Consider the following 144,179-nt stretch of genomic DNA (forward strand, 5'->3'; position numbering starts at 1 on the left):
GTGGCCTAGCCATCTCAACCTTTCTTTCATTATAGCCCCAGAAAGCGGGATTGAACCACACTTTTCGTACAACCTACTGTTTGAAATACGGTCAGTCAGCCGGGTACCCAGAACAATCCGTAGGCAATTTCTCTGGAAAACATCTAGTAAATTTTCATCTGCTTTTCGGAGTGTCCATGCTTCAGAGCCATATTTGACCACTGTCATCACTGTAGCTTCCAATATTCTAATCTTGGTTTGTAGGCTTATCTTTCTATTCTTCCATTCACTTCATCACCTCCTAAATATTCTCTAAAAATTGCAAATCAACCTCCTTAGTTGTTCCCGAGTTACTGAAAATACGCCTTTTGACAACAGGGATTAAAATAATATCTTTTCCTTTGGTTCAGCCCCCCCCCCATTCCTGAAACATTCAACTTAGTATCCCTAGCCTTTCCCGTGATATTGCAGTGCGTCGGTTTCACAACTATCAGTTCTACAGGCTGCCTATTGTTAACATATAAGGTTTTTTATGGAAGGAGTGGCTGTAAAAACTTCAGAGGAGGCTCATTTAATCGGAAATTAAAAGTATGACTTCCATTTTAATAGTCTAAAGTGGTCGGAGGGTAAGCAGCTCCTCCTCACACCCTTCTATCCCCAAATGCATCCGTTCAAAATATTTAGATAGCAATTTTGTTCAAAATAGTTCAAAAGTCACATAGCTATACCTCAGAGTTTGATAGCTGTTTGTCTTTAAAAAGAAAAAGTGGGTTATATCAGCCTAAATTTTGAAAAATTTCTTTATTTGGGAGAAAAATACTATTTAAAAAAACACCTTTCTGTATCATTATAAAATAATCAAAAAGTCCTTGCACCAAAACACGCATTTTCCTGAATTGGCACTATCGAGCAGTCCCTGGGCAAGGACTGTCACCTTATGGAAGTTTCTCATTGGTAGCATATAAGATCTTTTTTATGAAAAGACAGCAGTTTGATTCTGGATATCCTGAATGAGCTGCTAGTTGTGCACCGAGGATTTTCAGAACAGGGCCCCCGTGTGAGGGTTGTGCACATTCAGCCCTGACCAAACCTGATCCCATAATATCCTCCCAGCAACTACGTGTATATGTGTGTGGGGCTGGTCCCATAGCTCTACATGCTGCTTGCGCATGGTTATCAGCTATATAAGCTTGTTTATTTCATTAACACTTATTCTTATAGGTTATAAATGAAGGTAGCTAGGCATATATGTTTATATTAAAGTTAATCATAATTGGTTTGTAATAAGCTTTAGACTTTTACGGTTAGGAAAGGGAAGAGTAGCCAAACTCTTGTTTCTAGTAATTTTTGTTCGTTTTTAGCTTGATTCGCGCGTTTATTTTCGGTTGCCTCCCCTTAGTAGCATAATATTTGTTGGCATGAATAAATAATGAGTTGGAGGTAATAGGCTTGGGCCTGTGTGTGCAGGATTTCCACACTTGTTGATAGAAGAACATCGCCAAGTGCTAAAAACCATGTTTTGACCAAGATAGGCCCGGGTGTGCACAAAGCTTCCATTCATACTGGAGGTCCCAGGGACGTCTTGCTGTCCGGTTCTTAGCCGGCTTAAGCGCTTCGGTGCTGACTTGAGAAGATTTGTTGATTCCCGTCCTGTACTGGTATCTGGGATCACTGCTTTTCCTGACGCCAAAATTATTTCAATGATTTAAAGAACCAGACGGCATAAAAATAAAATATTGTAGTGGCATGTTAGTAAATTGAGAGGCAGGAGTCAATCCGGACTTGTCCCAGTTAAATATAAGAACTGGGCTACAATTAATGACAAAGAAAGAGCTAAAGAGAGATGGGCGGAACATTTTGAAAATATGCTAAGCTGAGATGCAGTTACAGTAAAAGATATAGAGAAAAATAAAAAAGTTTATCATACCTTTGATGTGAGGAGGAATCACCAATAGTAATAAAAAGGTCAAAAAATAATAAGGCTCGTGGTGCTGATAGTGTGGTAAATTAATATTTTAAGCATGGTGGCTCTGAGGGCAGAAATAAGTTACTGAAGATTATGAATAAAATTTTAGAAAAAGGGAAATACCTAATGATTTTAGGAAAACCTTAATTAAACCACTGTATAAGAAATGTGATAAGATTGAGTGTCGTTGTTACCGAGGCATTAGTCTGGTCTCTATAGGTAGTAAATTACTTATTAATCTGATAATTTTTAGACTGAGAGATGGTGTAGGCAAAACTTTAAGAGAAGAACATTGCGGTTTTAGGAAAGGTAGAGGATGTGTCGACCGAATTTTCTACTCTTAGGTTAATAATTCAGAAGTGCCTTAGTTGTCAAACACCCTTGGTCGTCAGTTTTAAAGATTATGAGCAAGCGTTTAGGAAAAGGTAGAGAGGTGATAGAAAAATCACCTTAATAATCTGAATGACTGGAAAAACTAATTTATGTAAATTAATGGTCAATATATGATGGCACTAATTACTTATAGTTTCGACTTTTGTTTTTTTTACTTGAAGTATCGACGACAATTTTTAGTTTTTAAAAGTTGTAATGATAAGAGAGTATATGTTACAATACATCTGTTTTCAGTAAAGCAAACAACGCTATAAGTCTTTGGAAGGCTCAAGGGATGGTAGCCCTGTTGATGTTTGCAGTAATGTCTGTTTGTTTTGCGTTTGAATGGATTATCTGTTTTAATTTCTTTTCTTTTTATGATTCATTTATCTAAATTTAGAAATATCTTGGACTTTCATGCTTAACATTATTATTTATTCCACCTCTGTTTGTTTTGACTTTGATTTATTCATTGATAGTAATATATGTTCGTTCTAAGATGAATTATTATAGAAATTTATTTCTGCTGGTCTCAGTTTTTTGTCTCCCACTTTTCTTTGAAAAACCTTCTGTTTTTAGAAATAATTTTGTAATCAGTACTTTTTAAGAGAGCTATTGAAATTTCCTTAGTTCCTGCCTAGTTATATTATTATTCTTACGCAGATAATTGTATAGCTTATTAAACATAGCCTATTTCAGGTTAATTTTAGATGCCGAAACTCGTACTCAAATCTACAATGTCAGTCAACGCTGCATGTTCTTCCGGCAAGGATTCTCTTGTTTGAATTAAAGGGGTGCTGAAATCGAGGAAAAAAATATGGGAGATGTAGATGTGTTTTACAGGATATTTGGAAGTAATTGCTGTTTTTACGATTTCTTAGGTGTTTAAAGAATCTTGGTAGTTCTTGGTAGCGAGAAGTTTTTAATGTTTCTTATAGTCCTAGGGCAGGAATTAAACAGGAAAAAAGTATATCATTATATTCTCCATTCAGGTTTTTTCCATATATTATAATTATTGCTCTGCTGTTTGTACAATATACCCATGACCTAATTTTCTTATGGCCTATTGTGTTTCTCTGAATCTCAATCCTAACAAAGTAGCCTAACCTAGGCCTACCAAAGTAAGGTAAAATATAATTGGCTACTTCAGAAATAAATTTGGGCCATATATTTGCACATTAGGGATGGATATAAAGTAAAGCAGGCCATCATGCATAATTTGTTAGGTAGGTTACAAATATTCTGCATATTCTATTGTGTAGACCAATGAGATTTGTTTTCTAACTTCACACTATCCAAAAATTTACCCCACCCCTCTACCCATAGTGTGCAAAGATATAGTTGAAATGACTCATTTTCCCTCTCTTCTGTCTTTTCTATTTGTTTAAACTGATTCTGTAATGCATCAATGAATGAACAACTTGAGAGGTAAGGGTTTATCATACTAGTAAAAATGCTGTTTCAACTACATCCCAGCCCTCACCTAAGAACAGATGAGGCCAGATATAGCCCTAAGCTAGGCGCCTACTTCAGGCAAAAGATTACTGATTTTTTCTAGATTAGCTCTATTTTGTTGGCTAGTATTGACCAACTATTAATGAGAAATAAACACACAAAGTAATAGAAAATCCACAAAATCAGGAAACTTTATCTACAGCCTAGGGCTATGCATGGTCATATTAGGTGAGGGCTATAATTTAGTTATGAAAGCAGTGATTATTATTTTTGGAAAAGAAATAGTGGGCAATACTGCAACAAGATTGCTTGTAAGAAGAAAACACTATAGCCTAATGACAGGAATTATATATGACAGGCTTATCAGTTCATTACTATTCAACACTGTATCCAAGTGTAATATTCACTTTTATGCCACCTCTCACTCTGTAGAAGACACTATAAAACCCTGAATGGTATTTTACAAAATTCTAAAATATGTTTTTTACTTCTATCATTCTGTTTGTGTCATCTGACTGCTTCAATTTACCCCCCCCACCCTTTAATAGAAAAATATATAGCCTACATTAAATATACCCAATAAAATATTGCTCTTGAAAATAATTTCTCATGTCTTTTGAAGCAAGATTATCAATAATGCTAAGACAATGAAAAGAGTCTATATCCATCTTATACTGAGAAGCTGAAGACAGCAGCTCTAAGCTTGACAAAAATAAAGGTAAAGGATACTGCATTAGACTTTACAGTCCCTACCAGTGGTGCTGATCTCCATTTCCTGACCCTTCAGCCAGGAAGTGCAATGGGGGGCTGGGGACCAACCATCCTGTGCTTTTGTGCACCCTTCCTGTTTACATTCCCCAGATTTCTCCAGGTACCCATTTAGAGCTGGGTTGACTCTGGCTAAGCTTACAGAGTCATGCCACTGACCCCCATCCCAAACTGAACAATTGGGATCCAAACCCACATCCTTTCAGACAAAGGATCCCAAATCCAGCACACCAACTGACTTGGCTAGGGCAGCTGTTTGACAAAGGTAAAGGTAAGGTAAAGGATACAGCATTAGACTTTACAGTCCCTACCGGCGGTGCTGATCTCCGTTTCTTGGCCCTTCAGCCAGGAAGTGCAATGGGGGGTTGGGGGCCAACCATCCTGTGCTTTCGCACACCCTTCCTGTTTACCTTCCCCAGATTTCTCCAGGTACCCATTTAAAGCTGGGTCGACTCTGGCTAAGCTTACAGAGTCATGCCACTGACTCCCATCCCAAACTGAACAATTGGGTACACTGGGATTCGAACCCGCGTCCTTTCAGACAAAGAATCCCAAACTATAAAATTTGTAAATTAACAATAAATGGTTGATTATTCATGAGGTGGTCTAATGCCATGATTATCTTATTTAACTCTGTATACATTATAGACACATTATCATACATTCTCTCACCCATTGGAATGATAAGAGGTGAGATAAGAGCTCCACATGCCAACTTTTCATTCATTATGGCACATCAATAAAAATATGGAAATGGTTTTTATATGTAATTGTATTTAGTTCTGCAATTTTTTCTGGATGAAAGCAATAGGAGTAAGTTCTTAAGTCCACTTTCAGAAATAAGAGTTTATTGTGGGGATTGACCAGCTCTATGGGGGGGGGGTTGTAGGTGCAATAGATTTTGATGGCACTGGGAATTTCTTTTGGGTATTGGCATATTCATTTGAAATGCCTCTATACATGGATAGATTTCTTAACCAGTTATGCCAGGTATGTGAGCTATCAGCTTCAATTTTTGTCAGGTAATTTATCAAAAGAAATCTTTGTCTTTCATTTAATGTTGATAATCCACTCTCAGTAAGCAGAAACTTAGTACTTGTTGGTTTCCTAAGGCCAAATATGAAATAGATTAAATCCTTTTGCATTCTTTCAATTTTTTACATCTGGGCCTTTGCACAAGCACCATAAACAGTGGCCCTATAATCAATGACGAGTCTCATATGTTATTCATAAAATTGGAGTAAAGTTTCCTCATTATAAACCCAGCATATGGATAGTAGTCTTTTTATTATTCTTATTTTTCTGTAGTATTCTTTTATTGTGTTGTTGATGTGAACTTGGAAATTAAGTTTTTGGCCAAGTTTGACACCTAGGTAATTAATTTGATTGTCCTCTGGAATAATTATTACATATAGAGTGAGTCTTGTATTAACATTATTTTGTTTATGGTGGAATTGGGTGATTTTTGACTTGGTGGGTGCAATAGGTAAGTCAGATTTTTTAGAAATTTTTCAAATTGGAAAAATTACTTTTGCAACTTTGAATGTGTAATCTCAAAGGTGTTGCCAGTTGCCCATAGTACCAGATAATCAGTATATTATAAATTGGTGTGTGGGAGACTCATGTCCCAGAAAAATAGGAAGAAGAGGAGGTAGCTGAGGACTGCAACCTGTGGAAGACCTTTGGTTATTATAGTTTTGGGTGAGAAGGGTGAACCCATGCAAACAATGAAACTCTGATTTTCTATAAAAGATTTTGTAAAGGATACTAGCTTTGGGGGTAATCAAAGACTTCCAAGTTTAGCTAAGTGAATCTGGTGGTTCTCATTGTCACATGCCCTTTCAAAATCTAGGAATCCTGTAACTAGGCCATTATTTTTAGATAGGGATTCACTTATTACATTTGTTTACAATATAAAAGCATCTGTTAAGGAGCAGTGTTTCCTGAAACCAGTTTGAGTATGAGGTATCATAAGCACTCCTGTGCTTTTCCATTACAGGAGTAATCATTATAGGCTTGTAAGACTCAGGCTCATGTTTGGGTTATTTTTTTTTTAATCTTGGTAGGAGGGATGGACATTTCCAAACATTGGGGAATGTTGATGAAGCCCATGCATGATTATAGCAATTTAAGCGTTCCTGTTTGTAAGAAGGGATAACATTTTTGGTCCATGTAGGGGGTATGTTATTGTACCTACTAGCAGCCTTAGCCCTAGTATGTTGTATTGCATTATTCAGTTCAAGAATTGAGAATAAATGGGTTATACATTCTGATCCTTGCTGTTACCCCCCAAATCAAGATTTGGGGGGTGATGCTGTTATTATTTGATGCTGTATTATTTGGGAAATGTGTTGCAAAGAATTTTGCCCTTTCAATATCATTATCATAATGGGTATTATTATATAATAGCTCACACTGGAGTGGGTTGGGGGATGTGTTTTTCCCACAGGTTTGGCTTATGAGTTTATGTATAATTGGCTCACATGTTTCTCTGGAAAGTAGTATTTGCACAAGTATTCCATTAGTTATGTTTAGCATTTATTATAGACCTATTGAGATTAACCCCTCCTAGTAATTTATTTAAATATGTAACAGTAGATGTTTTCTTTAAAATTTTTTAAGACATATTTTCCTAGCTGTCTTTTTTCTTCTCCATTTATTTTGGCAAACGTTTGTCCATCATGCTTTTGGAGTGTGTTTAGGAATTGTTTTCCTGGGTGTTGCCTTGGGGATTGTCCTGGGTAAGACTTGTAATTTCACCATCAAGCTTATTTTTGAACATAGTTCAATTAATATATTTGGGGGTATGTGACAGAATGTTAGATGGTTAATTTATTGAAGAAACTATGGCAAAGTGGTCTGTACAAAGGTTATCAGTTTCCTTTATATAAATTCTATTCAAAACATCTATTGACACACTTTGTAGGTCAGTTTTGAAAAATTTGCCACTTTTGTGATTAAAATGTGTGTTTAGATTTGAAGGGGTAACAATTGTTAATTCAGTATTATTTAATATCAAACTTTCAGTAAACTCACCAGCTTTATTTGCTGGCTTGTCCCCCACAAAAGGCTGTGGGCATTAAAATGTCTGCAAATAATTATGTTTTTTAGCATATTAGTATTATTTGTATAACTGAAGAAATCCATGGCATCTGTAGTTTGGCCATTAGGTTTATAAAATCTTATTATGTAAGTTTTGGTATTACTCAGCCAAACATTAATTCCAATTGTACCAATATCATTTAAAAATTCTGGAAAGTTAATGCTACACAATTTGATATTCATATTTATTAGTAAAGCTATACCACCTCCTTTTCTCTCTGACGACCTATCCTTTCTTAGAATTGTATATCCTGGAGACTTGTTAGTTTTTGGTCAAATGGGTTTCCTGAAGGCAAGCAATATTAATGGAATTATTATTCATAAAAGATATTAGTTCATTAAACATATTTTCAGAAAGTGATCTTACACTCCACTGAAGTGCTGAGATGTACTACTTTTTTGCTTTAATGTTCATATACCTCCTATTAGTGTTCATATTTCCTCCTCAACACCCTGCTCTTTACGCTAAAGTTTTTTACTGTTTTAAAAAGTAGAGTTGAGAAAAAGAGTCAAACTTTAGTGTAAAGAGCTTGGCGTTGAGAAGGGAGCAGCCCCTTTCATATAAAAAGTAATTTCTGTTCGTTTTAAGTTTTAATGTTGCTCCTTACTTTCAGTTAAAAAAACTTGTTTTTTTTTATTTAATTGCTTTGTGTGGCTGTTGTAGGTTCATAACTGAACTGCATTAGATTTTTGTATAAAGAGCCTATATTTGGTGTTAGCTTGCTTGCTTTTTCATCCAGCTTGTTTTTCATTAGGAGATTAATTCCTGGTAATGCTTTTGGTTCATTTCTGCCTGGGAGGGGTGGTCAGGCAAACCTCTTATCATTAGACATGGGGTTTAGTTGGCTCTGCCTTGGCAATTCTCTCCAATAGGAATGTGAACTGGGGTGTTTCAAGGAAGGAGTCTTGTGGGGGTGCTTGTTGCCTTGGGTAGGTTGGTATTGGGTTTTCTGTGAATAAAAGTACTGTGTTGTTTCATAAAGGGTTTAATTTGGTATGATGGGGTTGTATTTGCTTCCAGAGCTACTAATGGGTAAGGTATATATTTCTCTGTTGCTATTTGGATTGTTTGTGCTCGTTTTTTTTTTATATGCAGGGTGTAGTGTTTTATTGGAAGAATCATTGGAACCTTTGCAGTTTATACATGTAGGCTGAGCATCTTTACAATTTGCCATTCCTTTAGGGGAACTTTTACGTTTAGTGCAGGTTTTCAAGATTTTACTGGCTTTGTTTGTTGCATGTCCTAGTTTTAGACATTTTTGGCACTGGATTGGTTTTAGCTTTTAGGGTTTGTGAGGTTTCATTTGTCCAAAGAGGAATGTCTGGCCTAGGATATTGTTTTTTTTCTCTGAGTGTGAATAAGAACGACTTGCTTGACTTTGGTCATTTGCATTTGGCTTCCCCAGTTGGGTGACATCTGCTGCTGGGATTGGGTTACCATTTCTGTCAGCAAGCCCTTCCTTTAGCTCCTGAATAGGTATTTCTGGAGGGATTTTACGCACAACTATTTTAGTTGGGTAGTGGTTTGGGGTCCATAAAGCAGACTTTATTGGAATGTTAAGCAAGGTTTTTAAGTTAAGCAGCATCTTTACTGATTTGGAATCTTGGAGAGCTATTAGAAAAGTTCCATCACAGTTAATGTTTAAAGGAAATATTGATTTTTAACAATTTGAAGGTTGCAACCCTTATTAGAGCTATCTTATTTATGTCAAATGGGTTGTCAGGAGGAATTTATAAGTATATTCCAAGGTTTTTTGAAGGAGTAGTTGCACCAATTGGAGGGGAGTTAATTTTGATTGGGGATATTTTTTCCTTTTTTTGAGATTCTTTTTTGTGGGAGAAAAGCTCCACTTGCCACCTTCTCATTCATTTTGGACCCATCAACAGAAATTGGGGAATGGTTTTTATATGTAATTAAATACAAAAACAAGTTTTTTTTTTTACTGAAAGTAAGGAGCGACATTAAAACTTAAAACGAACAGAAATTACTTCGTATATGAATGGGGCTTCTTCCTCACCAACGCCCCGCTCTTTACGCTAAAGTTTGACTCTTTCTCTCAACTCTTCTTTTTAAAACAGTAAAAAACTTTAGCGTAAAGAGTGGGGCGTTGGCGAGGAAGAAGACCCTTTCATATACGAAGTAATTTCTGTTCGTTTTAAGTTTTAATGTCGCTCCTTACTTTCAGTTAAAAAAAACTTGTTTTTTTTATTTAAATTCTGAACGTTTTTGAATCAATACATGTTTTGGTTTTGGCCCTCCGCAGAGGAATAATTACAACGAAATTTGCATATTTTTTTTTGTCTCAATGGCTTTCTCATAATTTTGATCGAATGATTTTGAGAAAAAAGAGCGGGGGAGGAACCTTAATTGCCCTCCGATTTTTTGGTTAATTAAAAAGGCAACTAGAACTTTCAATTTTTTACGAATCTGTTTATTAGTAAAAGATATACGTAACTTATAAATTAGCATACGTAAAGAAGTTTTGTAGTCCCATGTTTTTATTACATATATGAGGAGGTTCGCCCCCTCGTCAGTACCTCGCTCTTTACACTAAAGCTTAAATTTTGTCGAATTCATTAAGAATGACCCCTGAATCACAAAAGCCGTAAAATAAATAGTTGAAATTACTAAAAAACTTTAGCGTACAGAGCGGGGTATTAGGAGGAGGTGAGCCCCTCATATGGGTAATAATTTCTGTTCGTTTTAAGTTTTAATGCTGCTCCTTACTTCCAGCTGCAAGAAAACTTTTTCATATTTATTTTTTCATTGTTTTTTTTTTTTTAAATAATGCTAGTAAATCCTGCGCTCCCTTCATGGAAATTTTCTTCCACCATGACAAATTCCTCGATGGAAAGTTCCCCCAGCCTATCCCCCTCTCCTCAATCCCTCCCCCCAACCAAAAAATCCTCCCGAAAACGCCTGCACACTTCCCAATAACCATTACTATATGTAAGCACTGGTCAAAGTTTATAACTTGTAGCCCCTCCCACTGGGACTGTGGGGGAGTAAGTCGTCCCAAAGACATAGTTATAAGGTTTTTCGACTACGCTGAATAAAATGGCTATCTCAGAATTTTGATCCGTTGACTTTGGGAAAATAATTAGCGTGGTCACTTTTTTTGGTCACTTAAACAGGGCACTAGAACTTTTTATTTCCGTTAGAATGAGCCCTGTCGCAACATTCTAGGACAACTGGGTCGATACGATCACCCCTGGGAAAAAAAAACAAAAAAACAAATAAATAAACACGCATCCGTGATCTGCCTTCTGGCAAAAAATACAAAATTCCACATTTTTGTAGATAGGAGCTTGAAACTTCTACAGTAGGGTTCTCTGATACGCTGAATCTGATGGTGTGGTTTTCGTTAAGATTCTATGACTTTTAGGGGGTGTTTCCCCCTATTTTCTAAAATAACGCAAATTTTCTCAGGCTCGTAACTTTTGATATGTAAAACTAAACTTGACGAAACTTATATATTTAAAATCAACTTTAAAATGCGATTCTTTTGATGTTGCTATTGGTATCAAAATTCCACTTTTTACAGTTTTGGTTACTATTGAGCCGGGTCGCTCCTTACTACAGTTCGTTACCACGAACTGTTTGATTGTATTAAATTCAGCAAATTTTCTCTGGATGAAATCAATGGGGGTAAGTTCTTTAGTCTCCTTTGAGAAATTAGTGTTTATTATGGGGATTAACGAACTCCAAGGGGAGAGGAATGTAGGTGCAATAGACTTTGCTTGCACTGGGAGTTTTGTCTGGGTACTGGTAAGTTCATTTGCAATGCCTCTATACACGGATGGATTTTTAACCAGTTATGCAGGGTATGTGAGCTAGTGGCTTCAGTTATGTCTGATAATTTATTAAAAGAAATCTTCATCTTTCATTTATTGTTGATAATCCACTCTCAGTAAGCAGAAACTTAGTACTTGTTGGTTTCCTAAGACCAACTATATGATGGATTATATCATTTTGTCTTGTTTTAATTTTTGAATCAGTGTCTTTGCACAAGCACCATAAACAATGAGAACATAATCAGTATGGGCTCTTAAATGTGATTTATAAAATTGGAGTAAAGTTTTCTCATTACAACCCAAGGGTGTGGATAGTAGTCTTTTTTTTGACCCGATTTTTTTTATAGCATTTTTTTTATTGGCTTTGTAAAGGTGGAAATTCAGTTTTTGTTCAAGTATAAGACCTAGATAATTTATTTGATTATCCTTTTGAATGATTGTTATTAAAAATTCACGTATTATATACTATAATTTAAACTATATAATTGTCCAGGGAGTCTCATTAAAGGAGTGCTGGGATACAATAGTAGTTGCAGTCATTCCTATGTAGCAAAAGTGCATTGAGTAGGTTATTTCTTTTTTCTTGTTTGAGTTCTGTACTGGACCATAAATCAACCCCACTTGAGCCTGTATATAGACCTAGGCCATATTCGAAAATCGGATAGTTTTGTTGGTTTGTATAATTTTTTTTTGGTGGGGAAGGGGAGATAGACAAAAAGCTCAACGAATTCAGCAAACTTTTGATATAGAGGGGATTATGTGGAGTCACTTTTTCATCACCTTTTAATGCTAACTCACTATATGTAACTTACACAGAACACAACTTTTTTACAAATTCTTGAAACAAATACTGGCTACAATATTGTTACTGTATGTTGATAAGTTAATGGTAGAGATGGAATTTCAAATAAAAGGAAACAAAGGATCCTGATGCCTCTTATCTTATCTTCATCTTCCCTTTCTTCCTTTTCTTATCCTATCTTCTTTTTATCATTCCTTTTATTTCTTTTCTATCATTCCTTTTATCTTGTCTTCCTATTCTTATCTTTATTCTTATCTTATTCTTATCTTATCTTCCTTTTTGTATGTACTGGTTTATTTCGACCTATCTTGAATACTTTGGATTCAATGTGCAGCTGGTGTTAGTTCAACTCTAAGGCTGATTAAAAGTAACCTTTCCATATGTCTTTCCAAAGTCATTAGTCTTCTGTATAAGGGACTAGTTAAGTTAGACTTGAAATGTCTCTAGCCTCCCTGTATTTTAAAAAAAAGACTTACAAGTTTTGGAAGATGTGCAGAGACATGCCACCAATGTCCAGCATGCAGAATTAGCTACAAGAATAGCTAAGCTGAAACTCCAAACATGTGTATACAGGAGAAATATAGATGGTACCATTCTAACCTATGAGTTAATGAAGGCTGACATTGTTTCCTGTTGTTGGTCCTAATTCAAGAAACAGAGGTTATTGGCTGAGACTTGTTAAGCAGTCTACCATAACCAGATTCCACTCTCAATTCTTTACCTGAAGAATCATCGACAGTTGGAACAAACTCTCCAAAGATAGAGTTACTGCTGAATCTGTTGACATTTCAAACAGTTCGTGGTAACGAACTGTAGTAAGGAGCGACCCGGCTCAATAGTAAACGACATCCTAAAAAACGGAATTTTGATGCTGAAACATACATCAAAAGGATTGGATTTTCATGCTGATTCTAAATATATAAGTTTCATCAAATTTAGTCTTTGTCATCAAAAGTTACGAGCCTGAGAAAATTTGGCTTATTTTGGAAAATAGGGGAAAACACCCCCTAAAAGCCATAGAATCTTAACGAAAATCACATCATCGCATTCGACGTATCAGAGAACCGTATAGCAAAAATTTCAAGCTCCTATCTACAAAAATGTGGAATTTCGTATATTTTGCCAGAAGACAAATCACGAGTGCGTGTTTATTTGTTTGTTGGTTTTTTTTCTTTCTTTTCCCCAGGGGTCATCGTATTGACCAAGTGGTCCTAGAACTTCGCAAGAGGGCTCATTCTAACAGAAATGAAAAGTTCTAGTGCCCTTTTTAAGTGGCCAAAAAATTGGAGGGCACCTTGGCCCCCTCCCACGCTCATTTTTTCCCCAGTTGGGTGACATCTGCTGCTGGGATTGGGTTACCATTTCTGTCAGCAAGCCCTTCCTTTAGCTCCTGAATAGGTATTTCTGGAGGGATTTTACGCACAACTATTTTAGTTGGGTAGTGGTTTGGGGTCCATAAAGCAGACTTTATTGGAATGTTAAGCAAGGTTTTTAAGTTAAGCAGCATCTCTACTGATTTGGAATCTTGGAGAGCTATTAGAAAAGTTCCATCACAGTTAATGTTTAAAGGAAATATTGATTTTTAACAATTTGAAGGTTGCAACCCTTATTAGAGCTATCTTATTTATGTCAAATGGGTTGTCAGGAGGAATTTATAAGTATATTCCAAGGTTTTTTGAAGGAGTAGTTGCACCAATTGGAGGGGAGTTAATTTTGATTGGGGATATTTTTTCCTTTTTTTGAGATTCTTTTTTGTGGGAGAAAAGCTCCACTTGCCACCTTCTCATTCATTTTGGACCCATCAACAGAAATTGGGGAATGGTTTTTATATGTAATTAAATACAAAAACAAGTTTTTTTTTTTAACTGAAAGTAAGGAGCGACATTAAAACTTAAAACGAACAGAAATTACTTCGCATATGAATGGGGCTTCTTCCTCACCAACGCCCCGCTCTTTACGCTAAAGTTTGACTCTTTCTCTCAACTCTTCTTTTTAAAACAGTAAAAAACTTTAGCGTAAAGAGCGGGGCGTTGGCGAGGAAGAAGCCCCTTTCATATACGAAGTAATTTCTGTTCGTTTTAAGTTTTAGTGTCGCTCCTTACTTTCAGTTAAAAAAAACTTGTTTTTTTTATTTAAATTCTGAACGTTTTTGAATCAATACATGTTTTGGTTTTGGCCCTCCGCAGAGGAATAATTACAACGAAATTTGCATATTTTTTTTTGGCTCAATGGCTTTCTCATAATTTTGATCGAATGATTTTGAGAAAAAAGAGCGGGGGAGGAACCTTAATTGCCCTCCGATTTTTTGGTTAATTAAAAAGGCAACTAGAACTTTCAATTTTTTACGAATCTGTTTATTAGTAAAAGATATACGTAACTTATAAATTAGCATACGTAAAGAAGTTTTGTAGTCCCATGTTTTTATTACATATATGAGGAGGTTCGCCCCCTCGTCAGTACCTCGCTCTTTACACTAAAGCTTAAATTTTGTCGAATTCATTAAGAATGACCCCTGAATCACAAAAGCCGTAAAATAAATAGTTGAAATTACTAAAAAACTTTAGCGTACAGAGCGGGGTATTAGGAGGAGGTGAGCCCCTTATATGGGTAATAATTTCTGTTCGTTTTAAGTTTTAATGCTGCTCCTTACTTCCAGCTGCAAGAAAACTTTTTCATATTTATTTTTTCATTGTTTTTTTTTTTTAAATAATGCTAGTAAATCCTGCGCTCCCTTCATGGAAATTTTCTTCCACCATGACAAATTCCTCGATGGAAAGTTCCCCCAGCCTATCCCCCTCTCCTCAATCCCTCCCCCCAACCAAAAAATCCTCCCGAAAACGCCTGCACACTTCCCAATAACCATTACTATATGTAAGCACTGGTCAAAGTTTATAACTTGTAGCCCCTCCCACTGGGACTGTGGGGGAGTAAGTCGTCCCAAAGACATAGTTATAAGGTTTTTCGACTACGCTGAATAAAATGGCTATCTCAGAATTTTGATCCGTTGACTTTGGGAAAATAATTAGCGTGGTCACTTTTTTTGGTCACTTAAACAGGGCACTAGAACTTTTTATTTCCGTTAGAATGAGCCCTGTCGCAACATTCTAGGACAACTGGGTCGATACGATCACCCCTGGAAAAAAAAAAAAAAAAACAAATAAATAAACACGTATCCGTGATCTGCCTTCTGGCAAAAAATATAAAATTCCACATTTTTGTAGATAGGAGCTTGAAACTTCTACAGTAGGGTTCTCTGATACGCTGAATCTGATGGTGTGGTTTTCGTTAAGATTCTATGACTTTTAGGGGGTGTTTCCCCCTATTTTCTAAAATAACGCAAATTTTCTCAGGCTCGTAACTTTTGATATGTAAAACTAAACTTGACGAAACTTATTTATTTAAAATCAACTTTAAAATGCGATTCTTTTGATGTTGCTATTGGTATCAAAATTCCACTTTTTACAGTTTTGGTTACTATTGAGCCGGGTCGCTCCTTACTACAGTTCGTTACCACGAACTGTTTGATTGTATTAAATTCAGCAAATTTTCTCTGGATGAAATCAATGGGGGTAAGTTCTTTAGTCTCCTTTGAGAAATTAGTGTTTATTATGGGGATTAACGAACTCCAAGGGGAGAGGAATGTAGGTGCAATAGACTTTGCTTGCACTGGGAGTTTTGTCTGGGTACTGGTAAGTTCATTTGCAATGCCTCTATACACGGATGGATTTTTAACCAGTTATGCAGGGTATGTGAGCTAGTGGCTTCAGTTATGTCTGATAATTTATTAAAAGAAATCTTCATCTTTCATTTATTGTTGATAATCCACTCTCAGTAAGCAGAAACTTAGTACTTGTTGGTTTCCTAAGACCAACTATATGATGGATTATATCATTTTGTCTTGTTTTAATTTTTGAATCAGTGTCTTTGCACAAGCACCATAAACAATGAGAACATAATCAGTATGGGCTCTTAAATGTGATTTATAAAATTGGAGTAAAGTTTTCTCATTACAACCCAAGGGTGTGGATAGTAGTCTTTTTTTTGACCCGATTTTTTTATAGCATTTTTTTTATTGGCTTTGTAAAGGTGGAAATTCAGTTTTTGTTCAAGTATAAGACCTAGATAATTTATTTGATTATCCTTTTGAATGATTATTATTAAAAATTCACGTATTATATACTATAATTTAAACTATATAATTGTCCAGGGAGTCTCATTAAAGGAGTGCTGGGATACAATAGTAGTTGCAGTCATTCCTATGTAGCAAAAGTGCATTGAGTAGGTTATTTCTTTTTTCTTGTTTGAGTTCTGTACTGGACCATAAATCAACCCCACTTGAGCCTGTATATAGACCTAGGCCATATTCGAAAATTGGATAGTTTTGTTGGTTTGTATAATTTTTTTTTGGTGGGGAAGGGGAGATAGACAAAAAGCTCAACGAATTCAGCAAACTTTTGATATAGAGGGGATTATGTGGAGTCACTTTTTCATCACCTTTTAATGCTAACTCACTATATGTAATTTACACAGAACACAACTTTTTTACAAATTCTTGAAACAAATACTGGCTACAATATTGTTACTGTATGTTGATAAGTTAATGGTAGAAATGGAATTTCAAATAAAAGGAAACAAAGGATCCTGATGCCTCTTATCTTATCTTCATCTTCCCTTTCTTCCTTTTCTTATCCTATCTTCTTTTTATCATTCCTTTTATTTCTTTTCTATCATTCCTTTTATCTTGTCTTCCTATTCTTATCTTTATTCTTATCTTATTCTTATCTTATCTTCCTTTTTGTATGTACTGGTTTATTTCGACCTATCTTGAATACTTTGGATTCAATGTGCTGCTGGTGTTAGTTCAACTCTAAGGCTGATTAAAAGTAACCTTTCCATATGTCTTTCCAAAGTCATTAGTCTTCTGTATAAGGGACTAGTTAAGTTAGACTTGAAATGTCTTTAGCCTCCCTGTATTAAAAAAAAAAGACTTACAAGTTTTGGAAGATGTGCAGAGACATGCCACCAATGTCCAGCATGCAGAATTAGCTACAAGAATAGCTAAGCTGAAACTCCAAACATGTGTATACAGGAGAAATATAGATGGTACCATTCTAACCTATGAGTTAATGAAGGCTGACATTGTTTCCTGTTGTTGGTCCTAATTCAAGAAACAGAGGTTATTGGCTAAGACTTGTTAAGCAGTCTACCATAACCAGATTCCACTCTCAATTCTTTACCTGAAGAATCATCGACAGTTGGAACAAACTCTCCAAAGATAGAGTTACTGCTGAATCTGTTGACATTTCAAACAGTTCGTGGTAACGAACTGTAGTAAGGAGCGACCCGGCTCAATAGTAAACGACATCCTAAAAAACGGAATTTTGATGCTAAAACATACATCAAAAGGATTGGATTTTCATGCTGATTCTAAATATATAAGTTTCATCAAATTTAGTCTTTGTCATCAAAAGTTACGAGCCTGAGAAAATTTGGCTTATTTTGGAAAATAGGGGAAAACACCCCCTAAAAGTCATAGAATCTTAACGAAAATCACATCATCGCATTCGACGTATCAGAGAACCGTATAGCAAAAATTTCAAGCTCCTATCTACAAAAATGTGGAATTTCGTATATTTTGCCAGAAGACAAATCACGGGTGCGTGTTTATTTGTTTGTTGGTTTTTTTTCTTTCTTTTCTCTAGGGGTCATCGTATTGACCAAGTGGTCCTAGAACTTCGCAAGAGGGCTCATTCTAACAGAAATGAAAAGTTCTAGTGCCCTTTTTAAGTGGCCAAAAAATTGGAGGGCACCTTGGCCCCCTCCCACGCTCATTTTTTCCCAAAGTCAACGGATCAAAATTTTGAGATAGCCATTTTGTTCCGCATAGTCGTGTCTTTGGGAATAACTTACTCCCCCACAATCTCTCATTTTTTTCCCAAAGTCAACGGATCAAAATTTTGAGATAGCCATTTTGTTCCGCATAGTCGTGTTTTGGAGGTGGGGTTGAGGGTAGGGGGCTATGGTGGAGGATCTTTCCTTGGAGGAATATGTCATGGAGGAAGAAAAATTCAATGAAAAGGGCGCAGGATTTTCTAGCATTACTATAAAAAAACAATGAAAAAATAAACATGAAAACTTTTTTCAATTGAAAGTAAGGGGTAGCATTGAAACTTAAGACGAACAGAGATTATTACGCATATGAGGGGTTCTAAAAATACTTCAGCATAAAGAGCGAGGTATTTAGGAGGAGATAAATACCTCGCTCTTTATGCTAAGTATTTTTAGTAATTTCAACTATTTATTCTAAGGCCTTTCTGATTCAGGGGTCATTCTTGAAGAATTGGGACAAAAGTTAAGATTTAGTGTAAAGAGTGAGGTATTAACGAGGGGACAAACCCCCTCGTATACGTATTAAAAATATAAGAATATAAAAGTTTGTTACGTAAGTTAATTCTTAAGTTACGTATATTTTTTACTAACAAAAACGTTCGTTAAAAATTAAAAGTTCTAGTTGCCTTTTTAAGTAACCGAAAAATTGTAGGGCAACTAGGCCTCCTTCCCCAACCCTTATTTCTCAAAATTGTCTGCTCAAAACTAAGAGAAAGCCGTTTTGCCAAAAAAAGAATTAATATACAAGTTTCATTTTAATAATTTATGTGCGGAGAGCCAAAATCAAACATGCATTAATTCAAAAACGTTCAGAAATTAAATAAAAAAAAACTAGTTTTTTTAGCTGAAAGTAAGGAGCGACATTAAAACTTAAAACGAACAGAAATTACTATATATGAATGGAAATTACTAATTACTGTATATGAAATGGGTTGTCCCCTCCACAATCCCTCGCTCTTTACGCTAAAGTTTGACTCTTTGCCACAATTCTACTTTTTAAAATAATTAAAAGCTTTAGAGTAAAGAGCGAGTGATTGTGGAGGGGACAACCCATTTCATATACGGAGTAATTTCTGTTCGTTTTAAGTTTTAATGTCGCTCCTTACTTTCAGCTAAAAAAACTAGTTTTTTTTTTATTTAATTCAAACAAAGACTGGATGCTGACTGGTCCTCAAGAGAGTGTAAACGTGACTGGGAAGCTACTAATCATCCAAGTGCACATGGCCAATAAACAAAAATGAAAACATCTTCAATCATCAACTCTGGAGCTTCACAAGGGAAAATCCTTAGATTACTCCAAGCACCAATTTAGGGTAATATGAGCCTTGACCACTGACCTATTTTCAACACTTAATATCTAAAAGATCCTTAAACTGAAAGGTTCACTTTTGGATGTTACATCCCAGATTAGCAGATGAAGTGTTTGTAAACTATCTTGTAATTCAAAAGTTTTTACACCTTTAGCTTACTTAAAAATTAATACAGGAGAATCAATCATATTTTATAAAGACTTGTCATTTTTGCTGTGCAAATTACATTTCCTTGTCACCCTAGATTTGTTGCTTAACATGTGTGATTAAATAAAAAAAAAAAAGTTTTTTTAAAACTGAAAGTGAAGAGCGACATTAAAACCTAAAACGAACAGAAATTATTCCTTTATTCCCGGCCATCCCCTCCTCAACGCCTCGCTCTTTACGCTAAAGCTGTTTATTGCTTTAAAAAGTAGATTTTTGAGAAAGAGTCAAACTTTTGTGTAAAAAGAGGGGCGTTGAGGAGGGGAAAGCCCTTTTCATATACGGAATAATTTCTGTTCGTTTTAATTTTTGATGTCGCTCCTTACTTTCAGTTAAAAAGACGCTAAATTTTGAATTTTGTTTCAATTCTTTAAGAATGACCCCTGAATCACAAAGGCCGTTTAATTAGAATAAATATTTCTTTTGAAATTACTAAAAAAATACTTTAGCGTAAAGAGCGAGGTATTGAGGATGGGATTAACCCCCTCATACATGTAACAATTTCTGGAGTTTTAATGTTGCTCCTTACTTTCAGTTGAAAAATCATGTTTTTTAATTTAATTTCTCATTGTTTTTTAAAGTATTGCTGGAAAATCCAGCGCTCCCTTGAGGGGAATTCTCTTCCCCCATGATAAATTCCCCCATGGAGAGATCCTCTGACGTAACCCCCCCCCCCCCACTGTCAGAAAAAATAACCCCTGAAACCGTCTGTATACTTTGTCAGTAACCAATATCATATGTAAACAATGGGCAAAGTTCATAACTTGCAGCCCTTCCATCGGGGACTGTGGGGGATTAAGTCTTCCTCAAAGACATATTTATTAGATTTTTAACTATGCTGAACAAAATGGCTATCTTAAATTTTTGATCCGGTGACTTTGGAAAAAAGTGAGCGTGAAAGGGGGCCTAGCTGCCCTCCAATTTTTTGGTCACTTAAAAGGGGCACTAGAACTTTTAATTTCGTTAGAATGGGTCCTCTCGCGACATTCTAGGACCACTGGGTCGATACGATCAACCCTGGAGAAAAAAACAACAACAAAAAAAACAAATAAACACGCATCAGTGATCTTTCTTCTGGCAAAAAATACAAAATTCCACATTTTTGTAGGTTGGAGCTTGAAACCTCTGCAGTAGGATTCTCTGATATACTGAATCTGATGGTGTGATTTTTGTTGATTCTATGACTTTCAGGGAGTGTTACCCTCTTTTTTCTCAAATAAGGCAAATTTTTTCAGGCTCGTAACTTTCGATGGGTAAGACTAAACTTGATGGAACTTATATATTTAAATCAGCATAAAAATCCGATTCTTTTGTGATCGCATCTGCAAAAATGTGGAATTTAGCAATTTTTGCCTGGTTGTATATTTATTTGTTTTTTATTTTTCTCAGGGATGATCATATTGAACCAATGGTACTGGAATATCAGAAGAGTGACCAAAAAGATCAGAGGGGAACTAGCCCCCTCCCACGCCCCTTTTTCCCTAAAGTCAGTCGATCAAAATTTTGAGATGGCCATTTTGTTCAGCATAGTTGAAAAGTCGAGCAACTATGTGTTGAGGATAACCTGGTCCCCCGCAGCCCCTGGAGAACGGTTTGAAAGTAATGAAATTAGCCCATTGTCTATTTATGGTTTTATTATTGGGAAGTATACAGAAATTTTTGAAGGAGGGATGAATTTTCTGTTTTGGAAATTTTCCAAAGAAATGTTTTCTATGGGAAGAGAAGTTTCTGGGGGTGGACGTTTTGGGGGAAATTTTACATAATTCATATATACAATTATTTTTACCTGTCTTACTTTTTCTTAGCCAACTCGATTTTACATGTGGAGATATTAAGGGGAATGGTCGAAATTTTCACCAGGTTGGAATCTGCAGCATATTTTCCGCAGGAACAACTTTCTACCTGGAGGGGGGGGGGGTTGTACGGAAAAAATTCTACGGTGGTAAGGTGGATTTCCAGTAGGATTTGAAAAAGAAATAAAACATTAGCCTTGTTTAAATGAAAGTACTTCCCCATTTGGTTGCTTCATCAGGTTTAAACAGAACAGTGGAGAAGGTAAAGTCTATTGGTACGCATGCAATGAAACCAAACTGATTACATACATGTTTGAATGGGTTTTGGTTTGGGTAGCCTTGGCTTAGGTTGGGTTTTCAGTTGTATTCTGGTTAGATCATTAAAACCTACTGGTCTTGCTGATGTTGTTTTAGCTATTCTACCTGCTCGTTTATTTCTCTTTGGAACTATATTTTCTTTGTTTGATAAAGATGTCTATGTAGGCATTCGAAATTATATATTTTTAAATATTCAGGGCTGATTTAGAGTCAGAGAGGGTCACTGTATTGTATTTGATGTCATTCAGCCTGGTCAACGTATCCAAGATAATAATAACAGTCTGAGTAGTTTTCTTTTTCATTCCTTTTCATTTCCTTTTACTTACTGTTTGCACTGGTAATGGAGGTTGCACAGGAGTTTAGAGTTATATCATGAATTGCCAGTAGGAGAGGTCCTTGCTTTGGGGGAATCACATTTTCAGGGTAGATTTATTTGTTTCTTCTCTTCATCTTTTCCAATAATTCTGTTTTTTGGATGGCAGTCATCATTTGAAGAATGCGATTAATATATATGCTTTTCTTATTTGCTATTGAGGTTGTTTAGGATGTCCACTGTTATTCCCTAGTCACCAATAGTGAAAAGGACTGTTTTTGTTCCTTCTGGGGTATTGTATTGTTGGCTTTAAGGTGTGTCAAAACATGTGTCTTGTTTTAGGTTAAATATGTTATTGTTGGTTTTGGCTGACCTAAGGTTTAATATAATATGTTAATGGCGTAATAGTTCTTCAGATAAGTAGTGATGAATTGACCATTCTTGGTTTCCTTCAAAATGTTCCTAGAAGGGGAGGGGGGCACTTAAAGAGTTCTAGAGAACTTCCATCTTCATATGCAGGAATTCTTATTTGACCCACTAAATTTGTCTTGAATGTTGTCTTCCCACTGACATCTTTTGTGGTATAACATTAGAGGGCTTTGCATTAGCATATTTAAGGATTTTGATACTTGCTGCAAAGGGTATTTGATTTATTGTGAAATGGTGTGACCAGTTGAAAGCTTGAGTCTGCACCTTAGGAAAGAAGGATGTGTATGCTGGGATGACCCCCTCCCCTCTGTTAGGTAGGCCAACGTAGAAGGTTCTTTCATCTTACTAACATCCTAAAGTTTTTTCTTTCAAGTCAGTCATTTAAGTGAAGAAAGTTTTGTATTAGAATTAAATTTTTGGCCAGCTATTGTAGAGATCCCTGAGACATGTGTTGTAGAGACGTAAGTTCGTATTTACCTTTCTGACTCTTTAGTTTTATGGGAATTGTAAGAACAGCAAAGTTTAAAGGTTTTTTTTTTTAAACTGGACTATTTTTAGGGCTCTTGTATACTCTGACATGTTCAAAAAGCACTTTTAAATTTTTTGTCCTCAACTCATGCTTAAATTTATTTTACAGAACCAACCTTAATTTACAAATATTTGAAGACTCAACATCTTGTTTCGGTAAGTCTATTTTTCTCTTACTTTTAACCTACTTACTTTTAATACACTTAGTTGCTCCTGAGATATTGCAGATATGTCCTTTTCATAACATGATTCATTTAGGTTTTTAATCTAGTTGAGAATCTCCCTAAACATTCCTTGAAGGGATCAAATTAATAAGTTTAGCCATTTCTGTAATATTTCAGATACGAAACAACATGGACGTGTACAGTGTAGGAACCTTAGCGTTTCCTAAGGTATTGAAGGTACACCCTTCTGACAACCAGAATGAACTTAGTGTGTTTCAGTATGGTTCAAAATCCCCCTCCGAATTTTCTGAAAATCTCAACTTAGCAAACTTAGCACTTTCTGAGATATTGTAGATACGACCTTTTGACAACGTGGTTGCACATATGACCTTTGGATGAGCACCCCCTTCTCCCTTCCAAAAAATCCCCTATAAGTTCCAACTGAAATGCTCTCAGCTGCTCCCGAGATTTTGCAGATACGCCCTTTTGGCAATTTGTATGCACGTTGTACCTTTTGATTCAGTTAAACATTCTCTTAAAGTTTCAACTTTATATTCTTAGTCATTCAAGTAATATTGCAGATCCGCCCTTTTTACAACAAGGATGCACATATCGTATTTTGATTTGGTTCAACATCACCCTCGACAATCCTTGATAGTTTCAATTTCTTACACTTTGCCTTTCTAAAGATATCATTTTAACAACCTTGATACTCATAATGTGTTTTATTTTGTTCAACATCCCTGAGATTTTGCAGATACGCCCATATGACAGCCTGGATATACACATTGTGTCTTGATTTAGTTTATCACTAGCCTCAGCATTCGCTGAAAGTTTAATCATGAAACCACTTGAACAATGTGGATGTATGTAGTGTGTTTTGGCTTAGTTCAAAATCCCCCTCAACATTTACAAGTTTCAATCTCTAGCCATTTCTGAGATATTGCAAATACGGTTTTCAGAGCCGTTTCAGCTAAATATCCCATTCTATTCATAAGAATAGAGAATTCTTACCTTATCCTTAACTGTTCGTGAGATATTGAACAAGCCCCAACCCCCTTTCCATTATAAAACATATGGTTAAACAATTACCAGTTACAGTTCCTATGGTTCTTCCCCCAGGGTCTCTGAAAATCATGTCATTCCCGGAGCTATATTTATTGAAACTTTTTACTATTTTGAACTGTATGACTATCTCAGATTTTGATCAAATTTCTTTGGAGGGCATGGGGGCTGGTTAGAAAAGAAGGGTAAGGGAGGAAGGTTGGCTGCCCTCTGGTCGCTTCTGACTCCTAACAAGGACATGATAACTTTCAATTTCCAAACAAATGATCCCTTCTGCATTTTTTACGACAATCCCATGAAGGCAGTATGAATTTACAGTGTCTTTTGATATAGTTCAACATGTGCATCAACTTTTCCGATTTTTTTTTTCAACTTAACAGTCTAAACCGTTAGATATTGCTAAAGCCCACATTTTCTATTATAAAACGTATGTTTGATCCATTGCCAATTTACATTATTGTAGGCCCTTTCCACAGGGCCTGACGGGATTATGCCATCCTCGGAGGCATATTTATTGAACCTTCAGACTATTTTCACAAAATGGCTATATCAAATTTGAAAGAATGTCTTCGAAGCTTGTGGGGGCTGGTTCGAACAGAAGGGCAAGGGGAGGGGGATAAATACCCTTTGACCACTCTTAACTCTTGAAAAGGAATAACCCCCTTCGAAGTTTCTTGGTTACCCCTTCCATATAAACTGTATCTGGGGAAACACTACATTGAAGGCCTATGGCTAGTTGTAGTAGGCAAGAGTAGAGCGCTGCCTCTGATGTGGTGTATTACTGTACATCTTTAGAATTCAGGAGGGGGGGGGAGGGATCTGATAAAAAATACGAAAAGTCGCAAAAATTTACTAGTAATCCAGTCCATGATTGTCACACTGAAATTCTTTATGAGCATTCGTGTGTAAGGTAATTACTAAGCTAATTTATCGCTATGCTTAAAAAAGTCTGACAACCAAATAAAAGAGCTCTAATAATAAGTCTTACTAAATTCTGATTTCATGGAATTAGTTAACGCTTCTTGTATTTTGATTTGTCTCTGTTCTTTGCCAACATTGCTGAAAACATTATCAGAGTACTTACGCATTGTACCAAACACACCTGAGAAGTTAAGTTAGGTTAATCATGATGAAATATACCAAAATATTATAAAAATATAATACTAAAGAAACAAAATTGAACGTATTATATTAAATACTTAACCTAACCAATATACCAACTCTATATATTAAATATTTAATAAAAATATATTTATGTACTTACATCGTAGTTTCCTACTGAACCTAAGTTAATTGTCGCTGAATACAGACAGATATAACCGGTTTTTTCATATCTAAAAGAGCAAACTTCCTGAGTGTGTTTGGCATAATACGTAGGAACCATAAGCAGTATCCATCAAAAAACGTCGACTTGCCGAGATATGTGCAAGCCCATCCAATCTCCACTCTCCTGTCCGATGTTGAAATATGATTCCAGTCTCTCTAAGGTACTGAAAATTCACGCCTGAAATCCCTATAAACCTGCTCAAAAGATTGAAAAAACCTAGTGAAAACTCTATGTGACACTAGCTGCAAGGATTGTTAGTGTTGCCGCACAATAAAAAAACAATCCATGATGTTTCTCTGAGGAAGTTTAAAAAATTTCCGGCTAGCACCACGGATTGTATAATAAAGGTTTTAAAAATATCCTACATAAGTACGGCTGATCGAACGTTATGACTTGATTTTCAAAGCTTGCATTAGATGTAAATTGCCGTCTAAGATTTTAAGTGTAAAGCTCAAAAGCTAGAAAAAACTTCGTGCGACTGGTCCTTTAATTAACACACGATAAAAGTATGTCAATTAAAAAATTAACTGGGATTGATTAAAAAAGAAAATAGCCTACATGGAAGAATTTTGCAAGGAAAAATTGTTATATTAAAACATAAAATGAACAGAAACAAAGTCTAATAATAAGCAAACTTAAAACGAATAAGACATAGGATGCATGAATAAATGAAACCTAAAATGAGCAGAAACAAAGTCTAATAATAAACAAACTTAAAACGAATAGGAATTAGGGTGCATGAATCAATGAAACCTAAACTGAGCAAAAAGGAAGTCTAATAATAAGCAAACTCAAAATGAATAGGAATTAGATGCGCGAATAAATGAAACCTAAAATAACCAAAGATTAAAATCAAAGCAAACTTAAATGAATATAATTTATTAAATAAAGTGGGACTTCTGCCCCTTTAAACCATTTAAAAGTTAGAGCGTCATTTCCGCTTTACTGAAAAGGAATTGTGATTTGAATACTATGTTTTTTATTTCATTTAACAGCAACAATAAAAACTTAAAAAAAATGGTTCTGTAGATCCGTCCATTCAGAGGTAAAATGAGAAACCTCACTGTACCACCCACACCGCGGTTCTCGGTGTTGTTTTTATTTTGTTGGTGCCACAAAATTGCTGCCAATCAAATAAATTGCACCGATAGCCACACCGCCTTCTTCTGTTGCCTCACGCTCTCCCTGGATGATAATCTGGAAAAGATATAATCTAGATTATCTTATTAATTGTGAAGATCGTTAAAGCTCTGCTAACGCAGGGAAAGTACAGACGTGTTTGAACAAAAGGAGAATAAGCTTGTTAACTATCGGCATTGATTGATATTATAAGATCAGCTAAAATTACTAGCTAATTATCCCAACTCAAGAGATTTAAATCAGAGGGTAATCGAACCCCTCAAAGCTTAAAATAAATAGTTTTTTCTTAAGAAGGATTTTTTCTTAAAATATATGATAATTTCCTTAAACAAACTCTCAAAATATACCCACTAAAATCAACCATTTTCCGATGTGTCTCAATTTAGTTAGCTTTAAATTCACCTTGTTTAAAAACTAATGCTTTATTTCTTTCTCCCAAAACATAAAACTTAACATAATCGGTACTGTAATTTCCAGAACTGCTGTATGCACAAGTTAAACCCACGTTCTTTTGGCTCAAATTATCACATACATTAATTTTTCAATGCGTATTTGGTGGTAAAAGCAATTTGGTTTTGACTACACTGATGGAAACAGAAACATTTTACTGACAATTGCTAAACTGCGTCATTGCGTCGTATTATTGTTTTTAACCGGTTCATAGCCATTTGTACGGAGACAATTTTTTTTACCCTAAAATTTACGGGAAACGAATAAAAGGTTAGGTCAGCTAGTACAAGCATATATCCCCTTGTCAATGAATTGGAACAAGTTATGTAAATCTTTCTTATTAGTCTATTTGTGGTGAAGGAGAAACACGCAAGCACTGAAAATGCAAAGCCTGCTTCTACCTGACTCCACAGCTTAGATACCAATATACAGTTATGAAAACTCCTATCTTGCCCATGACAAGCTTTTGGTAGAGAGCTCTGGACTTGGCGCCTCCTCCAAGCCTGTGCTCCGACGCGTAGATTGTACTACAACACCATAGGCGGGAACGCAATTTTGTTTTGTTGCATACACAGCTTAGATACCAATATTGGTTATCTAAGCTGTGCTGCCAGTTTCCTGTCTCCAGCTGCTAGCATCGCTACCGCGCACTGTGTCCCAAAAAAATCGAGTTTTCATAACTGTATTGGTATCTAAGCTGTGCTGGACTCTAAAGTCTAACTGTATAAGATTTCTAGATTAATGTGATTTAAGCTGTAGGCGCCCTCCTACTAAATTTTAAGTGAATGGGGGTACTTCAGCGCTAAGGTAGATTGACCTCAGTAGGGGGTTGACACAGTGGTGCCAATTCGTAAAAATTAGGGTGGGGGAAGGACAAAATGTATATTTTTCAAAATATTGGGGGGGGGGGGCGTGAGGGAGGCAAATTAGCCGTTGATGAATGTCCTACTTTCCAGCCATATCTATTCAAAATCCTTGCAAAATTTCATTTAAACCACAGTTTAACATGCCTACCTTCTGTTACCAAACTAGAAGTAGGATTGGCGCAGGGGTGGGGGGGGGGGTGGTTGACGGCATTGAACCGCTTTGGCTGTATAGTCATACAGGTTGAAAATCCTGGTGACATGCTGGTTCAAAAAGGCGCAAAATACCCCACCATTTGAACAAAATGTTTGACGGAGAGTGTGCAGGGTTTTTGGGTGACGAGTTGGCCATGGTCCCACTTTTGGCCATTATCTAGTCATTATCGATTTTTTGGTGTTTGTCACAACAAAGAATTATATGCTCATCGGATTTTCAAAATGGTGCATATCGGATACGAAATTTTACAATAAAAATGAAGCAATGTACTCAGCTTTTCAGCGAGTATCGATCGATTTTAAAAAGAAAATTTTATCTCTCCTAGTCTTGAACGTGGACAGGTTTCTAGTTACGCTGTTAAGAAGTTTAATTATATTAAAAAAATAATGGTTGTTACCGAATATCCGCCGTCAGTTTTAGTCGGTATGATGATAGTTTCTTCTACAAAATTGTTGTAATAGGCACTGTTTGACAATATTGTTTTAACTGTTGTCCTGTATCCATCAGGCCCTCTAATCTGAATTCGTAGTTTCGATCCACCTGCATTAGCGCTCCTTAACCAGTAACGAATCCGCATTTGGTTTTCTCCATCAAGGGCAAAGGGAACAGACTGAAGGTAAGCTGGCAAGGTTTCGTCAGTGGAGTTCCCTCGTACCACCTGGATTAGTGTGCTGTCATCTGGAAATCAAACTAAAAATTAGTGCTGTCTAGCATAAATAGGTATTTTAGTGCCTCCACTGTCGCCAAGTTTTCTTGGGTCTTGTCGAAATTTCCCAAAAGAAAAAAATGATTCTCCCTGATGTCCCTGGAAGTTAACGATTGTTTTTTTAAGTAGATATTTTGGAAAATATCAGCTCTTTTAATGTACTTTCTCTTCACTCAAACGGTTGTCGGGTTGGGAACGCTTGTTATCATGAGGTTAAGTTTCCACTCTTATTGTTTAGTTTGTGTTTTTATGACCTTATGGGTTCTTATAGCATCTGTCTATTCTAATGATTCATTTTGCATAAGTTTGCACGCTTCTTCTTCAGTTTATTTTCAAACGAAGGTAAAGGGCGACATTAAAGCTTGAACCCAAATGAAATCTTATATTCTCTGCATGAGGGGGAAACTCCCCCCTTCCTTGCCTTCAGCTACCCGGTCTTTAAAACATTACAATACTTCACTGAACACATTTTTGAATGCAATGAACATAGTTAGTGTGTATCTACAAGAGCTTTGCTTACCAATTGCTTTACAAAACGCTTGAATCGAAAGCAGGCACGTGTCCAGAGCCTTATTTTTGGAGGAGCTACAGTGCCAGGAGGGAAAAGTGGGACATCACCTCTTCATCTAGAATTTTGTTTGAAATAAGTGGACTAAGGCTGGGTTTACTATCGACGTACCGTAGCCTAAGGGGAAGTTAAATATAAACGAAATTTTGACGCATTTTTATAGTTTTTACCCCCCTCCTTCCCCCGAAAAAAATTCCTGGATACGACCCTGGTTCTAAATGTAAGTTTTGGGCTCTAGTTGATATCGAATTCGAATCTAAGAACTGGGTTTAGTTGCAGTACCAGTAACCTTTTTTTAGAGAAAGTTTTAATATCGATATTTAGTTACTTACCAGGAGGAGGTAAGGGGTACCCTGAATGATGCTCTTTACTCCATGTTGGAAAGTGGTCAGCAGGTGTGCTATCATACCATACAGAGTTAGGGAACTCGTAAAATTCGTCGTATACATCACCTTTCACCAAACTAAGGCAAAAAGTCAACAGTAATATCTTATCCATGTTTACAATTGCTATAGACACTAGTACAGTTCTTGGAGAACTGAAACACTGTCTATGCTTTTTGCTTGATTACGGAATTCTAATATCTGCTTGCGCAGTAAGTTAATCCTTAGCTGATATTGACAGCAAATAAAATCGGGATTAACAGGAGATTAGGGTAATCCATCTCGAAACTGTTTTTCTCGGTAATAATTCGACAAATAATACCAAATGTATTACGTAAATCTTTTATCGTAAGCAAATATTTTAATTAGGGACCACACAAGCTGTGGATTTGCCGACGTATGTCAGTGGTAAGTAGGAGATTCATGTTACTTACTAGAAGTATTATACTATAATTGTATACTATATACTATACTATATATATATACTATATATATATATATATATATATATATATATATATATACATATACATATATATATATATATATATATATATATATATATATATATATATATATATATATATATATATATATACTATATATACTATACTATATTATATACTATATAGTATATACTATAATATAATAAGTAATATAAGTATATAGTAATATACACCGCATCTCTGTCTTTTTCTCTGCTGAAATAACTTTACGAATATTCCAGTCATTAGCCCATACTAGAGCTGTGTTAATTAAAAAAATGAACATAGTTTAACTTAAAATACAGTACCCCCCTCCAAAAAAAAAGAAATTAAACAAAGAATCGTATCAAACCCCTGAAATGAGTTGAAATAGTCATACAGTAAGTCTAACTTAAAATGAGCAGAAATTACTATAAACTGAAACGAGCAGAAATTACTATGAATTGAAACTGATATTGATTGATTTCGTATAGAGCGGTGTGTCTCTCATGAATTTTTTCCTGACTTGAGGCAAATGGTCATAGTTGCATAATTTCAGTAACCTTTCGTGAAAACGAGCTTAGTCCTGACTCAATGAAGCATCTAATAAGTCCCATCTGGGTGCAGAAATGAGGTAAAGTCTTGGCTCAGAACAAACAGAAGCTAAATCCCGATTTGATGCGAAATGAAGGTAAATCATGGTTCACTAGAAAGGAGCTGTGATTAGTCGAAGCTCCAGTTAGTCCCCTTCCTAGTTCCGTTTTTTAAAGCAGAAAGGTGGTTAGCACCTGTTAAAAATTTCAAATATGCAGTGATTTATATTCCGCATTACTCAAGGCACAATATAGGACGGTGACCCGTCCAACACTACCCCCTCACACAACTACTTTTTTAAGCAGAAAGTTAGCCGTTGAACCCTGTTTTGACGCGAAATCCCTGAATGAATTTCTTTACATTTTAGTTGAGGTCCTAACCGGGTACCTGGCTCATCCAAATTTATTGACCTTTCACCTGTCAATTTCTTAGTATATAGATTGGTATATTGTATCTTGCTTAGATTGGAATCATGTACTTATTTTTAGTATTCATAACTGTAGGAGTATAGCAGGCCCATGGCCCTTCCAGTAACTTCTCCTTCGCCGCAGGCCTACCAGAAAGGTATACATGTTGCATCTCGTCAGAGACAAACTTGATTTTCCAGTTGTTTTCTATGTTCTTTGTCTCTGATGCCACGGGGGAAGGGAGTGGGTAGTACAGATAGTAGGTAAAGATAGAAAGTAGAGAGGTACCAACTTAAGGTACCAACGACATCAAACGGAAAACATTTCTGCCACCTGGCTCAATTTTAGACTTATCCATACCTGAAAAACAGGACTTTCTATGATTTCTCTTTTATTTGTTATAAAATATAAAAGGTCAGTTTTCTTGCGCAAAAAAATTCACCATGTTTCCAAACTGAACCGCGAAAAACAATGCGCAGAAACTAATTCATAAATTCGCTATTACTTTTCCCACTTACAAATTCAAAGATGTTGCTGAAACCTGTAAATTAAAGACATGTTTTGAGATTTCCACTAAGCAGTATTTCATCTTTTATCTTCCATGGAGCAGTTTAATTGTTTATCTTATATCTATCGCTAGCCAAGCTAACCAAGGGTGATTTCAATCTGTATTTTTACAATTTAATCTGTCTGTCTTCATTTGTTCCATTGGTCTCTGAAGTGAAATTAAACAAAAAAAAAAAACAAGTTTTTTTAAATGAAAGTTAGGAGCGACATTAAAACTTAAAACGAACAGAAATTACTCCGTATATGAAAGGGGCTTTTGTCCTCAACGCCTCGCTCTTTACGCTAAAGTTTGACTATTTCTCTTAACTCGACTTCTTAAAAATTAAAAAAAAAACTTTAGCGTAAAGAGCGAGGTGTTGAGGACAAAAAGCCCCTTTCATATACAGAGTAATTTTTGTTCGTTTTAAGTTTTAATGTCGCTCCTTACTTTCATTTAAAAAAACTTGTTTTTTTTGTTTAATTTCTGGACGTTTTAAAATTAATGCATTTTTTGATCTTGGCTCTCCGCGCATAAATAATTAAAACGAAATTTGTGTATTAGTTTTTTTGGGCTAAATGGGTTTTTCATAGTTATAATTGGAAGGTTTTGAGAAAAAAGGAGCGAGAGAGGAGTCCTAGTTGCCCTCCAATTTTTTGATTACATAAAAAGGCAACTATAACTTTTAATTTTTTACTAACGTTTTCATAAGTAAAAAATATACGTAACTTACGAATTAACTTACGTAGCGAACTTCTATATTCGTATGTTTTATTGCGTATATGAGGGGGCTCACCCCTCGTCGATATCTCGCTCTTTACACTAAAGCTTAAATTTTGTCCCAATTCCTTAAGAATGACCCCTGAATCACAAAGGCCGTAGAATAAATAGCTGAAATTACTAAAAATAATTTAGCTTAAAGAGCGAGGTATTACGAGGAGGTAAACCCCTCATATGCGTAATAATTTCTGTTCGTTTTAAGTATTAATGCTGCTCCTCACTTTCAGTAGAAAAAACCCTATTTTCTAAAATGAGGCAAATTTTCTCAGGCTCGTAACTTTTGACGGGTAAGACTAATCTTGATGAAATTTATATATTTAAAATCAGCATTAAAATGCGATTCTTTTGATGTAACTATTGGCATCAAAATTCCATTTTTTAGAGTTTTGGTTACTATTGAGCCGGGTCGCTCCTTACTACAGTTCGTTACCACGAACTGTTTGATAATAAATTTAATGGTTTTACTTTATGTGATACAAATTAATCAATAAAGGGGATACTTCTGGAATAATTTTTTGAAAGGAATATACAGCGCAAAATAGAATAATTGCTCTTTCGAAAAAGATATTCTTATAGGCAAGTTAGCAAATAATAATTTGAAGCATTTAGCAGTTTTGATAAGAAACAAAACCTAACTTAGAATTTTAGCTATTTCATGATATATATACTTCGTTCCAATTCCAGTCGTTTAACATGATGTTAGGATTAGTATATATTCTACTACTCCAATCACTCGTTTTTCACCCTATTACTACCCATTAATTGTTATGTTTTCTTTATTCTAAAGCAATTAGGAAAGTTAAACTTTCTAGAGCTTCATGATAATTAATTTTATTCCTCATTATCTGCGGATTTTTAACACACGTTATTTATTTATAAAATTGGTGGATGCTTGTAAAAAAAGGGTAAATTTTTCGCAGTTCGTATAATTGACTTACCAATAAAGAGAACATACTACTCGATGCCTTTTTTTATGTTCTATACGAATCACTTCTACCGCTAATTCCAATTTAAGCACTTTTTGACCTAACCTAATCTAAACTAACCTTATTATTAATAATTTTAGCTCTAAAAAAATGTACTATTATTTTGTTTAAAACGACCAAGAAAACGGTGCTGAGAAACCGTAGTATTATTTTGTCGAAAACGACCGATAACTCACGCTTTAGTTGAAAATTCATCATTTTTAAGAGCTCAAAAAGCGCAAGCTCAAACATTTGCGGTATAAGCGATTATTACTTTTGTAAAGAACATAAGAAAAGGCATCGAGCAAAATTTACCAAAAAAAGATCTTCTTCATTAAAGACTGAATTCTCGGGTTTTCCTAAATTTTGAAGACGAATATGATTGTGTAACTTTTTTACTTCAAGAATTGGAAGAATTAATTTTCATTTTGGTGTCCTTAGTACTAAAGTACAAAAGAGCAATCGTATCTGTATTTTTTCTCTTTCAGCCCCTTTTTCTTCACCGGAATTTGTCATACATCAGAACAAAAACAGATAAACCTAAGAAACCACGTTCAGTGTTTCGACTGGAGAACTTTCAAAAGCTTAAGCAAGAAAGAGCAACAAAAAATGTTCGCGAAAAAGAAGTTGACTTGGAACTTTTTGTTCTTGGTCTAGAAAACATGGCACTAGAATGTGAGTCTCTCTTGTTTATGCGTTCGATAAACCCACAACTAAAAAAATATGCTGTAGTAATAGTGAAAATGTTACATGATATCTGTATGAAGCTAATTTTATTCTCTAGCCTTTTTGTCGTAAACGATCATTTCAGACCACCATTTTAGCTGTTAAATTTTAAATTTATGAGCATCATCTACCGTAAGTATTTTTTATCCCCTCATTAAATTTCTGTTTTTATTTTCTGTATAACATGCAATAGTAAAAGAAAACATTGTGGCGATAGATGTTCTATTCTACACACCTTTTTTGTTGATAAATCTTTGGCGCGTGACCTACAATTTTTATAAAACACCATTGGAATGTAATAAGCGAAACATTCTGAAATAGAGAATACATTTTTAAGTTTCTTTTAATCCTATTGTTTCAGCATATTCCACAATTAAAGAGTAAACCAAGAGTAATAAACCATGCGTAACCATAAAATATGGCTTCGAAATGACTGCATATCCCCCTGATGCTTGTAGAGGAGGAAGGGCCTTACACAATAATTCATTATTATGCTAAAAAATGACGCTTGTTTAACGATTTACATTTACTAAAAGAGAAATTATTATATAGCCACTTAATTTAGGCCATAAATAAATTACATTTTTCCGAGCATTTCAATTAAAGATTTAAGTTGCTAAAATATCTAATTTAGAGAACGAAAGTAGATGTCAAAAAGCAAGCCTTTCATTCAATATTCAATCCTGTGCCGGATAACGCCTGTTCACGGATTGTTTAACACAGATAGCTTAACAGATGGTGATCAAGGCTTAACGCAAACAGGGGATAGATGATATTCGTATTCCTGTCATAATAGCGAAGAGCGCTTTTGGAATAGCAGACGGACTAAAAGCGTATATTTTTCGAGATAGTTATTGTATCACAGAGAGAACCGTGCAGTGTTGGGGGGATGGGGTTTTTTCATATAGACAATTACATCAATTCAATCTTCTTATTCGTGAAAAAGTTGTTCATTAATGTTTTTTTTTTAAAGTAGCCTACCCTCTATTCCTATGTGGTTAAATTGTTAAATGGCCGCTAATATTAATAATAGTTTTTTTTTATACGACAGGAAATGGGGAATGACAGGACAGGAATGAAAAAGGAGTAAAAGAAAATATGCATATAATTAGAAATTATATGCATAAAATAAAATAACATTATGATCGAACAAACATTCTACTGAGCTGGGGGATGCGGCCTTAGTTTTTCAGCGATTCTTGTTAAGAATTTATTATGAAGTCTCATGAACTTACTTATAATATTTGACGCCCTGAATTTAAGCCAGTGATAGTAGATAAGACACTAGGATGACCTTAGTCGTCTTTTTAATGTACATCGAATATTATGTGACTGTTTGAATCAGTAAAGTGGAATTTGGCACTTAATTTTGCACTAATGAATATCTTGAAAATCAAAAATTTAATTTTCTGGAAAAAGTCCTCCATGTGGAATTATGCAGTTTTGGTAGTAGTGGGTGCAAAAAAAGCAACATGGGTAAAAAAATCAGCAGAAAATGAAGTTATTTTTTTCAGTTGTCATAGCAAAAAACGTCAAAGCAAAAAACGTCAAAGTATAAGACGGAAGTGGAGCACGGATGTATCGTAGCACCTAATTTATTTATTATTTATTTAAATGGTTTGGAAAAGCTTATGGACGGGAAGAGAGTGCCAATGTTGACACTGGATGTGTCTATGTTGTGCATGTTCCTTCTCGCAGATGATGTAGCTTTACTTGCAGATTAAGGTCTGAAGCTAGTGAATTTATTTCAGGACTATTTTTTAAGAAAGAAACTTACGTTGAATGCTAGTAAAACACTACTCTTAGTGTTTAGGAAGGCGCGTCAATTATTTGAGATTGTCGTGTTTACTTTTGGAGGTATAGAGAAACGAATTCTGGAAGAATGACAATATTTAGAAGTGTCATTTTAGACAAAGGGTAAATTATTTAATAGTCGTATAAGACCTAGTGAGGAAGTGGGTATGAGGTGTTTGAATTTTATCTCAAGGATATACAAAGCATATTTGGGAATATAAAAGATATTAGGATACAAAAAAAAGTATTTAGAAATAAGGTAGCATCTGCGATGGACTATGCATTGGAAGTTTAGGGCTTCAGGAAAGTAATAAATTAGAAAGGGTGCAGCTAGGTATTTATAAGAAATAGTTAGATTTGAATAGAAACATAAATAGTTTATAAGTTAGAGAGGGATTTAGGATTTTTCGTTTGCTGAGATGTTGTAGACTAGTGAATAGGATTAGATTCTGGGACTTTATTATGAAGATGCCAAGAGTGAGGCCACTTAAATCAGCTTATTTAGGAGCTCTTAGAGATGATTCTCCAAGTTCTTGGTTGTACCAGGTAAGATGGATTTTAAAAGATTTTGGAGGGGGTGAAATGGATTGGTAGATAGTGAGGCGGTAAAGATGATAGGAAATACTTTACGTGGTCAAGAGGTACAGGTTTAGCAGTGCGAAAAAAACCTGACTGATTCCCTGCAACTCTATGTGGTGGTAAAGGGTGCATTTTTTTTAGTTTTATTAGGGAAAGAGGAGGTACACACATTATTGAGGCGAGGGCGAATTGTTTATCATTCAGGGGAAGGAGAAAATATTTATGGAGGAGGCAAGGGCAGGATAATCCTCACTTTTGCCATATGTATGGAAATATGGGTTACGCTTTGGGTCGTATGTTGTGTGAGTGTTAAGAATTGTGTGAAGGAAAATATGAAGTGTATGAACAGTGTCGGTTTGACGAAAAATGCCTGGTGATTATAGTGGTGTATAAGTGTTTTGTAAGTGTTGAAAGGTTTGGATGATCTCTAGGTAGCAATGGAGTATCAATGATCATATTTTTCACAACAAAAAAAACTTGAACGTAGTCTCCTCCGCAAGGCTCTATGGCCAGGAAAAAAAGAGGGGGGAAATCAAAATGAAACAAATACATACCAAAAAATATTTGCAAGGATTCGCAGCTTTAAAATGCTCAACAAAAGGAGAAAAAATACAATCATCTACCTCAAAAACCCAAAATGACCCACAAGGCAGAGCACTACCGTATGAATGATACTTATTTCAAATTGTATATTTGAAACCATGCCAAAAACACCTCTCACAACAAAAAACTCTTGCCAGGGTTGTCCGCCGGCCATTGCCGTGGCCCTTGGGCTTCTAGAGCAATAAAAGCTATCGTTATTATTATGAAGCTAAAAAATTTGGTACCAAACTTTTTGAGAAGGCGTAGCTTTTCTTGGAAGATTGGTTATTTTGGGAATCAACAGATTGTTAGGTTTGAATTTCTAAGGCTGAAAAGTGTAGTCAAATTTTACTCATTAGAATCGTTTATTCACACGATTCAAGGTGGCAGCACTTTTGAAGTTTGGTTCTACCCTAAAAACTTCATAATTTTGAAAAAAAACTTAAAAACGTGGTTTTCAGTCATAAATAGACCCAATATGCGTCCTTAGAGGCAAAAATTATTTGAGTTCGATGTCCTTGGTGCTTTAAAGTACGACCTAATCTTTATGATTTTTTTTAATATTTTACAGTTTTTATTTCTTTTAACTGAAAAGGAAAGTATTTTGTATCCGCGCTGTGTTTTTGTCAAAATAGTAAAAGTGAAAATACCTACAACATCTACAGCGGAAGTACTTGAGTGATTAAGAAGTTTTGAAACGTTGCATATTGCTTAAAAAGGTGCTTGGAGGAGTACTCGACATTTGCACAAAATAAAAATAATCAGAACAACACTGCTTCATACTTTAAAAAGGAAAATATAGATTGGAAGAAATTTGCATTTTTAATCCTTCATAATATTTTTTTTATCGGATATTCCCAGAGTATTATATTTTGTGGTGCAATAAGACAGTTCAATCATCCGTTGTGACATATTTAACAGTGTTATGACAGCCTACAGTGAACTTTGTTGTATTTAGAATCTTTTTAGTCTAATAAGTGTAGTAATCTTTTTCTGTAGTACCTGGTAGCAGTGTTTTGTTTATTATAATAATTGTTGTTAATTGTGATTGATAAACTGCCGGCGATAAGCAATTCTTATATTTGTTTGAAAATAATTTTATAATTGTTCCCTTTTTCTAGATGAGGAGATGCAGTTGAAAATCGAAATCTTTGGAAGAAACTCTTCCGAGGAGGTATTCCTCTTTTTTCTATGTTTATTTTTATTCATATCATGTTTTCAGAAAAATTCTTTTATTAAAGGATGAACTTTTCATGCGACCTAGACTCAAAAATGTACTGTAATAACCATTAAGGGACTGTTTGGGAATTCACTTGCCAAATGAGTGGGTTCAATAGAATAAGCAATGGAGTTTAGTGACAAATCATCCCTCCCTCCTTCTTGAAATGACGAAAGGTGGTAGCCTAAACAAAGGTTTTTATCCATGCTTGGGAGAATCCTATGACCCCCTCCAAGGGTTGAACCTGGGTGCACATGTGATTTTGTTTACATGATGAAAATCTTCAAAATTATCGTGAATTAATTATGGTTAGGATCAGTCATATTACAGTTTCCTATATTTTCTTTTACTGCTAAATATTATGGTTTTTACGCAACATCGATTACTTTAGATTCGCCTTAGTAAGTTTTGATATAAGGGCCTATCCTAAGGCTTGGTTGTTATGTCTATTAATACACTCGTTCAAACGAAATCGTCTTTCATGGGAAAAAATGCCACTGTAAGAATATAGGAGCGCTAGGGAGTGACCTGATTTGACCCCTGGAACCAAGACTTTCAAGGAATTATTCCTGGAAAAGGGGAATCAAATTTTGAATAATTTGAACTGCAAGAAACCTGTTTGTTATCAGTTGAATCATCAGGAATTATGTAATGTAAAAAATGAACTAAATAAAAAAGAATGTGGCAAAACAATACATTTCAAAACAGTTTTCATCATTTCTTGTATACTTATTTTACAAGATTAAAAATTTTGGTAAATTATAATGGTTGTTGAAGGGAAAGGGTTTTTAAAGCGCGAAGCTTAAACAATTTAAGCAAAGCTTTCTAAAAGATACTTTTTTTTGAATTACTGTTACTTAAAATTCGAGGAGCACTTTGTGTCCTTATGATTCTAATTTAAAACTAATTTGGATGTTCAGGTTTTTATTTCGTAGCAATAGTTGCTAGAAAGTTGTCTTTTTACCACTATCTGTGTCTTTGAATTGTTACATCCACGAATTCAAATTTTACTATTTGAATTAAAAAATATACTATTTAATTCTACTAAAGAAGAAGAAGACGAGTAAATTTTCTATTTGGAAAGACTTTATTTTTTATTTTTTAAAGATTCAGAGAGCCTCTATGATATACAATTATACTAACAAAAAGACTGACTTCGCTTGCCCTTTAGCTTGCCAAAGGTCGCTCCGTGGGCTTTTTGTCGTGTTCCTCCACTCACTTCTTTCACTAACCTGAGCATCTTGGGTCTTCAGATCTCCTTATGGCTCTTGCTTTTTGTTTGCATGACCACCCATTAATATAACAAAAAAAGAAACCCGCACGCACTAAAAAATAACTGTTGAAATCGTGCAGAATGTGAGAAGAATTTTCTGAAGACGGCGAATAAAATACAACATACAATCCAAGTGAATAGTTTGGCTACATAAGCAACAACCGTCTTCAGCGGAATAGATTGTAGAAAAATATATAGCTGAAATATTCGCTTAGGTTATGTATTAAAGTTTATTGACTGTCTTCAAAAATTCCCTCGTTATCTTCTTATATTCTGTATGATGAAAAGGCAACGTGGTGTTCATCATTAGCCTACTAATGTACCATTGAAGTACAAACGGCCACTCCGTCCTTCAAAAAAGTGCACGATGAAAGATTAGAGTCTTTCAAAAAGCGTATATATATATATATATATATATATATATATATATATATATATATATATATATATATATATAATGTATTTATGTGTGTAATTATTTTTTTTCGAAAATGGCTTCATATTGTTTTGGGAAAATTGGTATCTTGGGATATTCTCGCTTAAAAAAAGGATCTAGATTGGTCAGAAGTCCAAGAAAATTCGCTAAGAGTTTAAATTTGGGTTTTTGCAAATGACGTCATGTACTATGCTAGTACATCATATAAGCATTTCTCATGACATCGTATTAGCATTTTCTTATATGATATCCTGCATAGCATAAGCAAGATTGATGAGTTTCTAATGCATTGGTTATTTATATAATATAATGTCTGTTTATCAAATGGACTATCAAATGGGATAAGATGTGAAAATCGATAACCTGGACCATCAATTGCAACAACACCAATACGGCCAGCTAAAGCAAAGGCCATTGCTAAGTGGTCTGAAGTAATCAAAATCCGAAAACTTCAAAAATGGGAATAAAGAGTAAAGACAAGGGCAGTTAGAAGATTTGCGAAAACGACAATTAGAGCGTGTCAAAAATGATAATAAAGACCAAAGACACAGGCGTTTAGAAGACATGCGACGTCGAGCAAGTGAGCGAGTCAAAAATAAATGTGACGAGCAAAGACACACCTAGTTACAAGAAAAGTGGTGGCGTGTCAAAGATGGAACTGAAGAGCAAAGACGCACGAGGTTAGAAGCAATGCGACACCGACACACAAGCCCGATGGACTAATTTCTTTAAAAGTACTATTTAGTTCACGATACTACAGCTTGGACATGATATATGATCTACTGGAATTTCTTTTGTTCAATACTTTTATAAGGTTTAATGGTAACTTATATAACCAAATTATTGGCATTCCTGTGGATGTGAATGCTAGTCCATTTACAGTGGATTGGTTTAAAGTCAACTAGAATATGATTATATGATAAAAAAAAATAATCCAAGTAATGTAAAAAATTTCCTTTCAAATCATAAAAGATATCTGGATAATCTGTTGGTAATAAATTGCGCGTAGTCTAAGGAGATATCGAGAAATATATATCCAATTAGTGCTGGAGCCTAGCTATGGGACAGGACACTCTGACCATTTTTTAGATTTAAATATTAATATTTCAGATAATGATAAATTAGTTTTTAAAATACTTAATAAAACTGATGATTTTAATTTTGAAGTGTTAATTTCCAATTCCTCGAAGGTAATATACATTCAAATATCACTTATTCAGCTTTTTATTCCCAAACATTAAATTATGCGAGAATTTGCAGCAATTACACAGATTTTAAAAATAGATGTCAAACGCTTAGCCAAACATTGATTCTTAGAGGTTTTTTTGCCAATAAAATTAGTTGGCAATTTAAAAATATAGTTTTCTGTATAATGAGCTTCTAGGTAAATATACGAAAATTATCAAGAAATATCAAGGATATTTTAATGTAATTTCTCTTTCATTTTTCGTTTGGAATTTTTGTATTTATACAAGGGTTTTGGACCAGCTCGACGGGCTTTAAATCTTCAATTGGTTCCAGAAACCAAAAAAAGCACTCTTTTTTATAACTCACCTCCGGCCCATAAAGTTTGTAATTGTTCCAGGTTTGTATTTAAGTTTCACTGACCTATGGGATGCCAATATGGGTAGAACTAATCTTATTTTATAGGTATTTTCTGAATAATTTTACTAGTAAGCATGTATTTCACAAGTTTTACCTAACATAGGGATACCATAAAAGAGTTTAATGGTAGACGCTCCACCTTGCCGGGTAAGGAAAGTAAAGCGTCGAAACCCATTTAGGCAGGTGGCATTTCCCTGATGAGCCCTATTGGAAGGTAATTACTTGGACATATTTCGTTAGATTTTAGGTACTTTTGCTTGTAAATTTACAACGGGTTACATTTATTAATGATGCCTTTGTATGGATTTGACATTTCGATTTGGTTGATGGTTTGGTTATATTGTTTTGTCCCGGGTAACTGGATAGATTAGTATGGTTAAGACCTCATTCAAGTGCGTATTTATCTCAATCGCAGGATTATGAAGACAGTTCTTCTCTTTTTTTTACTCTCTGTCTCTCTTTTAGCCAAGTAATTACCTCGAGAACATTATATATATATGTACATATATATACATATATATATATATATATATATATATATATATATATATATATATATATATATATATATATATATATATATATATATATATATATATATAATTGACGTTTGTTTGTTCAGGTATATTTTAAGGAGTTCAGCATGTCTTTTAGTATTCCTCTTGCTCAAATTCGTTTTCAGTGGTTGGAAGCAAACAAGTTTTAGAACTGAAGAAATATTGATGATACTTTTACCTTTATAAGCGTGTTACTCAGTCTCTTATCAGCTGGCATGGTGGTTGCAACTGTTTTGAGCTGGTTTGACACTTTATATATTTGTGTGATCGACACATCGTTAATGCGGTTAAGTGCTTTATGAGTCAGGTTAGAGGGGCTTATCGTATTGAAGGACGTGTCCGATCAATTTGAGCTGAGCATTCTTTCATTCCAACTCTCAGGCTCTCTATGGCAACTTGAGGGTTTACCTTGCAGCCGTAGCATAATTTGATTTAAGGAATGCGTTGAACACTACTTAATTACTCTCCTTAAGACTTAATATTTACCATAACATTGATGGATAAATAGATTGATTTGTTCATATAAATTAAACAAACAATAATAATCAATGAAAGCGGGAATGCAGGGACAAAGACTTCCGTTTCTCTGTGCTAATTTAAATATCTTTAGTAGGCCAGTGATTCGAGGACTACAGTGAAGTGCATGAATATATGTATGATTGTCCTCTGACGCGGCCCATTTTCTTCAATGATAATAGGGATAAGGAAGCTACCAATCCCGCTTGGAAAAATATTATGGAGCAGGATAATTTATCTGCACTTGATTCTATTACAAAAAATAGTTTTGTTTATATGTGATTTACATTCGTATGAATAAGATTTGTGTGTTTCTTTAGGTTTTATTGGACTCCTTCAGTTACCGTTGCAATGGTCAAAATTATCCTGTATTACTGTCCTCGAAAAGGCTGAAGAAAGAAGGGTTTTCGGACCTAGAGCAGATGCACTTAAGTTTTATCATCTGCCAAGAGAAGGATTCAACCGGTTAATATTATTTTATTTTATTATAATTAAAACATATATATTATTTTTATCCTTGAGATCTTTTGATCAAATTCAATGATTTTGTCCTTAGAATGACTGGACAGATGAACTGCAACTAATTAAAGGAATGTAAACTCTTCAAACCTAGCTGCAGGGTCAACAAGCTATCATTGTAAAACTATTCTTACTTACCCACCTCTAGTTTTGATAGGACTGATGATAAACTGTAATTCTTTGTGTACTAACAAGTTCTCAACGCGTTTTATTTAAATATATATATATATATATATATATATATATATATATATATATATATATATATTTATATATATATATACATATATATATATATATATATATATATATATATATATATATATATACTAGCTGTTGGGGTGGCGCTTCGCGCCACCCCAACACCTAGTTGGTGGGGGCGCTTCGCGCCCCCCCCAAGCCCCCCCGCGCGCGTAAGTCGTTACGCGCCATAATAGTTACGCGCCATTGTAGTTGTGTCCCTATGTCCCACCTGTGAATATAGATAGATATATATATATATGGTTTTAACTACGTAAAACTTGCGAATATACAACATTCTTTGCTGTCCCATTGTCTTTGCATATAAATAGATTGTCAGGTTTACCGACTTTTGAACATGCAACATATAATGGTCCATGGGAAAACAATCTGTATTCAGATCTATACCTCATGATTCTAATGATTGCCCTTGAGCTTTGTTGATGGTGATTGCTAATCGACCATTCCCTGTCCCGGTGTCCCGGTCGTCATTTACATCCCCCTGTTTCCTCCGGTGTCCCCGTTGTAGTTGTGTCCCTGTGTCCCGGTCGTCATTTATATTCCCTGTGTCCCGGTCGTCATTTGTATCCCGGTGTCCCGGTCTGTATATACATTCGTTTTTTAGTTTTGTTTTTCTCCTTTATTTTTTTCCTTTTTTTTCTTTTTTAGCTTATTTAGATTTTTAGATTTTTTAGTTTTTTTATTAGTTTTTAGTTTTTTTTTCTTTTTAGTTTTTTTGTCCCGGTCGTCATTTATATCCCCCTGTTTCCCCCGGTGTCCCCGTTGTAGTTGTGTCCCTGTGTCCCGGTCGTCATTTATATTCCCTGTGTCCCGGTCGTCATTTTTTTAGTTTTTTTAGTTTTTTAGCTTTTTTACTTTTTTTATTAGTTTTTAGTTTTTTTGTAGTTTTTGCCTTTTTTTAGTTTTTTCAGTTTTTTTTTTTTAGTTTTTTATTGGTTTTTACCTTTATTTTAGCTTATTTTTCAGTTTTTTCCTTTTTTTTAGTTTTTTTTAGTTTTTTTAGTTTTTTACCTTTTTTTAGTTTTTTTAGTTTTTTTAGTTTTTTAGCTTTTTTATTTTTTTTTATTAGTTTTTAGTTTTTTTTGTAGTTTTTGCCTTTTTTTAGTTTTTTTAGTTTTTTAGCTTTTTTATTAGTTTTTAGTTTTTTTTGTAGTTTTTGCCTTTTTTTAGTTTGACAACTTATTTTTATATATATAGATAGTTTTTTTTTTTTACTTATGTCCTGGTCGTCATTTATACTCCCTGTGTCCCGGTGCTTTGTTGATTGCTAATCGAACATTCCTTTTGTCCTGGTCGCTTTCTCTTTGAGTGTCGTCATTTATTAGTTTTTTCCTTTTTTTCTTTTTAGTTTTTTATTGGTTTTTACCTTTATTTTAGCTTATTTTTCAGTTTTTTCCTTTTTTTTATTTTTTTTTTATTTTTTATTTTTTTTAGTTTTTTACCTTTTTTTAGTTTTTTTAGTTTTTTTAGTTTTTTAGCTTTTTTACTTTTTTTATTAGTTTTTAGTTTTTTTTTGTAGTTTTTGCCTTTTTTTAGTTTTTTCAGTTTTTTTTTTAGTTTTTTATTGGTTTTTACCTTTATAGTTTTTTTAGTTTTTTAGCTTTTTTATTTTTTTTATTAGTTTTTAGTTTTTTTTGTAGTTTTTGCCTTTTTTTAGTTTTTTCAGTTTTGACGTCACCTGATCCAGTTTTTTCAGGTGACGTCACCTGACACATCCATCCACACATCCACAGACAGACAGACAACTTATTTTTATATATATAGATATATATATATATATATATATATATATATATATATATATATATATATATATATATTAGAGTTGCGAAACCCTATATAGGCCAGTGTATTCTCCTGATGAGCCCTTATGTTGGGTGTTGCCTCTGAATTAGTTGTCTATATTATTTTTTCTATTGTTTGGTAAATGACGACTTATACTTATTGACGACATGACTGCCTGTCCATGGATTATTCTTTATGGTTGATTGTGTGTGGCTATGCTGTTTGACCTATGTGATTGTATGGATGAGTAGGGTTAAGACCTCATTCAAGTGCTGGTCTATATTAATCACTAATTTAGGAAAACCGTCTTCCTTTTCTCCTTCTGTCTCTCTTTTTTCTTTTCTTTTTTTTTGTGTTTGTGCTGTTGCATTGGTGATTTCTCTTTTCATGATATATATATATATATATATACATACCACTTGCAGTGGCCACTATAGTCTCAAGTGGTAAAGTATCAAAACTCAATAAAAAGTCAAATTTAAAATATTATTGTATCACTTCAATTATATTATTTTTTATTTTTACTTGTAGGATCTTAAACAGAGCGACCTCGTTTTCTGACATACCCGGCCTTATTCTTCTTATAACATACGTCTTCTAACATATAAAGCATTGATAGTTTAAAGTGGTACATTATTAAAACTGAATATAAAGTCAAAATTAAAATATTATTGTATCTCTTCAATTTTGTTAAGTTTTATTTTTTACTTATAGGATCTGAATCGAAGCGACCTCGTCTTCTAACATACAAGGCTTTGTTCAAACCGTTTGCTCTGGCCTTTTCTGCGGATGCTGAGTATCATTTCCCTCTTCATGATTCATCAGCTGAAAGCAGAGCTGGTAATGTAAGTCTTTCGTGCTTTGACATTTTGTACTTTTGACATTTTATACTAAATATACTACTTTTAAATAAATACTAAATATACTAAATAATACTGATATACTAATATAGATGACCGTGTTCTAACGCACATAAAAAGTAGTTGCCAGTTTTCAGTAGCATACGCATTTAGCTTCACAGTCAGCATTTTTTCAGTGCTACATACAGCTCAAAGGAGACTTTGTCAAAAGCAAAGTTAGTATATTTAGTATAGGCGTAACTTTTTATTTTTTTTTTATTTTTAATCTTCTCACAGGCGAAACATTTATTAACAAAAATAAATAGAAATGTTTGTACTTCTTGACTTTGCTAATTTTGTAGCTTTTAGGATGGAAATTAGTTTGAAATACAAGGATTTATTCAAGCAGTCTTTTGAAATATCTGTCATATTAAAAGAAAGAAATGGGAACTTTGTTTTTACTTTCAGGAAGTATGGACCTCATTCGCAATGCTACAATAAGTATTTGATTTCCTCTTTTCAATGAGTATTTTAATCCTAAAAAAAAATGCTATTGAACATTGAACATATATAATTTGCTACAGTTGATATTTTATTTCTTCTTAAGTGAAAATTTTTTTTTCAAGCTGACCAAATGGTCTGCGTTGCGCAGATACCGATCTCCTGATTCATTGCCTTCGGTCGGGAGTGTAATGCGTGGCTGGGGCAAATCATCCAACGTTTCCTTTGGTTTTTCCCCAGATCTCTCCAGGTACACATTTAGAGCAGTACCGAATCTGGCTTCGCTTACAGTCTTAATTGTTCATTTCTTTTGAGTGTTTTTTTTTTAATCTTTGGGAAGTATAATAGTAGATTATAGTTGGTGTTATTATAATTCACTATAAATGTATTATTAACCCTGAGTCACAATTTTATAAATTCATTCTTTATTTTTGTGTAAATGGAAGGATAGAATAAATAGCAAGACTAATTAATAGCAATTAATAGCAAGCATTAAATAGCCAAATTAATTTTTCTGTATGTATAAAGGGAATAAAGCTCGGCATAACTTAAATACATGCAGTCGCTTTGGACAAGTACTTTTAGGGGCAATAAATATACATGAATCATATGAAAATAACTCCTGCCTCCACACAGGGAAGGAACCTAGACCCCTATTTATTTGTCCTCTTTTGTCGTTAGATCTATCTCGAACCAATTCTTTTTTATTCTAATGGAGCTATTGCCACGTATTAAAATATTTAAAGTGCTTTAATTCACTACCATTTCAATAACTCATTGGAGAACGCCCCACTCCTCGCCGCTGCATAACACGTTATGATATTATCTTCTATATATATATAAATAAGTTGTTTGTCTGTGTGTCTGTCGAGTGACGTCATGTTTGTGTGTCGACTGACGTCATGTTTGTCGACTGACGAAATTACAGACCGGGACATAGGGACACAAATGACGACCGGGACACCGGGACATAGGGAATATAAACGACGACCGGGACACTCAAAGAGAAAGCAACCGGGACACAAGGAATGTTCGATTAGCAATCACCATCAACAAAGCACCGGGACACAAATGACGACCGGGACACAGGGAATATAAATGACGACCAGGACACTCAGAGAAATTACAGACCGGGACACCGGAACACAAATGACGACCGGGACAAAAATGACGACCGGGACACAGGGAATATAAATGACGACCGCGACACTCAAAGAGAAATTACAGACTGGGACACCGCGACACAAATGACGACCGGGACACAGGGAAACAACTACAACGGGGACGCCGGGGGGGACAGGGGGATATATAAATGACGACGGGGACACAGGGAATGTACGAATAGCAATCACAATCAACAAAGCTCGAGGGCAATCATTAGAATAATGAGGTATAGATCTGAATATAGATTGTTTTTCCCATGGACAATTATATGTTGCATGTTCAAGAGTCGGTAAACCTGACAATCTATTTATATGCACAGACAATGGGACAGCCAAGAATGTTGTATATTCGCAAGTTTTACGTAGTTAAAAATATATATATATATATATATATATTCACAGGTGGGACACAGGGACACAACTACAATGGCGTGTAACTAATATGGCGCGTAACGACTTAAGCGCGCGGGGGGGGGGGGGCGCGAAGCGCCCCCTCCAACTAGGTGTTGGGGTGGTGCGAAGTGCCACCCCAACAGCTAGTATATATATATATATATATATTATATATATATTATATATATATTTATATATATATATATATATGTATATATATATATATATATATATATATATATATATATATATATATATATATATATATATATATATATATATATATATATATATATATATATATATATATATATATATATATATATATATATATATATATATATATATATATATATATATATATATATATATATATATATATATATATATATATATATATATATATATATATATATATATATATATATATATATATATATATATATATATATATATATATATATATATATATATATATATATATATATATATATATATATATATATAAACAAGTTTTTTCAACTGAAAGTAAGGAGTGACATCAAAACTTAAAACGCACAGAAATTACTTCGTATATGAAAGAGGCTGCTTCCTCATCAACGCCCCGCTCTTTACGCTAAAGTTTGACTCTTTCTCTCAATTCTTCTTTCTAAAACAGTAAAAAACTTTAGCGTAAAGAGCGGGGCGTTGATGAGGAAGCAGCCTCTTTCATATACGAAGTAATTTCTGTGCGTTTTAAGTTTTGATGTCACTCCTTACTTTCAGTTGAAAAAACTTGTTTTTTTTATTTAATTTCTGAACGTTTTTGAATCAATGCATGTTTTGATTTTGGCTCTCCGCAGAGGAATGATCAAAACGAAATTTGCATATTTTTTTTTTGGCTCAATGTTTTTCTCATAATTTTGATCGAATGATTTTGAGAAAAAAAGAGCGGGGGACGAAGCCTAGTTGCCCCCCGATTTTTTGGTTAATTAAAAAGGCAACTAGAACTTTTAATTTTTTACGAATCTTTTTATTGGTAAAAGATTTACGTAACTTATAAATTAGCTTACGTAAAGAACTTTTGTATTCTCATGTTTTTATTACATATATGAGGGGATTCGCCCCATCGTCAGTACCTCGCTCTTTACACTAAAGCTTAAATTTTATCCCAATTCATTAAGAATGACCCCCTGAATCACAAAAGCCGTAGAATAAGTAGTTGAAATTACCGAAAATACTTTAGCGTAAAGAGCGAGGTATTAGAAGGAGGTGAGCCCCTCATATGGGTAATAATTTCTGTTTGTTTTAAGTTTTATTGCTGTTCCTTACTTCCAGCTGAAAAAGCTTTTTCACTTTTATTTTTTAATTGTTTTTTTTTTAATAATGCTAGTAAATCCTGCTCTCCCTTCATGGAAATTTTCTTCTCCCATTACAAATTCTCGAAGGAAAGTTCCCCCAGCATATCCCCCTCTTCTCAACCCCTCCCCAAAACCAAAAAAATCCTCCTGAAAACGCCTGTATACTTCCCAATAACCATTACTATATGTAAGCACAGGTCAAAGTTTGTAACTTGTTGCCCCTCCCACGGGGACTGTGGGGGAGTAAGTCGTCCCCAAAGACATAGTTATAAGGTTTTTCGACTACGCTGAATAAAATGGCTATCTCAGAATTTTGATCCGTAGACTTTGGGAAAATAATTAGCGTGGGAGGGGGCCTAGGTGCCCTCCAATTTTTTTGGTCACTTAAAAAGGGCACTAGAACTTTTCATTTCCGTTAGAATGAGCCCTCTTGCAACATTCTAGGACAACTGGGTCGATACGATCACCCCTGGGAAAAAAAAAAAAAAAAAAAACAAAAAAAAAAAAAAACAAATAAACAAATAAACACGCATCCGTGATCTGCCTTCTGGCAAAAAATGCAAAATTCCACATTTTTGTAGATAGGAGCTCGAAACTTCTACAGTAGGGTTCTCTGATACGCTGAATCTGATGGTGTGATTTTCGTTAAGATTCTATGACTTTTAGGGGGCGTTTCCCCCTATTTTCTAAAATAACGCAAATTTTCTCAGGCTCGTAACTTTTGATGGGTAAGACTAAACTTGATGAAACTTATATATTTAAAACCAGCATTAAAATGCGATTCTTTTGATGTAGCTATTGGTATCAAAATTCCATTTTTTAGAGTTTTGGTTACTATTGAGCCGGGTCGCTCCTTACTACAGTTCGTTACCACGAACTGTTTGATATTGACAGCGAACTTGTTGAAAAGGTGTAAGGCAAAAATTTTCAGCGAGACGATCAGACGATTTCAGTTGGCTGTTTTGGGGACGCGGCGATTTTTACTCGATACTCTTTATACACATATTTTCTATCTTTTTATGTTTTTGTTTCTTTTTTTGTAATACGACGGATTGTTTTTCTGTTTGTTAATTTTACTTTTGTAACTCATGCTTTAATGTTTATAGTTTTATAAATCGCAACCAAAGTATAGCTCTGACGTGCGTCAGCAGTGTTTGTTAATGAGTCTTTTTTTATCAGAAGATAAGCAATCGTGGGGCACTCTTCGCAAGAGTGCCCCCTCCCCCAAAAAAATATTCACTGGGAGGACCCAAAAGAGTCCCCCCCAAAAAATTTCAGTGTGTGAAATTATAATAAACATGTGAATTATAATAAACATGGATGAAATTATGAAATCGGAAATTCTTAGGGGGGTTTACCTGAATTTTCCCAAAAGAATTTCGGGTTTTTCGAAGGCTCCCTAACGTTAATGAAAATCAACTTTTTTTATTTCCTGTTAAGATTCGTTTATTTGCGAACCTTAATTTTCGGTTTGGAGAACCCAGTGTTCTGTTGGGGAAATTGGGTGGATAACTTTATTCGGGAATAGTTGAAGCATTAGCGGGCAGTCCCAAATCAATATAATAAATACTGTTCCTAGGGCCTTTTAGTAAGAGGGGGTGTACAATATACTTATTAACTTATTATATATTTATTAATGTTTCAATGACAGTTTGATATTGTGATCCTTTCACTTTTAAGTAGAACCAAAAAAAAACGGAATTATCATACAGAATTATTTTAAATATCTAAAATGGGACTGATTTCTATGACATAAATGTATAAGCAAATACCTACTTTACTGCGAATTAAATAGAATTCTGGAGCGAAATGCTGCACTATCAATAGATACAACTATTAACGATTTCTTGGACGAAATTTCCTTTAATATTTGATTAAGCTCATGTCATAATCCGAATAAAAGGAATGAGAGATTTGCCCACCCTTCGGCACTATAGCTTAGAGTAAACAATTGTTTTCCGGTAAAAGTCCCTTTGATATGTGAAAGATATGTAGTTGAGGTTGGTCAAGGAAATTTTCAGGGGTTCTTAGAATCTGGCAATTGAGTTGATTCCTGGAAGATTCTTTAACTTGGTTGTACTACTTTGTTAAAATATTAATGAAGATGTGTCTAGAAAGTGAATTTTTACCATAATGCCGGGAAATCCAGCACCCCCTTCATGGAAAATTCCCTTCCCCCATGAAAAATTCTTCCATGGAAAGATCCTCCTACGTTTTTATTATTTAATGATCACTATTATGTTTTTTAATTTGTTAGTTAATTAATAATTTATTGATTATTTTCAATTATTAACTCCGCCCTCTACTTAAAAAAAAAAAAAATAGAATTTCAAAAGATTCAAAATGATTATAACCGTCATTTATTTGAAATTTTGCATCCCTAAGCTTTCTGCACCCGGGGCAAGTGCCACCTCTGTACTGATGGCGATGCTGATCTGTGCTGATAACGGAAAGTAGTTTTGCTTTTCTCGTTGGCTAATAGTGTTTTCCCTAATTTTATTATCAAATTATGCCATTTTTGTTATTTAATGCAATTTTTATTATTTAATTTGTATTATTTAATCTGATCGTTTTTTAAATAATGCCGGGAAATCCAGCACCCCCTTCATGGAAAATTCCTTTCCCCCTTGAAAAATTCTTTCATGGAAAGATCTTCCAACATTTTTATTATTTAATGGTCACCTATTAATTTTTTTAATTTATTAGTTAATTAATAATTTATAGATTATTTTCATTTATTAACTCCAACCTGTACTTTTTTTAAAATTGAAATAGAATTTCAAAAGCTACAAAATGATTATAACCGTTATTTATTTGAAATTTACGCTAAAGCTTTTAATTGTTTTAAAAAGTAGAATTGTGGCAAAGAGTCAAACTTTAGCGTAAAGAGCGAGGGATTGCGGAGGGGACAACCCATTTCATATACGGAGTAATTTCTGTTCGTTTTAAGTTTTAATGTCGCTCCTTACTTAGGAGCTAAAAACTAAAAAAATTAGTTTTTTTTTAATTTAATTTCTGAACGTTTTTGAATTAATGCATGTTTGGTTTTGGCTCTCCGCACATAAATTATTAAAATGAAATTTGTATATTAATTCTTTCTTGGCTAAATGGCTTTCTCTTAGTTTTGATCAGACGATTTTGAGAAATAAGGGATGGAGAAGGAGGCCTAGTTGCCCTCCAATTTTTCGATTACTTAAAAAAGCAGCTAGAACTTTTAATTTTTAACCAACGTTTTTATTAGTAAAAAATATACGTAACTTAAGAATTAACTTACGTAACAAACTTTCATAACCTTATATTTTTATTATGTATACGAGGGGGTTTTTACCCTCGTTAATACATCGCTCTTTACACTAAATCGTAATTTTTGTCCCAATTCTTTAAGAATGACCCCTAAATCAGAAAGGCCGTAGAATAAATAGTTGAAATTACTAAAAATACTTTAGCATAAAGAGCGAGGTATTTATCTCCTCCTAAATACCTCGCTCTTTATGCTAAAGTATTATTAGAACCCCTCCTATTCGTAATAATATCTGTCCGTTTTAAGTTTCAATACTACTCCTTCCTTTCATTTGAAAAAAGTTTTCATGTTTATTTTTCATTGTTTTCTTATAGTAATGCTAGAAAATCCTGCGCCCTTTTCATTGAATTTTTCTTCCCCCATGACAGATTCCTCCAAGGAAAGATCCTCCAACATAGCCCCCTCTCCTCAGCCCCCCCCCAAACAAAATAAAGTCCCCCCGAAAACGTCTGTACACTTCCCAATAACCATTACTATATGTAAACACTGGTCAAAGTTTGTAACTTGCAGCCCCTCCCCCAGGGATTGTTGGGGAGTAAGTCATCCCCAAAGACATAGTTATTATGGTTTTCGACTATGCTGAACAAAATGGCTATCCCAAAATTTTGATCCGTTGACTTTGGGAAAAAAATGAGCGTGGGAGGGGGCCTAGATGCCCTACAAATTCTTTGGTCACTTAAAAAGGGCACTAGAACTTTTCATTTCCGTTAAAATGAGCCCTCTTGCGACATTCTAGGACCACTTGGTCGATACGATGTCCCCTGGGAAAAAGAAAAAAAAACAAAAAAACAAACAAATAAACACGCACCCGTGATTTGTCTTCTGGCAAAAAATACAAAATTCCACATTTTTGTAGATAGGAGCTTGAAACTTCTACAGTAGGGTTCTCTGATATGCTGAATCTGATGGTGTCATTTTCGTTAAGATCCTATGATTTTTAGGGGGTGTTTTCCCCTATTTTCTTAAATAAGGCAAATATTCTCAGGCTCGTAACTTTTGATGGGTAAGACTAAACTTGATGGAACTTATATATTTAAAATCAGCATTAAAATGCGATTCTTCTGATGTAGCTATTGATATCAAAATTCAATTTTTTAGAGTTTTGGTTACTATTGAGCCGGGTCGCTCCTTACTACAGTTCGTTACCACGAACTGTTTGATCACAGGACTAGGTTGACTAAACTTTCTGTAAGAAACGGACATACGCAGCTTTCCACATCGTTGGAAATAATTGTTCAGTGTAACACTGGTTTGTTACTGAAGCAATTAGCTTTGCTGGGAAAGATGAGTAATCTTTCTGTAACTGAACCGTGAGTTCTCGTGGGTATGAGGCACAGTTGTTACGTAGCCGTCCGGTTGTATAGAAAACTTCCATTTCTGACGCCTCTTGAATTTTTGTTGCATACTTTGATTGTTAATGATGTCACTCATTTGCTCGTCACTTATGATGACGAGTATCTGACTTATCGGTAGTATAGGGTTATAGGTATCTAGATCATTTCTAACCGCTAAGAGGGAACGTAGCTAGTTAACCGTTCTTATAATTTAACACAAGGTTTATTAAAACTTGAACAAATAAAATAAATTCCTGAGGGGGACACAAGTCATTATTTTCAAAGACATTACTACCTTGTAGACGTCTTTGCAGCTAGTGATAAGATCGAATAATTACAACCATGTATATTTTGTATGTCCCCCCAGATTATTCCCTCCGTAGACGGTTACCCATCGGAAGATTCTCCCTGCGTATAAAATATTCCTCATTTGATAGAATTACTAGTTCAATCAAAAGTCCGTCTCTTGTACTTCTTTTCTTCAGTCAAGGTGTTATGTATTTGTACATACAAACCTGTTCATTTGAATATACAAAATACAAAATGTACTTACAAAATACAAAATATACAAAAATGTATATATTACTATTATTTAATTTCATGGAAACCTTTATTCAAGCTTTTTCGTAATTGAATCTTGGGTTTGGGTCTTGGGTCGGGGGACGGTTCCAAAAAAGAAATTAACTCATCTTTAGCAGTTTTCGAACGTGGCTGTATTAACTAGGATATAAATATCCATTTTTATAATTTTGAGAATTAAATTGTAGTTAAAGTGCTACTAAAACTACTTAACAACATTAAACAAACACTAAAGTAACACCACACTATTAAAAGCTAAGCAACACTGGATCTAATACACCGGTAGTACAACCTTGTTGACGTCTTTGCAGCAAGTGGTAAGATTTGTAGCAATGCATTTATACAAACCTCTGCAAACTATATAATTTCTTTAGGAAACTTTTAGTTCGTGTATGTTAAAAAAGAAGATGCTGGATTTGTGATGTTAGTGATGTTAGTAACCACAACGGCTAGCCGAATTTATGAAACGTCGCGTGAGTTTGAAATCTGTTGCTTCTTGATAACATTTACGAATTAAAAAATTGAAAGAATGAAAAAAAAACGGTTAGTTGCTTTTCTTAAAAAAATAATTAATAAAACGTACAGTGGTTAAATTTTCGCTCGTATGGAGCAAATAGTCATTTTCAAAATCAGAAACTATATAAATGACTTTTTAGCCAGGAATTTTTTTTTAGTTGAGTGACAACACTGCTTGGAAACGAAAAAGTAAACGTAATTTGTGAACCGTGATTTGAGTTCAAAGTATATTCTTCATTGGTTACAATAAGAAAAGAAGAAGTCGTAATTTTTAAAATTAATATGTTAATTTATATATATGATTACATGTTAATTATATATATAATTATAGGCTATATAATTAATTTTTCAAATTAGTTTCTTATAATTAATATGCAGGGAGGGGTCGCTGATAGCTTCTTACCTCCTAAATTTATTTAGGAGGTAATTAGTTTCCTGCCTAACTTAAAATATTCCTAGTTTTTTTTTTTTCATACATAGAATAAGTATAATTGTATTCATGGCACATTGGAACTGTGTTTGCTCTTTAGAAAAAAAAAATGTATTTTCTTCATTTTAAGATGATATGGGAAGCAAATCCTTATATTCGACTTCGATTCAAATGGAAGAGAAAACACGGTAGTATCGATAAGAATGGTCTCACAGAAGATAACAAAGAAAATATCAATAAAGGTAACTATGCTCTTAACATACTTCTACTGTATATTTCGTAGTAACAAAAAGGTATAGTCAAAAGTGTGGTCGAAACTAACTATCTAAAGAGGAAGGGAGATGAGGATGTTCTATTCATGCTAAATTGAGGCAATTTGTAAATTAAGTGTACAGCCTGGGACTTTGTCGAAGGAGAGAGAGGGTTTAACCATCTCTCTCCTCTTTATAGTTTGGCCATTGAGGGCACTATTTTTTATCTTGTAGAGAGCTGTTGTAACCTTCTTTTTAAAGACTTAAATGAACGGCCTGACGTCTTTGGTGTTTTTCTATGACGTTGAATTTCTTTACTAAGAAACTCTAAGTTTCTTTACGGCTAAACGCTGGCCAACTTATTTTCATAATCCCTCTTACGCGATCTATAACGTTTTTTTAATAGTCACAGTTTGATTTTGGATGACATAGAGTATTGGTTAATACTAGCAGTACTTTTAAAGTGGATTTCACTTTTTCCACTTAGCAAATAAGATGTTGGATTGTAACTGAAATTTAGGACATAATTAGAAGATTCAAATTTTTCGAACAGCAATAGTTTTTTTTGTACCATAAATGTTTGACAAAAATGTTGCAATATAATTTTTGGTGAATGGGCATATGGATTGTTATTAATGGGGATAACATGACCTTTCACAACCCTTGGAGAAAGGTCTGAAAGTAATGGAGTTTGTCCACTGTTTATGTATAGCATTTGTTATTGGGAAGTATACAGACGCTTTTTCGAGGGGGGGGGGAGTGAATTTTTAGATAAGAGGATTTTTCAGAGGGAGAATTCTTCGTGGGGAGGGAAGTTTCTAGGGGCTGAACTTTCCAGGGAAAATTCTACACTGCCGGGAGTTCAATAGAATTCCTATACGAAACTATTTTTATTTATCTTACCGACTCAATCTTAGTAAGGGCAGTAAATCGTTCAGGGTAAGTTTTCACTGCGTTGGAATTGTATAGTGTCTCTCTACGTGGGGGAGGGGCTGTGGAGATTTTTCATGGGATATATTTTCCACGGGAAACTTCCGGTAGGAGCGACTTTCAACTAGAGGATCAGCGGGGGATGTTTTTTGCTGGAAAAGTTCCACAGAGGAGGGGATTACCGGTATTATTTTTAAAACAATCAGAAATTAAAGACTGTTTTTAAATGAAAGTGCGCTGAGAAAAATTTATCACCCGAGATCCCCCACAAGAAATTTTCTTGTTAGAATTTTCAGCCAGAATGGAATTGTCTGGGGGAATTGAAATCTTTTCAGTTAAAATTTTTCTTTCTACAAAGAAGTTTGTTAAAGAAAAGTAAAGAGCTACGTTAACCAAAAATGAATAGAAATGAATTCAAATAATTTTCTAAGCGTAAAAATACCACAAGTCACAATTAAAAAATAAATTAAACCCAAAACGGAAATTACAATAAATAACCGAGTCAAACTCAAAACAAGCAAAAATTAACATGAGTAGGGCTGACAACCCCCACACCTGAAGACCAGAACATTATTTGCACTTTACTGGAAACAAAATACATTTTTAAATTTTTTCACTTTTTTGACTTATAATAAATAAATTATAATAATTATTATAATAATTATAATATATAATATTATAATTAATATTATATAATTATTAATATAATATTATTAATTAATTGATATAATATTATAATCATAATATAATTATTATAATAATTATAAATTATAATAACAATTATAATAATTAAGACTTAAGTTTTAAGTATAGGGACTAAATAATAAATAAATAATAAATAATTTATCCCTCACGCCTCTCAATTCAAAATTTCTACATAACTGACACCTTTTTAAAAGAAAAATGTTATGGCAGGGCGAAGAGCGGATCGACTGCGGCACGATTGCCATTTAAAGTCGTCCTACGTTGAAAGTCTCGAGATATGGTATGTTTATGTGAAGGCTATTGGAGAAGGCTTCCAGTAATTTCATCTTTTCGACTGGGAATGGTAGTTTGTTCCAGATCAAACAGTTCGTGGTAACGAACTGTAGTAAGGAGCGATCCGGCTCAATAGTAACCAAAACTCTAAAAAATTGAATTTTGATATCAATAGCTACATCAGAAGAATCGCATTTTAATGCTGATTTTAAATATATAAGTTTCATCAAGTTTAGTCTTACCCATCAAAAGTTACGAGCCTGAGAAAATTTGCCTTATTTAGGAAAACAGGGGGAAACACCCCCTAAAAGTCGTAGGATCTTAACGAAAATGACACCATCAGATTCAGCGTCTCAGAGAACCCTACTGTAGAAGTTTCAAGCTCCTATCTACAATTAAATAAAAAAAAACAAGTTTTTTTAACTGAAAGTAAGGAGCGACATTAAAACTTAAAACGAACAGAAATTACTTCGTATATGAAAGAGGCTGCTTCCTCATCAACGCCCCGCTCTTTACGCTAAAGTTTGACTCTGTCTCTCAATTCTTCTTTTTAAAACAGTAAAAAACTTTAGCGTAAAGAGCAGGGCGTTGATGAGGGCGTTGATGAGGCTCGTAACTTTTGATGGGTAAGACTAAACTTGATGAAACTTGTATATTTAAAATCAGCATTAAAATGCGATTCTTTTGATGTAGGTATTGGTATCAAAATTCCATTTTTTAGAGTTTTGGTTACTATTGAGCCGGGTCGCTCCTTACTACAGTTCGTTACCACGAACTGTTTGAAAATGTGGAATTTTGTATTTTTTGCCAGAAGACAAATCACGGGTGCGTGTTTATTTGTTTTTTTTTTGTTTTTTTTCCAGGGGTCATCGTATTGACCAAGTGGTCCTAGAATGTCGCAAGAGGGCTCATTCTAACGGAAATGAAAAGTTCTAGTGCCCTTTTTAAGTGACCAAAAAATTGGAGGGCATCTAGGCCCCCTCCCACGCTCATTTTTTCCTAAAGTCAACGAATCAAAATTTTGAGATAGCCATTTTGTTCAGCATAGTCAAAAACCATAAAAACTATGTCTTTGGGATGACTTACTCCCCCACAGTCCCTGGGGGAGGGGCTACAAGTTACAAAATTTGACCAGTGCTTACATATAGTAATGGTTATTGGGAAGTGTGTAGGCGTTTTCAGTAGGATTTTTTGGTTGGGGGGAGGGGTTGAGAATAGGGGGATAGGCTGGGGGAGCTTTCCATCGAGGAATTTGTCATGGTAGAAGAAAATTTCCATGAAGGGAGCGCAGGATTTACTAGCATTATTAAAAAAAAACACTGAAAAAAGAAATATGAAAAAGTTTTTTCAGCTGGAAGTAAAGAGCAGCATTAAAACTTAAAACGAATGGAAATTATTACCCATATGAGGAGCTCACCTCCTCCTAATACCCCGATCTTTACGCTAAAGTATTTTTAGTAATTTCAACTATTTATTTTACGGCTTTGGTGATTCATGGGTCATTCTTAATGAATTGGGACAAAATCTAAGCTTTAGTGTAAAGAGCGAGGTACTGACGAGGGGGCGAACCCCCTCATACATGTAATAAAAACATGAGAATACAAAACTTCTTTACGTAAGCTAATTTATAAGTTACGTATATCTTTTACTAAAAAAAAGATTCTTTAAAAATTAAAAGTTCTAGTTGCCTTTATCTTAATTAACCAAAAAATCGGAGGGCAACTAGGCTTCCTCCCCCGCTCTTTTTTCTCAAATCATTCAATCAAAATTATGAGAAAGTCATTTAGCAAAAAAAAAAATAATAAATATGCAAATTTCGTTTTAATTATTCCTCTGCGGAGAGCCAAAATCAAAACATGCATTGATTGAAAAACGTTCAGAAATTAAATAAAAAAAAAACAAGTTTTTTTAACTGAAAGTAAGGAGCAAAATTAAAACTTAAAACGAACAGAAATTACTTTTTATATGAAAGGGGCTGCTTCCTCACCAACATCCCGCTCTTTACGCTAAAGTTTTTTACTGTTTTAAAAAGAAGAGTTGAGAGAAAGAGTCAAACTTTAGCGTCAAGAGCGGGATGTTGGTGAGGAAGCAGCCCCTTTCATATACGAATTAATTTCTGTTCGTTTTAAGTTTTAATTTTGCTCCTTACTTTCATTTAAAAAAAACTTGTTTTTTTTTATTTAATCTAACTAAATACTACTAAGTACTAACTAACTAAGTACTACTAAGTAGAAGAATATGTATATTACACTGACAATCGACGATTATTTGTTTTATTTTTTTTCTTAATGGCGAATTATGTTCTGGTCTTGAAGAGACATGAGGTTTTTATTTATTTATTAATTGTGATTTGTGGTAAAACAACACCTGGAAGATAAGAAGAACTAGCTCGTAGGATCTGACAACGCTTTCATCCGTACAACCTTAAACAATAATAATGTGTTGGTTCCTTAAGTAAGAGGTTCCCAAACGCTTTCAAAGGAAAGCTAAATCTTCATAAAGTTTATGGTGTCATGTGTGTTTAGCCCAATTTTGATGATTTTTTGCTCTTCTTTCTTTAATTTGGTGCCCGCTACTGCCAAAAATCGCAGAAATTGAAATGGAAACCCTTTCAACAAAAATAGAATTTGCGATTTTTTTTTCTTTTACTAAATGTTTTTAAGATACTTATTTTGTGTAAATTTCTCTTTTTCACTTTCCTCAGATCTTCTCAACTAAAATAAAAATAATAAAACACAACTCAAATAAAATTCACAAAATTGGAAAATCTTATTTCCTCGGGAAGGGGGGGGGGCTCCAGACGGTATTTTCCGCAGAAGTGGGGGGGGGGGGGGTAAATGCCTAGAACCCATCAATTTTCATTCATCCTGTAGACACCCTTTGGGCTAATATTCAGACCACTTTAATAACCGTTATATTAAAATATAATAACCGTTTATAATTCTAATAACCGTTTTATTAAAAGAATCATTTTGTGTTACATTTCAGTACAACCAAAATAGTAAAATTTCGATAACTACAAAATAGGACGTTACGAACCAATACAACCCGATTTTTTCCTCAGCTTGTTACCGCATTAAATCAATGAATATATGTTTCAACATTACTCATGGGCTCTCCAGGTCTCTTTAGCCTTTTGGTTTAGAATTACAGAAAGGGTGTTTTGTTTAAGAAAGCTTCTACCCGATTTTGACAGCATACTCTGATTCAAAATGCCTCTGCAATCCCTCTAGATATTGTGTTGGTTTGCTTAACAAATATTTTCTTCCCTTTAAAAATAGGAGTTTCTATTTGGGGCCCAAGTGAAACTAACTAATATAGCTATATCGCCTATATTCCGTTTTTAGTTGTTATGCCAAAAATTTAGCTCTGACAAACACGAGAAGATTCTAGTGTCTTTAAATAAGTTCATAAACGTTAATAGTTTGTCAATAAGTGCTAATCATGTCAACATATAATGGGCTCAAAATAGTGACTTTATTATTTAAAATTATTAAATTTGAATTTTACATGAAATAAAGTATTAATTATAAGTATTAATTAATTATTAATTATATTCTATTACATGTTTTTGAAACATTTATTATCAATCAATCAATTTGGTTCTGATCCATCAACAAAACAAAGGAGGATTTGTAGCCCTAGTGACGGAGTAAGACGAAAAAAAAAGAGAGAAAATAAACAACAACGAAAAGAGAGATTACAATCAACAAACACAAACATAACTAAATACTTTACGAAGAAGGTTGAGTTTTCTAGCGGAGGATTGAAATCTTCTACTCTTTAATCAGTAATGTTTGCAGGCAGAATCGATTTCTTGTTTCGGTTATTAATAAAAAAAATTCGTATGATTAAAATATATTAGATTGTTAGCTATGTGCTTTTATAAATAAATCGCAACATTTCTTCAACATCATGTAACCTGTCAAGGATATCATAAGGACCGTTACATTAAAAAAAAAAAAAAAATAAATAAAAAATCGGTTGTGAAATCTCAAGACAGGCCATTACCGTCATATCTCCACAGGCAAGGCCGTATTTAGAGAGGGACTGAGAGTTTTAAATAGTTTTCGTCTGAATCGAATAAATATCGCAAAGAAAAAACATGTGCATAAAAATTAATTTTCTATGCTTTTAAAAAAGAAAAATCTCCCCTCCCCTATACAATTCAATGTAATATCAATGAGTTAGATTCAAGATTCAAAGAGTTTGAGAATTTTTCCAAAGCTAAGTCCTGCGTCTGAACGACGTTATTTGACGTTATATGACGTTAAAATTTTTCTTGATAAAGGTTTTAGTACCAGTCTTGTTTGTGTCTGATTCTGAACTCCACTCAATAATAATAATATTCTGGCATCATAGAAAATTATTTCAGCAAATTTTGTATGTGTTTGATTTTTCAGTGGCGTTTCTGGCTTAATTGCAGCTGCCAGTCCAACTCACTCTAACGCCCGGACATAGCGCTAGGTTAAACACAAAGTTCATTTATTTTATTTATTTATTTATTAATACGTCAAATGTTAATAAATAAATAAATAAAATAAATGAACTTCTGCTGGCTTATTATTGTTGGCTTTATAATTTCGTTGGCTTTTCCATTCTTTTTTGTGCTTAGTTCTTCTATTCGTAACTCTAATTTTGAAATAAATAATGTATTCACAAATTAAATGAACATTCTAAAAAAAATTGACCAACCTAATGTTGACATTACTTCTATGTCATGGGAAAGGAAGGGAGGAGGGGGGGGTCTCCGAATTAATTACACTGGTAGCGCCTTTGAAACTCCGATACATTGATAGTTTTTCAATGTAATTAAGTAAGAATTTTGTTACTATTTACCGAAATAATTATAATTAGTCTAATAATTATATGCATAAGGCATATTTTTTTCAGAGCAAAAAGCGAAGAAGGTTCTATATTATTACAATGCCGGTGGTCACTCTGTCCAAACTCAAGCGATGGCTGGCTTTGTATGTCCGTGGTGTAATATCGATGGCCGATCTATAGCTGTATTATTGATGCATTTGAAGCATAATCATTTCCGGTTCAAGTTTTCTCACGTGGTAAGTTTATCTTTTCTAAAATGTCTTATCTTTGCTAACTTTGTTTTATGTTTTTATTTCTAGAAACTAAAAGGTATGTTTTTTCTATATCACTTTTCTAAAACTCTTTCTAAAACTTTTTTTTTCTAAAACTCTTTTTCTAAATCACTTTAATTTCACTTTGATTTGATAAATCACTTTGATTTATCACAGTCCTGCTGCACAGCCGACCGAAGATGAGGGGCCTGGAAAAGGAGCGTTTTCACTATTGACCAATAGAGCTCGGAGACGGAGCTTGTGCATTGTTCACCAAAGGAGGTTAGAGATGAGCTTACTCACTACTGACCAAAGCGGTTGGTGAAAGATCCTACGCATTATTTAATTTACCAAATTTTTTTTTTACCAAAGGGGGATGGAATTTTGATAACAATAGTTACAACGGAAGAGTTTACTTTTTATCCTGATTCTAAATATGTAAATTCAATAAGCTTAATGATACCCAACAAAAGCCAAACACCTGAAAAACTTGTGCACAATTTGTGCACAATTGTGCACAACTTGTGCACAAACTGAGAAAACTTGTGCTATTTTCGAAGAGCAGGAGTAGCAAAATCGGACACATCGAAAAACATAGAATTAACGACAGAATCAGTAGATTGGGTAAACTCCACAATTTTTATCGAGAATTTAGATCTTAACCTATGATTCTGCGTAGACCCAAGATAGCTTAACAATCCTGTCAAATACCCACACCATCCACTACCAATATTTGATAAGTTGGTGTTGAAACAAAGTCAAACGAAAAACAAAGTGTTGAAACAAAGTCAAACGAAAAACAAAGTGTTGAAACAAAGTCAAACGATTTTAGCAAAAAGATCCTACATTTGTTGTTCTGTGGCGAAATGTGATTGATCTTTGCCTGTTAATATAGGATCTGGAGTTAGATCTCAGCTGCAGAGATCTGCCGCAGGACTCCAAACAAGAAGATGAAGAAGATCAAAAAAAGAATGGATCGAATGATTCACATGAGTTTACATGGACGAAATATACCCCCCCCCCTTTTTTTCCAATTTATTCACGTTTTAGTTGTAATTGTATTTTTGCTGACTTCAGATTTGCTTTAGTTTGTGTTTTTTTTTGTATTTCTCCGGCTAATGTCTATTTTCGTTGTTTCAAAATTATTTCGTTCGAATTTTCAGGCTTTGCTTTTGATAAGTTTAGCTTACTGTCAACGGCGAACAATCATATGCCTACACAAAAACATACACATGCATTTGATTTTATGTATGACTTATGTACATGCATTTGGATAATTTTTATATTTCATTTCATCTTATTATTCATTGTGATAGATGTGATGCTACGTCAGTGCCATCTTACTATTTGTTGACATAGATATGCCTATCGTATTGAGACTGTTAGAGTGGGTTGAATGATTTATATTTATGACCAAGAAAAACTTTTTATTTGTGAGTTTTTTTTCTTTTTCTTATAGCCTTTGTCCATTCTGTGGTTTGAATATTTGCCAGTTCGAACGATTCAATGGACACTCAAAAACACACACGCACAAATTCGAATATATTTTTTGATGTGATTTGAAACGCAACCTCTGTGCTATTATAATTTTTTGTAAATGTTTCTGCAAAAGTTCTTCTTATTTAGAAAACTAAAATTGCTTTAGTGAATTAAAAATGTGAGCTAGAAAACAAAACTTACTGTCTGCCAAATAACTGAAAACTCAAATAATTGTCAACAAGTAATAAAATCGTAACAAAAAAGCTGTTGCGAGCAATTGTAATGATAGGAAACAGTAATTTAATAATTTTAAAAAGGCAGGAAGGAGCAGAGTAACATACCACTTACTGCTATTATAATTTTTTGTAAATGTTTCTGCAAAAGTTCTTCTTATTTAGAAAGCTAAAATTGCTTTAGTGAATTAAACATGTGAGCTAGGAAACAAAACTTACTGTCTGCCAAATAACTGAAAACTCAAATAATTGTCAACAAATAATAAAATCGTAACAAAAAAGCTGTTGCGAGCAATTGTAATGATAGGAAACAGTAATTTAATAATTTAAAAAAGGCAGGAAGGAGCAGAGTAACATACCACTTACTAGTAAAAAAAAATATAGCATTTATTTTGAATGAAAGTAGCTTGAATGAAACTGCATTAAATTAAAGGTTCCTCATTTTGTATTGTTCTGTAGACTTCAATCTGTATTTTTCATTCTTCTTTCGCTTTCTTTCGCTTTCGGTTGAACAGAGGTCTCGGCTGATACATTCGTATTTTTTCTTCTTTTTTTACTTGCTGTAATTTATCTCGTTCTTCTTCGTTGTCCGACATTTCCTCGTTTTTTTATTTCATGCTTAGCCATTGTGGTTTCAGAAATTATTTGCGATAATTTGGTGTTGGCAAAAATTTAGCCATGTGGTAACGATACATTACCTTAACCTAATTACATGGTCACTTCTAACTAGTAATTTAACTTAAAACATGCAATGATTATTGCAAGCTGTTATAAGTAATTTTATTTTATAGCTTAAGTTTATTTCTTTCAGCCATGACAGAGATTGGACGATCGTAGACAAAAGATTGCAAAAGTAAAAACAAAGCCGGAGTAATGTAACTATGCAATACTAGTTATGGTACTAGTTACATAGTTATAAATTCTTAATAGTTAATACAAGTTACATTGGATAGTTATTAATTATTAGTTATTAGTATAGCACCTGTGCAACTAAATCTATACAAATCAACTTCTATTCAAATCCACCCCTATTCATCTCAACCTTCGTGCAACTCAATCCTCGCTTAACCAAACCCTGTTTGACTCAACTCCATTGCTACAGCTATGAAATACAGGTATTTTCGTGTCTTGAGTATGAAAGATTTTGCTAATTACAAATATATAAAACGGTAGGATGAATCGTTGTTTCTTTTACAGGGGAAGGGGGTAATACTTTCGCAGTGAAGCATTATAGAAACAAATTACATATAATTAATCCACGAATAAAGATAACTCCATTCGAATCGTTTTTATTACTCCTGACAAAACAGACTGAATTATTTCTTTTATATGTATATTATTGATTTATAGAGGGTTTAGCTGAATGGAGTTGATTTGAGTAAACAAGAGTTTAGTTGCAGGAGGCTTGAATTACACAGGGGTCGATGCAAGTAGGATTGGGTTAAACGGGGGTTGGGCTGCATGAGGGTTGGATTGCACGGGGGTTGGGTTAGACAGGAGTTTAGATAAAAATGAGGCTTGAATTCTACAGGGGTTTAGTGAATGAGGATTAAGTTACACAGGGGTTAAGTTAAATGAGGAGCTAAGTTGAATGAGGGTTGAGTTCCATGGGAGTTTAGTTGAACGGGTCAAGGTGCACGCGGGTTGAAATGAAGAAAGATTGGAGTTGTATGGGGTCTTAGTTGAATGGGATTGAGTTGAACGGGAATTGTGTTAAACAGGGATTGAGCCGCGCGAGGATTCAGTCAAATGGGTTCAGTTGCATTGGAACCTTTTATTTTTAAATAATCAGAAACTTGGTGGTCTTAGCAAAAAGTGAAACCGCAGAGAAAAACAGCTATTCATTGCTAGTAATGATACTAGTTACATAATTCTACTATTTATTAGTTACTGTAGCCTATAGTTATTATAGTTACAAAGCTATTAATTATTGTATTATTTATATTCATGAGGACTTTTTGGACTTAGTTAAGGCTCAGTGCACAAAGGTCTATTGCCTCTACTACTACCACTTTTACTGCTACTACTACGACTAAGGCTAATACTACTACTAACAATTTTCTGCAGTACCAAGCTGCCTAAGGCAAATGCAGCTGTGTACGCTTTTCCTCCCGCTCAATCCATTCTAATCTTCATTCTTTACGCCCTCATTATGAAGTCTCAATTTCATTTAGTTCCTTCTTTATGACCTCTTCTCACCCCGTTTGTGGGCGACTAGCTTTTAGTTTGGCCCCAGAGGGAGGGTTAAAAATCTTAATCTTTTGCAATCTGTCACCCTTCATGTGTAAAGAGTGGCATTGCTATCTTAAGCTCTCTTCATAACTCCCACTCCAAAAAAAAAGAACAATCGAATCAGTCTGTGGTCAAAATTCTGTAGCTTGGAGGAAATGGTCCTTTATGGTCTGAGCCTTGACTCATCTTTCAGTCTGCTCATGATAATAACAATATGTTATCAACTATGATTGTTATGTAATCTGTGACATTGCAATGGCTGTTATATCTTGTTAAGACTGAATGAATAATTTTTTTTTCTCAACTCATGAATACGAGAGAATATCGCAACAAGAAAATACGCCCTCTATAGAGAATACTCTCATAATACTCAATAATCTCGTTTTTCAAGTTATACTGATGACGTCCAAATGACTCAGTTGGGATTTTTATCTCTCAAACTATTTTTATTTTCAGTCTAATGGTAGGAGTAATATTTTTCTGTGGATTAAGTTTGTTTAGACAAAACTTTGAATTTTAGGAAACAAAAATTTAATATAGATAAAGCATAAAAAATCTGGTTTTACCTTCTGAGAATACTTTAACCACAATTATTTAATTAGCTGCATCAAAAACCCTGACCGATCTTTGCTCATCAGTGAGACTTCTTCATGACAAATGGGAAAACATTAATTTGAATTAATGATTAGAAGTAATACGAAGTTGAAGACAAGGAATTGGAAGACGCATTTTTTTTTTTTTTTAGATTTATAAATTGAGATAAGAATATACTTTGATGGACTTAATGTCCGTAGACTGGGCCACCGAGTTCAGTATATTTGAGCATTTTTGTAGGTTTGCCATTAATTTAGTGGGGGCTAACCGCCCCAAGGACCCTCCTCTTATACAAATTGAAGCTATGTGCAAGACCTTGGATTTTCAACGGGGTAAAATATCATTTATCTAGCTACAATAACGACATGTATAGGGCGTCGAATTGACGTTTCGGTTGCTGAAACGTTGATTCGGTCCTATCAATATAACTTCTTTAAACGTTCTTTAAAAGGGACTTCGACTTAATCCAAGTTTTGTTGTTTTTGACCAAATTCTTAGGAATTTTTACTGTTTCCCATCCATTTTTCTACACGGCCCGCCATTTTTTTTTAAGCCAATTTTAATCAACGGATCAAAGCTAAATTTCGAAGTGCTTTGAAGACCCATATAAGGTGATCGTAATCTTTTATGGTGACGTAACAGCTAAATTGTCGGTTTGATTGAGGCTCGGTGTAGATTGTGTTCCGCTTTTTGTATTTGACTTTATAAATATTGTTGCAAATTTATCTGTATATCTTCTGGGGTTTGTCCTTAGGCGAAATTATGTGTCTTTTTGGTGGGCTCAAACTTGCTGGGAGCATATCTGTGCAACCCTTGTTGAAGGGCTTCTAAGACCTGAACTAAATTATCTTAAGTGTTTGTTCTTACTTGCTAGAAGTTTGTTTTAAAATCACATTAAATTCCTAGACTTCACCTCTTCCCTCTCACAACTATCCCAGTTTTTGGGATAATCTCAAATATGACATTGAAACCAAAAAAGAAAAGCTAAAAATTCAAGAAAAAATTGATAATGCAGAAAATATGTGGTGGCAAATCTATGGTAAATGGATGATTGACAAATGAGCAGTCCAGGAAGGGAAACGTTGTCCCTGAAAGGAGTTTGGAAAGTGTCTAAAACCCAATACCGTAATATTCAACCCATTCACCTCCGCCAAGAACTATAAATTAAAATATATCAGTTCCAGTCAAAGCTAGAACAACAGATATGGTATTAATTGTTCCCCATTTTCATAGAGCTGTATAACAAAAGCTATTTTTTATTGTTGTATTATATAGATAATAAAGAAGAGTTTGATATAAAGAAGAGAACCACAAATTGGATTGTGGTCTTTATTACAATTGGATATCTTTGATGTCTAATTACAGAGCTTTTTTGATGGTGGGGGGGACAGGGATTAGACAATTTTTCATTTGTGATTCCTGATGCTTCTAAAGGGTTTAATTTTCTGCCAACTTCCCTGATTTTCGTGTATTGCAAATACTGTTTCCAAGGAAGAGGGAGGGGGGGAGAAAGAGTTCCTTATAGGATAATCTGTAGGTAGAAATTCCTGCCCATCTCCTTTTGCCCTCTTTGTCAACGTGTGCTAATAAATAGATTATTATAAGGAAAAGCCTGAGTATCATTGTGTCGAGGTTACTGTCAACGAGCATTTTGATGGCTCTTTTGCTGGAAACCCACAGAGAACTGCACTACACCCCTCTTCAAATAGGAGAAGACGTCCTCTTAGGTGCTTATCCAAGAGTGAAGTGATTGTCTGGAATAACAAAAAGCAACGGCAGAATGGAGAGTTGGAGGATGATTCTGAACATCAGAGACCTTCAATTTTTGGTCATCAAAGGTAAGCTTTGTTTTTTTTAGCATAATTTTCTTTGTTTTGCATAGGCTTTTCTTTTCAAGTGTTGAGTCAACAAGCTTATTTGCGACCTATTTATGCTAACTAATAGGGTAGTTATGCCGTGACTTGTAAGTAGTGTAAGCCAAAACTTTTTTTTGGAGCTCATTAATACTAAAAAATAGTAGTTTTGCTTTTCTTTCTCTAGTTTCTTTTTTTTGTATTTTTTAAGTAACTGTGAAGGATTATGTTGTTGCAGAAAGAATATTAAAGGAAAACTACTAAAAAAAAAATTCTGTCCATTGGAGTTGAACCCACGAGCATTCTGATAATTTGCTAAAGCTGCTACCGAGTCAACTGCAGCAGCTACCAGGAGATTTTTCATTGTATTTTAGTGTAGATTTTACGGTTCAAGGCCAACAAATCGAACAGTTCGTGGTAACGAACTGTAGTAAGGAGCGACCCGGCTCAATAGTAAACGAAACTCTAAAAAACGGAATTTTGATGCTAAAATATACACCAAAAGAATTTGATTTTCATGCTGATTTTAAATATATAAGTTTCATCAAATTTATTCTTTGTCATCAAAAGTTACGAGCCTGAGAAAATTTGTCTTATTTTGGAAAATAGGGGGAAACACCCCCTAAAAGTCATAGAATCTTATCGAAAATCACACCATCGTATTTGGCGTATCAGAGAACCCTATCAAGTTCCTATCTACAAAAATGCGGAATTTCGTATTTTTTGCCAGAAGACAAATCACGGGTGCGTGTTTATTTGTTTTTGTTTTTTTTTCTAGGGGTCATCGTATCGACCAAGTGGTCCTAGAATGTCGCAAGAGGGCTCATTCTAACGGAAATGAAAAGTTCTAGTGCCCTTTTTAAGTGACCAAAAAAATTGGAGGGCACCTAGGCCCCCTCCAACCCTCATTTTTTCTCCAAAATCAACGGAACAAAATTTTGAGATAGCCATTTTGTTCCGCATAGTCAAAAATCATAATAACTATGTCTTTGGGAATGCCTTACTCCCCCACAGTCCTTGGGGGAGGGGCTGCAAGTTGCAAACTTCGACCAGTGTTTACATATAATAATGGTTATTGGGAAGTGTATAGACATTTTCAGGGAATTTTTTTTTGGTTTTGGGGGTGGGGTTGAGGGGAGGGGGCTATGTGGGAGGATCTTTCCTTGGAGAAATATGTCATGGGGGAACAGAAATTCAATGAAAAGGGCGCAGGATTTTCTAAAATTACTATAAAAAAAACAATGAAAAAATAAACATGGAAAAGTTTTTTCAATTGAAAGTAAGGAGTAGCATTGAAACATAAAACGAACAGAGATTATTACGCATATGAGGGGTTCTAAAAATACTTTAGCAAAAAGAGCGAGGTATTTAGGAGGAGATAAATACCTCGTTCTTTATGCTATTGTATTTTTAGTAATTTCAACTATTTATTATACGGCCTTTCTGATTCAGGGGTCATTCTTAAAGAATTGGGACAAAACTTACGATTTAGTGTGAAGAGCGAGGTATTAACGAGGGTACAAACCCCCTCATATACATAATAAAAATATAAGAATATAAAAGTTTGTTACGTAAGTTAATTCTTAAGTTACGTATATTTTTTACTAATAAAAACATTCGTTAAAAATTAAAATTTATAGTTGCCTTTTTATGTAACCGAAAAATTGCAGGGCAACTAGGCCTCCTTCCCCACCCCTTATTTCTCAAAATCATCTGATCAAAACTAAGAGAAAGCCATTTAGCCAAAAAAGGAATTAATATGCAAATTTCATTTTAATAATTTATATGTGGAAGGTCAAAATCAAACATGTATTAATTCAAAAACGTTCAGAAATTACATAACAAAAATAGTTTGTTTTTTTTTAATTGAAAGTAAGCAGAGACTACTCCGTATATGAAATGGGTTGTCCCCTCTGCAGTCCCTCGCTCTTTACGCTAAAGTTTGACTCTTTGCCACAATTCTGCTTTTTAAAGCAATTAACAGCTTTAGCGTAAAGAGCGAGGGATTGCAGAGGGGACAACCCATTTCATATACGGAGTAATTTCTGTTCGTTTTAAGTTTTAATGTCGCTCCTTACTTTCAGTTAAAAAAAACTAGTTTTTTTATGTAATCAATAAACTGAAGCAATATTTGTGATATATTAATAACATATCTATTAACAAATGAACTAACCTCCTTTTTATACAATCGTAATAAGGGGGAATTTGATGCCAAGTTTGCTTCTCACTCAATTTGACTATCTGCCTTGGCTTTTTCTACAATTAGTCATGACTTGATGCCCACAACTATTCCCTTTTAATTCAATGTGAAATGTTCTAGTAAGGAGCGACCCGGCTCAATAGTACCTGAAACTGTAAGAAACGGATTTTTATACCAATAGATATATTAAAGAATCAGCTTATTGTGCTGATTTCAAAACAAAGTTTGATAAAGTTTAATTTTATCCATTAAAGGCTACGAGCCTAAGAAAATTTGCCGGATTTCCGAAAAAAGGGAAACACTCCTTTAAAGCTATGGAATTTTAACTATAATTACTCTATCAGATTCAGCGTGTCAGAAAACCCTACTTTAGCGGATTTAAGTTACTATATTCAAAAATCTAGAATTTTGTATTTTTTGCCAGAGATCACGGATGTAAGTTTTTTTTTTTTTTTTTTTTTTTTTTTTTTTTTTTTTTTTTTCAGGGGCTATTGTACCGACCCAGTGGTCCTAGAATATTGTGAGACGGCTCATTTGAACGGAAATTAAAAGTTCAAGTGCCCTTTCTAAGCGAACAAAAGGGGCAATTATGCCCCCTCCTCCGCCCATTTTTCCAAAAATCGGCCGATCAAGATTTTGACCTAACCATTTTGTTCATCATAGTTAAAAGGCCTAATTAATATTCCTTTGGATATGATGTGACCTCCCCCCCCCCACAGATCCAGGGAATGGTCTTTAAGTTATAAAATTAGCCCATTCTTTACATATAGTATTTGTTATTGGGAAGTATGTAAACATTTTCGGGTGGGGGACGAATTTTTCGTTGTTTTTTTTCCAGTGGTAAATTTTCTTGGGGAAGAAGGAAGTTTCCAGGAGGTGAACTTGTCAGAGGAAATTATACACTGGAGAAATTTGCCAGAATTTCTATATAAATTCTTCTTATGTGTCTTGCTTTCTTCTTTCCGTCTCAGTTATATGCGTGGAGTTGTTTAGGGGAATTGTTCGGGGTATATGTTCACCAGAATTAAATCGTCTAGGCGATGTTCCATGGGGAGGGGGATTTTTTCGTGGAGGTGAGGCCAGAGCTCTCGGCATTATTTAAAAAAACGATTAGAAATTAAATAAAAAACAAGTATCTTCAACTGAAAGGGAGGAGCAATATTAAAACTTAAAACGAGAAGAAATTATTACATATATGAAGGGGATTGCCCCCTCCTCAACACCTTGCTCTTTACTCTAAATTTCGAATTTTGTCCCAATTGTTTAAAAACGGCTCCAGAAGCACAAGGGTCGTTTAATTAGAACAATAAGAAGCTTTTTAAAAGTACTCAAAAACTCTAGCATAAAGAGAGAGGTGTTGAGGAGGGGCTAATCTCCTTCATATACGTAATAATTCCTTTTCGTTTTAAGTTTTAATGTTGCTTCTTACTTTCAGTTGAAAAAAGTTGTTTTTTCTTTCTCTTTTTTAAATAGAGAAATAAGAACTATCATTCAAATTCAATTGAATAAATAATTTGCAATTTTGAAAAAAAATGTACAATTTCGACAAAGATCTTAAGACCCCTCAAACATACCGTCAATTTGAAATAGAATATACACCATTGAAGCCTCCATCGTTGATCGTTAACATTTTTAACTGAAGGTTTGCAGTCCCCAATCTTGAAAAACAAGCCAACTTGCTTTTTTGCATTAATAGAAAATTTGACAGAATATTCAGGGGGAATTTGAACCAAATCAAAACTCAATATTCACTTGATGGCTGCCAAAGGAGCGTACCCGAGAATTGATTTGGGTATTAAGTTGGAACTTCCGGATAATACTTGTAGGGGGAGATCAATTGACAAAAAGGTAATATATCCATGTCACTACTGCTACGTCAATTGCTACAACTTGTAAGGCTTAGAGTATTAAGGTGAAAAGCAGTTATTAGAAATATTAATATGGTAGCAGTTATACGTTTTTGCCAGTTTTGGTAATTCTTCTTCTTCTTCTGTTTTTTTAGCTGGCAGATTTTTTTTTGCTAGCATCTGCTAGCAGATTATTAGAAGATTGTAGAGCAATGCCTACTGACTCGTTAGAAAGCTATCGCTTACATCTTTTGCTAGCATCTGCTAGCAGATTATTAGAAGATTGTAGAGCAATGCTTACTGACTCGTTAGAAAGCTATCGCTTACATCTTTTGCTAGCATCTGCTAGCAGATTATTAGAAGATTGTAGAGCAATGCTTACTGACTCGTTAGAAAGCTATCGCTTACATCTTTTGCTAGCATCTGCTAGCAGATTATTAGAAGATTGTAGAGCAATGCTTACTGACTCGTTAGAAAGCTATCGCTTACATCTTTTGCTAGCATCTGCTAGCAGATTATTAGAAGATTGTAGAGCAATGCTTACTGACTCGTTAGAAAGCTATCGCTTACATCTTTTGCTAGCATCTGCTAGCAGATTATTAGAAGATTGTAGAGCAATGCTTACTGACTCGTTAGAAAGCTATCGCTTACATCTTTTGCTAGCAGATTATTAGAAGATTGTAGAGCAATGCTTACTGACTCGTTAGAAAGCTATCGCTTACATCTACGTTTTTATGCATTTTTGTCGTTTCTGTTTCAGAACTAAGTGCCAAATGGCACTTTAGATGCCATTTCTAAAGATTAGTTTAAAAAAACATTACGAAAAAGAAGTTTTCTTAAGAAAAGTAAAGGCCACATTAAACTCAAGATCACAATGATCAGAATAAATAGAAACCTACAATAACTCAAACTCAAAACAACCAGAAATTACTATTAAAGGATAAATGAAACCCAAGACGAACAGAAATTAAATAAACTACCATAGCAAAAAACATACAACAGGTGCTAATATAAATGAACAAATAAATCTCAAAACGAGTAAATTTAAGTTGAATTGGCAAGTCAAGCTTAAAACGAACAAAAATATTTTGGTGTTGAGTGATAAATGAAATTCAAAACCAACAGAAGTTAAATAAACAATCATAGCAAATAAGCAAACAATAGTTGCCAATATAATTGAGTCAATAAATCTTACAACGAGTGAAAATTAAATTGAATATGCAAATCTAGCTTGAAACGAACAAAAATCTCTACAAAGAAGAGTTTGGGTTTTGCCTCCTTCTTTCACTGTAAAAATCTAAAACCTACTACGTCATTGCGTTTCATTTAATGTTTGGAAACGGGCAGTAGCCATACTCTTGCTTGTAGTTCAGACACCATTCATAACCCCGATTCCTTCGAAAAATATTGGGGAAAAACTTTCGGGGAGGATTTTTAATCAATTTTTTTGTTTTTGATTGCAAAAAGTCTTAAGTTTAAAAAAAAAGTCCTTATTTCAAAATAAGATTTTTTTCAACATCAAACTCTTATCAAAGTATCAAAACTAGTGTCAAAGTAACTGTATCAAAGTAAAGAAAGGATCAAATTTAACAAGGTATGCAAGTAAACAAAGTATCAAAGTAACAATAAGCAACTTGCTAAATCGAAGTTACCACGAAAATCACTAAATCTAGGTTGGAAACTAATCGAAGTAACAATAATTAAGTTCTGTAACTCAGAGCCATTTTCCCTTGGCTGGGGAGGGGGGGGTACCCCAGAAGCATAGTCACTTGGCCTCCGAACTATTTGGAACAAAATGGCTATCTCCAAGTTTTGACCGGATGAACCTTTGGAAAAGTGGGGTGTGGGCTAGTTGGCCATTGATCACTTTTGACTCTTAAAAAAAAGAGCTAGAAGTTCCAATTTCCGACCGAATTAGCCCCTTCCAAAGTTAATACGAGTACCCCTTCCATAGAACCTTCCATATATTCTAATAATGAGCAACTTACATTAGTTACAATCCTTGCCGCGGGGGCTAGGGGAATATTTCTCAACCCCTATGTTATAGCTATTTGAATTATGGAGTAATTAGAACAAAATGGATATTCAAAAATTTTTATAAGGTGTATTAGGAGGGAAAAGGCACGTGGGAGGGGGGCTTGTTACTGTTTGACCACTTTTGATTCTTAAGACTTTTTATCTTACATAAGTTGCAATTATCCCGGGTGCTATGGAGGATTTCTCTCCCACTAATTTGTAGTGATTTGAATTTTTGACTATTTTGAACAAAATGGCTATCTCACAATTTTTATTGGATCTATTAGGGGAAAAATTTAGATACCCTCCTATCACTTTTGATGACTTAAAAAGGCAACTATAACCTTCAATTTCCAATTAAACCAGCCATCTCTGAAGTTTATACAACCAACCCTTACATAAAACCTATATTCCCTCGGGACATAGCTTACTAAATTTGCCCCGGGTTCTGGGGGATGTGTTGATCCCGGAGTTTTTTTTATTTGATCTTTAAACTGTTTTGAACAAAAAAGCTAACTCAAAATTATGATTGGATGCATTTGGGGAAAAGGGGCCTTGGGTGGGGACTAGTTGCCCTCCGATCACTTTTGACTCTTCAGAAGGGCAATAGAAATTCTGATTTATAATCTAATTTTATTTGAAGTTTATACGACCTAACTTCCATAAAAAACCTTATATGCCCCTAAGGCACATTTTTTTTACTTGCCCCCTGATTCTGGAGGGACCATTTTATCCCTGGAGTTTTTGTTATGTTATCTTTGGTCTATTTTTAAATAAAACGGCTATATAACAAATTTGATTGGACAAATTTGAGGAAAGAAGGTTGGAAGGGGGAGGGGGGCTAGTCGCCATTGGATGACTTTTGACTCTTAAAAAGTGAATTAGAACTTTAAATTTTTAATAATTTGAGTCCCTTTCAAGGTTTATAGGACCACCTCTTCCGTAAAAACCTTATAGGAATGATGAGGGGGTGCCAAAGGGTCCGTAATAGTTTGACACGTTGTTGTGAGTTGACATTGTGTATCATGGAGGGTTGGGCTGCGAAAAAATGAACCAGTGGACTTAATGCATGATTTTTAACACGAAAATATCTGGAAAATGTCTTAGGAATTATGAGGGGATGCTAGAGGGCCAGGCATAATTTGGCATGAATTGAGATGGTATATCACGTTGAGATTGGCTTGCAAAAACAATAAGCATTAGATTTAAATAATGTTCTGTCATAAAAATATATGGAAAATGACTTAGAAATGATGAGGGGTGCTTTAGGGTGCCAGAGGGCTATTTATAGTCTGGCACAGTGGCGTGAACTGAGATTGTGTCTCATGGAGGGTTGGCTTGTGGAAACATGAACCAGTGGATTTAATGCAAGATTCTTAAAAAGAAACTTCCTGGAAAATGTTTTGGGAATGACGAGGAGGTGCCAAGGACCAGTAATAGTGTGACACGGTTGTGTGAATTGACATGGTGTATAATGGAGGGTTGGCTTGCGAAAATATGAACCAATGGATTTAATGCATGATTTTTAACATGAAAATGTCTGACAAAATGCCTTAGAAATGTTAATATGTATTACCGGGAAGCCATGGGCCAGCCACTTGTTGCCACCGTCGTGTGAATTGCTTAGAGTCATCAGAACAAACGCTAATTATTTTTTTTCATTAAGTTTAAACGATCGATTCTAGTGTAAACGAAAATATTTGCAGGAAAATGCCGAAAAATGCCATATGTGTGATAATACCTGCTAAAGGGTGCCGTGTGTCAGCCATTCAGTGCACAGGCTGGAATTGCCATGGAACATCGCAATCTAGCAATAAAGTGGCAAGTTTCCGCTGTTTAAATGAAAATAATAGTCATTTTTCAGTTTATAAATTTATTTTTGAGAAAAAAAAGGTTGAAAACCCCTTAGGTGTGATAATATGCCCTCAGAGGGCTTCATGAGGGATGGTACATGTGCCACGCTAGCCTCAATTGATAAGGATCATCAGAAGTAACGCTAACAGGATTTTTTCATTAAGGTGAAATGATCGATTCTAGCGTAAACGAATATTTTTGCTGGAAAATGCCCCGAGAAATGCCATATGTGTCATAATACCTGCTAGAGGGTGATATGTGTCAGCCATTCAGTGTTTCACGCTTGGAATTGCTATGGAACATCGTAATCTAGCAATGAAATGGCAAGTTTCCGCTGTTCAAGTAAAAACAATGTTAATTTTTTAGTTTATAAAGATATTTTTGAGAGAAAAAGGTTGAAAAATCCTTTTAGGTGTCATAGTGTGCCACGACAGGGTGTCATTGGGGGTGGTATATTGTGCCACGCTGGCCTCAATTGTTTGGAGTCATCAGAAGAAACGCTAATGGGATTTTTTCGTACGATCGATTCTTGTGTAAATGAGTATTTTTGCAGGAAAATACCGGAAAAATTGCAGCGTCTGCTAGATAACGTCTGGGCGATAACGTCCGCTAGAGAGTGCCGTGTGTTAGCTATTGAGTTTCACAGGGAGTGAGACAACACAGTCTCTCAAACCCTGTAAAGCTCTTTTAAAAGATACAAGAATTATTTATTTAATATAAATCTTCGCTTTTTAAAGAACGTCAAGTAAAGACGTTGATGTTTGAACATCGAAGAAAACATGCAATCAACGTTTCAAACTGTGGTTTTGTTCGTTCAAGATTAGCCTCTAATATAAGTGTTAAATTATGTGTAGTGAAGAGGAAAAGAAAGACTTGTGATCATGTATGAAGGTGTACCATATTCTAGCCATAATGATACTCTCGTTTTTGTGTTATCTCTGATAGCACATTCAAGTTCCAATAGATTTAAAGACTCATAACTATAAAAAAAAATGCGGCAAGAGCAATCCACAATATTATCTGATAACACTCTTTAAAGTCTTACTTAACAAACAGGTGCGCTGATAGATTTTTCCCTCTGCGTGTCCATTATTGCAGCTACATGGGAACATGCAATTCATTTAATCATTCTAGTATGCGCGAACAAGCGATTCTCCTTTTGTGCTATGGGTTATAATGTAGAATGTATTACCCGAATAAAAATGTTAAACGGCTTCATAGTCCAAGTAGTTAGCGATTCATTCCATGGTAGCCCTTCCCTTTCGAGTCCTAATGTGGACAAAAACGTTTAGTTCATAAAAGTTCCCTGAGAAGAAAAAGAAAAACTTGTTGAAAGAAAATAAAATCTCTTTAAAGTATTATGTAACATCCCACGTGTACATCGTCATTTCGTAACACCCACATGCCTATTGCCATTATATCACTCCCAATAAATCCACCTAGTCACGTAATATTGCCTCACCCCCAATAAATCTATCAAGTCACGTAAGATTGCGTCAAATCTTACGTGTGCACCCTTATTACGTAATACATACGTGTTTGCCCCCCCATCAGTTACAACCGGGACTTCCCCGCCTGATTAACGGACTTTAACTGGTCCTATCACGTAGCAATCAAAATTAAACACTCCCTATTATGTAACAACCATCTGCGTCTCTTAGGAAACATTCTCTGATATATAAAATACACTTGCTTCTCGAAGAAAACATTCCCTATTATTTCATTAATACCTGCGTTTTGGAGAACTTTTAAAAAAGTATCGGGGTCGGGATTCGAAGGGATAGAGCTTTTGTGGGACGTATTATGCTTGCACTACCAGCGTTCTTGACTCTCCTTCGGATTTAAGTGACAGGACGACACAAAAGGAGAAGATTTTGTAGAGGGCCATGAATACTGCTAGAGAATTGTTAATTATCAGATGGTTTTTGCCGTAAGTGCAAGACTTCTTGCTTCTATGGCTGGGCTGTCGGTTTGAACTATAGAGAATGTAAGCGATCTCGTCAATTTGCGTGTCAACTGTTGACGTTGAGAGGATTTGGTAAGAGATATTGGGCTCATTTGGCTGTCTGGCTGTTGGTTAATGAATCAACTACAAAGAGTACAAGTGATCTCACCAAGTATGTGAGGTCGAGCGCTATCCCTCTTGTGTATCACCCTTTTGTTCTCCACCCTAGTGGGTGATTGTGACGGAGCTCCGTTTTGGCGGTTGTCTTCGGCGATTGTTGATTCCAAGTGGAGAGAGAGAACAGGTGCCCTGACGAGGATAAGTTGGGTATAAAAGTTTGGAGCTTTTCCGGTGCTATGAGATAATTTACAGTCTCCGCTCCGTCATAAGCTCCTTTCTTCGCCTCAATCCCCAACAGGGAATCCTGCTTGCGTGGCCCCAGAGTCACATCAGGGCTTTCACGCGTTTTCCTAACCGAAACTGTGACTACTAAGAGCACTAAAGGGCGGTCTTGAGGAGTAGCTTTCCTTAGGGAAAATATAGCCTGGTAAACGACACATCCTTTGCACTAGATTCCAGTGAATGTATGATTTATGGTTTGGTATTTTTCCGTGGGCTATTTTGGGCTGAAAAACCTCTTCCTAGCGAAGTTATCTATTATGGATCCCCCCTCCGTAGTAGTATAATATTTGTAGGCATTAATATATAATAAGTCGGACATAATAGCGTTGACATTGCCTCTGCATGATTTCGATCTTTGTTGATAGAAGAGCATTCCCAAGTGTGGAAAAAAAATATTGTGACCAAGATGGGACCTGGAATGCGCAAAGCCCTCATTGAACTGGAGGTTCCAGCGGCTTCTGACTGTCCTGTTCGAAGACTGCTTAAACACTATGTGTAGACGTGAGAAGATGTGTTAGTCATTGTCCTGCACTAGTTCCAGGACCAGTGTTTGCCCTGGGGGCACAATACACTCTTATCCCTCCCCCACATACACTCTTTGTGCTAATCTTTGACTTTTGTCCCTATGCTATTGGAACAGCTGCTCTTGAAAAAAGAACGATTGGAATGGAACAGAAAGTATTTTTTGCAGTATATCAAGAATAGAAGAGCTAATTGGTTTGCATTTGCTCTAGGCAGCGCAATTTTAAGTTCAAATGTCATAAAAGGAAATCTGTTTCACATCTGTTATTCTCATAAATGCTCAAACTTATCTTTATTCCCCAGGTAAGCCTTTTGTTGGATAAAAAAAGATAAGGGGAAAAAAGTGAAAATATAGTTTAAAAGTACTGTATAAGCTAGCCTTTAAATTACCAATGACAGTGAAAATGTAATTTTATTGTTTGAATTGGTTTAGTGGAGGCGTACATAAGCAGATAAAAAAAAAAAAAAATAAATAAAAACTGAGTTTAAACTTTAAAGAAAAATACCTACATGGTTAGTTGTGTAGTTTTTGGTGAAGAAAAGAAAAAAAAAGTGGATGAAAAATCAGCAAAGAACAAGCTGAAAACGTATGCACCAAATGACCTAAGATGGTTTAGCTTTCTTTTGAAGATGTAGTTGCCACTGGTAATCAACATATTGTAAATGTTTGAATTTTTACAGACAAAAAGCGTTGTCAAACCTAACTAATCAGTTTTCTTTTTTTTTCTATGGTGCAACAATGGTAACACTTACGAAAATGTAATTATGCCTAAAATGTTCACAATTTTGAAACATTCAGAAGAACAATCAAAGGAAACTGCGATTTTCTGGTGTGAATATGGGTCAATTCCGCCAGGGAGAAAGGTTTATTTAGGTGTCCTTGGTATTTTTAAAGTTCTATATACAGCCTTGTTGATTATACTTCGGTTATATGATAGTTTTCCTCTAATTTATTGTCTAGACAATTAAAACGAAATAAAAATATATTCAATTAAAACGGTTATAATTTGGTTATACACGTAAATGGCTAACGAATAAAATGAACATATCACTCGATGCTCTTTTGTGCTCTTTCTGAATAAAATAATGGTTTTTGGAGCAAATTCACTTTTAACCCAACCTTTCTAACCTAATACAAATAATTATATATTTCTTCTGCGTTTATTGATTCTCGAATTTGCCACTGTTGATTCAATTTATGGGTAAACCGATTTAATAAGATTTGCACAAACACAGCTATATAACCCGTATCTAAAATAAGAAGAAAAGGTATCACCTTTGAGGTTCGTAAAGGGCTTAAAATTGAATTAAATTTAAAATTAAAATTGAAAAAACGATTATTATACTTTGAAAGAGAATAAAAATAAGGCAAAGAGTGGTATGATCACTTTCACCCTAGTCTTGGTTTGCGTGCTGGATTTGCAATCCTTTGTCCGAAGGGTGAGGGTTCGATTACTGGTGTGACCAGTTATTTGGTTTGAGACGGGATCAGTGACTTGACTTTGTAAGCTCAGCCAGAGTCGACCCATCTCTAAACGGTTACCTGGAGAAATTCGGGGAAGATAAGCAGGAAGGTTGTGTGAAAGCAGTGGATGGCTGGCCCTCCACCCCCAATTTTACTTCCTTGCTGAAGGGCCTTGAAACGGAGATCAGCACCGCTGGTTTGGACTTTAAGGGTCTAGTGCCACATCCTTCATCAAACGACGTCCAAACTGTATTGTTTTGCAAAATATTTGCAATGATCCGGAAATTAAATCCGTGAACCAATAGAAAGGAACGGAAGAAAATATAAGAAAGGATATATCCCCCCATAGAAACATGGAGATACACACGACTAACAGTTGAAATGATATGAAACAGGAGAAGTATTTCCAGCTATTGAGAAAATATGTAAAAAAAGTAATTATTTCATTTATGATAATTATGATTTGGCTTTGACCGGCAGTACCATGTGACCTGATTGTACTGTTCAATGAACCACTGGGGGCATCTATGCATTTTTATAATAAAAAAAATTGTCAATCTTAGCAGAATCGTACCATGTGTATATTCTCGTAAAACTTTTGTATTTTATAGTTTCGGTTTCTAGTGACAAAGGTTGCTCCCTACTTACAGAACAAAAAAAGGTACTGATAAATGTTCTACATTGAAGCTAGCCTATGTAAACTTGAAATGGAATTCTGATGCCAACTAGAACCAGCACCAAGGTTCAATTTATTGAACAGTACCATGTGACTTGATTGTACTGTTCAATGAATCACTAGGGGCGTCTATGCATTTTTATATTTTTTTTTTTGTCAGCCTTAGCAGAATCGTACCATGTGTATATTCTAGTAAAGCTTCTGCATTTTATAGTTTCTGTTTCTATTGACAAAGGTTGCTCCCTATTTACAGAATGAAAAAAGGTACTGATAAATGTTCTACATCGTAGCTAGCCTATGCAAACTTGAAATGGAATTCTAATGCCAACTAGAACCAGCACTAAAGTTCAATTTATTGAACTTTTTGAAATTTAGCAAAGGCTTAACTAAGATAATTTAAAGTTAAACTAGTCGATTTTTCGTTCAGAGCTGCAAGCTCATAATGAATTTACTAGAAATAAAGTTAGTGAACGAATTTCCCAAGTGAGAATGGTGAGAACGGGAAAGCTACAGAAGGACCATGAGGGTTGTAGTTATTTGAATTTGGATGAATAGATTCGTCATTTTAATGTTGTTGTTACGCGAGGGTTGGGGAAAATCAACGTGATTTTGAAACCAATTTTATGTGTCTGGAGAAACATTATTGATGGTATTTAAAAGCTAAGAAGTAAGTTTTCGATTGATAATGATGGTTCGAATTCCAAACAACTTAAATGGACATCTCCTAATGGAGTCATTTTTAACCTAGTCCCCTTTTCTCGTATTATTTCTACGAGCTATATTCCTTATAGTTTTTCTCGAACTACTACTTCTCCTTTACTTAAAAAGTTGGGAATGCTAATCATTTTTACGATTATCGACCAATTACAGTTTCTTGCCACCTAAGTAAGGTATATGAGATTATTTTGCTTTGATATTTTGATTCCTGCTATCAGGGTCTGAACCAAATAGGGTCCGTAAAAGTCTTAGTATGGATACTACACATACGTTTTTTTCGTGTTTGATTTCTCAATGCAATCCTATTAACTCATTCACCCTTATAAGAAACTACTCCTCGATTAGTTTTTTTTTTTTTTTATAATAAGCCAATGATATGAAAATGTATTGTATTTTGATTAAATGGGAAGAGAATTTTGGTTATTTTAACTTGTTTTAGTAGAGGTTTAAGGAAACCTAGATTCTCTTTCGTCTATTGTTTTAGCGTTACTTTTGCATATGCTTTTGATCCAGTTAATAGATCATTTTTTTTGCCATGGATCCTGGACTCCCTGGATTACGCATGCAGATGATCTTCTTTTACTTAGTCAGTCCCGGTTTTCTCTTCAGGACATTTGATTGTTTTTTTAATCATTTTGACATTTTTTTTGTATTGTTTCTTTTTGTGTTTGTGTTTTTTTTTCAAGTTTTGATCTTGGATTTCGGTCCAAGAAAATGTTAACTTTTAGTTTTCGGTCCTAAGCCTTCCAAGAATATTATCAATAAGGTAAGAATTAAAGTGCATGAAGCCCGTCTGAAACTGCTTGAGTTCTTTTATTTATTAAATAAAAAAAAACAATTTTTTAACTGCAAGTAAGGAGTGGCATGAAAACTTAAAACGAACAGAAATTATTCCGTTTATGAAAGGGGTTGTCCCCTCCTCAACGGTTGGCTCTTTACGCTAAAGTTTGACTCTTTCTCACAACTCTACTTTAAAAAAAAAAAAAAAAAAATTAGCGTAAGGAGCGAGGCGTTGAGGAGGGGACAACCCCTTTCATAAACGGAATAATTTCTGTTCGTTTTAAGTTTTAATGTCGCTCCTTACTTGCTGTTAAAAAACTTGTTTTTTTTTTTTTTAATTTAATTTCAGAACGTTTTTGAATTAATGCATGTTTTGATTTTGGCTCACCGCAAATGAATAATTAAAACGAAATTTGCATACAAATTTTTTTTGGCTAAATGGCTTTCTCATAGTTTTGGTTGGACAATTTTGATAAAAAAAGGATGGGGGAGGAGGCCTAGTTGCATTCCAATTTTTGGCTACTTAAAAAGGCAACTAGAACTTTTTATTTTTTTACGAACGTTTTTATTGGTAATAAATATACGTAACTTACGAATTAACTTACGTAACGAAATTCTGTATTTGTGTATTTTTATTACGCATATGAGGGGGTTCTCCCCCTCATCAATACCTCGCTCTTTACATTAAAGCTTCAACTTAGTCCCAATTCTTTAAGAATGACCCCTGAATCACAAACGCCGTAGAATAAATAGTGGAAATTACTAAAAATACTTCAGCGTAAAGAGTGCAGTATTTTGGAGGAGACGAACCCCCTTATATACGTAATAATTTCTGTTCGTTTTAGGTTCTAATGCTGCTCCTTACTTACATCAGAAAAAAAACTTTATTTATTTATTTTCTCATTTTTTATAAATAATGCGAGAAAATCCTGCGACCACTTCATGGAAATTTTCTTCCCTCATGATAAATTCCTCCGTGGAATAATCCTCCCACGTAGCCCCCTCCCCGACCCCCCTTTAACTTGAAAAAGTCCCCCTGAAATCGTCTGAACACATCCCAATAACCATTACTGTATGTAAACAATGGTCAAAGTTTGTAACTTGCAGCCCCTCCCCCGGGAACTGTGGGGGAGTAAGTCATCCCCAAAGACATAATTATTAGGTGTTTTGACTATGTTGAACGAATTGGCTATCTCAAAATTTTGATCCAGTAACTTTGGGAAAAAATTAGTGTGGGAGGGGGCCTAGGTGCCCTCCAATTTTTTTGGTCACTTAAAAAGGGCACTAGAACTTATACTTTCCGTTAGAACGAGCCCTCTCGCGACATTCTAGGACCACTGGGTCGATACGATCACCCCTGGGGAAAAGAAAAAAACAAAACAAAAAACAAATAAACACGCATCCGTGATCTGTCTTCTGGGAAAAAATTACAAAATTCCATATTTTGTAGATAGGAGGTCGAAACTCCTACAGTAGTGTTCTCTAATACGCTGAATCTGATGGTGTGATTTTCGTTAACATTCTTTGGCTGTTAGGGCGTGTTTTCCCCTATTTTCTAAAATAAGGCAAATTTTCTCAGGCTCGTAACTTTTGATGGGCAAAACAAAACTTGATCTTATATATTTAAAATCAGCGTAAAAATCCGAAATAATCTTTTGAAAAAAATCTTTTGATGTAACTATTGGTATCAAAATTTCATTTTTTAGAGTTTCGCTTACGATTGAGCTGGGTCGCTCCTTATTACAGTTTGTTACCACGAACTGTTCGATTTAGCCATTTATTATGGTCCTCCATTGTCCTTTTGTCGAGAACATATGATGAAATTCAACCGTTGTTTTATTTCTGCTACTTATGGCAAGATAATTTCTCTTGGTGATTTTTGGAATCACCTATGCTTATGTTTTTAATTCTATTTCAAGTTCCTGTATGTTTATCGGGGATATTGTGTTTTAGCTATTCTAATGAGATTTTTTCCAAATTAAAAAAAAATATATGTTTAAGTTTCATTTTGCATGTTTATGTTATGGTATTATTATAAATTTATGGTACTATTAAAGAAACGCAATAAGGGATTATAAGGATAATTTAGGTTGGTGTACAAGTCTATGTTAGGTTTGTGTCGGAATGGCTCATATCTTGCCAAGTATGTATATGTGTATATCGTGTTATATTGTGTATGGACAGGTTGTTGGTTTCGTTTGTTTTCTTTATACTTACCAACTTTGTGGTTTAATAAAATAGGTGGATTTGATCCAGAGAGCTCTATTCTCAATCCTTTGCTGTGGCTCGAGCGATGTTGCTGTGGCCCTCGTTATCAATCCTTGTGGCCATAGTTAAAAAACGGTTTAGAGATTTACACATACGGTAGAAATTTTCGATCTGAACTCGCCAGGACTTAACAACTAGATAAATTTTAATATGAATGAAAGGTGTTAAGTAAATCTCGGCGCTAGTTAAGTCTAGCAGATGTTCTTATTTGTTAGTTATTCATAATCTTGGAAATCTGCCACGTGTCTTGTCCAACGCCAAGACCAGGATCCTGTAAATGGGATAAACCGGTTTAAAAAGGATAAAAAACAATCTGAATTTCATCATGCAAAGGTTTCCAATTGACAAGTTACCCTCCTTCTGTTATGAGCTTCTTTTGCAGAATTGAATTTCTTTTGCCGGTTTGAGAATCGGGCATTGTGAACTGCAATTGCTTTTGGAATTGTAGGCTAAATTATTTCAAGCTTTGCAGAAAAAGAAGCACTCCTTGACTAAAAAATATAATATCGTGATAAGAATTTCCTGATCTATATTTTTGGTAGGGGGGGGGGGTATCAGGTGCCAACCCGGTTCTCTCTAGTATAGTCTCGTACATTTTATAGATAACAGCTCGTTTGTATCTGATATGTTTTTTCGTAGACTATATTATCACACTGGAACGTGTATGCCCATTGGCTCAGAAGGTATTGATGTGGATTCTGAGGGAGAAAATGACCCGGAATGGCTTCAAACTAAAACACAAATAATGATAGACGAATTTACCGATGTCAATTCTGGAGAAAAGGAAATGTGGAAAATGTGGAACCTTTTCAAAATGAAACACAAGTAAACGTTGGCTCAAAATCTCTCTCTCTCTCTTTCTCTCTCTCTCTCTCTCTCTCCCTTTCTCTCTTTCTCTCTTTCTTCCTCTCTTTTTCTAGTACGTTTACTATTTACCCGCCCTCAGGCAAATATCCCCCCATTACACACACACAAACGACCTCCCACCCCAGCAAACAGTTGAAATGATTTATCTGAGGGTGTTACAGTATTTATTTCTAATATCTGCTCTATTTTTTCGCCCACAAGCAGATCCTTGCCCCCCTTCCCCGCCCCCAAGAAAGTCGAAGAAAGGTTTCTGCATTTTGCTTATAAATATTTTCTACCCTAAATAGATAATGAAATGGTTTCTCCCTAATTATTCGTCTGATGAAGCTCAACGGTTTGTGCAACTAACTGGAAATTTTGCAGTAAAGCAAAAAAAAGGGTAAGAATAATGGGCATAGGCGTTTACCCTCCTGAAAATACCGCTCCCCTGATAATATTCTCCAAGGAAATTAGCCTTAGCGGAAAAATACCCCCTTCCGCAGTATCCTCCTCCCTCTCGCAGAAAATTTATAATGATTAATGTGGACATTTATCTTAATGCTAGATTTCACTTAGTTGATTCAAATTAATTTTTATGAAAATATGTCTGATGATGTATAATTTCGTATCAGGTACTATAAAGGAGGGGTGATGGGTCATTTTGTAGGCTGGGGGTGCCAGATGTCTAAAAGAGCACATTTCAATGCCTAAATAGTCTACTTTTCCACAAATCTTTAAATAAATATAGGAAAAATGTCTAGATGAGGATAGGAGTTAATATATCATCTTCCTTCGTTTAGATGAAACCTGGATAAGGGTGAAGAGGGGGAGGTGCCTCCCTTTTTAATACACAAAATGTTTATATTTATTTTAAAGTTTCTTTCTGCTAAACTGATTTTCCTCATATTTCTTAAAAATTATAAGAAGTGATGTGTAAGTACACATCAGTTATATGAAGGAGTGATGAGGGTCAGGTGTCTCAAAGAGTGCATTATAGTGCCCAAATGTACTAAATCTCACTGAACCTTCATATATATATATATATATATATATATATATATATATATATATATATATATATATATATATATATATATATAATAAGTTTTGGAGAAGGAGGGGGAGGTATAAATTGATATCTAATCCCTCTTGATTCCCAGGAATAATTTTGATCTACACCTTTATTATTGGTACTGAGGGTGGGGGTAATAGCATCACACTCATTGCTACTATATTTTTTCAGTGAGCATGAATATTTCATTCAAGTGCCTACCAGAAAAGAGGGGAGAAAGGCGAGGCATTAAATCATGGGCCTTGCCAGGAAATTCTTGGGAGATGGGGGGTTACAAATACTGTCAGGAGCTTTGTTTTTACCAATTTTAAACGGTGATTTTCCTCTTTTCCTATGCAAAATGTTTAAATTTATTTAAACATATGTATTTTATATATTTAAACATCAGAAAACACTATTGTGGAAGTCGTGATAGCTTCAGTCACGTAAAAGATCAATTAGTGCGGAACTTCCATCCACATGAACAGCAATACCCGTAACTGTCCACCTGAATTTCTTCAGTAAAATTATTATAAAGAGTATTAATAAAGAGCATATTATTATAAAGAGTTATTATAAAGAGTATAATGAAATTATTATTATAAAGAGTATAATAAAATTATTATAAATTATTATAAGAGAGATAAATTATTATTAAGAATTTAACCAACAAAACTACTGTTCATCGACAATCTTGACTAAATAATAGTCAATAATTCAAAAATTATTGATTATTATTCAATAATAAAATTTTTTTTAATAATAAAAAATAGTCAGAAATTCAACTAAATAATCAGATTTTCTTCGAAATTTTAATTACAATCCAATGTTTGACTTACCAAGCAGAGAAATGAAAAAGCGAGGAATTTACAATTATTAGCACAGACACTTTAACAGCAATAAATCGTGTGTTTATTTGGCTGTTATCCCACATCATATCCTGATTAAACGTAAGTATTATTTGAAGAACGATCAGAAATTAATTTAGAAAAGTAACTTTTTCCAACTAAAATGAAGGAGTAAACTTAATTAAAACTTAAAACTTAAATTAATTGAAACTTATCAATAAAATTAAATTAATTAAAGCTTAAATTAAAAGTTTTAATTAAAACTTAAAACGTTTAATTAAAACTTAAAACAAACAGAAATTATTCTTTATATGAGGCGGGCTACCCCCTCCTCAAAGCCTTATTCTTTATGCTGAAACACAAGTTCCGTTGAACTAGAATAAGAATTTTTTAAGATACTGTAGTCGGTAACAACTCATTCGGTAGCACTGGTTGAAAAGCAGGCTAAATCTTAAAAACAGGCACTGGAACTTTCTATTTCCTATCGAATGAGCCCCCTCCATAGTTTATTCGGCCACCCTTCCAATAAAAGCATTATATCTTAATGATAGGCAACTTGTATAGCTTACATTTGCTGTCCCGGGGGTTGCAAGGGTGTTCGTCAAACCCGGACTAGTTCGACTTTTGCACTAGCTTGAACAAATGGATATCTCAAAATGTAGGTCGGATGCGTTTGAGGAAAAAAAAAACAGTGTGGTGGGTGGCTTGTTGTCCTTCAGTCACTTTTGACTCTTAAAAAGGGCACCAGAACTTATAATTTGCAATCTAATGAGCCCTTTTCGAACTTTGTACGACCACCCGTTCCATGTGAAGTGCCTCTGGGAAAGAAAAACAAATGTGAATAGATTGAGCCCCTTTTGACTCTTTACTATAGGCTATGCTGTAGGATTGCCTCTGACTTAAACAGGTGAGTTGAACGTCCAGTTTCCCTTCTAATCAACATCCAGAATTACCCAGGGGGAATATGAGTGAATTTTCCGGTGGAGGGGGATGTTTTTCGGGGGGTTTACACCCCCGAAAAACCCCCGGATGTTTTTCGGGCTCCCATGAATAGTACTTTTTTGTTGTTTTTTCTCAAGCGACTAAAATCTGAACTTTCAAAAACGTGAAAACCAATTTAGATGCTTAATTAACGCATAAAATATAACCAAGGAATATGTGTTGGTTATAAAGTATTGCCAAAAGTATTTCCGAGTAAAATCTACCTACCAAGATGGTATTTTTCAAAAGTTCCTATTCTTACTTAGAGTTAGACTTAGGACTTAGAGTTAAACCCACGCCGGTTGGCGCATAAAGTGGCAACGATGCCTCTGCGATGTCTTCTCCAACGTCTTCGGCCAAAGTTCATCAAGGGTTGTTCTTGAGAGCCCTGTGTCTTTTTCTAGGCATTGTCCAAGTGTAGCCTTCTGTCGTCCGCGCCCCCGAACTCCTGGAGGAATCTAACACCAAACATCTTGAGGCAGATGATTGCTGCCCATTCTAACCATGTGTGTCTAATATCGCCACCGAGTTCTTATGACTTTATCAACAACGAGTGGCTGTTTAGTCTTCTCTCTAATGAATGAGTTGATAATTTTGCCCGTCCAGTTCATTCTGAGATTCCGTCCAAGACAATTATTTTCAAAACTTCGGGTTCTTTTCTCTAACAGTTTCATCAGCGCCCAGCTTTCAGAACCATACATTAGTACTGGCAGGACATTGCTATTGAAGATCCTCAGTTCCAGCTTCAAAGAGAAAGTGGTACTTCTCCGAACCTTTCTTAACTTATCAAAGGTGCTTCCTGCGCATGCGATACGAGTGGCAACTTCGTGCTCGGGGCTTCCATCGGTGCTCACTAGACCACCAAGATATCTAAACATCTCCACCTCTTCAAAGTCTTTGCTTTAACTGTCAGTGGCTCAGCAGATAGTTTATTCACGTTATTGCGCATGAAATCGTCTTTTGCTTGCTTATTACCAAACCTACTCGTTCGCCTACTTTTGAGGACTCATTTATGTAGTACAGAAGCTCCTCTCTTACGTGAGAAAGTTACGTCAAATAATGTGCGATTTTCAATCAACTGGATGCCACCTATAAAGTTGCTGGTCCGCAGGATAAAATCAATTGGTATTTTAAAGAGTACTGTGAACAAAATGCACCCCTGTCGAACGCCTGAGTTGACTTCGAACCACATAGTTCAGTTCCCATCATCAGTTCGAACAGTACAAATTTGTTCATCGTATAACGCCATAATAATTCTGACAATTTTATCAGGGAAGCCATTGTAGCGCAATACTTTCCACAGTGAATCTCTATGGACTTAGTCGAAAGCCTTCAAGAAATCGATGAAAGCCATTTTTATTTCGCTTTGCCATTCATTTGCTTCTTCAATAAGTATTCTAAGACTAAAGATCAGGTCAGCACATGACCTACTTGGTCGGGAGCCATGTATTTCATCTCTGAGTATGGCGTTAACTTTTGTTTGGATATGATTCAAAAGTACTTGGCGGAGGGCTTTGCTTCCTGCAGACTGTAGAGTGATAAGACCTTGCCAATTGCTGCAATCAGTTGTTCTACCCTTCTTAAGTAGTTTCACTGTAACCTCTTTCTTCCAATCTGTGGGAATATCCTCAATATCTCATTTATGGCTCTACTTCTCATGGCTTTATAACTTACTTTACGATCTTCTCTTTCAGCCTTAAGAACTCAGTCTGTTCGAAGAGGATATATAGCTATTTCTGTATTTATGAGTAAAATTGACAGCAAAACATCTATGATTATTCTAAAAAGTCGTGAAACTAACAAAATGGCTAGCCAAAGATGGCTAAGTGTCCACTTTCCACTTTTTCGGGACAGCTTGCGCTGTATGAGCCTTTGCATCTAGCATTGATATGATATAGAAATTCGTGGAAATGCATGAATGCACGAAAAGAAAAAGCAAAAAAAAGTATTCAAACTAACAATGTGGCCAACCAAAATTGGTTAGGTGTCCACTCCTCAGTTTTTAAGACAGCTCGCGTTGTAAGATCCTATCCATCTAGTATTGATATGGTATAAAAATTCAGGGAAAATGTACGACGGCACGAAAAAAAAGCATAAAAAAGGTATTGAAACTAACAATGTGGCTAAAAAAGCATAAAAAAGGTATTGAAACTAACAATGTGGCTAACCAAAGATGGCTAAGTGTCCACTCCTCAGTTTTGAAGACAGCTCGCGCCGTATGATTATGTGCATCTAGCATTGATATGGTATAAAGATTCGGGGAAAATGCACGAAAAAAGTAGTGAAACTAACAATGCGGCAAACCAAAGATGGCTCCCCACTCTAAGGATAGAATCATTAGGTCATAAGCTATGTCAGAAAAGGCAGGAGTCCTAAAGCAAGCCATAAAATGTAAACTCCTGACTTTACTTGACCTATTTCCCGGACATCCTTATGGTTCACGTTGGGGCCATCTTCTTTACACGTTGACGGATCAGCTCTCTGTAGGATATTTGGTCTTCTGCATGATTCAAAAGTGGCAGGAGAGCCACAAGTTGGAATCATAAAAAACCTCATAAGGTCATAGAAAGTATCCTAACGTAGAAGGGTAATTCATAAAAGTTTGGGTCATTAGACCATAAGGTAAGTAATCAAGGTAGAGGTTTAAAGTATTGTGAAAGTGACCCTCTAAATTGGCGAAGACCGCATGCCTTAAATTGTTCCACTAGAAAGTAGAAGTTTGGAACAGGTTGGGATGGTGAAGAACCGTCCATCAATTATGGCATAATTGATGAAACACTGCCATCAGTTTATTGTTGTAACAATAGTTCAAGTAGTATGTGACCTGACTATTGAATCCTCAAAATTCGGTTTCGGGTCGCATAAATTTTGAAAAATTTATGACTCCGTTTCCCTTTGACTCAGCCGAAAGATGGCGTTCCCCCTGGAAAAATTTATAACTATTTGCCTTAAATTTACTTACCATGCATTGGCCCTCGCCCCTTTAGAGAAATTCTTCTGACCTTCCTCCTCCCTATAAGAGTTCCAAAACTATGTGCCTCTGTATAAATGTTATGTATAGGGTCGATATATCTTAAAGAACCGAATTGTGAAGGCTGTAGGTTTCCTTCTAATGAATCTATTTTGAATAATGCAATGTATGGTTTAATGCCTTTTTTGAGAAATCGTTTTTTAGCCTTACCACCTTTCTTTTTTAAGTTACTTTTCTGTTTTTAATAATTTCTGTTCTTAAACCTATTATCCACACTTAGCATCTACTTGTATGCCACCATTACCTTGCGCGTCCCTAACTATTCTCTTATTATTAATTTATTATTAATTATTATTGCTATTAGTTATTATTATTATTAGTTTATGTTTTCAACAGTAGTAGTTAAAATAAAATGTCATTTTATATTTTAGTTTCGTCGGTGACAAGCAGATGCCGTACGCTCTGAATCAGTTTGTGAATTCATCCGGTGGCACCATAGTGCAACGACAGCTAGTCCGAAATTTTCTAGTACACGTCAGTGGGTTTTTCGATTTTGGTGTTATATCTCAGTACAGAGCCCTGCGTGCAATTTGTGACCTTAGGTCTTTGTTAGTAAAAGATCCTAAACTCAAGACAGATTTCTCTAGTTCTGTGCAAAAACAAATAGATTTTGCGAAAGAGCAATTGAAGCAGAAATAGGATTCTGTATCTGTTTAATTGTGCTTAAAATAGATTTGTGAGTCCGTGGAATTAAGCAGTAATTATATTAGTTGTGTAACCGACATTAGGATCCTTAAGTTGGGACGCTAGTTTGAACAAGTCCACTGTTTACAATTTAGGGTTTCTATGATCAAAGAATTTGATTAACTTCATATTTTCATATTAACAAGAATATTATGCAAAAAGTGGCAATAAAACTGATTTTGTCTAGCACCTAATAAATTTATTTTGTAATTAATTTAACAAATTTTATTCTAAAATGACCTTCAAAAAAATATTTTTCTTGTTAAAGTACATAAAGTTGCGATCACATGCAGGTCCACCTTGATTGCCATGCTTACACATGCATGTCTGGCCATGCACTTGTTCTAGGAATTCTAGTGAGTTTTAAGTAAACGCCACTCTTAAGCGTAAATGTTAAACAAAATAATTAAAACAAAGTTTCCTGATGCCATGCTTGGATATAGAAGCTGAGCCATCTATGTGTAAACGCCAAAAGAAGCTTCTCCATTGGTAGAGCTTAAAATTCTAGACGGAGAGTTCTAGATTCTAGAACTAAATGTTTGGTTGTGACTTGTAGAAGCCAAGCAGCGAATATTAAATATGAAGGGGAACTGCCTGGATAAACTTTTGCCTGGAAGTTAAAAGTTTAGCAAGATACGCTTGGCAAGGCCGTTGAGAAAACAATATACAGTACTGGAGATTTTTTTCCACCGGATGGCTTGGGTTTATGAACTTGATAAATCAGTTTTTAGACGGCACAAATTTAACCATTGATAGTATTCCGCTCATTATCACTTTCTCCTTCTGACGCTTGTTCTCACTAGAGCTTATTCTTAGACTAGCATGAGCTCGCCCAGGCCACTTTAAAATCAAGAATGTTACCACTTATCTGTACCAGATGGTTGGTGCTTCATTAAGACGTACTATCAGTCTAGTTTTTTCAGTTCTATAAGCTGGTTTATAGACTTGGTGAAATTGGCCTAAAACAGTTTCAAATGTGTTTTTAGCTGCTCCTACCGGCTCGTGAGAGCCTATTCTCAGAATCCCATGAGTTCAGCCCCTTGGGTCTTAAAATTTACACTATATTTTTATAAATAATTTAGTGACGTTTTATTCATATATGGTACTCGTGTACAAGTAAAAAGAAAGTACTGATCACATGTAATTTTCAAAACCGTAACGTTCGTAATAATCAAAAAGCCAGTGGCTTAGGTAAAAGACAATTCCAAATTATTTTTCTTATTATGTGTACTTAAAAAGACAGGAAGAGAGAAAAAATTAAACGAGGTCATTCTATCAAAACCATAAAGAAGAGACCAGACCATAACCATAATAAAGATTAAAACAAAAACTTCATAGATATGTCGATTACTTGTACTACTGATAAGCGTGATTTTAAACTTTAAATAAGCTTTGTAATTTCAAATAAACTTAAATAAGTCATAACATGGTACATATTAAAAAGAAAACAATAATTAAGACTTGCTTAATAACTAACAAATGCCAAAAGCAAAAATAAGGTGATTTACCGGAGGATAGAAGCACTCAAACACTCCCGCTCCATGGCAACAACGTAACTGAATAATAATAATAACAGCGTTATCTGGCCTAAAAATGACGTTATTTGACAGTCTATATTTCAGGTTTTCTATTTGAATTAACGTAATTTTTATACAATAATTTGAAATAATTAGGTCAGGTTCTCGGATACAGGATTATACTTCTGAGCTCTTTATTTAACAATAAATTTCATAAACAAAAAGCTATTTCAACACAATCTCCCCTATAAGTGTCCATGGCCGGGAAAGAACTGGGGAAAAAATAGGCCGCCAAATTTTTTTTCAAATATCCATTAGGGGCCAAACGAACAGAAGAGATCCTCGAACGAGATGGAAAGTGATTATAAAACTTGAACGTGGTCGTTGAGATGTTGAGACAACGACGTTGAGACGTTGGTCAACGACGTTGACGTGGGTCGTTGAGAAGGTTTGAAAGCTCTGTTGGCCTCAGAAGACTTGGTGCTGTGATGAGTTGTTAACAGTAGTTTTAATAATCTTAAGAGTTAAAGGTTTAGGTTCAATGATACAAATAATTGGATTGATCTGAGGCCAACTGTTCACTGAGCCGTACTAGGCGAGTGGCAAGCGCAAGACTTTGAATCCTGTGTCTTTCTTGGTAGGGATTTAAATCCTAGTGTCCTTGATTATGGTTTTAAACTGGGGTCAGCGGTGTGACTGTGTCAGCTCACCCAATGTCAACCCGTTCTAAAATTGGGAGAAAAACACAGGAAGAGTCGAATGGTTTGCCCTCAACAACGCACTGTACTCCCGGCCCAAGGCAGAGAATCATGAAATTAGCTATGTGCACCATTCTCTGGATGTGAATCATTCTTTTTTTTTACAATCATGTAATAAAATTGTAAAGGAAAATTTATTGCCGATTGTTATTTTAATTTACTATCATTTGGTGAAAAAAATATGAGTTGCTGTGCTCCTATATGCTTGAGTACGGAAAATATTCTTAAGCGAAATTGAAGCTAGAGTTTGTCAAATCTTCTGCTAAATAAAATTATTGATTACGGTACCTTCTTTTATAATGGTTACCTTGTGTCTCAAATGTTGTTCACCTGTGTTTACGGGGTCTTTTGTATAAGTCCTTGGGAGTCCTTTTTTTTATTATTTGCAATTATCTTCATGAAACGAAAATGAGTTTTAAACTATCTATGTCCAATTTCTTGATCATTGATTTTTTTTAAAAGAGCTTCGAGCTTTTAAAAAACTTTAAAAAGATTAAAAAACGTTTTTATTATCAATTTTTATTTTAGATAAAACTTTTGGAACCTTAAAATCAAGAGTCAGTTAATAACATTGATTATATTAAGTACATGATATTGAAGATTTAGAAAACGTTCAGTACTAATTTAAATCAATACATTTAATTTTAGATATCAAATTAAAAATCAAGAAAGTAGCAAATTAGTTACAGATAAGTTTCTTATTTTCGCTAATTGCAGTCAAATACTTGCTAAATGACTGATGTCTCCCTTGTTAAGTTTACAATTATGTTCATGAGGAAAATGATCTTTAAAGTATCTATTTGCAACTTTGGTGTTTTTAGATCAGTTGCAGTTCTGAAATTATTCGTGGGATGAAACCTTTTTATTGTTAATTGTTATTTTTAGATACAGCTTTAGGCAGAGGCGGCATTTGGACCAAATCTTGGGGTGGGCATAAACTCCATCTTGGCCCCCCCCCCCCGACTCACTTCGTGTCGCATAATCATCTAGAAAATGGGCATTTGACAGAACTCGAGAATTTTATTATATATCTTACCTACTTTCAAAGTTTACAATAATTAATAGCAAATGGTGTAATTACCCCAAGGGTCGTCAAGTAATTACGTTCTTTGGTTAATAGGCCTGTAGTAATATAAAATCAATTGGACAGAATGGATTATGTTGGACATAATGGATTATCATGGCTGGCAAAGGGCCCTTTGTGGTGGAAGCTTGGGCCCCCCTGGAAAATCTGGGGTGGGCATTTGCCCACCCCTGACCCCCCCCCCAAATGGCGCCTCTGGCTTTAGGGACTTTAAAAATCAAAAATCAGTTTAGCACATTGATTGTGTTAAGTAGCCTACTAGAGTCATTAAGTACATAGTTTCGAACTTTAGAAAAGTATACAGCTCTAATTTCGATCAACACCTATGGTGTTAAAGGTAAAATTAAAATCAAAATTACGAAAATACCAAATTAATCGTAGCTGGGCTTGTTTTCGCTTTTATTTATACCTAAATAACTGTAATTTTTATCACCAAACTTTTACGCAAAACAAGTTTTTGACACGGCATTTTTTGGTTTATGAGAATATTGATTTTTTACTGTTAACAACCGAACTTGCCTGTCAACAACAATTTAATAACAAATCTAAAAACGAAACTGCTCAGGCTGGCCTTCAAAAGATTCAATTACAATCGAATTCTCAATGTGTTTTATGAAAAACATTTCTTTTTCAACTCGATGACTTTTGTAAAGTGGGGTTTGACATATTGGTGACATGGTGGTAATTCCTCTAATACTAAGTTGAGGATACCCTTTTTCCTATTACTGAGGTTATTAACCCCCTGAAATATTGAGGTGAGGGCCCCTCCCTTAATACTGAGGTGAGGGTTCCCCTAATACTGAGGCTAGGATACCCCTAATACTGAGGTGAGGATCCCCCCTGATACTGAGATAAGGACCCTCTCCCCCATATCTCCAGAAATAAGCTGAATACTTCGAAATGGATCCAAGCTATGCTCATGAGTCCTAGTCTCAATCTTTTGTCATAATTTTCTATCTTATTCTCTAATTATCCTACTTTCTGTTTTCCCTCTTCTATTTTTTGTCACTTTTATTGGTTAAAATTTGTCAGTAGGTTAAATTTAGTTTGAAATGAGTTCCTTGTTAGTTTATAACGTTGTGTCTGTATGCAATTTTACTGGGTTATTGTATATTTTCTTTGATTTGTGGCTACGCTAATTTTTTCTTTTTCGCCTTGGGTCTTTGTTCTTCTTTTGTGTAAGGTTTTCCTTTGTAAGTACTTGCACCATGTCCAGATAATTGTCGATTGAAATTTCAATTGAGAATTGAAGATTGAAATTTGCTCCCTTCCCTCTCTAATTTCGAAAAATACCTTTATTGGGGGGAGGTATTTTCAGTAAAAAAAAAAATGCCGTTTTTGTTATTTTTGTTGAAAAAGTGTCGAATTTGCCACTCCGCTTTACATTTTAAAAAATACATTTTGTCCCCCCCCCCAATTTCATCCAATTTTGTTTCAGGGCATTTCCTCTCATACGCAGGATAGCATAGTATAGTATATTCGATATAATTAAACCTTGCGGGGCCATGACCACAGAAAAAAAACAAAACAAAAGGAAGAATAAAAAACAAACATGCTATAGAAATAGTAGGTTTCTTATTTTTCAACCCCACATGTTTAACCCCCAGATCCCCGAGCCACATCTTATCGATAAGAAGACAAGATATATAAACCAAAAATGCTTTTCCTTGATTTTAACATCAAACTTGTACTACAGAAGAAGAATATTGAAATGCCAAGAAATAAATTTGAAAAGATTGCATCAACATTAGTTTATTTATATTTATTGTTCACTAATTCTGTATCCTAGTGTATTTTCTCAAATTCATATTACAAATAGGACAAACTGTTATGCCAAGCGTCCATCCTTTATAATTCAACACAAGGGATTGTAAGTGTCCCGTATAAAAGTTTTGGTTTTAATTTTGGCGGTTTTAATAGTATACTTCTTGTTTGACACTATTTTATGAGTTGTAGTTGACACTATTTTTTCGAGTTATAGGCTGCGGAATTTCTTAGCATGGGACGTGATCGTCTTGTTTACAACCATCGTTTACCAATTCTATGTCCTAGTGTATTTTCTCAAACTCATATTACAAATAGGATAAATTATAAGTATTAATTATAATTATAATTAATAAAGTATAATTATTTATAAGTATTTTCAAGTTAAACTTTAAAAGGATTCACTGAAAACACCATGAAGTTATATTCAGAAAATAAAAAGTACTTCTTATTAAAAAAAAAAAAAAAAACTTCTTGAGTACTTTAGAAATTTTTTACTTAAGTAGAGTACAATTACTCAGATTTTTTTCTTAAGTAATTACCCAAGTACTTTTACTTAAGTATTTCCCAAGACTGGGATAAACTGCTATGCCAAGATTCCATCCTTTATAATTTCAAAAAAAGAATCTGTCTCTGATTGGCCAGTTATAAATCTGTGGTTGAAAATTAAAAATTGTTTATTCGAACAATTACGTACGGGATACAGTTACAGATACAGTATTTTATTTGGTGCTGTATTCGTACGTAATTTTGATTTTATCCTTGAGTGGGACTATAATGTGGGTCGGGGATAATAGTAATGCGTTTTAAGCCGAATTGCTTGAGAGTTTCCTGGGGCACATACAATTCAAATATGTATAATGATGACTTTTTGTGAAAAATGTAACTAGAATAAAATCTAACTGAACATTTCGACTGTTAATTCAACAGTCTTCAGTGACTCTTACACCGAATGCCCAGAGCTTAAACTGTAATGCTTACCTTGTATTTTCCAAGTTTTGAGGGGTTCTACCAGTGTAATTACTTCCATGATCGCATGGTATTTTATATTTGAGTGGTTTGGTGCGCTGGATTTAGGATTCTTTGTCTGAGAGGATGAGGGTTCGAATCCTAGTGTACCCAATTATTTGGTTGGGACGGGGGTCAGTGGTGTGACTCTGGAACCTAAGCCAAACTCGACTCATTTCTAAATGGGTACCGGGGGAAATTTTGGGAAGGTAAGCAGAAAGGGTGTGAGAAAGCACAGGATAGCTGGCCCCCATCCTCCCATTGCACTTCCTGGCTGAAAGAACCTTGAGACGGAAACCAGCACCGCCGGTTTTGACCTTAAAGGTCGAGTGCCACATCATTTATTCTTTTTCTTTATCACCCCTCTGTGACGAATAACGACGGGTCTCATTTTTACCGGAGATAAATGGATTCATAACATTAAGCTACTTTCAATAATAAAGGATAAAATATTTTATAGACAGCTTTTTTAATCTGTAGTAATTTTTAGTTCTAAAGTAATCTATATATATATAAAAATAAGTTGTATGTGTGTTATGTCTGTCGAGTGACGTCATGTTTGTGTGTCGACTGACATCATGTTTGTCAACTGATGAAATTACAGACCGGGACACAAATGACGACCGGGACACAGGGAATATAAATGACGACCGGGAACCTCAAAGAGAAATTACAGACTGGGACACCGGGACACAAATCACGACCGGGACACAGGAAATATAAATGACGACTGGGACACAGGGACACAACTACAATGGGGACGCCGGGGGCACAGGGAAGATATATAAATGACGACCGGGACACAGGGATTGTTCGAAGAGAAATTACAGACCGGGACACAAATGACGACCGGGACACAGGGAATATAAATGACGACCGGGACACTCAAAGAGAAATTACAAACTGGGACACCGGGACACAAATGACGACCGAACACAGGGAATATAAATGACGACCGGGACACAGGGACACATCATTAGAATAATGAGGTATAGATCTGAATACGGATTGTTTTTCCCATGGACAATTATATGTTGCATGTTCAAGAGTGAGTAAACCTGACAATCTATTTATATGCACAGACAATGTCTTTGATCATTGTCTGTGCATTCGATCGTGGGGGGGCGCGAAGCGCCATCCCAACAGCCAGTTTTAAATAAGTTAGGGATGTAAACAATATTTGAGTTTTTTTTTATAACTACTGCAGAATTAATATTTTGAATTTTAGGAGAATGTGTGTTTAGTCTTCGATCAAATTCGTGATAGAAATATGCGTAAGCATTTTCAAGGATTGTCACTTGTATTATTTAGTTCCTTTTGAATATGTGGCTCTGATCAGATGTAAAAGATATGATCCACAAGAGAAATTGCTACACCATTTTAAAATTATTGTGGATAATTAGACTCAGTGGTACCAATTCTCTAAAATGTAGAGGGAAGAAAGCCAAGGATTTCATGTGAAGATGTACAAAAGATATATTTCAAAATATCATATTTCAAAAAGTCCATGTGTAGATTTAAAATCAAGATTTATTAACTTTTGTGGGTTTTCTATAATTTGTGAAATCAAGCTTTTTAGTAGTACAAATAGTCGAAATATCTCGGAATAACATTATACTTGCTTTTTCTCTTTCTAGCTGGAACATTACATGTTCCTTTTTTAATTTTCAGAGGGCCTAGAAAACTTTTTGCTCATCTTCTCATCATAACTCCAAACTTAAATTATATCATCTCTAGAGCATCCCCAAGATATTTATCTACAAAATACAAACTCAATTCTGATTTTAAATAACTTTTTGGGGACATGATTTACACTTACATAGGTGAATTTTGCCTGTTTGATCTTATTGAGAAGGAGCTATGCCCGTTTAAGGTTTTGAAAAAACCCTTATTTTATTTTAAAAAATTTTTAAGTCTGTTTTTAGCATTAGGTGATTTCAAATATAAGGAGGTCAAAAATAATTTACTAATGCCGAAATAGAAAAAAAAAACTATTTATAATGTTTTACAAAAAACGTTTGAGGAACTTCTATTCTTCACATATCGCCAAGCGATTGGTAAATCTGCTTTGAAATTCTTTGAATCGACTTTACACATTAAAATTTTAACAGTTCATTTTTCAATACTGCTGATCACTTTGTATTATGTAGCGTCTTTTGCCTTTTGTATAGCCTATAGAAATTTACTTTAAGAAAAAGGAAAAAAATGTCCCTTGTACAAAAAAGAAAAATTCTAAAGTTAATATTTTGTATGAACCTCAAATAAAACAAAGTTAATTGTATCTAAAGACATCAAAATGTATCTCTTGCTTTTATGGTTTGTTGGTTTCTTGTACATCGATTTTCTGTTATCACTTAAGTTAGTGTTTAGGCTATAACTATTTATATTTTTTATTTTTCGTATGATCTTCTCGTAGTCCATAGACTGGGAAATTGGCAAGAATGGAAACTGAATGTGGTTTTAGGGAAGAAAAGAGCAGTCATCACTGTCTAACGTTCCTCATTAATATCCTAAAGCTGACCGTAGGATTATAGTTAACTATTTTATATACTGCGTACTACTACACTGCTTGCAAATTATAGCCATCCTATTGCTTTAGTTTAACCTGGTAACACTACAGTAGGCGTCGCTAGCAGTTGTGGCTAAACTGCAGGTGGCTATATAGCAAATATGGCAAGTGGATATATGCAGATGGCAAATTATATCCATCCTATTGCTTTAGTTCAACCAGATGACGCTACAGTAGGCGTCGCTAGCAGTTTTGGTCAAACTGCAGGTGGCTATATGGCAAAGGGATATATGCAGATTGCAAATTATAGCCATCTTATTGCTTTAGTTCAACCAGATAACACTACAGTAGGCGTCGCTAGACGTTTTGGTCAAACTGCAGGTGGCTATACAGAATTTTGAGGGAATAAAAATCATAAATTTTTTAAAATGCAATATAGGGCGGAGGTGAAAGCGTCTTCCTTCTTTACTTTTCTGGGGCAAACAATTTTTATGGATTTATAGGCTATATTAATTGTTTTTTATGCGTTGTTTATAAAGATATGTCATTTTTTATTCTCTTTTCTCCAGATAGCAGCAAAAGCTACTGTTCTTATGTAAAATCTCAAGGACCTACATCTCTAATCCCCATCTGATCTCCGTGTTAGATGGAATTCACAGTTAAAGAAGGATTTAAACCATAGAAACAGCCGTAGAAGATTTAAAACAACAAGTTGACGTATTTCTTAATTACCAAAAAAGGGTTCATTTCGTTTTTAGGGAATCTCGACAATTAAGCTTAACGGTTCTTTAAAATTGCTTACCAAACAATTACAGTTATTTTCTCTTGATTTTAGGACACTTATCAAAATACAGGACATTTGGTATTAAATCGTGCAATATAGGCTATAATGCAGACCTATAACATTGCATAGAACCAAGAGAAAAACTATGAAGTTATTGTTACTATGGGGCAATCTTTTACCTGCAAAATTGGAGAGGAAAAAGCTACATTCTACTCTTAAAATGTGGCCTTTAATCCTTAAGTAAGCTTTTCCTATACTGTTTAGTTTTCAATTCTATACTGTAATTTCTATACTGTTAGTGACGCCAATAGTTTCCTATTGCGCCCAACATTAGAGCAACAAAGATCTGATTCGCCTCATTTTTCTATTTTTTACACATTTTGGGGTGCTAATCTGTTCTGTTTGAGATGTTTGTAGTTTTCAGTTCCAATATTGAAGCGCTATGTCTCGAATTTCTTCAGTTTTCCATTTTCTGTACTGTTTGGGATGCTAGGAGTTTTCAGTTCCAATGTGGAATCGGCAAGATACCTATTTTCTCTTCAGTTTTCTATTTTCTCTAGTTTTCAGGATGCTTAGAATTTTGTTCCATTGTTCAAACGTCCTCAGTATTTTCCATGCTGTTTGGGGGTGCTAATAGTTGTCAGTTTCTGTGTTGATCTTCCAAAAATCTTATTCTCCTTGGTTTCTTTTTTTTCTCATTCTGATCTGAGCGCTATCAGGTTTTAATTCCTATTGCATCCAATGTTGAAGCACCGAAGATCCGATTCCTCTCATTTTACTTTTTTTACATTTTGAGGTGTTAACCTGTACTGTTTGGGGGTGTTAATAGTTTTCAGTTCCAATGTTGAAGTGCTAATGCACCGATTCTCTCAGTTTTACATTTTTTATGCTGCTCGGGATGCTAATAGTTTTCAGTTCCAATGTGGAAGCGGCAGGGTTCCTATATTCTCATTAGTTTCCTATTTTCTCCATCCTTTGAGGTGTTTAGCATTCAGTTCCACTGTTGAAATGTCAGATCCTCCTCAGTGTTTTCCGTACTGTATGGGGGTGCATAAAAAAAACAGAAACAAATAAAAACAGAAAATAGTTTTCAGCCGAAAAATCCTATCCTCCTCGGTTTTCTGTTTTTATACTGTTCTGAGCGCTTGCAGTTTTCGATTCCTATTGACCTCAATGTTGAACCGCCAAAGCCTGTTTCTCCTCAGTTTTTTATTTTCTGTACACTTGAGGGTGCTAATAGTTTTCAGTTCGAGTATTGAAACGCCAAACGCTCAATTCTTCTCTATTTTATTCACCTTTTAGGGTGCTAATAGTTTCCAATTCCGATGTTTAAAAGTGAAAAATATGATCCGCCTCAGTTTTTTATTTTGCTCTTTTGGGCCACTGCAACAGCCACGCTGAAGCTCAAAAGATCCCATTCTTCTCAATTTTTTTTTTATGTGTTCTATGTGCTCGTGCTTTTCATTTCTTATTAAACCAATGCCGAAGCGTTAAAGATCCGACTCTCCTCAGATACTTATTTTATAAATAGTCTGGGTGCTAATTTTAATTCCTTAGAGCGCAATAAATTAGATTTTTCTCAATTGCCTTGTAGTAGTCAGTGAATTAGCATCATTTATTATGTATTTTTTCCTGTTTAATATTTGCTTGTGTTACCTTTACTTTTGTGTATGATTTTCACTAAATTTTTGATCTTTTGGAAATAAAGATATTGTACATATAATTTATGAAGTACTACAACATAAAGCCAAAATAGTTTTTCAAACACAAGGTATATAGTATAACCGAGAAACAGTGTCTTTAAAATCAAGGAATATTCCAATAGTATAATCAGGGACGGAGGATAGATCCCCTTGCCACAGTGCAATGAATGAAGCCGCGCCTGGAAACTCTGTGGGCTGTGTTCCAAACCTGGTTGTAGCAAGACCTCCCTGTCCTTAGATTACTGATCCTGGAGATAAATATGGATAAGACATTGACACGGTTGTGTTCTGCCTCAGGTAGCGTTGCCCTTCGATTGCTGGTAATAATGTGGGTTTTAGTGTATATTTGTAAAGAAAATGGAGTCATGTTAACTAGAAAATCTATATAGTTTGAATTACATTCAATCTCCATTGTCCTCTCATAACACTAAATATCAAAACGAATGTGTTATGCCTGAACATCTATATAAATTGGATTTTTCGAATATAACATCAAATATAAACCTTGCTAAACTCATTTTTTGTTTCGGTATTTGAAACCGATAAATTGTAGTTTTGGTATTTGGAAACAAGTAACCATATATTGCAACTCTAAGCTTTCCTCGTGAGAATCTCTTTAATTCAAAATTGAGCCTTTTGTAAGTCAGATACTTTAAGTTGTTGGATTTTCAGTAAGTCCAATTTCACCCGTATTGATGTGTATTCGTAGCAAGTTGTACCATTACACTTTTTTGGTTACTTTCGGTGTCTCATATTAACCTACAATAATTAGGTGAAATTCATTTTGAACACTATTCTAACTACTGTAATCACGTATGCTCAAAATTGTTTTCCCTTGGCTCAACTATGATTTTTGTATAAATTTGAAGGGACTTCTACCACATCCCCTTAAATTGTGTGTTATGAAAAATAGTACCAACTAAAAATGTTTGTCATAATCATACTCGGGAAGTGCAGATCTGAGACCAGGCTCGGAACAGTCATTCTGACTTAACACAGTTCATTCATATCACTGTTTAGGGTTTACCTCTTATTCCTGGCAATCTAACGGTCCTATGTAAATTTTAAATTCTTGGTCATCCTGCCTGACACTCTAGGCGGGCGTGCCTTTCTGATATGAGATGAGATGGCTAATGCCTTTTAGGCTTAGGTTTCACTTGTTCGCCTGTGAGTCCAAGCAAATTCAGTCCCAGATTTTGCATACAAGTCAAGTGGACATTGTCCGTCACGCATCAACCCAAAATCAATACAATTCTATCATCCCTTAGTTTTATAACTATCTACCTTAGTTCTGCTCTAGGAACGACGCATGGACGGATGATAGATAGACTTCTCTATTAATAAATTAACTGACATCATTTTTATACAATCTTAATAAGGGCTTATGCCAGATTTGTCTCTCACTCAATCAGACTATCTGTCTTGGCTTTTTCTATAATTAGCCATGGCTTGATGCCCACAACTACTTGATTTTAATTCAAAATAAACTAACTCACTGTCTCAACCACATCCCTGTTTCAAGTTTGGAAATTTAACTAATTAGGAAGATAAAGACCTACTGAAAAAAGAATACTTTTAAACGAAATATTTTTAACTTGACATTCGAAAGATTTTGAATATATAAGATGAGAATTTGTTGAGCTTGCATGCTGTCGGCGGTTTGCTTCCCTATTGTCCCAGTCAGGGCATTTTTTTTTTTTTTTTTTTTTTTTTTTTTTTTGCAACCTCAAAGTTTTTTTCTAAAAGACTGGAGGAAGGTAGAATTTTCTTCCAGTTTCAAATTCATATATGCTCAACAAAGAAAATTTATAGTTGCTATGCTACGTCTGTTTTGGCACAGTAGATTGATCTCTGATTTGCAGTACTTAGCATTGATCCCAGTTGAAGCCACAAAAATTAGTTAGACTGGTCATCAATAAGCATACTAATGGAGATTTGATGATCCTAAACTGCTACAACAAGTGTGAATTATCTGCAGTTTCATTCAGTCAAATTTAAACAAGTAATCTAAAAGAAAAGCTCAAGTTGATCTTGGAATCGAGGAAAAACTGAGTTAAGTTAATGTAAAAAATTAAGTAAAAAGCTAATGTAAAACTGTAAATTTATAATTTGATCAATATAAACAAAAAATGTTTTTAATGTAAAAAATGTTAAAATTAAGTCAATCTAGGAAACATTTCTTGGCAGGAAATTGATAAAATTAAACCTGAGTAAATACGGAACCTTCCAATAATTCTTTTTTTGTCATTTCACCTTTTATTTAAGGCAGTTGGATATTTTCTTTTTTTTTTGAAATTTCCGAGTTTCATTTTGACGTATAAAGCAAGTTTGTATAAGGCTCAAAATGAGAGTTAACCTAGAAAATATTTGCGTGTAGGAGAGTGTTGAAATTGAAATTAAATAGAGATGGTCGTTTTTAACATGCTATGCCTCTCCATTTCTTTAATATTTGTTCTTGTATATCTAAAGAATAACATATATATTTATATAATCTTTACTTTATAATCTTTTATTTTACATATAATTTTTGGTCGTTTTAAGTTGTAATAATATGAAAAAAACTTCGTTTTCTTAAAGAGTTAAAGAGGCTGCGTCCCAAAGTCGAACCTTAAAACGTACAGGAATTAGGAGAGGCAGTTGGGGGGTTGCCGCCCCCCAAACCCCCCGCTTTTAGAGACTCTTTTGTACAGGTTTTTTGTTGTAGGGGGACTTGGTTGTTACTAATTACTAGTTTCGGTGCAATGGTTCTCCTGTCCTCTTGTGTTTAACATTTTTCGAAGTTATTCCATTATTCATTCATTTCAATTTTTTGTTAATTAAAAGAGGGCCTTTCCGAAGCCAAGAGCGGGGGGTTAGGGGGGCGGAAGCCCCCCACAACAAAAAACCTGTACAAAAGAGTCTTTAAAAGCGAGGGGTTTGGGGGGCGGCAGCCCCCCAACTGCCCCTCCTAATTCCTGTACGTTTTGAGGTTCGACTTTGGGACGCAGCCTCTTTAACTCTTTAAGAAAACGAAGTTTTTTCATATTATTTCTGTACGTTTTTCTACAATCCATGGTGGATGTAATTTAATAATAATTTTCTATGTTTATTTTCTCGCTTTCTGTATCAATAAATTCAAACTGACAAAATTATCTAATTTTGATAATTTTAATAGTTTAGCAGCTTAATTAAAAATTCAGCAGCTAGTGGTTTTTACCCACCCGCCTCCGGTTTATGGGCCCAGCGCGCTTCCGCTGCGCCAAGCTGCTGTTATGCTTGTTATCAAACAAGTTATTACAATAGAAAATTTCACCAACGGCTTCAATTAGGAAATCAATTTAAATGGTTCTTTTAACTTGCTTCCATCAAGCCTTACCCCCGCTTCAGTATAAATTCTTGTGAACATTCCAGTATGTAATTCTGATCACATGTTTCCATGTTTATTTTCTCCCATTCTGTATCAGTAAATTCAAACTCACAAATTACCTAATTTTACAAATTTTAAAAAGTTAGCAGCTAACAGTTTCGATCTACCGACTTCTGGGTTATGGGCCCAGCACGCTTCCGCTGCGCCAAGCCGCTGTTATTGTAAGAATTTTTCAAACAAGTGATGTTATTACAAGAGAAAATGGAAATGGGTTTTTCTAAGCTAGAAAATCGGGGGGTTAAGATTTTCCCACGAAACTTTCCAGGGCACTTACTCGGAGAATTCCGCGAATGAGTCTTCGTACACCCAGATCCGATGTCGGCTGTGACCTGTAGGCGTCGAGGAAAAAAAAAGGGAGAACATGAACAATAAGTGGCTATGCGTGGTTTCTAGAAAACAGGGAAGGAGTTATCGGATCGAGCTGAAATTTCGCGGATAAGTTCCTGGGCCCTAGGGGACCATAACTTGTGAATTTCAGCCCGATCGGACAACGTTAAAAACGTTAAAGGGGGGCTGGGGTTGGGTGGTCGAAACTTTCGGCCAGATTTTCCCCATGAAGGAAAAGTCGGAGGGGGATGAAATTTGGCAGGTTTCTTAGTTGGAGCTCGGGCTACGAAATGCATCCCTCCCCATCCCTCTGCGACCACTGGAATCGAAGATCGCTTAACATTGTCGTGGTTCGCCTCTTTAAAGAGGCACGAGTGTGCCTCCTTGATCACTTTCTACTTATATTTAGGATTTTTTTAATTTTTATTCTTTTATAACACCTATGTACAAAGACAATCATTTTTATCCAAGAAAAGGAAATAAAAACCAAAAATTAAGTAGTTTTGCTAGCCTAAGACCCTTACCTCGCCTGGGCAGATGCTTTTACTTTCAGAAGAGCACTCCTTTTTACATGGGCCCCCAGAAGCAATCCAATGTTTGAAAAATTGGCTTGTGGGCCCAGTCTTTTGAGCTTTAGTGGATTATTGAACGAGGGGGGAGGGATAAACTTCACCTCTTAAAACACCTTTGCTCTCTTTTGTAAAAAATTGTCCTTACAGTATTCTCTAATTTGACTTTTGATTTGTTTAACTAAATATTTGCAAAACTTTTATTTTGTTTAATTTTATTTTGTGTTTTTTTATATTTGAGTTCAATTTCTATTTCTGATCAAGTTTACATTTTTCATCGGCTAATAATTTTTGATGAGCAACTTTAATTTCAACACATTGAGCATATTTAGAATCAGCGCAAATAATAGATTTTGTTTCTATATATTTTGATCAAACCTTCTTTCCTAGAATTTAGGTTTCCATTGACAAGGGTCGCTTTTCATTTAAATTTGGTCGCTACGGATTTTCCGCTCTAAGCTTCTCTTGTGTGGAAAGCTACTACTTCTGTTTTCAACCCCTGTTTTTATGTTGAAGTTTAATACTCACATAGCAGTGCTTCCAGAATAATAATCTACCTTTAAGAAAAATACCCCTCCAAATATCACTAGGAGGATAGGAGGAGGACGGGGGCCTGAAATGTCAAAAATACATTTCAGGGTGACCATTTCCATCGTTTTCAATTTGACATGTTTTGAATAATACATTTTGAGTGGGATGTCCTCCATGTACCCCAGCAGGAGGGCAATGCCACACAAGAAACAAGAAGACATTAAAACATGCAAAAAAAAAAATTAGAAATGATCAGTATTCCCATTTAACATTTGATAAAAAGCTCCTTTGAGAACTTGTCCTGCTTTCTAAGAAATTTTCTAGCCGCGCTCTTGATGCCGCTTCCCATCTCTCGACTTTTTGTGCCTCTAAGCATTTGAATTTGATCTGTTATCTTATGCATGATCTTTTAAATAGGTAGCACAAGTGCTGCCTAAGTAAAGAGCTATATATTATTATTGTATTTTTTCCCCAAGCCACTTCGTATCGAAGGTGCTATAGGAGAAACATCGGAGGGGGCTCATTTGATCGGGAATTTAAAGCTCTAGTGCAATCTTTAAGAACAAAAAGTAATCGGAGAACCAGCCCTCTCCTACGACCTTTTCAGTTACCTCCCTCTAAGACATCTGATCTCAATTTAGATATCTACATTGTTCAAATGTTCTAATAAGTATGCCTCTGGGATGACACGACAGCCCCTGGAGTAAGGGCCGTAAGTTATGCAAGTTGCTATTGTTTCCATTTAGTTTTTTTAATACTGGAGAAAAGGGCGTGTTTGATTCTTAGTCTCCAAAACGGCTAAGGGTATTAAGTTGAAACTTTTAGGGCATGTTGAGGGAAGTATTGAATTAAAGGAAAAGACACTGTGTGCATCAAGATTGTCAAAGATGTGTGTCTGCAGTATCTTTCTAATGACTAACGATATTAAGCTGAAACTTTAAGGGCACGTTGAGGAGGTAAGTAAGTATGAATGACAGTACAAGACTCTTAAGGTCCAAACTGGCGGTGCAGATCTTAGTTTCGTGGCCCTTGAGCCAGGAAGTGCAGTGGGGCTGGGGGCCAGCCATCCTGTGTTTTCGCACAACCATCTTGCTTAACTTCCCCAGATATTTCCAGGTACCCATTTAGAGCTGTTTGACTGTTGGTGAGCTTACAGAACCACGTCACTGACCCCCGTCCCAAACCCAATAACCGGCCATGCCAGGAATCCAACCATGCCACTCGGACAAAGGATTCCCAACTCAGAGCGCCAAGAAGTTAGTTAGAACTAAATTCTAAACACTATATTCATCCAGGTTGTCAAAAGAGCGTATGTGTAATATCTCAGGAACGTCAAAGGGTATTATAAATTAAGGAATGTTTAGGGGAATATTGAATTAATTAAAAAGACATTACTTGCATCCAGGATATCAAAAAGGCTCGTCTGCAATATCTCAGGAAAGGCCAACAGTGTTTAATTGAAACTTTCTGGGATGTCGAACGACACCATGTGCATTCAGGTTGTCAAGAACCCGGGGGTGGGCAGTGTCTTAGGAGCGGCTGAGGGTATTAAGTTTAACCTTTCAAGGAATATTGAGGAGATTGTTAAATTAAATCAAAAGCCATTGTATTATCGAGGTGGTCAAAAAGCCGAATCTATAACAACTCAGGATCAGCTAAAGGTGTCAATTAGAAAATTTCAGGGGGTGTTGAAAGAAATCCAAGGACGGTATGTGCTTCCACTTTATCAAAATAGCGCATATGCAAATCTCAGGAGGGACTAAGACTATTAAACTGAAACTTTCAAAGAATGTTGAGGGAAGATATTCAACTAAATGAAAACTCATTTTGTGCTTCCATGTTATAAGAGTGTATCTGCAGCATGTCATGAGAGTCTTTTGATATTAATGTGAAACTTTCAGTGAATTTTGAGGAAGATGTTTAACCTAATTAAAAATCACCGTGTTCAACCAGGTTCTGAAACTTGAAAGTTTCAGGGAGGTTTAAGGGGATGATAAACAAAATTTCAAAACACTATCTGCATTCTGGTTGTCAAATAATTTTCATATACAATATCTAAGGAACGGCTAAGGCTATTAAGTTAAAACTTTCAGGAAGTATTAAGCTAAATCAAAAGATATTATGTGCATCCAGGTTTCAAAAGAGCGTAGGCGCAATATCTCTGGAACGGTTATGGGTATCAAGTCGTAATCATCAGGGAATTTTGAGGGGAATGTTGAGCGAAATTGAAAGACATTTTCTATATCTGGAAAGTCAAATGGGCGTATCTACAATAAATTAGGAGTGGTTAAAGGTATTTAGGTGGAATTTTTCGGGGATGTTAAACTAAAACAAAAGATACTGTGTGCATCCGGGTTGCCCACTGGGCTCACCCGTTGCATCTCAGGAATAATTAAGGATGTTAAGTCAAAACTTTCAAGGGATATTGAACGAAATCAAAAGCCACTATGTTCATGTTTGTTGTCAAAGTGTGTATTAGCAAATACTCAGGAATGGCTAAGGATTTTAAGTTGAAACTTCCAGGGCTTGTTGTGGGGCTGTTAGTATAAACAGAATTAATTGATACCATTTGTGTCCCAGTTATTAAAAGATTCTATCTGCAATGTCAGGTAAACCCTAGAAAATGAATTAATCGCCTTAACAGAAAGGTTTGGATTGAGTCTTGGTGCGGGGGCTTGGTGAAGGGCTGTTCCTTCCTCAATGCCCCGCTCTTTACGCTAAAGTTGACTCATTCTCAGAAAGTCTACTTTTCGAAGCAATAAAAAACTTTAGCGTAAAGAGCGAGGCATTGAGGAAGAAACATCCCCTTTTATATACGGAATAATTTCTGTTCGTTTTAAGTTTTAATGTTGCTCCTTAATTTCAGTTGAAAAAACTTGTTTCTTTTTTATTTAATTTCTGGACGTTTTTGAATTACTTTATATTTTGATTTTAGCTCACCGCACATGAATAATTAATACGAAATTTGCATATTAATTTTTTTTGGCTGAATGGCTTTCTCACAGTTTTGATCTGACGATTGTGATAAGAAAAAGGGGTGGGGGAGGAGACCAAGTTGCCCTCCAATTTTTGATTACTTAAAAATACAATAAGAACTTTTTTTACGAATGTTTTTATTAGTAATAAATATACGTGACTTACGAAATAACCTACGCAATGAACTGCTATATTTGTATATTGTTATTACGTATATGAGGGGTTCGCCCCCTCGTCAATACCTCACTCTTTATACTAAAGATTAAATTTTGTCCCAATTCCTTAATAATGATTCCCGAATCACAAAGGCCGTAGAATAAATAGTTGAAATTACTAAAGAAACTTCAGCGTAAAGAGCGAGGTATTAAGGAGGAGACGAACGCCCGCATTAATAATGTCTGTTTGTTTTAAGTTTTAATGAAACTTCTCACTTCCAGTTAATTTTTTTTTTTATTATTTTTCCTTTGTTTTTTCTAAATAATGCTAGAAAGTCCTGTGCCCCCTTCATGGTAATTTTCTTCCCTTATGATAAATTCCTCAATGGGAAGATCGCACCCATAGACATAGTTGTTAGGTTTTTCGACTATGCTGAACTAAATGCCTATCTTAAAATTTTTATCTTGTTACTTTAGGAAAAAATGAGCGTGGGAGGGGGCCTGGGTGCCCTCCAATTTTCGGCCACTTAAAAGGGCACTAGAACTTTTAATTTCTGTTAGAATGCGCCCTCTTGTGAAATTCTAGGACAAGTGGGTCGATACGATCACCCCTGGGAAAAACAAAAAAAAACAAACAAGCATCTGTGTTCTGTCTTCTGGCAAAAGATATAAAATTCCACATTTTTGTAGATAGGAGCTTGAAACTTCTACAGTAGGGTTCTCTGATACGCTGAATCTAATCGTGTGATTTGTGCGTTAAGATTTCTGGCTTTTAAGGGGTGTTTCCCCCTATTTTCAAAATTAAGGCAAATTTTCTTAGGCTCATAACTTTTGAAGGGTATAATTGAACATGATAAAACTATTTTATTTTGATATAACTATTGATATCAAAATTCTCTTTTTTAGAGTTTTGGTTACTATTGAGCCGGGTCGTTCCTTACTGCAGTTCATCACCACGAATTGTTTGAAGAAGGTATTTACTTAAAAGAAAGGCTGAGTTCAAATTTACTCCTTGAAATGAAGGGAGATTAGAAATTAATTTCTCACCTTTCTCCCCCAATCTGCTTTTTTATTTATTTAATGGCTTATGAGGAGTTAAAAAATATGGGAATAAAGATTCACTTTTTGACACTTCAGACCTTCAGGCACACTCTCCCAGCCCACTTATGCAAAGATTTACCCGCCGTTCTCTTTAATAGTTGAGCAATTATACGTCACTGTACTTAGTTTTATCTAGCCTCTAATTAATCAACTTAGTTAAGTGACGTTTTAAAATAAATGTTGATATTAACCGCTTATTTTGTGGTGACTAAATGTATTTTAGCCACAAATTCGTCGCCTAGAAACTGAGAAGCGTAATAAAATAATAGCAAAGAAGCGTGAAATCTAAATTTTAAAATTTGGCCTTCTGTGGGGCGAAATTGTTGCTTTGTGCCCCAACGTCATAACGTCACGTAGCAGTGGCGAAACCATTTTTGCAACTCAGAAAGGGCACTAGAACTTTGAATCTCCGTACGAATGGATATTTTCTCCATTTTCTGAGACTGCCGGTTCGATGCGACTTACCTGAAAAAAATTCAAATAAACACACAGATGAACATCTGTATATAGTCATTCTTCTCGGAGAAATACCAAATTTCACGATTTTGTGTATAATGTTTTGAAACCTCTATAATGGATTCTCTGATCTACAGAATATCATTACCCTTTTCTCGAAAATGAGGCTAATATACGTTGCCTCATAAATCATAAAGTTATTTAATTTTTAAGCATTTATAATCCCTTTTGATGTACATATTGTAGTCAAAACTCCTGTTTTTAGATTTTTGGTTACTTTTAGCATGAATCGCTCCTTACTTACAATTTTAGTCAACGCTGTTGCGTTTGCTACTATTAAGTCAAAAAGAAAAAAATTCAGCTGAAAATAAGGAACAAGCTTAAAACTTAAAACAAGCAAAAATTATTCCGGATATGAGGGTCGCTGCAACCTTCCCAATCCCTCATTCATTACGCTAATGTCTTTTCAACAGTTTGTGGTAACGAACTGTAACTACGGAGCGACCTGGCTCAATAGTAGCCAAAACTAAAAAAACTGAATTTTGATACCAATAGATATATCGAAAGAATTGGATTTTTATGCTGATTTAAATATGTAAAAGGTAAAGGTAAAGGATACGGCATTAGACTTTACAGTCCTTACCGGCGGTGCTGAACTCCATTTCTTGGCCCTTCAGCCAGGAAGTGCAATGGGGAGTTGGGGGCCAGCCATTCTGTGCTTTCGCACACCCATCCTGTAAATATTAAGTTTTCCTTAAATATGTAAGTTTTAAATATATAAGAAATATCCCATAAAAGTCATAAAATCTCAAAGAAAATCACCCGATCTGATTCAGTGTATCAGAGAATCCTACAATAAAAGTTTCAACACGAGAGGGTTCATTTAAACGGAAATTGAAAGTTCTAGTGCCCTTTTTAAGTGACCAAAAAAATTGGTGGGCAACTAGGCCCCCTTCCACATCCTTTTTTCCTGAAAGTCACCGGACCACCGGATTGCCATTTTGTTCAGTATAGTCGAAAAATGTAATGACTATGTCTTTGAGGCCCACTTAATGCCCCGTAGTCCCTAGGGGAAGGGCTGCAAGCTTTGAACTTTGTCTATTGTTTGTATATAGTATTGGTTATTGGAAAGTATATAAACGTTTTCAGGTGGTTATTTCTGGTCGAGGGGGTTAGAGATGGAAATTTTCTTCCCGTATTAAAAATTTCTCCATGGAAACATCATCCCACGTAACCTCTCCAAATGTTTTTATGGAGAAATTTTTGATGCGGGAAGAGAATTTCCGTAAAGTGCAGTGCTGGATTCTGGAATCAGAAATTAAATTGAAAAAAAAATCGACAGAAAGTAAGGACGAACATTAAACCTTAAACGAACAGAAATTATTACATTAAACGAGCAGAAATTATATTAGGGATTTGACCCCTCCTCAATACCTCGCTCTTTACGGTAAATATTTTATTGTTTTAAAAAGTGGAGTAGTGAGAAAGGCGTTGAGAAGGGGACAGCCCCTTTCATATATGGAATAATTTATGTTCGTTTAAGTTTTAATATCGCTCCTTACTTTCAGTTTAAAAAAAACTTTTTTTATTTAGTTGCCTTTAAAAAAGCTTCTGATTCCAATTAAATGCTCCTTGTGTTTTCAGAGTCGTTCTTAAAAATTGGGACCAAGGGCTAAACTTTAATGCAAAGACCGAGAGATTTAGAAGGGGATAGCCACCCTCATCTACGGAACAAACTATGTCTATTTTAAGTTTGAATGTTGCTATTTACTTTCAGTCTTAAACAATAACTTTTTTATTTCATTTCTATCATTTCTTCAGTAATGCCAGGAATCCACCTCTTTCTTCCCTGGAAGATACCCCCACGGAGAATTCCTCGATGGAAAATTTATCTCCCATAACATCACCCTTTTGGACAATTCCGTCCTTGTTAAAAATTATCTTCGTAAAATGTCCCCTTGAAAATTCTCCTTACTTTCGCTTACAAAAAAAAAACTTTTTTTATTTAATTTCTGTAGTTTTTAAATCATGGCAGAAATGTCCCTTCCCCCTTTCCATGGAAAGTCTTCCCCGAAAATCTTCCTCCCCCAATAGGAAGTTTCTGGTGCGGACAACTCTTCATGGAAAACTTTTCTGGAGGACAGTCCATCCCTTCCCCCATGAAAAATTGTGATAGGCAATTTCTACCTGGCAGAAAATGTCCCCTAGATAATTTTCTTGGAACATCTCTACATGTAAAATTGAGTCGCCAAAGAGATAGTAAGATAACTAAAAAGAATTCCCTATGTGAATGCTGTCAAATTCCCACTGCTTAAAATTTCCCTTGAGAAATCCTCCTGCAAATTTTCCCCTTATGGTAGATCTCTCTGGAGAAAATGCCCCTCTACAGAAAATCCCCCCTCCCGAAAAATGTCTGTAGACTTCGAAATAACAAATAGTGTATGTAAACAATTGGCAAATGCCATAAATTACTTGGCTTTATCTGTGGGCTGTGGGGGTCAAATTCACAGAGGCATAGTTATTGGATCTTTTATATATGTTGACCGAAATTGCCATCTCAAAATTTTGATCGATTTTTTTGTGAAGAAAGTGGCGTTGAGGGGGGAAGCTCAACTCCTTTGGAATGAGCCCTCTTCCGATCTTTTAAGACCATTGGTTCGATACGATAACCCTTGCGAAAAAAAGAAAAGACATATATGCACGCATCCGTGATCTTTATTCTGGCAAAAATAAATTGTAGATATAAGAATGAAACCCCTATATTAGGGTCAGTGTATATGCTGCATCTAATGAGGTGATTCTCATTAAGGTCTATTGACTTTTTTGGGATGTTCCCACTTTTTTGAAAATCAGACAGATTTTCTTAGACTCTTAGTTTCCGATTCGTAAAGTTAAATCAAACGAATTTTATATATTTGGAATCACCAAAATAGTCTAATTCTTTTGATACATGAATTGTTATCAAAATTCCGTTGTTTAGACTTTCGGTTACTATTGGGCCAAGTCACTCCTTACTCCTTATCATATTTATAATCAGCATAAATTAAATTTTTATGCAATATAATCAGTGGCAAAAGTAGCTTTACTAAAATGCTCGGTTCCGAAACCTAGATTTTCTCAAGATATACCTTCTACGCCCTGAAGGAAGAAAAGTAAGGATCAATTTCTATTTACGTATATCTATCATATTTGAAGTTCACTAATATGAGCGATGCAATAGTTTTATATTCTGCTGAAAAAGCTTTCCCAAAAATATTAGCAGAACGAAACAAATTGAAAATTGCTAAGCGCTTGTTTCTCGAAGTTTCAATTTCAAACTGATTAGGTGAAACAAGTTTTGCTAGATGTAATAGCTGGCAAACTGTTTCCGGAGAGCATTCATTTCATTTTCCCAACTGCAAAGGGAACAAAATTGTCTAAGCATCTCCATTGAGTAGAATAAACTGACTCAAGACTTCACAGATTATTTATGAGACAAAATACTGTCCTGGTTAAATTTTAGGCTTCATAGAATTACGATGGATCTGATTTCTCATATTTCAGACAGCTGCTATTTTCTTGTTTGATAATATTTCAAATTAACTCGTATCTATAGAGGTTGGCTGAATCCAAGGTTAAATCTTCGGTCTGATGAGTTATTGGGAGGGGGTGGGGGTTTCAACTACGTAAGATAAGTGTTTATAGCTATTGTGTAGTAACTTATTCCATACTTATTTCCATGTGGTATTAGTACATATTTCATCTGGTAAGAGGGGGGGGGTAGCGTTCCCCTTGTTTGGCTGCCGTTGCCGAGCATTAACTTAGTTTTCCTATTGGCAAGCTAAAGGAACGCTACGACATTAAAGGAATAATGTCGCTTGAATTAGTCAGTGGAATTGTACTCAAGATGTTTAAGTTGAGGTCTATTTAGTTGTGATTCGTATTTAAGCCTCGAAATATAGTCTCTACTGATGTATCAACCGAATCAAAGACTTGAATTCTAGGCTGGCGACAGGAAAGGGCAAAGGGTCAGACATCTTGGCTCTAATATCTGCAAAGAGCAAAAACTGCTCGTGTTTACAAAAAAAATACGGATGGAGTAGGTTCTCAAAGAACTGTGTGCCTCCAAATCTGTTGGTGATGTCTTTGAACCCTTTTATAGTTCTTGAAATATCACCCGAACATGGTGTGTTCAGGCTTATGCGAGCTTATGTTGTCATTCCCGTCCCACAGGGTCTGATATCTCCAAGTATGTCTCAAATTCTATATTTATGCCTTAGGTCTTGCCTCTAAGCCTTTTTAGCCCTAAAGCACAGACTAATGAAAAAACAGACCCACAGCTACTTGCCTCAATAAAGTTTGGCTTCAGACCTAGCAACCAGACTTAGCAACACAACCTCCAAAAACAGTTTTTGGACATGAATGACTCGTGAGTGTTTCTGCTATGCATTGTTAGTTTAATTTTGTCGTCATCTATGCTCCTAGCTTCTTATGTCTCAAAATATGTCTCTAAAATTCACTTACGATTTAGGCCTTACCACTAAGCCTACCATATTCTGAAGCACAAGTTAATGAATAAACTCCAGCCTCATGGTGTAAGTTTTGATGTTGTGTTGATGACTGTTTTTTGCAAGTACATGAATTCACCTCCTTCCAAAAAGCTTTCTTTTATTGCCCCCCCCCCATTGTCCATCTGAAAAGACAGACTCGAAGTTCAGTTCAATGTACTTTATTTATAAATCAAATACATATAACTAATATGGAAGCACCCACCCAAAGAAAGATACAAAAAGCACTTGCGACTGGGTGGGTACATAAAGCTCATTTTCTAACTTATAATTCACTACAAAAAAAACAATAACTATTAACAATCAATCTCTCATCAACTTATCAATAATAATAACCAATCTCATAATAATTAACAGAAAAGAGAGAAAAAAGAAAAATAAATAAATAAAAGAACTATGAACGTTTGCCTAGCAAATATCTGTTCAATTTATTTTTAAATAACCCCAGGCAGGCTACACAGCCTCCCGAATGCTCTCTGGAACGGAGCTCCACGCATTAGGCAGCGAAAATCTAGTAGGGACACAGTTCGGTTCGATTATCTTAATGTTGGAATGCCCAGAACTGAATACTTGAAGAAAAGCTTCTCTCGACGGTGCACTTTGGTTTGAAACTATCACTTTTCCCTAAAAGTTTCTCTGTAGACTCAACATATAGAAGACGCAACAGACATATAGAACCTTGTGATGGAGTGAAGTAAAATACTAGCGATATATCATATACATAAAAGTACCTGGTGCCGCTAATTAAGGAACAAAAATATAGAAAAAAGCCGCTTTCGGTAATCTTTAAACTAAATTGCCTCACGAGTCTCTATCTATTATGCAAGGATAGTTTGACATTATAAGGATCCAACTATTATTGCCCAATAAATGGCAATTGGTCATTCAATTCAAGCAAATAGCAGTGGTGCCCATTTGTGATTGAATAAAAAAAAAATTGTGTGTACTGAAAGTAAGGAGCAAGATTAAAACTTTAAACATACATTATTTTGTAAATGAGAGGGTTACCTCCTCCTCAAAACCTCGCGTTTCACATTGAAGTTTTTTAGTACTTTTAAAAAAGCTTCTTATTCTAATTAAACGGCCCTTTTGTTTCAAGACTCGTTCTTAAAGAATTCAGACAAAGAGTCAAGCTTTAGCGTAAAGAGCGAGATATCGAGGGGGGTTGCATCCTCCTTACTTACGGAGCAATTTCTGTTCGTTTTAAGTTTTATGTTGCTGCTTACTTTCAGTTGAAAAAACTTGTATTTTTTATTAAATTTCTGATTGTTTTCACATAATGCTAGAAAATCTGGCTCCCCCTCCATGAAAAATTCCTCCCTTCAAGGGAATCCCCTCCGTGGGAAGTACCTCCCAAGTAAAATACCTCCCCCCCCGAAAATTTCCTCTTGACAATTCCCTCCTTGCCGAAAAGTCCCCCCATATAATGTTTTGTGGATGATTCCACCTGAAAAATTACTTTTATTTTTACTTTAAAATAAAATTAAAATTACTTTATTTTCAATTTAAAGTATTTTCAAAACTATAATTTGGAAAAGACTTTAATTTCTAATGGTTTTTCAAATCATGCGGGAAGTCCTCCCTTCCGTGGAAAATGTTGCCAGAAATCCCCCCTCCCGAGTGGGAAAATTCCCCCAGTGAAAAATTTCCCCTAAAAAATTCAACCCCGGAAACTCCCATTACCACCAAAAATTTTCCCTATGAAAACACACCTTCAACAGAAGCCCCCCCCCCTCTCCGAAAAATTTGTGCATGCTGAAGTTCAAATAGACCCCCAAAGAAACGTATGCTATGTTCAATTGATTTTATAAAATGCTACTATTAGAATGATCCAGTGCCAAAATTCAGGTAACTATAACCTTTCAAACTGTATTCGGCAGTGAATGACAAGTATAATAAAACTTAAGTATAATAAAACTTGCACAATAGAAAAGGGTGAAAAATACCCTTTAAAAGCGAGCTGATCTTCATGAAAATTTCAACCCAAGATTCAACGTGTCTGAAATCCTTATTACCGTTATCTGCAAAAGTATGACATTCCGTAAAATTAGAAAGAAGAATGGTCGCAAATGTTACTGTATGTTTTAATTGTAGTTGTATTTTTTTTTTTTTACCAAGGATGGTTTTACTGAATCAGTCGTCATACAATGTCTAGATAGGGCTCACTTCGAATCAAAAAATAGACAGGAACGAAACCACAGAAACTATACAGAAAGAGCAAGTTTTTTTTTTAAATGAAAGAAAAGAGAAAGTTAAAACCCAAATCAAACGGAAGTTCTGCTGTCTATTACGATGGCTAACCCTTGAGCCCTCCCCCTGCTTCCTTTGTGCCAAATCTTTATTTTTATCGCCAGGCTCCAAGAGTCGATGCTGTTAAAACAAAAGCTAAGTGATCGCAAATTCCATTTTTGCTTTATAATTTTTTTAAATTAAAACATTTCGAGAAGGAAAAAGTTTATTAATTGAATTTTCCTTGAATAATAAAATCTTCAGTTCAATTGTTTTGAAAGCTAATCTGTAAATAGAATAATTGCTATCAGTAGCTGGTTATTATCATTGTTTTCTAAAATACTTTCAGAGAAGCTGTTGTCAAACTTCTGAAGAGAGAGGAGGGGATTGAAGGGATCAACTTCCTAAAAAACAGAATATTTTTTGTGTTTTTTTTTATAAGTTTTAGCTTGAAATAAATCTCTAAAAAAAACCTGTCGACACTAAATATGAGTTAAATAAACACTAAATATAGTAGATCAATTAAGGCCAAAGAGGAATAACAAATTACCTAGTTTTATTTTCCCCTCCTTTGAATTTCAAGTTATATCTGTTTTCAAAAGTCTTGTGACTTTGTGATAAAAATCTAGGCTTTTTTTCATTTACGTGCATGAAAAATAGCACTGGGTAAATCCAGGCAACATCGTTTTAATAATCTACCTTTAGTCTCAATGAACATAGATTAAACAATTTTGTCCCCCCCCTCCCCACTCTTGGGGGTGTTTTAGTAAAGAAAGATATGATTTCTGTGAGTTCTTCTTTTCTTTTCTTCTTCTGACCACTTTTTATAGAAGGAATGGTCGTAAAAAATTAGGATGGGGCCCAATTAAATGGAAATGGCAAGTTCTAGGGCCCTTTTAAGAGTTAAAAGTTAATGAATTAAAGTAAGACTAAGTTTTTCGCAACAAAAATGGATATTTTCAAATTTACGTAGCCTAGTTTTAAAAAGTTCAAATTACAAGTGAAAGGAAATTCTAAAGGAATTCTACACGAAATACGGGTGACAATCGCTTTTTATGGTCTACAATCTTAACCAGGAGGTGCAAAGTCTTCCACCTTGAAAAACGGCACTACAGTATTCGAATCAATTTCTAGTGTATGACATGGATATGGTATTGAGTTAAGTATTAATCGTCAACTAATAATAACATGAATGCTGCAGTAATTACCAATCGTGGTTGCTGCGTCTGATGCTGCAGAAAGATGTTACCGATCAAACACTCTATTAGAGTCATCCCCCACTTCCTGGTTGAAGGGCCTTGAGACGGAGATCAGCACCGCCGGTTTGGACCTTAAGGGTCTAGTCCCTCATCCTTTACCTTTACTCTACTAGAGAGCTAATTCCCAATAAAAGGGGTCTCTCTGGAGTTGGCGAACTTGGTCAATTATTCTTTTAGACCTTATTCTGGGAATGTCATAATATTAATAGATTTGAAGCCATTTCTAAGAAGATCTATCACTAAACCATTTAGACTTCCCAGCTAGGATCAGTTCATCAAAGAGAATTAGATTAAAAAGAAATTAGCTTTTTATAGCAAACTATCAGGCGATTTGTTATTAAGAGCTGACAAATGTTAAAGCCCAATAGACAAGTGACTTGATAAATCGTTCAATTAGTTATGTTTCTCAAGTTTTGTGGAATAAGCTGGGCAGGTGGAGTATTGCTATGAATTTTTTTTAACATTTGGTGAAAAAAGTTTCTAATAAACTAGTATAGATATATTCTGGTATAACCATATAAAATGGTCGAAAAAAGGACGAAATTATTTTACCTCTTTGACTTCTTAGTCTGTAACTGTATATATCCGTGTTTATCTATCTGTAATTCCGTGTTTAACTTGCATTCTCCCTAGGCAATTTTTTTCGGTGCCCCTATATTATAACTGTTTCCCTAAAGTTAATAATTAATTGAAACTGTCGCTGAATTCAAACGGGTTTCAGAAATCTTTCATAGTTTAAGAAAACCCTAGAATATACTTTGAAGTGCTTCATCTATATTTATGTGTACATTTATTTATATGTATTTATGTTTATTAATAACACCCCAATTTTTTTTAATGTAGCGTGCTAAATCATGGCGCCCTGAGGCAAACATCAAGATTGGTCACATTATAAAGACGTGCCCTTGTTATAATTAAAAAAAGCTTTTTTTTTAACTGAAAGTAAAGAGTGACATTAAAACCTAAAACGAAAAGAAATTACCACGTATATGAAAGGGGCTTTTCCTCCTCAACGCCCCGCTCTTTCCGCTAAAGTTTAACTCTTTCTCTTAACTCTACTTTTTAAAATAGTAAAAAACTTTAGGGCAAAGAGTGGGGTGTTGAGGAGGAAAAGCCCCTTTCATATACGGAGTAATTTCTGTTCGTTTTTAGTTTTAATGTCACTCCTTGCTTTCAGTTAAAAACTTATTTTTTTATTTAATTTCTGAACGTTTTGAATTAATGCATGTTTTGATTTTGGCTCTCTGCACATAAATAATTAAAACGAAGTTTGCATATTAATTTTTTTTTGTCTATATGGCTTTCTCATAATTTTAATCGGAAGAGTTTGAGAAAAAAGGAGCGGGGGAGGAGGCTTACTTGCCCTCCAATTTTTTGATTACTTAAAGGCAACTAGAACTTTTAATTTTTCCCGAACGTTTTCATTAGTAAAAAATATACATAACTTACGAATTAACTTACGTAAAGGACTTCTATATTCGTATGTTTTTATTACGTATATGAGGGGCTTCACCCCCTCGTCAATACCTCGCTCTTTACACTAAAGCTTAAATTTTGTCCCAATTCCTTAAGAATGACCCCTGAATCACAAAGGCCGTAGAATAAATAGTTGAAATTACATAAAAATACTTTATTGTAAAGAGCGAGGTATTACGAGGAGGTGAATCCCTCATATGCGTAATAATTTCTTTTCGTTTTAAGTTTTAATGCTGCTCCTTACTTTCAGTTGAAAATACTTTTCATCTTTATTTTTTCATTTTTTTTAAACAATGCTAGAAAATCCTGTACCCCCTTCATTGAAATCCCTTCCCCCATGACAAGTTCCTCCAAGGAAAGATGCTCCGACGTAAACCCCCCCAAACTTCTCCCCCAACCAAAAAAATACCCCCTAAAAACATCTGTACACTTCCCAATAACATATATGTAAGCACTGGTCAAAGTTTGTAACTTGCAGCCCCTCCCACGGGGATAGTAGGGGAGTAAGTCGTCTGGTGACTTTGGGAAAAAAATGAACATGGGAGGGGGCCTAGGTGCCCTCCAAATGTTTTGGTCACTTAAAAGGGGCGCTAGAAATTTTGATTTCCGTTAAAATGAGCCCTCTTGTAAGATTCTAGGACCAATGGGTCGATACGAATACCCCTGGAAAAAAAAAAAACAATAAACACTCACTCGTGATCGGACTTCTGGCAAAAAATACGAATATCCACATTTTTTAAGATAGGAGCTTGAAACTTTTACAGTGGGGTTCTCTGATACCCTGAATGTGATGGTGTGATTTTTGTTAAGATTTTATGACTTTAGGGGGGTGTTCCCCCTATTTTCTAAAACTAAGAAACTTTTATCAGGGTTGTAACTTTTGATGGTCGAAACTAAAATTGATGAAACTTATATGTTTAAAATCAGCATTAAAATTCAATTCTTTTGATGTAACTATTGCTATCAAAATTCTATTTTTTAGACTATAGGTTACTATTGAGCCGGGTCGCTCCTTACTACAGTTCGTTACCACGAACTGTTTGATTGACATTAAAAAAAAGTATCATCATTGTTGGTTAATATGGGCAGCGGTTCAGCTTAGCCCTGTTCTTTTTTAAGATTAATTAAAAATAAATAAAACAAACGAGTTTTTCAAAGAAAAGTAGAGAGCTAAATTAAACCTAATATGAGCAGAAATAAAGTCAAATATTCTTCCAAGAATAAAAATACCACAAATTACCATCAATAGATAAATGCAACCCAAAACAGAGATTCCAATAAGTAACTGAGTCAAACTCAAAACGAGCAGGAATTAGCATGAGTAGGGCTGACACCCCCCATGCCTTCTGAAACTCAGAATATTTCATTTCCGTATCCCTTTTCCTCTATAAAAATTCATTCCTATTTGATTTTGTAAATAAATTCATTCACTTTTTTTTTAAAGGTGTTGCTATCTCTTTGATAGCAATGGTAATTGTAGCAATGGTAAAAATGGTAATAGCAATGGTAAAAATTACTCGGCTTTGCATTAATCGATCTGCGAGGCTAGAGCTTGATTTTCGAAGTTAGTTAATTCATAATAAGGTGATATTGGCCCATTCAAATTATCTTACCCCTGATTAGCATACGTTCCACTGTCCTACTAAACAGGATACTTTACTTATTTTGTGTTTAGATGATTTATAGTTAGTTCAAGTTCAAGTTGATAATAAGTTTTATCATTTTTAGTTGTAGTTGGAGTCAAGTTTAAGTTTTTGCTCTGACAATCCTGTGAAAAAAAGTGATTTATAGTTTCTAATGCCCCGTTTGATTATTATCTAAACCGGCTTGGGAGGGGAAGGGAGTTTTAGGTAGTTTTTTAATATATGTTTAGCTGTGGTACCTACATTTACCAATCTTGGTAGACATGTCCCACACACACCCTCAATAAGAAGTATGAAACGTTACCTTTTGGGAAGCTATTAATGATTTAGATTAAAATTATTTTGTTTTATTTAATTGATATGCTTTTATAAGTTTTGTTATTTGTTTTTCAGTTTTGTAATATTTGATTTGTATGTGAAGCAGGATTGTATGGTAGTAGTAGGTTTAAAAATGGAAACAACCATCAAATACAGACCAACGGGTTTTTCTGATGGTTTTTGAAAGATGATGTAAATGTTTTTTTGTTAACAGACTCGTTTATCCCTCTATCTTTCATAATACTGCAGCAACATAAGGTTAGATACCTGGATCCACCTAAGTAGCTTCTGAATGATTTTCTCAATCAAACCAGGTGGATTTGTTCACCCTACACAGTAACAGAGACTGTCTGCGAAAACACAATGCACAAAACCACGACCCGAATGACGCCGGGAACCAAATTGTCTGTAACTGATTCGATACTTCTTAGTCAGCTCCATTTGTAAAAGCATTTTTAAAATGTCACTAATCATCACAGACACCGTCACTGGTATCTAGCTTGAATAGATATTGCCACTCTTCCCTCTTTTCAAAATGCTGGAAACGATGCCGAATTGAAATGATTTCTGGACTATCCTCGAATCGAGGTACTACTGAAGAGCAAGGTATGATGATCAGCTAACGGACTGGAACTACTCGAAGATATTCTAGCGTAATTCTGTCGAAACCACGCGCTTTTCCACTCTTTAAATTTGTTATAGCCGGTAAAAAATCACTTTTAATAAACGAAAACGTTGTCTTCCTAGAATTTTTAAATGGTTCGCAAGTTAAAAGTCGCTTTAAGGTGTGACCCTAGGGGGCTCAACTTCCAACATATCACTGCAGTGCTTAAACCATTTCATTTCTCGAATAATAATGGAAGAATTCAATTTTTTTTTTAGACTGCTTGAAGGATTTCAACATGTGCTTAGGATAAGCTTTAGCGTCACCAGGCGCATGATCAACTTCTTCGGAAGCCTATTAAGAGACGATAACATCCCAAATAAAAAATAAAATAGCCCATAACTCCTAAAAATTGATTCAGATCGAATCTTGATTTACTGCTCCGTTAGCAGTCTCTGTTAAAAAGAAGAGAAGATGTTACAGAGATTTTTCTTTGGGTGGCTGCCACTATGCAAAAACTACTCTAAGGTGCAGATACTCTGTCAGTGTGGCAGTCTTCCAGAGAGTTCTTGCAGTCAGTTCCAGCTCAGACTAGAAATACTTGGCTTAGGAAAATCAGGGAAACTCTTAATTTGAATGTTGATGTCAAATAAAAGACAAATTTTTTCTCCTCTAGATTTAATTCTAAAACTACAACAGGAAATATACTGCTTGAAATAATTCAACTTTTCTCTTTTTTCTCACGCAAAATACATCTCCAGCCTTGGACCAACCGAATAACGTTCTTCATGGAAATCCAAGAATATTCTCTGGGATCCATTTCACTTCTCTTTATGTCAAGTTGATGTATATTAGAATTGTAAAATGAAGTTTTTTCTTCAGCTGTCAAAACCGCACTAGTCTTTTACCTTCCATAGGTTTTTCGTTTGACTGAATTTCTGAGAAAGAGGTTCCTTTTTTAGAAAACAAAATAGCCAAAATGAAAGAGGGGAACTAATCTGTAGTTAAACTGACATACCAATCACAGTCATTCGAAAGAAGTAATGTGATATTTCAGGATATTACGATATCTCTAGCTCAATTTGATGATTTCTTGCCCGTATCTTATAACTATTCAGGTACACGTGGATGGGTAAAAAGATCTTTCTTCTAGAATTAGCTCAAAAATTAATTTAAGAATCTAAGTATGCTAGAATTTTAGCATAGAGCTTTTTTTCTAAAATAGCTTTCAAAACGGACAAATCTTTGTCTTCCATAAGTTTTTCGTTCAACTGACTTTCGGTGAGTTCCTTTTTCTTAGGAAATGAAATATCCTGACTAAATTTTGCTTGATATATCTGTTACAGTGAATCAAAAGGGGTTATGTGATATGCCATGATGTCAGAATATCTCTAGACCCATTTTGATCAAGTTTTGCCGGTAACTCCCGTCAAGGCACATAAGAATTGTAAAAAGATTTTTCCTCTGAACAATTAACTCAACAATTACTCATTTAATCATCTACTCATTTACTCATCATTACTCAATTACTTTACTCAATTACTCATCATCACTACTCATCTTCATTTACTCGTTTACTTATTACTCATCAGTTGAACAATTACTCATTAACCTTCCCGACGTCTTTGACTAAACACATGAGAGAGAATTCCTATTTTTGAGAAAACAATGTAGATGGAAGAAAAGTGAAATAATTTTTTTTTCAAACTGGCTCAAAAGGAACTATCTGACATCCAATAACACTATGATATCTATAGAATCATTTTGATCACCTTTTCCAGTAGCCTGTTACCATTTAGGTACATTAGAGTTGTAATTTTGTTTTCTATAATCTTGTTCAACAACTGAATTTATAAATCTAGGTACGTTAGAATTGTAAAATAAAGTTTTTTCTCTTGGACTGGCTGTCAAAATCCTATTATTCTAACACCCTCCATAGGATTTTCGTTTGACTAAATTTCCGAAAAATAATTAATTTTCTTAGAAAATAAAATAGTTGGACTAAAAGAGTTAAATATAATGTTTTTGTGAAATACAAAAATTGGCTATAGTGATTATAAGGTGTTACTTAGCAGTTTTGCTGTGCTGACATCCTTAGTGTAAACTATATTTTCTTGTTATTTCTATTGTTACTTCTATTTTCTAGTAATATACCTTCTACTTTCTTCTACTAGTTTCGATTTTCTTCTACTAATTTCTACTTTCTACTAGTATAACTTCTACTATCTAGTAATATAACTTCTACTTTCTTCAACTAGTTTCTGCTTTCTTCTACTAACCGAAAAAAGATGAAAGTAGAAGTTTGAAAGTAGAAAGTAGAAAGTAGAAGAAAGTAGAAAGTAGAAGCAATCGTCAGTTTGCTTGCCTGTCGTCTGGCTGACTTAACATGCTTTGATTACTGGGCATGCCTGTTGCTTCGACTTGTTTTTTTTCGTTAGCTTGCTTTTAAAGCTTGATTTAAACTATAAAAAGTAAAAACCAACGAATTCATTTCATCCCCGTTTTCCTTTAAATACGGTTTCGTGTACATAGCGAGTCTTGAATTACTATGCCCTGTTTAGCTTGTTGAGTACTTATCAACATTATCTTGTCATTATTCCATGTTCTTTTGCCTCCCTCAAAATTCTAATACTTTAGTAAAGATATGTGTGATTTCTGTGAGTTCTTCTTTTCTTTCTTTTTCTTCTTCCCTTGCTCAAGAGTATCTGATAGTTTCAAACTTAAAACCAACAGAAATTATTCCGTATATGAAAGGGGATGTCCCCTCCTCAACACCTCGCTCTTTACGCTTAAGTTTGACTCTTGGTCACAGCTCTACTTTTTAAAACAATAAAAAACTTTAGTGTAAAGAGCGAGGGTTTGAGGAGGGGACAACCCCTTTCATATACGGTATAATTTCTGTTTGTTTTAAGTTTTAATGTCGCACCTTACTTGCAGTTAAAAAAAACTTATTTTTTATTTAATTTCTGAACGTTTTTAAATTAATTTATGTTTTTATTTTAGCTCACCGCATATGAATAATTAAAGGAAAATTTGCATATTAATTGTTTTTGGCTAAATGGCTTACTCATAGTTCTGATTGGACGATTTTGAAAAAAAAAGAGGTGGGTGAGGAGGCTTAGTTGCCTTCCCGTTTTTGGTTGCTTAAAAATGCAACTAGAACTTTTTTTACGAACATATTTATTAGTACGTAACTTACAAATTAACTTACGTAACGAACTTCTATATTTGTAAATTTTTATTATGTATATGAGGAGGTTTGCCCCCTCGTCAATACCTCGCTCCTTACACTAAAGCTTAAATTTCATCCCAATTCTTTAATAATGACCCCTGAATCACAAAGGCAGTAGCATACATAGTTGAAATTACTAAAAATACTTTAGCATAAAGAGCAAGGTATTGTAGAGGAGACAAATCCTCTTATATACGTAATATTTTCTGTTCGTTTTAGGTTTTAATGCTGCTCCTTAGTTGGAATTTTTTTTTATTTATTTTCTCTTTGTTTTTCTTTAAATAATGCTAGAAAATCATGTGCCCCCTCAATGGAAATTCTCTTCCATCATGATAAATTCCTCCATGCAAAGATCATTCCACGTAACCCCCTGCCCCCAACCCAGCCCCACCCCAACACAAAATAGTCCCCCTGAAAACGTCTATACATTCCCCGATAACCATTACTACATGCAAACAATGATCAAAGTTTGTAACTTGCAGCCCCTCCCCAGGGACTGTGGAGGATTAAGTCATCCCCAAAGACATAGTTATTAGGTTTTCCGACTATGCCGAATAAAATGGCTATCTCAAAAATTTTGATCTGGTGACTTTGGGAGGTGGGAGGGGGCCTAGCTTCCCTTCAAATTTTTAGTCACTTAAAAAGGGCACTAGAACTTTTAATTTCCGTTAGAATAAGCCCTCTCACGACATTCTAGGACCACTAGGTCGATGTTATCACCCCTGGGGAAAAACAAAAAAAAACAAATAAACACGCATCCTTAATCTGTCTTCTGGCAAAAAATTCCACATTTTATGTAGGGGGGAGCTTGAAACTCCTACATTCGGGTTTTCTGATGCGCTGAATCTGACGGTGTGATTTTTGTTGAGATGCTATGACTTTTAGGGGGTGTTTCCCCCTATTTTCTAAAATAAGGCAAATTTTCTCAGGCTCGTTACTTTTGTTACGTAAGACAACTTATATATTTAAAATTAGCATTCAAATGCGATTCTTTTGATGTTACTATTGGTATCAAAATTGCGTTTTTTAGAGTTTCGGTTATTCTTGAGCCGGGTTGCTCCTTACTACAAATTCGTTACCACGAACTGTTTGACTGAACTTTCAAAGTTTCTTTAGATTTAGCTCTGTCCATCTCTCGCAAAATCAAAATTAGAAACGTACTCGACTTATCTTCTTCCTCTTTCGTGCTCTCTCAATGTTTCAACTTGATCCCATGAGAAGGAACGGTATAGAAAACTGCTCGGCTATCTCATCCATGTTAAATATTTTTAGTATGTCTGGCAACAGCTGACATATAAGGGCATTGATTTTGGTTATTACTGATTGCCCCGATCTAGTACTATAATCTCTGTATCCTACTTTTTGCTACTGGGATTTCTGTATCAAGCTTTTTTATATAAATTGCATTTCAACTATTTCAACCAAGTCCGTTGATGTCTGAATGAAAATGGAATAGTTGTTGAAGTCATGGCTAATTGTAGAAAAAGCCAAGACAGATATTTCAATTAAGTGAGAGGCCAACCTGGCATTAATTCCCCCCTTATTATGATTGTATAAAACTGATGTTAGTTGATTTGTTAATAGATATATCTATCTATTATCCGTCCATGCGTCATTACTAGGGCAGTAGGAACAAGGTAAATAGTCATAGAGCTAAAATAGTGATAGAACCTATAGTTTCCTAATGCACCTAAGAAAATGGTGTATACAAGTTTAATAATTTTAACACATACTTGTAGAGATTTTAAAAAATAACAGTTTGACTTTAAAGTTTTTGTTCTAATTACCCAAAACATTGCATTTTCATACATTTATTTTTTCTTCTGCAATTTGTCACCATCACTTTTGATTGGAAACTCACTTTTAATTGGAAACTCACTTTTAATTGGAAACTCACTTTTAATTGGAAACTCACTTTTAATTGGAAACTCACTTTTAATTGGAAACTCACTTTTAATTGGAAACTCACTTTTAATTGGAAACTCACTTGGAAACTCACTTTTAATTGGAAACTCACTTTTAATTGGAATTAACTTTTAATTGGAAACTCACTTTTAATTAGAAACTCACTTTTAATTGGAAACTCACTTTTAATTGGAAACTCATTTTTAATTGGAAACTCACTTTTAATTGGAAACTCACTTTTAATTGGGAACTCACTTTTAATTGGAAGCTCCTCAACAGTTGAATATTTGAATAGGGGTATTATGACATTTCAGCTAATAAAAGGTCAGCGTCTCAACTTGTCTAAATTGACGCTGCAAGTGAACGTTTCAATATATTATGCAATTAGGAGTGGTCTGTCAAATTAGGTTACGGTTAAAGACTTGAAAGACAAGAATAGCATGCAATTAATGAAGAAATTGGTATTGTCAATTTTCCAAAAGTACTTTGTGAAACATCGTAAAGAAACGTACTAAAAGAAGAATTGGTTTGGTTACCGTGCAGAAGCACAGGGCAAAACTAAAGTTAACATACAAAAAGTATGGAAGACCACGACTCCAAAAACATTCATTCGACGTAAATGAAACAACTCTTCAAGAAGAGACTGTACCGGAACCAACAAGACTGAAAGTTATAACTGCTGGTTACAATTTAGAATCGGATATTTTAAGAAATTCTCCCTGGATGTGGATGGTCAATGTACCCTTTTTTCTAAAGAGCCAAAAGGATCTAGCAGTCAAAAATATATAAATATCACTTAATTCATATCATAGTATAAACCTTTCAAAGACCTTAGACTTTGATTTATAGTCGCGAGTGTAGCTCCAACGTTTTTATTGGCGAGCCAAGAGGGGATCCACATCCGGATAGTCAAGGGGCATGGCTTTCCTTTAAGGAAAAGCAGTGGCGGTTCTGGCCTTTTCAGTTTGCTTATACTTACAGTAAGTTATAGGAACTATTATACAAGTATCCTAGTAAGCGAGTCACTTACTATTAACTGCAACGTCTACTTTATTAGTACAAATAGAATGTCAAGAACTACAAAATGATTTTAAATATTAGATTATTTATTTCAGGCTTGCACCCCCTAAAATTCCTGCGTTCGGGGCAAATCCACATGTAGGGAAAGGGATATTGGAAAACATCTAATGATTCTGTTCTGAATCTTCATCCTTTAGTCTGAGGGAAATAAAGTCTCTTGAAGGAGTATATTACATTATTACATTACAAACGTATTATTATCACGTATTATTAAATTATTAAACATATTATTACATTACAAACATAGGCCAAAGCTGAGGCTGGACAATTAATTAGATCAAGTTTGTTAATTAATTTGGTCAAAGTTGAGCTGCTTTCACTGTTAAGATTGTATTCATTTTTCGTTATCGTGTTACTATAACAAGATGTAGTTGGGAATCGAATCTCTTATCAATACCTTCTTCTTCGTGTTCCACTTTTCGTTACTTTTTTGAAGTTGGTTCTCAGCCAAAGAAAGAATGTAATGAGCTCTCCCTTTCTTGTTTTTTTTTAGCCTGTTATAACCAAACAAAATTGATACGAATTATATTTTTAACAATGTTATAAAACGCATTAAAGTTGAGATCTAGATAAATCTTGTTTTTCCAGAACTGGTTAAGGAACCGAAAGTTTGGCCACCTCCCATTGTTGAGCCTACTGACGCGCTTCTTCTGAATTAATAATGTACAAAATATATAGCAGTCCAGCTGTCCTGATCCTGTGACCACATGTGCATGTACTCTTCCACCTGATGGGGGGGGGGTTGTATCAAGCGGTTAAAAAGCAAAGATAGCCCTTTCTTCAATAGGAAATTTTTCTTGAAGGGATAACGAAGAAAAGTTACTATTTAGAAAAAGACGTTACTCAGTTAGATTTAAAGACATTACTAAGTACTTTAGTAAACAATGTACACGCATCAAACGAACACAAATTAGGTTGTGGAGTCTGCTTTTACTAAGGCTGTCAGCAATAAGATGCCACAGACAAAAGTAGTGCACTATAAACAAGTTTTCCGGTGGGTAATGGTGAGTTTCATAAGCTTGGCTGTTTTGCCAGCTTTACCGTCAATATTAAAGTGCATATCCCCTTCTACTTCCTTCAGCTCCCGTACCTGCCATAGGACAGTGTTGCGATATTGATTTTTTGAATTGTACTAGACATAGGTCTAAAAATGTACTTCCCGGGAAAAAATGTACCAGACGCAAAAAATTTTTTTTCGCGTGTTGCGCTTCGCGCAACACGCGATCTTCTTTCGCGCTACTGTACGAATCTATACAATATCGTTCTTTTCGCTTATTTTTCTCTCTCTTCCCGATGGCTCCCATTTTCTTTTCTAACCTTATTTTTCCGCACCTTCGTGTTTTCTGGAATAGAGCTTGGCTCTAGAGCGTGCTCAGTAGCCAAAGAGCCAAAATGTGCCTATTGAGGTAAATTAGTTCTGCCAAATGAAGGTAACTCAGAGCTGGAAAGTCACGCAAAATCTGCCACAAAGGAAAAGCGGTTGAGTCGCGAAGAAATTCCACTGGATCCACGAACCACGGACCCAGAGATGTCTCTTCCGAAAATCCCTTATTCGTCTTATTTAACCAATTTGAACAACGCTTACGGAAAGCGGCAGTAGCCTAACCTAAGTGATAACCAAAAGGATAGCAATTTTAAGCAGAGTGAAGCGGAAGAAACCGCAGATAACCAAAACAAAAACTCCAAATATGCTTTGTCCATGGAGGACATATGTTATGTCTATGGGCCTGGCTCTAATCGAGAAAGGGGTTGTTGGGTTGTGGAGCTCGGAATGAGCTCAAATTAAAATTACGGCCCATTTTACGGCGTTATTTATCTTTCTTTATGTTAGATCACCGGATACAAAAGTAGGAATGAACAGAAAAACAAGATATTCACTTCTTTTAAAAACTAAAACTTCTTAGGAATTATCACGAGATCATCACGTCTTCAATATCTCTTAGCAGAGACTCAATTTCCTCCTGTTGATCATCTTCTACTTCAACAATTGCCTGTTCTTCAGATCCTTTCTTTTTTTCCTGAGGGTTCCAGGAGACACAAGTACCATGGTCGCGAATATGCTCCCTTGTCCGAATCAAGGAGTAAATGGTGTCAACTACAAGGCGGTTTCGAGACTTCGTTTTAACCACCGACACTGCACTGAAAATACGTTCGACACAGGCCGATGAGTGTGGAAGGGACATGACAGAAAACATGAATGTACAAAGCTCTGCATACTTTGAAGAGCCAAGACCATTTTTAAGCTCGTTCAGTTTCCCCCAGAACACCTCTGGACTTTTCAAGTATTGGGGTGGCAAATGCTTTGATTCAGCAGGGATTGATCGCCACTGAGAGCTCAATTCTTCTAGAGATTGTCGGTTGACTAAGTTAGGAAACATGACTAGTACTGGTACTAAATCCTCTCGGCCAGAGGCAGCCACAACCGGGTCGATCACTTTCATTTTCTGCAGAACCTTAAAGGTTGAGTTGCAGTAAAAGTGGACATAAAACTCCTTTGCCAACTTCACATAAAACTTCAGACACACTAGTTTGAACGCATGCACTGTTGGGGCATGAATATTTTTCTCGATAACCTCAGCTTCCACGTTCGCTCCCACATAGATTCGTTCAAGAGGCAAGAAATACTCTCGGTTGGACGGATCATAGGTCCCTAACGGCTTGTTTTCAACTACTTCCGGACGTAGGAAGTTCCTTAGGATAGTCCCAAATACCGTAGAGACCTCGTTGCAAAGGCAGTGCAGCCTAACCCCCTCAGCTTGAAACAATATGTTCAGCTTGTTGACTTGCGGCAAAATGAAGCCCAGGAAGTGCAAGTACAGTTTCGTGTACACATTTTCCATCATTTTCAGGACCTTTTCAGCAGAGGCCGACTTGATGACCTTGAATTCCTCGTAAAAGTGCACTTTCAGAGCTCTCCACTGTTCTAAAATTCGCATAACTACGGACTCGAGAGACAGCCAACGGACGTCACAGACTTTCAGCAGTCTATGGTTTTTCGTATCTGTTATCCCCTGAAACTCTGCATATGCTGCAATACGCTTTGGTGAATGCTGTATATAGTTATATACATCACGGACAAACTCATCAAATTCTAGTGGGATCTCTTTGGAGGCGTTAGACGCGCATAGTGCAAGGCTATGGCACACACAGCCTACAACAATAACATACGGATTGTCAATTTTCACAAGAGCCTTCAGCCCCGTTACCTCCCCCATGTTCACAGAGGCATTATCCCATCCGAAACCTATGCAGTTCTCTTTTGGGATATTTCTGACGCTGAGTAGCTTATCTACTTCTCCCTTCATTATCTGAGCTGTTGCTGATGGCACCTCGACAAGTCCTAATAAGCGATCGCAAACACGTTTTAACTGAGGACACCAGAAGCGAGCAACAACAGCCATAGATTTAACAACAGATTTGTCTGTCGATTCATCCAACAAGATTGAAAACTTGCATTTCTGCAATTTCTCTGAGAGAGCCTGGTCTGCATCAGGTGCCAACTTTTTCACAATGATATTTCGTGTTTTGTCACGGCCGCATGTAATCTTACCTGCGATCACGGAATCAGGGAACACATTTTTTAGGAGCCCTGGTAGATGTTCCATAACCCTAAATGGCAGGTTGTGTTCAGCAATAAAGCCGCTGAGCTTCAGCTCTGCATTCTCAACACTCTTCTGCAACATCACACTTTTCTTAAATTCAACGTTACTGGAGCACAAGTTTGCTAGATCAGTTGTATGCTGCTTTGCCTCAAAGTTCTTTACATGGAATTTATTTTTGGAATGTTGAAGAGCATGGGTTTTTCCTCCAATGTAACTTTTGTTGCAAACCAGGCACATAAATCTCGTACTGTCCTTCTCATCCTTCCGAACCCATTTCTGCAGGTCTTTGTCAGAAAGCCAGTCACTGTTAAATTTGTGCTTGTAATGTGTCTTTTTCTTTTTTGGCTTTGCCTTGACATTCATTCTCTCATCAACACATTCGTCATCAGAGTCAGACTCTTCAGATTCACTAGATTCAGTACTGCTGCCGCTTTCTTCACCTAGTGATATCATATCCTGGTCACAGTTTTTGCTGTTCTTATCACTGCCCAAGTTTGCTCGGCTATCAGGGTTTATTCCAGTCTGTACTTCTGTCACCTCGTGCAATTCTTCAGTGGGTTTGTTCGGATTTTCTTGTCTCTTATCTGTCTCATCTGGAGGTCCTGGCTTTTTGAAAAACTGTTGAAGTTTTGATTGCTTCATTTTGTCCTTAAAAACGATATATAGCATATAATTCCATGTATATACTAGCTACTCTCTACTACGTATGGTAAATCAAAAAAGAGGATTAAAACTAGCTTTTTTCACGGTAAGAATGACAAGCATACTAGGCTAGATAGTAATTTTACTTTGGGATTTTTTTGTTAGCTTTACCCTTGATCAGGTAAACAGATGCTGACAAAAAACCAGAGATTCCCTTCTACAATCACACAACACAGAAGTACGGATTTCCTAAAGAGATTTCCCTGAAAAACTGTGTTATGTGATAGCAGTAAATAATGCATGGGTGATCGAAATATGTACTGATATTCCAATAAACACGGTGACAAAGACAGTGAAAACTCTGATCACAAAGATGTGTGCGCCTGTCATCTCTTTAAGAAGAGTAACCATCTGGTAAGCTACTACAAAATTACCCATGGCCATGATAGATATAAAGGAACGCTTATCCTCCACAGAATTTCAGGCTGTGGGATACTTGTCACTGACTTTGTCAGGTACTACCCATGTCAGTAATTATCCTGATTTTGGTAGAGTAGCCTACAGGTTAAGTGACTTTGTCAGGTACTACCCATGTCAGTAAGTAGCCTACAGGTTAAAAAAAATACAATAAAGGTTCCTGCTTTTTTTATTCCAAAACTAGCAATGGTACAGTAGAGGTATGCTTATTTAAACAGTTACCATACTTAAATATAAACAGTGCAGTTTTGGGCTAAATGGTAGAATGAAGATCCAAAATACCTATTCAGGTAGACTATTTTCAGAGGCCCCTAATTGCCTACTTTGGCTAATTGATAGTTAACTTTAGTCACAGCAAGTGCATGAAAATGGCAAAGTTCAAAGTCAACAAACATTCAAATAAGTATACCTCTACCCAAGTATGCTGCACATGAAAGGTTCATGAAGGTAGATTTCACCATGGCATATGTCTAGCCGATATGCTCTCCACTACACTCCTAGTCACTCCTACTCTAAGCCTCTTCTATTTGCTTTTCCACAAGTGATCAGCTTAAGAAACATGGGGGCTAATCGCATACATAAAACCTATTGTCATTCATACTATAACTGATAGATATTTTGAACAGTCTGAACTTGTAGGTTTGAATGTGCATTTTGTTAGATCACTAAGTTAGTGATCGAGCCTGTAGCAATGTGGGTTGCAAGAAGGACTTGTTGCACAAATACCGTACATAACAATCATCTGAATAAGCCACTACACTACATACTTAGCGTTGCTGACATGGCAAATCTGAAGAAGACTTCAGCAGGCTTACCTCACAACTGGAGTTAAGATGATAGCATTTTTAGTTTTTGAAAATCCGCGGCAACTTTCCGTTTTCCGTAACGACTCCAAATTTACCATAGAGTTAACCTCTAAATAAAAGCAGACAGACAAGTCGCGAGAGTATTTGCCATAGCAATGAATGGTAAAGGTTCCGTTTACAAGTAAAAATCGTTCTTTTTTTAGTTTTGGAGAAAATGTACTGAATTTGTACCAGTTCGACGTAAATGTACTGATTTTCTGACTTTAAAAAAAAGTTGTACAGATGTACAGGTCAGAGAAAAAAGTACTGAATCTGGTACAATTGTACCACCCATCGCAACACTGCATAGGAGACTAAATTAGGCTGTTAAACTACACAGTACTGCAACAGCCCCGTGCATCGCGTCATTCAGTTGCATGTGATTTGGAAATGACGTCTTAGCAAATCAAAAAGTACACCTTTGAAATTGCCATTGTTGAAGCGTTATACAGGAAAATTAACCCCTCATGGAACAACAAGAAAACACTTTTTGCGTGGGCATATGTCCTCTTATTTTTCTTCGTTGCTGTTGAGGCATTGGAACACCCTAGAGAGCTGTTAAAGGATTCGTAAAAGCTAATTGTTACATCTCATCTTTTTTATACATTAAACTTGTTAAGGCCGCTATAAAGTACCATATGGTACGCAAAAAGCAAAATTTGGGTGATATTTTTAGAATGGAAAGGCTGGAACAGACATATGGACATCAAATAAAACTAATTATGGGCTTATTTATAGATTAATTTTTATATTTAATTCCTCTTTATAAATTTAACTCAATAAGGCCATCATAAAGTGATCCTTCATTTTTTGTAAAATAAAAAATAACAAAAAGGGTGTTGTCCTAATAATTTTTTCTACATATTATTGAGAGTCAGCTACCCTCCCCTTGTCTCTCCCCCAAATAACCCCACTGTTTATAGCTTATAGGTTTGTGTTCTTTTGGGGGACTTAAGTCTGAATTCTTATATACTTTCCTTAGAAGTTCTTCACATGAATTAAATAGAAATTAACAGATGAACGAAGCCAAGGAAGCCAAGGCCAAGGAAGGGAGGGTGTATGAATATGAATATGTATGTATATGAAGAAACTGGAGATTTATAAGCCTTCAGTTTTTACCTTATTTAGTCCCTAGTAAAAAAAAATTTGTTCAAAGGTGTGGGATAAATCTAGGAAGTAAAAAATTATCTGGTACAAGATAGAGGATTCTAGCCCCCTAAAAAATAGTGTAGTTTCTAGACATGAAACTAGCATCCATTTTATTTTGTAGCGTAAATCTTTGAAAAAATACTAGATTTTGATTTATTACTTCCGACTTCGTGAAATTCTTACAAACAGAAATGATGCCCGAATATTGTAAGGGCAAATGTAACACTTGCTCATGATATATGCCATGTACTTTTTTTTACTTCTACCGTATATATTTTATTCCATATTTTTACGTAATATTTTACGGAGGGATATATAGCTCCGTATAATCTTTTGAAGGGGATGCAAAAAAATGGGGAGGGGGTGTTTGAAGCTTCAAAAACTGGGGGTTCTGGGCAATAATTTTCACACCGTGGGAAACAGTTCAGATCAATGCAGTCACAGATCCATGAATATTGTGCACATCCAAAATTAAATCTCCCTCCCCCTAAAAAAGTTTTTTTTTTCTTTCATTTGATTCACGTTGAGTCAAATATGAGTGAGGATAAGATTATGATATTAAAAAGCATGGCTTGTCGACTATTTGTCGTGGAATTCAAGAAATAGTTCTAAAAAAAGGGCTGCAACTCAAGATTCTTCAATTTCTACCACTTGTGAAAAAAAAGAAGAAAAAAGTGCTCCATTACATAATAAAAACGAAATGAACGTAAAGTAAAAGGGGTTTTATTTTCATTGGGGAAAGGGATGTTAGGATTTCTTGGGAGAAATTTTTCCGCGGGAGAATCTTTCCGTTGAGGGTTGGAGGATTTGTGGGAAAAATTTTCCTAATAGAGAGGTTTTTGGCATGACCAGAAAAATGATCAGAAATAGAATAAAAAAAAACTACTTTATCAAACGACAGTACACTAAGGAGAATTTTTCCAGGAGAATTGTCCGTAACAAATTTTCTGGTGGGAACTTGCAATGAGGATTGAATTTTTCGGGGGTAATTTCCTGGAGGAAGGATTTTACGTGTGAGGGAATTTCCATGGAAGAAATTTTTGTGTGAAGGAACTTTTGATGAAGGGGGAGTGGATTTCCTTAACTGCCCTTCTTTAATGTTCTCCCCCTCTACGCTAAACTTTGACCTTTTCCTCAATTTCTTAGAGAACTACTCCTGAAAAATAAGCACCATTTAATTAGAATCAGAGTCTTTCTTAACAGCACTAAAACAGTTTAACGTGAAGAGAGGGGGGTTTAACGTGATTGAAGAGGGGGTAGCCCTTTTATATACGGAATAATTTCTGTTTGTTTTAAGTTTTAACGTTGCTTCCTACTTTCCATTTTAAAAAAGTGTTGATTTATTTAGTTAAATAAAAAAAAACTTTTCCTACAAAATAAAGTTTCCCAAAGAAAAAGTAATGTGCTTCATTAAATCAAAAATGAGCAGAAGTCAAGTCAAATAATTTTAAGCGTAAAACTACCGTAAATTATAATAAATAAATAAATGAAGCCCAAAACGAGCAGAAATTACAACAAATAAAAACAAGCAGACACTAAGACAAATAGGGATGAAGCTCTCCGTGTCTTCTTAAGATTAAATAAAAAAACAAGTTTTTTTTTAACTGCAAGTAAGGAGCGACATTAAAATTTAAAACGAACAAAAATTATTCCGTTAAAGTTTGACGCTTTCTCACAACTCTACTTTTTAAAAAGATAAGACACTTTAGCTTAAAGAGCGAGGCGTTGCGGAGGGGACAACCCCTCTCATATGCGGAATAATTTCTGTTCGTCTTAAGTTTTAATGACGCTCCTTACTAGCAGTTAAAAAAAGCTTGTTTTTTTTTTGTTTCATTTTGGCTCACCGCACATGAATAAATAAAACGAAATTTGCATGTTATTTATTTTGCTAAATGGCTTTGTCATAGTTTTGATCGGATGATTTTTATAAGAAAATGGGGGGGGGGAATGCCTAGTTGCCCTCCAATTTTCGGTTACTTAAAAATGCAACTAGATTTTTATAATTTTTGTGCAAATGTTTTTGTTAGTAATAAACATACGTACCTTACGAATTAAATTACGTAACGAACTTCTATATTTGTATTATGTATATGTGGGGGTTTGCCCCCCTCGTCAGTACCTCGCTCTTTACACTAAAGCTTGAATTTAATCCTAAATCCTTAAGAATGACCCCTGAATCACAAAGACCGTAGAATAAATAGTTGAAGTTACTAAAAATACTTGAGCGTAGAGAACAAGGTACTGTGGAGGAGAAAACCTTCTTTTATGTATAATATTTTATGTTCGTTTTAAGTTTTATACTACTCATTACTTCCAGGTGAAAATTTTTGTTTATTTATTTTCTAGTTTCTCTTTTTAAATAATGCCAGAAAATCCTGCGATCCCTTCATGGAAATTTTCTTCCGTCATGATAACTCCTCCATGGAAAGATCCTCCCACGTGACCCCATCCCCCGACCCACTCCCACCCCAATGCGAAAAAGTTCCCCAAAACTGCTGTACATTTCATAATAACCATTACTATATGTAAACTATATGTAAAACGGTCAAAATTTGTAGCTTGCAGCCTCTCACCCGGGGACTGTGGGGGATAAAGTCTTCTCTAATGACATAATTATTAGGTTTTGACTAAGCTGAACAGAAAGTTTATCTCACAATTTTCATCCGGTTACTTTGAGGAAAAAATGTGCGTAGGAGGGGGCCTGGGTGCCCTTCAATTTTTTGGTCACTTTAAAAGGGCACTAGTTCTTTTAATTTCCGTTATAACGAGTGCTCTTGCAACATTCTAGGACCACTGGGTCGATACAACCACCCCTAGAAAAAAAAAACAATTAAACACATATCCGTGATCTGTCTTCTGGCAAAAAAAATACAAAATTCCAAATTTTTGTAGATACGAGCTTGAAAATTCTGAAGTAGGGTTCTATGATACGCTGAATCTGATGGTGTGATTTTGGTTAAGACTTTATGTCTTTTAGGGGGTGTTTTCCCCTATTTTCTAAAATAAGGCAAATTTTCTCAGGTTCGTAACTTTTGATGGGTAAGATTGAACTTGATGAAACTTATATATTTAAAATCAGCAATAAAATGTAATTATTTTGATGTAATTATTCGTATCAAAATTCCGGTTCTTTAGAGTTTCGGTTACTATTGAGCCGGGTCGCTCCTTACTAAAGTTCGTTACCACGAACTTATTGACCAGGGCATAATTTGTGCTTTACTGAAAACAGTCTTTATTCTGTACTGAAATTTCTCTTAATTATAATATCGCGGATATACACCATTATAAACAAGATTACTGAAAAAATAACGAATGTGGATTGACAGTTTAATTTATATTAAGTATTTGGTAGTATATGGTATATGGTATTTATATTAAGTTATATTAAGTAATTTTTACCACCAATATATGCCTAGTGTGTTTTGATTCAGTTCAACACCATCCTCAAATGTTTCTGAAAGTTTAACTAATGTCCTTAGCATTAGTAATAGTAGTAGGCACAATAGCAGAAGTAACAATAGAAGCAATAGGAGCAGTATTAGTGATAGCAGTGGTACTATTAGTCGTAAGCAGTAATAGAATTTATATTGTGCCTTATTGGTATAGTCTAACAACCCCTCCTCAAGCCCTGATAGTTTCAACTTAATACTTTAAGCCGTTTGCGAGATGTCACTGATACGTCATGTTGATAATCTATATGTACGCAATGTGTTTTGATTTAGTCCAGCATTCCCATAAACAGTAACTGGAGAGTTTAACATTAAAACAGCAAGCCTTTGAAATATTAATACTAACAGCAGTACTGCAGTACTGCTACAAGTAGTATCGGAGTAGTATACATAGGGTTCTATAGTAGTATACATAGGTTCGGATACCCCATAGCACATAGGACAACCCACAAACGCCAATAGGGGAAACGACTTCGGGAAAAAAAGATACCATCAAACATGGCATATAAACTGAAGAATGAGAGATACTATACTGTCAATCTTTAAAATTGAGGACAAAGGTGTTTGACAACTAGGGCACTTCTCAATTATTAACCAAAGACTGAAAATTACGTCGACGCATCCTCTACTTTTCTAAAACCGCACTGTTCTTCTCTTAAAACTTTGTCTACAGCATCTCTCAGTCTAAAAAGAATCATATTACTAGGTGATATACTGCCGGCAAAAATCAGACTAATGCCGCGATAATTACCGCATTCAGTCTTATCATCTTTCTTATGCAGTGGTTGAATTAAGGTATTCCTAAAATCGCTAGGTATTTCCCCGTTCTAAAAATCCTATTCGTAATCTTCTGTAACCTGTTTCTAACCACAGAGCTACCAAATTTAAGAAACTCATTTACCACACTATGAGCACATGGTACCTTATTAGGACTGTCACTAATTTTTACTCACAAAACATATCTTCCTTCGCATCCAATTAATCAAAAACTTTTTCATCTTTCTCTGTATCTTTTCCTGCAACTCTATCTTGGTTTAGCACATTCTCAAAATGTTTTTGCCACTCTCTTATTCAACTCGTTCCTTATCACTAATTGTGGCCCCGTTCCTATCTTTAACTGGGACAAGTCCGGATTGACTACTCACTCTCAATTATTAACATGCCAGTGCAATACTATTATTCTATCTAGCTGTATCTTCCAGATTGTCGGCAATTTTATCCATGGCATCCACTTCATACCTCCTTCGTTTATATTTTATTTCTTTCTCCACTTTCTTTACATTCCTTTTGTTTTCATATGATCTATCACTCAAATAATTTTTGTACAAACCCCTTCTCCTCTCTACTAAACATAAAGCTTTTCCCCAATATTCCTAGCTACACTCCTAACTCTCTTCCCTAAGAC

The 144,179-nt window shown here is 35.1% G+C and overlaps 3 protein-coding genes across 4 annotated transcripts; 1 reads left to right on the plus strand and 2 right to left on the minus strand.

Moving 5' to 3' along the window:
• The first annotated feature begins 3,020 nt into the window (after positions 1 to 3,020).
• On the plus strand, positions 3,021 to 96,073 carry LOC136026897 (polycomb protein suz12-A-like). 2 transcript variants are annotated; one of them, XM_065703715.1, is made up of 11 exons: positions 3,021 to 3,171; positions 23,133 to 23,179; positions 34,149 to 34,335; positions 38,463 to 38,515; positions 43,268 to 43,412; positions 46,227 to 46,357; positions 56,039 to 56,150; positions 62,961 to 63,130; positions 69,289 to 69,521; positions 86,868 to 87,053; positions 93,357 to 96,073. In XM_065703715.1, the coding sequence occupies exons 1-11, from the start codon at positions 3,135 to 3,137 to the stop codon at positions 93,622 to 93,624; spliced, it is 1,569 nt and encodes a 522-aa protein (XP_065559787.1). In that variant the 5' UTR covers positions 3,021 to 3,134; the 3' UTR covers positions 93,625 to 96,073. The 2 variants fall into 2 exon arrangements, with proteins under 2 accessions (XP_065559787.1, XP_065559788.1); XM_065703716.1 differs by lacking the exons at positions 3,021 to 3,171; positions 23,133 to 23,179 and adding an exon at positions 30,253 to 30,314 and having other exon boundaries at positions 93,357 to 93,854.
• Positions 26,443 to 30,087, minus strand: LOC136026898 (uncharacterized). Its single transcript, XM_065703717.1, has 3 exons — positions 29,856 to 30,087; positions 28,647 to 28,927; positions 26,443 to 26,776 (listed from the first exon to the last, which is right to left on the minus strand). The coding sequence occupies exons 1-3, from the start codon at positions 30,019 to 30,021 to the stop codon at positions 26,678 to 26,680; spliced, it is 546 nt and encodes a 181-aa protein (XP_065559789.1). The 5' UTR covers positions 30,022 to 30,087; the 3' UTR covers positions 26,443 to 26,677.
• A 38,447-nt stretch (positions 96,074 to 134,520) lies between the features above and the next one.
• LOC136026813 (uncharacterized) lies at positions 134,521 to 136,449 on the minus strand. Its single transcript, XM_065703514.1, has one exon. The coding sequence runs from the start codon at positions 136,447 to 136,449 to the stop codon at positions 134,521 to 134,523; it is 1,929 nt and encodes a 642-aa protein (XP_065559586.1).
• Between the last annotated feature and the right edge of the window lie 7,730 nt (positions 136,450 to 144,179).

The sequence above is a fragment of the Artemia franciscana genome, chromosome 5, assembly GCF_032884065.1.
Source record: "Artemia franciscana chromosome 5, ASM3288406v1, whole genome shotgun sequence".
Classification (NCBI taxonomy): Eukaryota; Metazoa; Arthropoda; class Branchiopoda; order Anostraca; family Artemiidae; genus Artemia; species Artemia franciscana.

Coding starts and splice junctions, on each gene's coding strand:
- LOC136026897 (XM_065703715.1), top strand. CDS start 3,135: ATGGGAGATGTAGATGTGTTTTACAGGATATTTGGAA. Junction 43,413..46,226: donor CCAAGAGAAGGATTCAACCG/GTTAATATTATT, acceptor TTTTACTTATAG/GATCTGAATCGAAGCGACCT. Junction 69,522..86,867: donor TCAATTTTTGGTCATCAAAG/GTAAGCTTTGTT, acceptor GTTTTTTCGTAG/ACTATATTATCACACTGGAA.
- LOC136026898 (XM_065703717.1), bottom strand. CDS start 30,021: ATGGATAAGATATTACTGTTGACTTTTTGCCTTAGTTTGGTGAAAGGT. Junction 28,928..29,855: donor GTACCCCTTACCTCCTCCTG/GTAAGTAACTAA, acceptor TTTGATTTCCAG/ATGACAGCACACTAATCCAG. Junction 26,777..28,646: donor AAACTGACGGCGGATATTCG/GTAACAACCATT, acceptor TATCTTTTCCAG/ATTATCATCCAGGGAGAGCG.
- LOC136026813 (XM_065703514.1), bottom strand. CDS start 136,449: ATGTGCCTGGTTTGCAACAAAAGTTACATTGGAGGAAAAACCCATGCT.